At 39.9% G+C, this 144,179-nt stretch overlaps 4 protein-coding genes across 15 annotated transcripts in view; 3 read left to right on the top strand and 1 right to left on the bottom strand.

Annotated features, from left to right (window-relative positions):
* Positions 1-4,737, top strand: part of LOC133542370 (kinesin-like protein KIF3C) — a 60,176-nt gene extending 55,439 nt beyond the window's left edge. Inside the window, exon 8 of the mRNA XM_061886426.1 lies at positions 701-4,737. Within this exon, the coding sequence (XP_061742410.1) occupies positions 701-788 (88 nt within the window). The 3' untranslated portion in view covers positions 789-4,737. The remainder of the gene's footprint in view (positions 1-700) is intronic.
* Positions 4,738-13,776: 9,039 nt separating this feature from the next.
* On the bottom strand, positions 13,777-22,767 carry LOC133542371 (toll-like receptor 5). Its single transcript, XM_061886427.1, has 2 exons — positions 22,629-22,767; positions 13,777-17,134 (listed from the first exon to the last, which is right to left on the bottom strand). The coding sequence occupies exons 1-2, from the start codon at positions 22,680-22,682 to the stop codon at positions 15,290-15,292; spliced, it is 1,899 nt and encodes a 632-aa protein (XP_061742411.1). The 5' UTR covers positions 22,683-22,767; the 3' UTR covers positions 13,777-15,289.
* A 10,502-nt stretch (positions 22,768-33,269) lies between these two features.
* LOC133542169 (dystrobrevin beta-like) lies at positions 33,270-99,963 on the top strand. 7 transcript variants are annotated; one of them, XM_061886049.1, is made up of 23 exons: positions 33,270-33,507; positions 44,911-44,992; positions 46,490-46,539; positions 53,128-53,222; positions 53,356-53,436; positions 55,367-55,580; positions 55,677-55,762; positions 59,512-59,666; positions 59,757-59,856; positions 60,858-61,024; positions 69,401-69,525; positions 70,228-70,299; positions 74,927-75,004; positions 75,417-75,504; positions 75,590-75,669; positions 78,210-78,323; positions 85,207-85,303; positions 85,511-85,531; positions 89,204-89,351; positions 91,125-91,214; positions 94,607-94,654; positions 95,175-95,206; positions 96,861-99,963. In XM_061886049.1, exons 4-22 carry the CDS (start codon positions 53,129-53,131, stop codon positions 95,177-95,179), a joined length of 1,863 nt encoding a protein of 620 aa, XP_061742033.1. In that variant the 5' UTR covers positions 33,270-33,507; positions 44,911-44,992; positions 46,490-46,539; position 53,128; the 3' UTR covers positions 95,180-95,206; positions 96,861-99,963. The 7 variants fall into 7 exon arrangements, 6 of the variants coding, with proteins under 6 accessions (XP_061742033.1, XP_061742034.1, XP_061742036.1 ...); XM_061886050.1 differs by lacking the exon at positions 44,911-44,992; XM_061886048.1 differs by lacking the exon at positions 33,270-33,507 and having other exon boundaries at positions 44,735-44,992.
* Positions 99,964-113,805: 13,842 nt separating this feature from the next.
* Positions 113,806-144,179, top strand: part of LOC133542392 (DNA (cytosine-5)-methyltransferase 3A-like) — a 97,121-nt gene continuing 66,747 nt past the window's right edge. For 5 of the 6 annotated variants that reach the window (XM_061886459.1, XM_061886458.1, XM_061886455.1 and 2 more), the window contains exons 1-2: positions 113,806-113,922; positions 136,856-137,098. In XM_061886459.1, the coding sequence (XP_061742443.1) occupies positions 137,030-137,098 (69 nt within the window). In that variant the 5' untranslated portion in view covers positions 113,806-113,922; positions 136,856-137,029. The remainder of the gene's footprint in view (positions 113,923-136,855; positions 137,099-144,179) is intronic. The other variant, XM_061886456.1, reaches the window with a different exon arrangement.

The following is a 144,179-nucleotide window of genomic DNA, read 5'->3' as shown; positions in this document are numbered from 1 at the left end:
CAAGGATTTTTTATTATGATGTCCACAAAGTTCAGTGAGCAGGTTATGTTATGTGTGACCATGTCTGTTGACATTTTGTGTTGTTTTTTTGCACAATGACTAGGTAAGGTTGTTTGCATTAGGTCATGTAATTAAATGATGTGCACTACAACCACCCGAGGTTTATTTTAAGTTCATTGCCCTGAACTACACACAATGTCTCTTCAATGGTGATGCAATAGTAGCATCAGATTTAAAATAAATGCAATTTCCCTGTGCGTAAATTTCCTCTTTAAACTCATGTCTCAGGGGCTGAATTAAAGAAGTCGTTGGGCCACACTTGGCCTGCGGGCTGTAATTTGTACACCCCTATTTTAATTGTGGTATCCAGTTACTGAGATGATATATTTTAATATTTGGAAGATACAAATAGCAACCTTTGCCATCAGTGAATGAGTGAGATGCAATAATGTAAAGCACTTTAAGTCTACGTCGTGCGTTAGCACGTAATGGAAAGATTAGCTTTTACTCCTCAGCCTTTGTAAATTATTCTGTAATGCACGGAGACCATATGTGGAATTATTCAAGATTAAACACCCCCATCAATTTTTCAGCAGCCTCTAATCCCATTGTGGAAACATAATCTTGTTAACCTAGGTTGTAATTCATACGACAACAACAAAATCGTTCTTTTTTTGAATAACTCTCCCCTTTTTTGCAGGTGTCAAAGCCAAAAATCTATCACTTCTTCCTCTTCTAATGTTTCCCTGACTTCTTGCACTACGGCTGTGCCCGCAGCAGCGCAATGAAGATTTTTTTTTTTGAAGCCCGTATTTATTTTAATGCAATTTTGGTGCTGGGACGGTCAACACAAAATATGAACTCTTTCATCTTTTTTTGCGGGGAACTAAAGGACCTTACAAAAACGTATCATTCCGTTGCATGTGATCGAGTCTTTTAATGTTTCGATAAATGACGTGTGTGTGTGTGTGTGTGTGTGTGTGTGTGTGTGTGTGTGTGTGTGTGTGTGTGTGTGTGTGCGTGTGTGTGTGTGTCACCAAAGTGGCTTTAAACCTGTGTATGATATCCGTGTACATATTTCATGTGTTTGTGTCTTGTAGGGTCAAACGAAATGCCATCATGCATTCTTTTAAAGGGTTAACGTCTTGTTTGTGTTGCGTATTAGGAAACGTGTTGCAGTCAGTGGCAGCTAATTTGGAAACCATGGTCACAATGTCTACCGTATTGACCCGAATGTGAGACATTTCTCTTTCAAAACCTGTTTTTGAAAAAAAAATGGACAAAATTTGAATATCCAATGACACAATTTTTCATGAACCCCTCTTCATTGATCATTATTAACCTAAAATTAGCATCATAACTCTGTCTCTGTTGTTTGTCACTGGTGATGACTGTGAGTGACAGGAAGAAAATCTCTAACTTGCTCGGGGGGGGAGGACGCTGTTTGGGTCAATACGGTAATTTAAATGATAGTAGAGGATGCCTTAAAATCTAACCAAAAGGGAAAAAAACATTTTAATTTTTTTCATTTCAGATCGTAATAAAATTAGTAAGTACATTTTATTTATAAAGCGCTTTTCACAGATAAAATCACAAAGCGCTGCACAAAACCTCATAAAAAGGATACAAAGTAGATTAAAATGATAGTTAAAAGGTGCATTAACTAGAAGCTTTACTAAAATGAGAAGTTTTCAAATGTTTCTTAGAAGTTTGGTGCAAGTTGTTCCAGATTCCGGGAGCTGGAGCCTGGAATGCCTGAAAAACAAGTTTTTGGGATCTTTAGAAGACCCTGGCCTGAAGACCGAATGCTGCGCCCTAAAGTGTAATAAAGAATCAGAATTGTGTTTTCATGAAAGTATCAATAACTATTCATGATATCCATAGTAACTATTTAAAAAAAAATAATAACTTGCCCGACCTCTGATTTTTAATGGGTGATGACTGAGCGACGGGAAGAAAAGTTCAGACCTTGCTTGGGGATATGTCATTTTACTCATTACGGCAAAAGGGGTGCTCAAAAAAATGTAATTCTTATTCATCCCGATTATAGATGGATTTATAGTTTTTAAAATCACTAAAAATAAAAAAATAAATACAATTTTTTTAAAGAATCAATTTTTAAAAATACGTTTTTAGGCAAACTTCATGCTTGCTTGCTGCGCATACAAGTCATACGTCAGCAACCAAAAGGAGGTTTTGTAACCTGTAATCTGTAAACGTTTTATAATAAATATTTGATCAATTAATACGATATGAGAATCGTCACCCCAAGAATCGGAACTGGATCGAAACGTGAGGTGCCCAAAGATTGTAATTTAAATGACAAGAGTATAGGATGCCCTAACCTGAAATCTAATTAAAAGTAAAAAACATGTTTTATTATATTTCAGTTCAAGTCTTAAAGGCCTACTGAAATTAGATTTTCTTATTCAAACAGGGATAGCAGGTCCATTTTATGTGTCATACTTGATCATTTCGCGATATTGCCATATTTTTGCTGAAAGGATTTAGTAGAGAACATCAACGATAAAGTTCGCAACTTTTGCTCGCTAATAAAAAAAGCCTTGCCTTTACCGGAAGTATGTGCGCGTGACGTCACCGGTGTGAGGGCTCCTCTCATCCTCACATTGTTTATAGTGTGAGCCACCAGCAGCAAGAGCAATTCGGACCGAGAAAGCGACAATTTCCCCATTAATTTGAGCGAGGATGAAAGATTTATGGATGAGGATATTGATATTGAAGGACTAGAAGAAAAAAAAAAAAAAAAAGCGACGGCTCCGGGCGGCAGCCAGTGTGAGCATTTCAGATGAAATTAGACACATTTACTAGGATCATTCTGGAAGATCCCTTATCTGCTTATTGTTTTACTAGTGTTTTAGTGAGATTGTAAAAACATACCTCAAAGTCGGATGACTGCGGTGAACATGCCAGTGTCACAGAGAAAAGCTCACAGCTGCCTTTTTTGACAGCTACTGCAGGACGACGCATAATCCACTGATGTCTCCGGTAAGATATATATATATATCACAATTTTCCCATCCAAAACATGCTAGTTGGCATAGAAAAACATGTTCGCTTGACCGCTCTGTGTTAAAGCTTTACAACAGACAAAGAAACATCGGCTGTGTTTCGGTGCTAAAGACAGCTGCAATCCACCGCTTTCCGCCAACAGCACTGTTCTTTATAGTCTCCATTATTAATTGAACACATTGCAACAGATTCAGCAACACAGATGTCCAAAACTCTGTGTAATTACGCGATGAAAAGAGACGACTTTTAGCCGTGTTTAGTGCTGCACTAATATTTCCTGACAGTCCGTGACATCACGCCCACGCGTCATCATTCAGCGACGTTTTCAACAAGAAATTCCCGGGAAATTTAAAATTGTAATTTAGTAAACTAAAAAGGCCGTATTGGCATGTGTTGCAATGTTAAGATGTCATCATTGATATATAAACTATCAGACTGCGTGGTCGGTAGTAGTGGGTTTCAGTAGGCCTTTAAAAAGATATTTATAATTATAGTATAATAAAATTATCAATATTGATAATATAGGTGAAGAATATTTCAAACAACCAAAACATCCTTCTGATACAATACAATGTTAGGTTTACGTAAATAATAACACATATGTATTTAGACAATGGGACATTTATTTAAGAAGTGAGTATGTAAATATATATATATATTAATATATATATGATAATGGACAAATCTATTAATTGTTACAAATGTGGTGGATTACTGGCAGCAATTTAAACCACTACTACTAATTTGTGATTTAAACGAGTTTAGAACAGCCATATCGGGAAAAAAACCTGAATAATTATTGTTGATATAAATAAGAACACATTGGGCAACTTACTGTAAAACTTAGAAGGCAGCAGAACTATGTGATTTCTCCTAGCCAATCAGCGAAAAGAAAGGTTATAATGCCATATATATGAAAGAAAGAAGTGTATATTATACAAATATTTACATTATTTGGAGATACTAAAAGAAAAAAATATGATGTAAATGTGTTTCCACCAAACTGTTTTGCACACAGCATACAGACCAGACATTCTTAGACATGTGAGTGGTGGTCACTGAGCATATCTGAGCACCTAATTGACCCAGTTTTTTTTTTCCCAGGAAGAACTGATTCACCCAAATGTTCATGTTGAGTGTCGTCCAATGAAAGTGAAAGTGGAAGTAAATGCAATTGACCTTTAAAAACAGGAAGAACTGTAGTGATTGCGTGATGAATACTAAACGTGCAACGCGAGAGGATTATTTTCATTAGGTTACAGATGCAAGGAAACTACGAGTCAGGGTAGATTTTCATTGTGTACGTTTAATAATGCTTTTTTATTTTTATTTATTGGATTTTATCCGCTATTCATACATTTGAACTCTGATGGTAACAGCAGGGTGAATGTGATTGGTCTTTACACATTGTCTCCTTGTTATACACGTGTCCGTTCTGTGTCGGGATTGTAAAATATCACATGCCGATGGAGGAGGGTTGGGAAAAAAGGAAAAAGGTTGGATGGGGGGTGGATGCAGCGAGCCAAAGACAATCAGGAAGTGAGGAAGGACTGTGGAGGAGGTGGATACGGAGCCAGTCTCCATGGTAACCTGCCAGTGGAGGGATTGGATGGTAGGGGGGTCGCGTATATCTCTGTGGTTGTAAAAAAGCTGAGCTCGTCTGTCTTGATTGGGGGGAAACACTAATAAAAACACTTTCAAAAGCAATTACTTGGTACTTTTAATGCTATTTGAGCAATTTGCCAACAATTTTCTCAAAAGACTTGGATATACATTATAGCAGGGGTCAATAACCTTTTTGAAACCAAGAGCTACTTCTTGGGTACTGATTAATGCGAAGGGCTACCAGTTTGATACACACTTAAATACATTTCCAGAAATAGCGAATTTGCTGAATTTACCCTTAACTCTATGTTATTATTAATACTTAATGATATTTATCTTTGTGGAAACACTGATCATCTTAATGATTTCTTGCAATAAATATATATTTTTGATGACATGTTTTAAATACGTTGAAATCCAATCTGCACTTTGTTAGAATATATAACAAATTGGACCAAGCTATATTTCTAACAAAGACAAATCATTATTTCTTCTAGATTTTCCAGAATTTTTAAAAAAAAGAAATTCAAAATATTTTGAAATAATATTTAAATTTGATTCTACAGATTTTCTAAATTTGCCAGAATAATTTTTTTTGAATTTTAGTCATAAGTTTGAAGAAATATTTGACAAATATTCTTCATTAAAAAAACAGAAGCTAAAATTAAGAATTTAATTAAAATGTATTACTTTTTACAATAAAAATAATAAATTTACTTGAACATTGATTTAAATTGTCAGGAAAGAAGAAGAAGGAATTTAAAAGGTAAAAAGGTGTATGTGCTTAAAAATCCTAAAATAATTCTTAAGGTTGTATTTTGTCTCTAAAATTGTCTTTCTGAAAGTTATAAGAGGCAAAGTAAAAAAAATGAATACATTTATTTAAACAAGTGAAGACCAAGTCTTTAGAATATTTTCTTGGATTTTCAAATTCTATTTGAGTTTTGTCTCTCTTAGAATTAAATATGTCGAGCAAAGAGAGAACAGCCTGCTAGTAAATAAATACAATTTTTAAAAAAAGGCAGCTCACTGGTAAGTGCTGCTATTTGAGCTATTTTTAGAACAGGCCAGCGGGCCACTCATCTGGTCCTTTATAGTGTATGTTCAGCTTGTGTAGCAGTCCTGCATATATCCACTACCCACAGAATCCATTCTTTTTCTAAATAGCGAGCAAAGTGTCCAATATATAGTCAAGCATGGTGGGGGTGCACAACAGTTGGTGGCACTGTGGAGCTGAGGTACATTCACCTCCTAAATCCATTTGGAATCAACATACCAGGTAATCTGTTTCATCCGAACAATATTACTTGTTTTATATTTATACTGTAAACAAGTATTCCATAATAATAGCGTTGGTTGTATAGGTCAGTGGTTCTTAACCTTTTTTCAGTGATGTACCCTCTGTGAACATTTGTTTAATTCAAGTACCCCCTAATCAGAGCAAAACATTTTTGGTTGAAAAAAAGAGATAAAGAAGTAAAATACAGCACTGTCATCAGTTTCTGATTTATTAAATTGTATAACAGTGCAAAAATATTGCTCATATGTAGTGGTCTTTCTTGAACTATTTGGAAAAAAAGATAAAATAACTAAAAACTCGTTGAAAAATAAACAAGTCATTCAGTCATAAATAAAAATGTTTACACATAGAAGTAATCATCAACTTAAAGTGCCCTCTTTGGGGATTGTAATAGAGATCTATCTGGATTCATGAACTTAATTCCAAACATTTCTTCACAAAAAAAGAAATCTTTACCATATTCCCATTGTTTATAATGTGAGCCATTAGCAGTAAGAGCAATTTGGACCGAGAAAGCGACAATTTCCTCATTAATTTGAGAGAGGATGAAAGATTTGTGGATGAGGATATTGATAGCGAAGGACTAGAAAAAAATAAAATAAAATGTAGCGGCAGTGTGAGCGTTTCAGATGTAATTGGACACATTTACTAGGATAATTCTGGAAGATCCCTTATCTGCTTATTGATTTAATAGTGTTTTAGTGAGATTGTAAAGACATACCTCAAAGTCGGATGGCTGCGGTGAACACGCCAGTGTCTCAGAGAGAAGCCGAGGAGCCAAGCTCACAGCTGCCTTTTTGACAGCTACTGCAGGAGGACGCATAATCCACTGATGTCTCCGGTAAGATATATATCACAACTTTCCCATCAAAAACATGCTGGTTGACGTAGAGAAACATGTTCGCTTGACCGCTCTGTGTTAAAGCTTCACAACAAACAAAGAAACACCGGCTGTGTCTTGGTGCTAAAGGCAGCTGCAATACACCGCTTTCCACCAACAGCATTGTTCTTTATAATCTCCATTATTAATTGAACAAATTGCAAAATATTCAGCAACACAGATGTCCAAATTACTGTGTAATTATTCGATGAAAAGAGACGACTTTTAGCCGTAAGTGGTGCCGAGCTAATATGTCCCCTCCAACCAATAATATCACAAACACGCGTCATCATTCCGCGACGTTTTCAACAAGAAACTCCGCGGGAAATTTAAAATTGTAATTTAGTAAACTAAAAAGGCCGTATTGGCATGTGTTGCAATGTTAATATTTCATCATTGATATATAAACTGGGCTTCACGGTGGCAGAGGGGTTAGTGCGTCTGCCTCACAATACGAAGGTCCTGCAGTCCTGGGTTCAATTCCAGGCTGAGGATCTTTCTGTGTGGAGTTTGCATGTTCTCCCCGTGAATGCGTGGGTTCCCTCCGGGTACTCCGGCTTCCTCCCACCTCCAAAGACATGCACCTGGGGATAGGTTGATTGGCAACACTAAATGGGCCCTAGTGTGTGAATGTGAGTGTGAATGTTGTCTGTCTATCTGTGTTGGCCCTGCGATGAGGTGGCGACTTGTCCAGGGTGTACCCCGCCTTCCGCCCGATTGTAGCTGAGATAGGCGCCAGCACCCCCCGCCACCCCGAAAGGGAATAAGCGGTAGAAAATGGAAATGGATGGATATATAAACTATCAGATTGCGTGGTCGGTAGTAGTGGGTTTCAGTAGGCCTTTAACAATATGTAATAAAAACAATGTAAAAGCTGGCATTAATCATGTATATACACTGATTAATCACATGATTTATTTTGCGTGCAGATGCTCCTTTACCTTAGCCGCAGATGTTTACCTGAAAGGTGGCGCAATTGACAAGGTCAATCAATCATGATTAATAAAACAATTTTTTTAATATATATTTAATTTAACTCAACGTTATACTGTAATGAGAGGTTGTTTAGTGTGGTGCATCACATAAGGTCTGTGGATGTCCTGCAGGAGACAACAGGGAATTTACTTCCCCTCATGCAATTTGAGTCTTATCTGCAGATGACTTACAGGCAAGGAGAGGCCTCATTTTCATCCCCCTCGCCTGTACGGTAGTTAAATATTTCATGATCAGTGCAGTTGTATTAGGACAGCATTTTCGATCATTTTGCAGAGGCGCAATTGACAAATGAATCACATTTGTACAATTATCTTCTTATTTTTCATCATATTTTAGAAAATAATTCATTAAAAAAACCTACCAATAGAGCAGTGTTTTTCAACCACTGTGCCGTGGCACATCAAAAACAGTCTGGTGTGCTGTGGGAGATTATATAATTTCACCTATTTGGGTTAAAATTAATTTTTGCAAACCAGTAATCGAAAATGGTGTGTCGGTGATGTCTCGAGCTCGGCAGAATAACCGTGTAATACTCTTCCATATCAGTAGGTGGCAGCCGGTAGCTAATTGCTTTGTAGATGTCGAAAACGGCAGAGGCAGTGTGCAAGTAAAAAACGTGTCAAATTCTTAAACCAAAAATAAACAAAAGGTGAGTTCCCCTAAGAAAAGGCATTGAAGCTTAGGGAAGGCTTTGCGGAACAAAACTAAAACTGAACTGGCTACAAAGTAAACAAAAACAGAATACTGGACGACAGCAAAGACTTACTGTGGAGCAAAAACAATGTACATCCGAACATGACATGACAATCAACTATTTCCCCACAAAGAAGGATAAAAACAACCAAAATATTATTGATTGCTAAAACAAAGAAGATTCGGGAAATATCGCTCAAAGGAAGACATGAAAACTGCTACAGGAAAATACCAAAAAAAGAGAAAAAGCCACCCAAATAGGAGCACAAGACAAGAACTAAAACACTACACACAGGAAAACAGCATTACAGGCAAAATAAAGTGAGGGTGTGATGTGGCAGGTGGTGACAGTACACCTACTTTGAGACAAGAGCTACAGTGATGCATGCTTGGTTATGGTTTTAAGTCATATCCAATAATTGCGACAACGACTCTTTACTGTCAACTGAGTTTTGTTTTTTAATCATTTCCGCTGGTGGTGTGCCTTTGCATTTTTTCAATGAAAGAAATGTGCCTTGGCTCCAAAAAAAAATTAAAAAACACTGCACTAGAGGATGATTGGAGAAGCAGGATGGAGGCTCTTTGCTGCCCTCTGCTGTCAGAACAGAGTAATTGCTTCCAGAGTCCACTTTTGCCTTGTGCAACCTTACGATTAACTACGCTTTTACTCTTATAATCCAAAAAGGATCCGCTCATAAAAGTGTTATAGGTCAGTAGTAAAAGAGTGAAATATTTGAGGTTGAGTAATTGCAGCCTTGAATATGTCAATTTATGACAACATTGGTTATGATGCAGAGGACAAAAAAGTTTAATTTTACAGAGTTAAAGGAGCAATATGCAATAATTTAATGTCAAGTCATCATTAAATGGCCCTGATATGTCAAAGGGCATTAAAAAAATCATGTTATTTACAAAAGCAGCACGGTGCTGCCAGGGGTTAGTGCATGTGCCTCACAATACAAAGGTCGTGAGTTCAATCCCGAGCTCAGGATCTTTCTGTGTGGAGTTTGCTTGTCCTCCCAGTGACTGTGTGGGTTCCCTCCGGGTACTCCGGCTTCTTCCTACTTGCAATGACATGCACCTGGGGATAGGTTGTTTGGCAACACTAAAATGACCCTATTGCAGCTGAGATAGGCTCCAGCGACCCCCCGTGACCCCAAACGGGACAAGCGATACAAAATGGATGGAAGGATGGATGGATGTGTGAATGTGAGTGTGATTGTTGTCTGTCTATCTGTGTTGGCCCTGCGATGAGGGACGACTTGTCCAGGGTGTAAACCGCGTTCTGCCCCAATGCAGCTGAGATAGGCTCCAGCACCCCCCACTACCCCAAAAGGGACAAGTGGTAGAAAATGGATGGATGGGTTATTTTCGAATACTTCTATAACTGATAACAGTAGTTCAGCCCGAATGTGCTCCATTTAAAATTAGATTTACTGCCCCGAAATCTTGTTATTGTTTTCATTTCCATGTCCCGCCCTCCACCGTTTGACCAATTAGAAAGTCTGTGAATGTGTCACATCCAGGTTGCCAGTTACGCACCGACATCTTTGTCTAGCCACTGCCACTGGTAAAGTTACTAAACATGTCAGACCTTAATAAATCTAAAAGGCCTTTTTACGATTCTCAACTTATTCATGACAAAGCCAGGAACAAAACGAGGATTTGTATCAAGGATGCCTTTGAAAGATGAAGCCGATTGAAGGCGGAGAAGGTTTTTTCACTTGACGCCAAACTTGCTCATTTCCTTCGTGTTAGGTAAGTCAGGCCTTTTCTTATTACTTGTAATGAATGGAAATGGACATTTTGTATGTAAACTTTATTGTCCAATACAGTCTATGATCTTGTCTAATAAAGCTAGTATGTTCGTGCAACGAATGCTTAGTGTGGTGGTGCTCAGCTCCTAGTGTAGTTCTTAGCATACTAGCCAGGTCAATGACACATCAACAAAGGCTAACGGGCAAAATATAGGCCTGTTAGCCTGTATGTCTCTCGTTTGAGTCACACATTAAGAGTGTTACTAAAACGCCCTTCTTTCATCTCCGTAATATCGCTAAAATTTGTTCCATTTTGTCCACTAGCGACGCTGAGATCATTATTCATGTGTTCGTTACGTTTCGTCTCGATTACTGTAACGTTTTATTTTCAAGTCTCCCTATGTCTAGCATTAAAAAATTACAGTTGGTACAAAATGCAGCTGCTAGACTTTTGACAAGAAGAAGAAAGTTTGATCATATTACGCCTATACTGGCTCACCTGCACTGGCTTCCTGTGCACTTAAGATGTGACTTAAAAGGTTTTACTACTTACGTGTAAAATACTACACGGTCTAGCTCTAGCCTATCGTGTCGATTGTATTGTACCATATGTCCCGGCAAGAAATCTGCGTTCAAAGAACTCCGGCTTATTAGTGATTCCCAGAACCCAACAAAAGTCTGCGGGCTATAGAGCGTTTTCTATTCGGGCTACAGTACTCTGGAATACCCTCCCGGTAACAGTTAGAGATGCTACCTCAGTAGAAGCATTTAAGTCGCATCTTAGAACGCATTCGTATACTCTAGCCTTTAAATAGACCCCCTTTTTAGACCAGTTGATCTGACGTTTCTTTTCTTTTCTCCTCTGTCCCCCTCTCCTTTGTGGAGGGGGGGGGGGCATAGGTCTGGATGGCCACGGATGAAGTGCTGGCTGTCCAGAGTCGGGACCCGGGGGTGGACCGCTCGCCTGGGGACACATCTGCGCTGCCGACCCATCTCCGCTTGGGATGGTCTCCTGCTGGCCCCACCATGGACTGCACTCTAACTATTATGTTAGATTCACTATGGACTGGTCTTTCACAATATTAAGTTAGACCCACTCGACGTCCATTGCATCCGGTCTCCCCTAAAGGGGGGGTGGGGGGGGGTCCTCTCCAAGGTTTCTCACAGTCATTCACATTGACATCCTACTGGGTTGTGAGTTTTTCCTTGCCCTTATGTGGGCTCTGAACCCAGGGAGTCGCTGTGGCTTGTGCAGTCCTTTGAGACACTTGTGATTTAGGGCTATACAAATAAACATTGATTGACTGATATGTCGATGTGTAATCCAACTGACAGGGTGAAATATATTTTTAACAAATAAAGCCTATGTGGACATGGGTAGTGTCAGTGCCTATTTTGTTCAATACACTGAAGAAATGGGTTCCAACATTAGCATGCCTGTCATCATGGCACTATGAAACGTATGGAGACAGCCAAATCAAATGATAAAATAATTCCTCATTTGTGTTTGCATGTTGTGGATTACGTGTACCAAGTAATATGGCAATCTGACATGTTTGAAACATTAGCCTATAGACATATCTTGGTAAAATGTTTCCTCTTTAGTTTGGGGCGTACATTAGACTGCTAAGCATGCTCTACTTATACTCACCAGTATAACCATTGCTTGTGTTGGTTGTAGTTTGTTTTAGTCTTTGTTTTCTGATAGTACTGACAATAACCATATGATTGCCATTCGTTGTGATATTGTACTTCTTCCTGAAAATAGCCTAATTTCTGTGTAAAATGTGTTGGTTTCGAGATTTGTTACTGACAAAACGCTATTCTGCTATTATGGTCCCAGCACCTCAACAACTAGTAAGATGCAATGGAAGTTTAAAGTTCCTTGGAGTAGCCCAGTGGATTGAGCTGGATTTGGCTGCGTATCTGGCAACCTCAGTCAGGGAGAGAGGGAGGGTACTACAGAACTTTATCTGGCAACCTCAGTTAGGGAGAGAGGGAGGGTGCTACAGAATTTTGATTGTGACTGCAGTACCATTTCTGGCCAGATTATTACATAAGGCTCCTTTAATGAACTAAAATGAGAGAAAAAGCCGGCAGTATTTGGTCGAGTTCGACTTAACAGAAGTATTTTATATATATCTACCATGTTATATATACCTGCCCAAGATCATTACCATTGCAATGCAGTGGTTTCATGGCAGTCGTCAAAGCTCTGAGAATTATGCAACTTGGTTTTTAGTGCCACAAAGTGGTTAAGGAGCGCAACTACACCAAAACAAAATCCCTAGGGAGGTGTTTCGGGCAGACCCAGGATATGTTGGGAAGACTATGTCTCCAGGCTGGCCTGGGAACGCCTCTGGATCCCCCCGGGCGGACCTGGACAAAGTGGCTGGGGAGAGGGAAGTCTGGGCTTCCCTGCTTAGGCTGCTGCCCCCGCGACCCGACCTCGGATAAGCAGAAGAAGATGGATGGATGGATGGAAGAACGAGATTAATTTGATTTTTTTTTTCCATTAATTTTTTTATTAACATCCAGCATCAACCATTCCTATCCATTACATCATATTTACATACATCATATAGCTGTTGTCTGCCTAAATGTGTTGTTTGTATCCCAACAATGCCACCCCCCGAAAGAAAGAAACATCAAGAAAACAAAATAATATTTTCAGATAAATCAATTAAAGAAATAAATAAATAATAATTAAAGACAATAATAATAATCAGAAATAAAATAAAAGAATATGAACAGATAATGGGCAGCACGGTGGAACAGGGATTAGTGCATGTGCCTCAAAATACGAAGGTCCTGAATAGTCCTGAGTTCAAACCTGGTCTCGGGATCTTTCTGTGTGGAGTTTGCATGTCCTCCCCGTGACTGCGTGGGTTCCCTCCGGGTACTCCGGCTTCCTCCCACCTCCAAAGACATGCACCTGGGGATAGGTTGATTGGAAACACTAAATTGGCCCTAGCGTGTGAATGTGAGTGTGAATGGTGTCTGTCTATCTGGGTTGGCCCTGGGATGAGGTGGTGACTCATCCAGGGTGTACCGCGCCTTCCGCCCGAATACAGCTGAGATAGGCTCCAGTAATAAAAGGATGGATGGATGAACAGATAGTAAATAAAATAAAAATATAAAAATATATTTTTTTAGACAGTACAATCACTAATTCAAGAAATTAAAATCATGCTTATGAAGCGTGACATAATTGACCTAGTTTTTCCCAGTACGAAGTAAACTTCTTCCAATTTAAGATTTTTTGATTTTAAAGCAAAAAACATGGTTACATGCCAAGATTAAAATATGTCTAAAAAGCAGTTTTAATGGGAGTTAATGGGACTGCATTTCTTAATAAAGAAGTGTGCCTACTTTATTTTTATGTCAAAAACACAATATAATTTCATATAAGAAATGTAAAAACCTTCTGGTGTAATTTGTTTACCTTTGACGTTTAAACTGAACAATTATATCTGTACGGGAGCCTGTAAAGGACTGTATTTTCATCTTAGGGGGGGGTGACTCCAATTATTTAATATTTATTTAAGAATCTAATCTAAGAGAGAGTGAGGGGAGACGGCTTATACAGTTTAACAATTTACTATATACCCAAATAAACATACAATAACCAGACATTAATTACACTCTTCCCCACTCACACGCTACCTCCCCAATAGAACAACCCACATTAATCCAATCACACAACACACACACACACACACACACACACACACACAGTCCAACCTGGGCCCCATGGCTGGGCCAGAAGATTGTCCGTTGCGGTCCTGATGAATCGGTGGTGCACTTCAGGGTGGGGTAGAGAGTAGAAACTGCTATGCAAAGGGAGCATTGCAGAGGGGGGACACCTCCCGTAGTGGAGTAGAGATGAGGGGGGGAGGCACTGCCGTGCTTCTTCAAGCACGACTCAGGAGGTCCAGTCTGGAGCGAGAGGAGAACCAGCCTCGTCCTGGGTCACCTCTCTGTCGACAAGTCCCTGAGCGCGTGCAATGGACACGCCAACCTCGCGCAGTCCGTGTCCCTCGCAGCGACAGTAGCACGCAACTAAACTGGCTCTATGTCCAACACTCGCTCTCCAAACAATACAGTCCACGGGGAGAGGGTCTATATCAGGGGTGCCCATTACGTCGATCGCGAGCTACCAGTCGACCGCGGGGGTTGTGTCAGTCGATCTCCAGCCAGGCTTTTAAAAAAAATAGACCTAAAAATTAGTGATCATCAATCTTCACCAAGACGTCACTTAAATGACATTCACGGTACCGGAGGGTCTTGTGAGATGACGCTGGCTGCTGCAAGATCATTATTATGAAAATATGACCGGGAGGAAGGCGAGAAACACTTTTTATTTCAACAGACCCTCGCGCCGTACCTTCCGTCAAAACTCTAAAGGCCGACTGCACATTTCCTATCTTCACAATAAAAGCCCTGCTTCATGCTGCCTGCGCTAACTAAATACAGAGTCTCGGAAAACTGGCGTGCACAAGCGATCCCTCAGAAAGCTGGCGTGCACATCACTTGCATTCGTAAACATTGATTGATTGATTGATAAATATTTCTACACATAGAAGTAATCATCAACTTAAAGTGCCCTCTTTGAGGATTGTAATAGAGATCCATCTGGGTTTATAATATTGATGTTAAACATTTCTCTTTTGTGAAGAAATGTTTAACATCAATATTTATGGAACATGCCCACAAAAAAACTATCTGTCAACACTGAATATTGCATTGTTGCATTTCTTTTCACAGTTTATGAACTTACATTCATATTTTGTTGAAGTATTATTCAACAAATATTTTTAGAAAGGATTTTTGAATTGTTGCTATTTTCAGAATATTTAAAAAAAAATCTCACGTACCCCTTGGCATACCTTCAAGTACTCCTAGGTGTACGAGTACCCCCATTTGAGAACTACTGACTTAAGAAACACATGTAATGCCTGTTTTGGGTGTACAAGTGTTAAGATATCAAATTTCGTAACTCTTAAATGGTAATTATGAAAATCCCTGCTAAGAGTTTTCAGTGGCAAGAAGATGAGTGTGGTAATCCAAAAGAGGAACTTTATGAAAACCAACAGGAAATTCACACCTGAATTCTTCAACTGGATTTAAGAAGGTTACATTTGTCTTGTTCAGCCATTTCAAGAAGCTCCTCAGGTTTGCATCACAGCGGAATCGATTCATCTTTAAATCGAGGCTGCCGAGAGAACAGAAATCGGTCGGATCGGGAGACGCTATGAAGTTATCTGCCAGATGAAGTGACTTCAGGCTTCTGGGAAATATATGAGGCTGGAGATGCGTTAAGGCATTGGATGACAGGTCCAGCTCCATAAGTTCGTTGAGATGCTTGAAGATGCCCTGAGGAAGAACACGTAAGGCGTTGGAGCTCAGGTTAAGTTTGACCAGCTGATGGTTGAAGATGTTGAGGCAGGTGCCTTGAGACCACATGGACTGAAGATTTATGCCGTGGAGATCTAACACCTCAACACTGCCCACCCCTCGGGGTGTGGAGCACCACTTGACAGGGTTGTCTCCATGGTGGAGCTGCCGGAGGTGTTTCAGCTTAACTCCCAGCAGGTTTTCCACTCTGTTGCCTTCGATGTTTAAATATGTGATATTCGAGGCAAATGAAGAGAAACCGTCCATCGATGTTAATTTATTGTCCTTCAAATAGAGATGGTTTAAACTCGGCAGAGGGCTGGGGAATCCAAGCTGCCTTAGAGAGTTTCCAGTCAGTTTTAAATCTTTTAGACTCAAAAGTCCTCTGAACGCCTGAAAGCCCAACACGCCGATGTGATTATTCGATAAATCTAACACTTGTAAGTTTCTTAGAGGAGCAAAACTGTGGGAGTAGATTTCCCCGAGTAAATTCCAAGACAGGTTGAGCGCCTTTAAACCTTCCTGGCCCTCAAAGGCACCTTTGTGTATCTGATTGACTTTGTTTCCTGAGAGGTCGATGATTTTAGCATCTGGTAAGAGACTGAATACTCCTTTTTGGAGCGCAAATATCCTGTTTTTAGACAGATCCAGAAAACTGAGAGAACTGTTCTGTAGGCCTTCAAATGTGCTTCTGTCTACATCCTGGAGGTTGCTAAACGAGAAACCTTTACCGATGTGTCCTGATAGCTTGAGATGGGAGATCTTTGTGCCTTCAACGGCCTCGAAAAACTGCTTTAATTTGGCTATACTCAAGCCGTTATGAGACAAGTCAAGAGTTTTGAAGGATATTCCTCTGAAAGGATTCCCACAATCATGCCAGTCACTGCTGTTCATAACACGAAGGCTGTTTGACTCCAAATTCACATATTCAAAGTGCTTCCCTTGAAAAGCGGCCAGGTCGGGCTCGCATATTTTGTTTATACGATTTAGTTTTAGATTCAGATGTTTCAGATTGGTCATATTGGCAAAAAACGTTGACGGTTGAAGTCTCTTTATGTGGTTAGCAAAGAGGTTAAGTGTCTCCAAAGACGCCAGCGGCTTCAGATAGTCGCCCTGCAGGATGGAATCGTCAAGACCGCAGTAATCCAGGTGGAGACTCTGCAAACCGGACAATCCTGAAAAAGCGTGAGGCTCCAGTTGAAGTCTGACATTGAAGCCAAGAACCAACTTCTTCAGGCGTCTTTGCCCAATGAATGTTTGGTCTCTGATTACAAGGGGTGAATACTGGCGACCCAGGTCCAGCTCCTGTAGCAGCTCCAAGCCAGACAAAGTGTTGGCGTTGAGCTCCCTGATGTGGTTCATTTCCAGGTACAGGTGGGTGATGTTGGGAGGCAGAACAGGAACCCAGTGCAGATTCTTGAAAGCACAGTTGGCTACAGGGCCCACTATTAGGCAGGACGAGTGGCAGCCTGGCACCTGTAAGTTGGTAATTGATTTGTTTAAAATGCCAACACAGGTTTAAAATCAACTAAAAAGACTGGCAATAAATATTTTGCATTTAAAGGAGACTATGGTCAAACTGAATACAGTCGGTAAGCGATCTTCACTTACATTAGATTGCATGATTAAATTGTCCTTCTAGACCTCTAGAGGTCACCATTGTCACTTGATCCTCCTCAAACAGATACCATATATCAGGGGTCACCAACCTTTTTAAAACCAAGGGCTACTTCTTGGGTACTGATTAATGCGAAGGGCTACCAGTTTGATACACACTTAAATAAATTGCCAGAAATAGCCAATTTTCTCAATTTACCTTTAATAAATAAATATATATTAAAAAAATTGGTATTTCTGTCTGAGATAGGCGCCAGCGCCCCCCGCGACCCCAAAAGGGAATAAGCGGTAGAAAATGGATGGATGGATGGGTATTTCTGTCTGTCATTCCGTCGTGCATTTTTTTCCTTTTACAGAAGGTTTTTTTTGTAGAGAATAAATTATGAAAAAAACACTTAATTGAACGGTTTAAAAGAGGAGAAAACACGAAAAAAATGAACATTACATTTTGAAACATAGTTTATCTTCAATTTCGACTCTTTAAAATTCAAAATTCAACCGAAAAAAATAAAGAGAAAAACTAGCTAATCCGAATATTTTTGAAAAAAATAAAATAATTTATGGAACATCATCAGTAATTTTTCCTGATTAAGACTAGTTTTAGAATTTTGATGACATGTTTTAAATAGGTTAAAATCCAATCTGCACTTTGTTATAATATATAACAAATTGTACCAAGCTATATTTCTAACAAGGACAAATAATTATTTCTTCTAGATTTTCCAGAACAAAAATTTTAAAAGAAATTCAAAAGACTTTGAAATAAGATTTAAATTTGATTCTACAGATTTTCTAGATTTGCCAGAATAATTTTTTCGAATTTTAATCATAATAAGTTTGAAGAAGCCAAAAGGAAGAATTAAATTAAAATGTACTTATTATTGTTTACAATTAAAAAAAAAAACTTAAACATTGATTTAAATTGTCAGGAAAGAAGAGGAAGGAATTTAAAAGGTAAAAAGGTATATGTGTTTGAAAATCCTAAAATCATTTTTAAAGTTGTATTTTTTGCTAAAATTGTCTTTCTGAAAGTTATAAGAAGCAAAGTAAAAAAAAAAAAAATTATTTGAACAAATGAAGACCAAGTCTTTAAAATATTTTCTTGGATTTTCACATTTTATTTGAGTTTTGTCCCTCTTAGAATTAAAAATGTCGAGCAAAGCGAGACCAGCTTGCTCGTAAATAAATACAATTTAAAAAATAGAGGCCGCTCACTGGTAAGTGCTGCTATTTGAGCTATTTTCAGAACAGGCCAGCGGGCTACTCATCTGGTCCTTACGGGCGACCTGGTGCCCGCGGGCGCCACGTTGGTGACCCCTGCCATATATTTACCCAGGGGCGTCGCCAGACATATTTCACTGGGGCACGTGCCCCACTGTTGATCTGCAGTGCCCCAGTAAAAATTTCACCAATAAAAAAAAAAACGCTTCAGAGTTTTAAGTCTACATAACATAGACAACAGCGCACATACTACTTAGTATGGTAATTGATTGCTACTGTATTCACTCCACGAAACAATGAGCACATGGCTACTTAATATGGTAATTTATTTATGTGGTGGATCAAGACTTCAGTTGAGAGAGAGAGAGAGAGTGAGAGAGAGAGAGCAGGGGGGGGGGTGAATCACTGCGTGAGGTAGGTAACGTTAGCCAACAACAATTTGTTAATTACATTATTTTGATTTTGATTTGACTCAAACTGTAACTCCTAGATGGATATCAGAAAGTTATTCGCCCGCAGCAGAGTAGAAGCACCGAGGAATGAGAGATGTAAGTGAAGTCCTAGCTAGCTAGGCAACATCATTGTCTTAAGTTCATGCTAAGTTAGCTAACGTTATTCCTTGTATCAAGACAAACATATTCATTTGCTGTACGAGCTGTCGGGGGAATTTCTAATGAACATGAAACATAATGTTGGTTATTGTCTGCTGTTTCTGCATCAATGATGATTTGGAGTAAGCATGTGTGAGTTGAGTGCTTTTCAAATGGTTTATCTTCAGGAAGAAAAACATTTTTCCATATCATCAAGTCGTGAGCCAAATTTTTAAATCATTCAAGTTTATTTCACAGAAAAATAGCACAGTAGACTTGTCTTGTTAATTGGTGTGACTTTGACTAAAATAATCTTGTTTTGTCACCAGAAAAATGGCTACAGCTAAAGCATCTGGTTTTGTTTCCAGAAAAAATAGTAACATTTCTGTATTTGTTTTTAGAAAGATGGCTGAAAATATCGGGTTTTGTTGCCCCATTTAGGTTTTTAAAAAATACATATCCATGTCTGTCCTGAGTACTCCTCCAACTTGTTAGTCGGTTTGCCTTTTGCTAAAATACTCACTAATAGTCACTGAAAAAATGGCTAAAAATATCTGGTTTTGTTGCCACAATTTGATTTTTTTCTCCCTTAACTTTTTTTTTTTCCATGCACACATCTGACTGCGACTCACTGAAAATGACACACAATCCACTTTTATGTCACGACCCACCACTTGGGAACCACTGGTCAACTGTATAACAGTTACTGTAATATTTCCATGTCTGTCCAGAGCAGGGGTAGGGAACCTATGGCTCTAGAGCCAGATGTGGCTTTTTTTGATGACTGCATCTGGCTCTCAAATACATCTGAGCTGACATTACTTAACACGATTAGTAATGAATAATTCCGCCAGTAATCGGTGTTAAAAATAACGTTTATCATATAAAACATTCGTATGCATTTTAATCCATCCATCCGTTTTCAACCGCACCTGTTCAATAAGTCACATCAATGGTAAGAAGTCCATCCATCTATTCTCTACCGCTTGTCCCTTTTGTGGTCGCGGGGGCTGCTGGAGCCTATCTCAGCTGCATTTGGGCAGAAGGCGGTGTACACCCTGGACAAGTCGCCACCTCATCACAAGGCCAACACAGATAGACACACAACATTCACACTCACATTCACACACTAGGGCTCATTCATTGTTGCCAAAGAAGTATTTTATTTGATATTGGTTAGCTTCAGAATAAAAATGATATAAAATATAAGACTTATACTCTAAAAATGTAGGACTTACTTAAAAAATGCATACATTTAGTTGTATTCAGTGTTAAAACATGGTAATACACTTTAAAAAATGTGGCTTTCATGGCTCTCTCAGCCAAAAAAGTTCCCGACCCTTGGTCCAGAGTGATTGACCACTTTGCAAAAATGAAAAGGAGACGTTACAGTTTACTTCTCAGAAAATGATTCCCTTAACAGACACACAACAGTTGTTCATTTATTCTACTACTGTGGCTTTATTGTTTTGTGTATATTTTATAGTTTTGTGTATCTTAAATAGGATTAGCCACATTGCCATAAATGGAAATTAAATAATATAAAAGAACCCAGAGATGTAGGGGTGCTTTATTTTTTGTTTTACTTTTGTATTTTTTTCCAAGATGGCGCTGCTGTAGTGGCTGCTGTAGGCAGGAGCTTTGTGCTCTTGTGTCATCCTTTTGTGTTTCCCTCTTGTTTTCATGTGTTATATTTTTTTGCATTTTGGTCCGGGACCCTTTGGGACTGTGTGACAAGGGGTGGCACTTTTGTGACCTCTGTGGTGCTTTTTTTTGTGGACTTTTGGATCTGCCTCCCGGGAGCCTTTTGGCCATGGAGACCAGCTGCTGGGTCTCTGCTACACCGGAGTCTGTTTGGAGGGACTGGAGGAGATTCAGATAAAAAGACAGGACTGCAGAGCTGGCACTGAGCGCTGGGACGGAGAGGCTTCGCGGTGTCTCGACTGGGTGAGCAGGTGTCGGACACCTCAGTCACCTTGGACGTATCCTCGCTCATCCATGCGGACTGGACACTGGCCGAGAGTGGAGTCGGCTGTCTTGGTTGCTTTGTTGGGTCTGCTCCTGTCTCTGGCCATGCTCCCTCCACCCCAGCGGACGATGGCGTGGAACACCACAGAGGCCACCACAGTGGATATGTTTCTTTTACTTTTTATTCATAGCTGTATGTAGAAGTGTCTGGTTGTATCTGCTGCTTTAATGTCTTTAATGTCCTCTGTGTTCTTTGATGTTTGATGTTTCCCTCTTACACACATGTAAGAGGGATGTGTACTATGGCTATGAGTTGTTGTTGTTGTTTTTTTTCCCCCCCTGGCCTCAGTCTGCACCCCCACTCCAGGGCCCAGGCTAAGACCGATTTTTATTTTTTTTTTTTTATTTTAATCTTCTATTCTTTTCTCTCTCTCCCCCTGAAAGTCGGATGGCTGCGGTGAACGCCAGTGTCTCTGAGAGAAGCCGAGGAGCCAAGATCACAGCTGCCTTTTTGAGCTGCAGGAGGAGGTCCAGTAATTCAATGAAGTCTCTGGTAAGAGCCAACTTAATATCACAATTTTCCCGTCCAAAAACTTGCTGGTTGACGTAGAGAAACATGTTCGCTTGACTGCTCTGTGTTAAAGCTTCACAAAAAACAAAGAAACACCGGCTGTGTTTTGGTTGCTAAAGGCAGCTGCAATCCACCGCTTTCCACCAACAGCATTATTCTTTATAGTCTCCATTATCAATTGAACAAATTGCAAAAGATTCAGCAATACAGATGTCCAAATTACTCTGTAATTATGCGATGGGTGGTGTTGGGCTAATATGTCCGCTACAACCCGAGACGTCACAAACACGCGTAATCATACATGTCATCATTCCGCGACGTTTTCAACAAGAAACTCCACGGGAAATTTAAAATTGTAATTTAGTAAACTAAACCGGCCGTATTGACATGTGTTGAGAAACTTAATTTTTTTTTTTTTCAAATAACAATTAACTTAGAATTTAATGTTAAGTTAAGATAAAGTACCAATGAATGGCAGCAACACATTGCAAAAAAGTTGGCACAGGGGCATTTTTACCACTGTGTTACATGGCCTTTCCTTTTAATAACACTCAGTAAACGTTTGGGAACTGAGGAGACCAATTTTTGAACCCACTGGGTCACGGACCCCCTAATCAAAATAGTGTTTTAAAAATAATGTAGTCCTAAAGGTACCATAACTAATTGTTAATTGATAGCTGGTGACTAGTGTGTTAATTATTGCTCATTTAAATGCTAACATGAATAAAATAACGACTATTTAACCATGTTTTTATTTTTAAATACATTTTTTATTTATTTATGAAAGTTTGTTTAAAAATGAAAAATTGAGTAGAGCATCAATATGTATTATCAAAACTTGTCTAATCAAACAAAAATTTAACCTAAGACCTCTGTTGACAACCACTCTCTTGAATACCTGTTTTTGGAATTACTTTTTAAAGACACAATGACACCCCAAAAATTAAATGTAATAAAAACTTTTAACCAATATACTAATATTGACCTTTTAAGGCGTTCCTACCTGTCGGAGGATGAAGACGACGATTAAAAGAAAGGAGGACAACTTTATCATCATCTTGCTTTTTAGCGGAAAAGTGAACCTCACTGAGCTTGTGGTGTTTTTATTTGGCCTCTGGTGGACATTGACCCGCAAACGTATTGTAAACATGACGCACAACAGGATTTCCCGTTTTTCCTCTTTTGTACAGATTTGCAACAAGAGGGGAAGAACATTGTTTGTGGGCCTGTGGTTATTCGGTTTTGTAAAATATTAGGTCTTTTTCTATTGAAATAAAGCTTGTAAACATGTTGGTTCAATCACAAACCCCACAATGCAGCACACAAAGAAGAAAAATATGTCTTTCATTTGTGTCTTCCTAAATCATTGCAATGTGATGGATGTTCTGGTTTGTTTGTATACTATTTGATCACACGGGCCCGCTGAATTTCACAACCACAGGACAATGGAAGTTAGTCCAAAGGATCAAAGGAAAACCCAGTCCATAGTTTATTCTGTTCTCAGAATTGTATCCATATACCTATCTACTGTATCTCACATAATAGGGGACATGTGTCAGCCTAGTCTCCTGAAGTGTGTTATTTTGTTTTAACGTAGCAACAATTAAAATGTATTATATCTCAGATTAGTAATAATGACAACATCCATCAGTTTATTACGAATAAAAAAGTATGGTTGTGTTGCTAGCAAAGTTAGCCAACAGGCTAAAAACATGCTAATCCAAACAAATTCAAAGACCCACTTAAGAACTTTCAATTTTGATTGATTTTGGCGGTGCCAGTGGACCGAAAAAAGAACCTACTTAGCGGACAAGTGGTTAGAGTGTCCGCCCTGGGATCGGTAGGTTGTGAGTTCAAACTTCGGCCGAGTCATACCAAAGACTATAAAAATGGAACCCATTACCAGCCTCATGGTTTGGAATTGGGGGTTAACAGGGGGATAGGTCAAATGCAGAGGACAAATTTCACTTCACCTAGTGTGTGTGTGTGACAATGATTGGTGCTTTAACTTTAACATTTCCCATCAGGGCTAGGGCATATACCATCACACTGACATCATGTCCGCTCTACTATTGGCACACATTACCAGTATTTTGTCTGTAATGGCAATGCTGATGTTGAAAAGCAGACTGGATCAACAAATATAAATGATCTTTATGGGTGTTTATATAAATGATCTTGGATTGCGCTACAGAAATGACGCTTCTAACAAGAATATATCAGGGCGGATGGAGGTACGAAGCAAAGAAAAACCAGCGGGAGAGTTTTTACCAAGGAAGTAGCGTGGCTGGTGCCTATTTATTGCTACCACGCAGATTTCCATTACCGTTTTGATTTGAGGATCAAAAAGGTACTAACTAGTTTAGCAGAAACACACCCCATGGAACATCAGCCAAAAATCCCTCATCTTCGAGCTCAAGCCAGCAAGTGAAAGCCAGGCCAATGTAGATCCTTGACTTTCCTTTTATCCTTGTAACCTCCCTGGGGAGAGACGGAGCCGACGAGCCGACAGCAGGATAGGACAAACAGCGGTCCTACCCAAGATGGCGGCCAGGAGGCGGAGCATGAAGCGGAGCGGAGTGGCGGGGTGCACTTGGAGCGACACCTGCTCTCAATCCCTGCATCTTCTGCTGCAGTTTAAAAGGGGAGAAGGAGGAGCAATCAAGGCAGAAGTAGGAGAAGAAACCACAGACGACGAAGGCGACCCAGAGGAAGATGAGCCCCCGCGGAAGACACAGCCACCGGCACCGAAAGGCGTGCCGAGACGAGCAGGAAAGGAGGTCGTGCTACAAATTGGCGCTACCGACTGGAACCAAAACTTGTTTGTTGAAATAATAAACGAGAGTCAAACCTGCTACCATGCGTCATGTATCGATGGGCCATGCTACCCACATGACGACGGCTGGAGACCTGCCACACTCCCTTTTTCTTATTTTATCTACTCAAACAAAACTTTTTGTTTCTTTGGTTGTTTTACAGCTTTGGCCATGATAGCAGCAATTGCACATATAGGCATTCTTCTTTTTCTTCTCTAGTTTTCTGTGTGCATCGACTTCAGTCTTTTTAACACACGGGGAAAAGAGGAGTGATGTATGCCGTAAAGCAAGTGAGCACTTTTGTAGTTTTTTTGTGTGGCAGAGTTCTTGCCACCCTCCTCAATGTTGCTAAGTGCCAGTGAGAGCGATACAGACCCCCTCAGGGCATGACAGAGATGTAATTCAACTAGTTTTAAGTTCTTGTATCATCCCAAAAGTTATGACAATATTTTTTGAAGTTTGAAAAGTTAATTAGTGGTGCTTTAAAGTCTTTGACATTTGGAAACTGCTTCAAGCTGAATTTTTTTTAAATTACAGTAAACAATTTAGCCATTTACCCAGCAGGCACCAGACATTGATACAATGTTGATTAAACATACAGGTCCTTTAAAACTGACTTTCGTTGCAAAATAGTTGTATTGTGAATTGAGACAACGTTGGTGTCTGACGTTGGATCCACGTTGTCGTTCAAAGGTCAAATCAACGTCAGAACCTGACATTGAATAACGTCAAAAAACATGTTGCTTCAATGTTGTATTTGTTTTGTGGAATGTTGGTTGGGAAATTACCAAAATTCAATGGTCAAATAAACGCCAGACCCCAACATTGCTTAAACATTGTCAAAAAAAAGAAGTTGTTCCTACGTTATGTTTGAGTTGCTCAACGTCATGACCTAAATCAAGTTCTCAACGTTGTTTTAAGATATTGTGCCTGCTGGTTACTGTATAAATAATTGATTGTGATGTGTGTGTTCAGATGAAACATCAAAAAACAACAACTTCGTTTTCCATGGCTTCCCCGAACTCCTCCCATGTCCGAGTTTTTGCCTCCGCGACCGCTGAAGCTGCGCACCGCTTGGCCTGTCGGTACCTGTCCACTGCCTCCGGAGTCCTATGAGCCAAAAGTGACAGGCTTTCCCCTGACAGTTTGTCTCTGTTTTAGTTTTTTCCTCTGCATTTGTCTGTTTCCTCTGTGTCTAGTATTTCTTGTCCTTAGTTCCTGTCTAGTGCTCCTATTTTGTCAGCTTCCTGTCTTGTTCGCTGAGTGCTGTGTTCCTCCTCAGCTGCGGCTGATTGGCACCTGGCCACACCTGTTGCCAATCAGCCCGCTGCTATTTGTACCTACTTTGTCTTGTGTCAGTTGCTGGATCATTGTATTGTCTTGTCGATGTCACGTGTAGTCACTCTTGTGATGTGTTATCGCTCCTGTCGTGTCGTACCTTGTCTTTGCAGCGTAGCAGTAAGCTATATTCAGTTGATGTTTGTAGCTTACTGTTTTTTGTTCCCTGCTTCCGTTTTATTTTTCATTATACAAGTACGACTTCTGTTTGCCTGTTCGCTACCCGCCAGCTTCCACGCTAAGCTCCTGTTCGTTATTTTCTAGCTCTCAGGGTAGCTCCTTTTGTTTGATTATCCAAATCGTGCGCGCTTTGTGTTTGTACGCTTTTGGTTTTGTTTTTGTCTTAGTATTTAATTAAATCATAATTTCTCATCCCATGCCTGCCTCCATCTTGGGGTTCGTCACCAAATAACTGTGACAAAAAGAACCGATAGGATTCCTTCTTCAGCTTGACGGCATCCCTCACCGCTGGTGTCCACCAACAAGTTAAAGGATTATCGCCCCGACAGGCACCAACTACCTTGCGGCCATAGCTCCAATCAGCCGCCTCGACAATCGAGGTGCCAAACATGGTCCACTCGGACTCAATGTCCAGCACCTCCCCCGTGACATGTTCAAAGTTCTCCTGGAGTTGGGAATTGAAACCTTCTCTGATAGGAGACTCTGCCAGACGTTCCCAGCAAACCCTCACAATGTGTCTGGGCCTACCAGGTCTGTCCGGCATCCTCCCCCACCGTCGCAGCCAACTCACAACCAGGGGGTGATCGGTAGAAAGCTCCGCCCCCCTCTTCACCCGAGTGTCCAAAAGATGAGGCCGCAAATCCGATGACACAACTACAAAGTCGATCATGGAATTGCGGCCTAGGGTGTCCTGGTGCCAAGTGCACATATGCACACCCTTATGTTTGAACATGGTGTTTGTTATGGACAAACTGTGACGAGCACAAAAGTCCAATAACAAAACCCCCCTCGGGTTCAGATCCCGGTGGCCATTCTTCCCAATCACGCCTCTCCAGGTTTCACTGTCATTGCCAACGTGAGCGTTGAAGTCCCCCAGTAGGACAAGGGAATCACCCGACGGAGCACTCTCCAGAACTCCCTCGAGTGTACCCAAAAAGGGTGGGTACCATCCTACCGTCAAGCATGGTGGTGGTATTATTATGCTTTGGGCCTGTTTTGCTGCCAATGGAACTGGTGCTTTACAGAGAGTAAATGGAACAATGAAAAAGGAAGATTACCTCCAAATTCTTCAGGACCACCTAAAATCATCAGCCCGGAGGTTGGGTGCAGTTGGGTGTTCCAACTGGAAAATGACTCCAAACTAGAGATGTCCAATAATATCAGGCTGCCGATCTTAACGGCGAAAAATGCTTTAAAATGTAATATCGGAAATGACTTGTATCCGTTTCATACGGTCGTAGGAAGAAGTACATAGCGCCAATAAACCTTAAAGGCACTGTATTTGCATGCCGGCCCAATCACATAATACCTACCACCTTTCCCACACACAACTGAATGCATCAATCAATCAATCAATGTTTACTTATATAGCCCTAAATCACTAGTGTCTCAAAGGGCTGCACAAACCACCACGACATCCTCGGTAGGCCCACATAAGGGCAAGGAAAACTCACACCCAGTGGGACATCGGTGACAATAATGATCCAGTGGGACGTCTGTGACAATAATGACTATGAGAACCTTAGAGAGGAGGAAAGCAATGGATGTCGAGCGGGTCTAACATGATACTGTGAAAGTTCAATCCACAATGGATCCAACACAGCAGCGAGAGTCCCGTTCACAGCGGAGCCAGCAGGAAACCATCCCAAGCGGAGGCGGATCAGCAGCGCAGAGATGTCCCCAGCCGATACACAGGCAAGCAGTACATGGCCACCGGATCGGACCGGACCCCCTCCACAGGGGAGGGTGGGACATAGAAGAAAAAGAAAAGAAACAGCAGATCAACTGGTCTAAAAAGGGAGTCTATTTAAAGGCTACAGTATACAAATGAGTTTTAAGGTGAGACTTAAATGCTTCTACTGAGGTGGCATCTCGAACTGTTACCGGGAGGGCATTCCAGAGTACTGGAGCCCGAACGGAAAACGCTCTATAGCCCGCAGACTTTTTTTGGGCTTTGGGAATCACTAACAAGCCGGAGTCCTTTGAACGCAGATTTCTTGCCGGGACATATGGTACAATACAATCGGCAAGATAGGATGGAGCTAGACCGTGTAGTATTTTATACGTAAGTAGTAAAACCTTAAAGTCACATCTTAAGTGCACAGGAAGCCAGTGCAGGTGAGCCAGTACAGGCGTAATGTGATCAAACTTTCTTGTTCTTGTCAAAAGTCTAGCAGCCGCATTTTGTACCAACTGTAATCTTTTAATGCTAGACATGGGGAGACCCGAAAATAATACGTTACAGTAGTCGAGGCGAGACGTAACAAACGCATGGATAATGATCTCAGCGTCTTTAGTGGACAGAATGGAGCGAATTTTAGCGATATTACGGAGATGAAAGAAGGCCGTTTTAGTAACGCTTTTAATGTGTGCCTCAAAGGAGAGAGTTGAGTCGAAGATAATACCCAGATTCTTTACCGTGTCGCCTTGTTTAATTGTTTGGTTGTCAAATGTTAGAGTTGTATTATTAAATAGAGTTCGGTGTCTAGCAGGACCGATAATCAGCATTTCCGTTTTTTTGGCGTTGAGTTGCAAAAAGTTAGCGGACATCCATTGTTTAATTTCATTAAGACACGCCTCCAGCTGACTACAATCCGGCGTGTTGGTCAGCTTTAGGGGCATGTAGAGTTGGGTGTCATCAGCATAACAGTGAAAGCTAACACCGTATTTGCGTATGATGTCACCTAGCGGCAGCATGTAGATGCTGAAGAGTGCAGGGCCAAGGACCGAACCCTGGGGAACTCCACACGTTACCTTAACGTAGTCCGAGATCACATTGTACTTGATCAACAGCCATACGGGTCACACTGAGGGTAGCCGTATAAACACCTTTAACACTGTTACAAATATGCTGTACAAATACACTAAACAAGAATGATTAACAAATTTCGGGAGAACATCCGCACCGTAACACAATATAAACACAACAGAACAAATACCCAGAATCCATTGCAGCTCTAACTCTTCCGGGACGCTACAATATACAAACCCGACACAGAATTTAGGGATTTCACCATCTACGGTCCGTAAAATCATCAAAAGGTTCAGAGAATCTGGAGAAATCACTGCACGTAAGCGATGATATTACGGGCGGCACAGCTCGGTTGGTAGAGTGGCCGTGCCAGCAACTTGAGGGTTGCAGGTTCGATTCCCGCTTCCGCCATCCTAGTCACTGCCGTTGTGTCCTTGGGCAAGACACTTTACCCACCTGCTCCCAGTGCCAACCATACTGGTTTAAATGTAACTTAGATATTGGGTTTCACTATGTAAAGTGCTTTGAGTCACTAGAGAAAAGCGCTATATAAAATATAATTCAATTCACCTTTGACCCCTCAGGCGGTACTGCATCAAAAACCGACATCAGTGTGCAAAGGATATCACCACATGGGCTCAGGAACACTTCATGTAACCACTGTCAGTAACTACAGTTGGTTGCTACATCTGTAACTGCAAGTTAAAACTCTGTTATACAAAGCAAAACCCATTTATCAACAACACCAAGGAACGCCGTTGGCTTCGCTGGGCCCGAGCTCATATAAGAAGGACTGATGCAAAGTGGAAAAGTGTTCCGTGGTCTGACGAGTTCACATTTCCAATTATATTTAGTAACTGTGGACGTGGTGTCCTCAAGAACAAAGAGGAATATAACCATCCGCATTGTTATAGGCGCAAAGTTCAAAAGCCAGTATCTGTGATGGTATGGGGGTGCATTAGTGCCCAAGGCATGGGTAACTTACAAATCTGTGAAGGCACTATTAATGCTGAATGGTCCATACAGGTTTTGGAGCAACATATCTTGTTATCCAAGCAACGTTATTAGGGATGCCCCTGCTTATTTCAGCAAGACAATGCCAAGCCACGTGTTACAACAGCGTGGTTTCGTAGTAAAAGAGTACGGGTACTTTCCTGGCCTGCCTGAAGTCCAGACATGTCTACCATCGAAAATGTGTGGCGCATTTTGAAGCGTAAAATACTACAGCGGAGACTCCGGACTGTTGAACGACTGAAGCTCTACATAAAACAAGAATGGGAAAGAATTCCACTTTCAAAGCTTCAACAATTAGTTTCCTCAGTTCCCAAAAGTTTATTGAGTGTTGTTAAAAGAAAAGGTGATGTAACACAGTGGTGAACATGCCCTTTCCCAACTACTTTGGCACGTGTTGAAGCCATGAAATTCTAAGTTAATTATTATTTGCAAAAAAAAAAATAAAGTTTATGAGTTTGAACATCAAACATCTTGTCTTTGTAGTGCATTCAATTGAATATGGGTTGAAAAGGATTTGCAAATCATTGTATTCCGTTTATATTTACATCTAACACAATTTCCCAACTCATATGGAAACGGGGTTTGTAAAAATGGGACCTATTGCCTCCCGGCTTGACACTCAGCATCAAGGGTTGGAATAGGAGGTTAAATCACCAAAATGATTCCCAGGCGCGGCCACCGCTGCTGCTCACTGATCCCCTCACCTCCCAGGAGGGTGAGCATGGGGATGGGTCAAATGCAGAGGACAATTTCACTACACCTAGTGTGTTTGTAACTATCGTTGGGACTTTAATTTTTACTTTAAACTATGACAGACATGCAAATGACCTGTTTTAATTTCAACAGTATGTCAGTTTATCTTCAATTTACGCTCTGCCCGCTCTTTTTGACAACATTTCAATTCGGCTGCAGCTTTTCCAGCATTCACACACAATTTCTCCAAAAATGAATGCCAATTATAACTATATCATTTTAATTAGAGCATTGATCTTGCAGATTTCTTAGGATTACTTTCTTACTTGAACTTGAGCTCTCTGGTGAGTTCATTCTGCGACAGCGGAGACCCCGGACTGTTGAACGACTGAAGCTCTACATAAAACAAGAATGGGAAAGAATTCCACTTTCAAAGCTTCATTAATTAGTTTCCTCAGTTCCCAAACGTTTATTGAATGTTGTTAAAGGCCTACTGAAATGAGATTTTCTTATTTAAACGGGGATAGCAGGTCCATTCTATGTGTCATACTTGATCATTTCGCGATATTGCCATATTTTTGCTGAAATGACTTAGTAGAGAACATCCACGATAAAGTTCGCAACTGGAGAAAAGCCCTGCCTCTACCGGAAGTCGCAGACGATGACGTCACATGTTGATGGCTCCTCACATATTCACATTGATTGTAATGGGAGCCTCCAACAATATTTTTGCTGAAAGGATTTAGTAGAGAACATCAACGATAAAGTTTGCAACTTTTGGTCGCCAATAAAAAAGCCCTGCCTTTACCGAAAGTAGCAGACGATGACGTCACCCGTGTGAGGGCTCCTCACATCCTCACATTGCTTATAATGGTAGTCTCAAACAAAAAGAGCTATTCCGACCGAGAAAACGACAATTTCCGCATTAATTTGAGCGAGGATGAAAGATTTGTGTTTGAGGATATTGATAGTGACGGACAAGAAAAAAAACAACAACAAAAAACCACGATTGCAATCGCGTTGCATTGAGACGGATTCATATGTTTTTAGAGACATTTACTAGGATAATTCTGGGAAATCCCTTATCCTTCAATTGTTTTGCTAGTGTTTTAGTGCGTTTAATAGTACCTGATAGTCGGAAGTGTACGTCCACGGCCGGGTGTTGACGTAAGTGTCTCGGGGAAGTCGACGGCAGCTGTACGGGAGGCAGAAGCTCAGCTGATGTCCGGTAAGAAGCGACTTTTTAACCACAATTTTCTCACCGAAACCTGCTGGTTGACATGTAGTCGGGATCCATGTCCGCTGTGATCCATTCTAAAGTTTCACCTCTGGGAATTTAAAACAAGGAATCACCGTGTGTTTGTGTGGCTAAAGGCTAAAGCTTCCCAACTCCGTCTTTCTACTGTGACTTCTCCAATATTAATTGAACAAATTGCAAAAGATTCAGCAACACAGATGTCCAAAATACTGTGTAATTATGCCATTAAAGCAGACGACTTTTAGCTGTGTGTGTGCGCAGCGCTCATATTCATAACAGCCCGTGACGTCACACGTACACGTCATCAATACGTGACGTTTTCAAGAAAAAAGTCCCGGAAAATTTTAAATTGCAATTTAGTAAACTAAAAAGGCCGTATTGGCATGTGTTGCAATGTTAATATTTCATCATTAATATATAAACTATCAGACTGCGTGGTGGGTAGTAGTGGGTTTCAGTAGGCCTTTAAAAAAAAAGGTGACGTAACACAGTGGTGAACATGCCCTTTCCCAACTACTTTGGCACATGTTCCTGCCATGAAATACTAAGATAATTATCATTTGCAAAAAAAAAAAGTTTATGATTTTGAACATCAAATATCTTGTCTTTGTCGTGCATTCAATAAAACAGTGGTTCTCAAATGGGGGTACGCGTACCCCTGGAGGTACTTAAAGGTATGCCAAAGGGTAGGTGAGATTTTTTTTTAAATATTCTAAAAATAGCAACAATTCAAAAAACCTTTATAAATATATTTATTGAATAATACTTCAACAAAATATGAATGTAAGTTAATAAACTGTGAAAAGAAATGCAACAATGCTAGATTTTTTTATGGACATGTTCCATAAATATTGATGTTAAAGATTAATTTTTTTCGTGAAGAAATCTTTAGAATTAAGTTCATGAATCCAGATGAATCTCTATTACAATCCCCAAAGACGACACTTTAAGTTGATGATTACTTCTGTGTGTATAAATCTTTATTCATAATTGAATCATTTGTATTTATTTTATTTATTTATCACTTATTTTTCACCGCGACCCCAAAAGGGAATAAGCGGTAGTAAATGGATGGATGGATGGACTTATTTTTCAACAAGTTTTTAGTTAATTTTCTATACGTTTTTTTCCAAATAGTTCAAGAAAGACCACTACAAATGAGCAATATTTTGCACTGATATACAATGTAATAAATCCGAAACTGATGACATAGTGCTGTATTTTACTTCTTTATCTCTTTTTTTCCAACCAAAAATGATTTGCTCTGATTAGGGGGCACTTGAATTAAAAGAATGTTCACAGGGGGTACATCACTGAAAAAAGGTTGAGAACCACTGCAATAAAATATGGGTTGGACATGATTTGCAAATCATTGTATTCCGTTTATATTTACATCTAACACAATTTCCCAACTCAAATGGAAACGGGGTTTGTAGTAATACACGAGTGCGGAATGAGCCGGTGTCTCCTTAATGAAGTTAGTGTACTATTGGAAGGCTTTGGAGTGTGAAATAAGTCGTGGGGGCAGGCTATGCTGCAACAAGGGGAGGGAATATGGCGCTGGAGAGGAGTGACTTTCCGGCAAAAAAACAAAAACAACATCTTCTACATCATTCAGTACAGTGAGCACCGGTGTAGGGCGGGCAGGCAGCCGCTTCGGAGGCGACGTACGGAGACATGCTTCTTAACTACGGACACAAAAAGCCGGACGAACATGACATGATTTAAGCAGGAAGAAAAGGACGGAAAAGGAGCTAAAAGTGAAAAGCGTTGTTGGAAGAAGTCTAAAGCTTCATGTTTGTGTGTTAATACCTGTCGACACCAACCCCCTGTAAGTACATTTAATTTGTTTTAAACTGAACCCCCAAAAAATATATTCTAATATGTGCGGTTTAATTTAAATTATGAGCCAACTTGTAATGTTTTGTTAGTTGAACATGGAGTTCGTCAACATGGCCGCTAATGTCACACACAGCGACACAGCAACGCAACTAAATCACATCTTTTTGATTTTCCCCCCCTGTTTGAATGTTTCTGAGATAGTTTTTGCAGTTAAACCGGAGTTCCCCCCTCCCTTGCCTGTGTGTAACTTTACTCCCAAAGTCATGCCCACTTATTTGAACTACATCACGGCTGCTGTTTGACTTCACCGAGGAACGTTAGTCGCATTCAAAAATGTCACGTTTTTACCTTCGCAGGCTTATCTACAATTATTTTGTACTGTGGAGCAACACCTAAAACGATTTTTTTCAATCCTAACTCCCCAGTGCTTAAAACGGCTTAGTCACTTTTAATCCGAATGATTAAAACGGCTGCATGTGTACATTGTAAAAGGGAATGTGTGTAATTAGACTACTAGGGGTTGTGTGACATTTGGGGTCAACAGGAATACTAAAAGGCTTTTTGGGGGATGTTCTCACACACTGTTCAGTGTAGTTGGTATTGTAAACAGGAAACAACACATTTCGTTATGTTGGAACGTTTAAGTTCCTGTTAGAATAACAGTCTGAAAAAAAATATATTGTAAGCATCACATGCATATACAAACCCCGTTTCCATATGAGTTGGGAAATTGTCCATCCATCCATCCATTTTCTACCGCTTATTCCCTTTTGGGGTTGCGGGGGGCGCTGGCGTCTATCTCAGCTACAATCAGGCAGAAGGCGGTGTACATCCTGGACAAGTCGCCATCTCATCGCAGGGCCAACACAGACAGACAGACAACATTCACACTCACATTCACACACTAGGGACCATTTAGTGTTGCCAATCAACCTATCCCCAGGTGCACGTCTTTGGAGGTGGGGAGAAGCCGGAGTACACGAAGGGAACCCACGCAGTCACGGGGAGGACATGCAAACTCCACACAGAAATATCCCCAGCCTGGGATTGAACCCAGAACCTGCAGGACCTTTGTATTGTGAGGCAGACGCACTAACCCCTCTGCCACCGTAAACAGAATACAATGATTTGCAAATCATTTTCAACCCATATTCAGTTGAATATGCTACAAAGACAACATGTTTGATGTTCAAACTGATAAACATTTCTTTTGTTGCAAATAATCATTAACTTTAGAATTTGATGCCAGCGACACGTGCCAAAGAAGTTGGGAAGGGTGGCAATACATACTGATAAAGTTGAGGAATGCTCATCAAACACTTATATGGAACATCCCACAGGTGTGCAGGCTAATTGGGAACAGGTGGGTGCCATTATTGGGTACAAAAGCAACTTCCATGAAATGCTAAGTAATTCACAAACAAGGATGGGGCGAGGGTCACCACATTGTAAACAAATTGTCGAACAGATTTAGAACAACATTTCTCAACGAGCTATTGCAAGGAATTTAGGGATTTTATCAGCTACGGTCCGTAAAATCATCAAAAGGTTCAGAGAATCTGGAGAAAACACTGCACACAAGCGATGATATTACGGACCTTTGATCCCTCAGGCGGTACTGAGTCAAAAAACGACATCAGTGTGTAAAGGATATCACCGCATGGGCTCGGGAACACTCCATAAAACCACTGTCAGTAACTACAGTTGGTCGCTACATCTGTAAGTGCAAGTTAAAACTGTACTATGCAAAGCGAAAGCCATTTATCAACAACACCCAGGCCCGAACTCATCTAAGATGGACTGATGTAAAGTGGAAAAGTGTTCTGTGGTCTGACGAGTCCACATTTCAAATTATATTTGGAAACTGTGAACATGGTGTCCTCCGGAACAAAGAGGAAAATAACCCTCCGGATTGTTATAGGCGCAAAGTTCAAAAGCCATCATCTGTGATGGTATGGGGGTGTATTAGTGAGTAACTTACTCATCTGTGAAGGCACCATTAATGCTGAATGGTCCATACAGGTTTTGGAGCAACATATGTTGTCATCCAAGCCACATTATCATGGATGCCCCTGCTTATTTCAGCAAGACAATGCTAAACCACGTGTTACAACAGCGTTGCTTCGTAGTATAAGAATGCGGGTACTTTCCTGACCTGCCTGCAGTCCAGACATTTCTCCCATCGAAAATGTGTGGCGCATTATGAAGCGTAAAATATGACAACAAGACCCTGGACTGTTGAACAACTTAAGCTGTAAATCAAGCAAGAATGGTAAAGAATTCCACTTACACAGCTTCAACAATTAGTTTCTTCAGTTCCCAAACGTTTATTGAATGTTGTTAAAAGAAAATGTGATGTAAGACAGTGGTGAACATGCCCTTTCCCAACTACTTTGGCACGTGTTGCAGCCATGAAATTCTAAGTTAATTAGTATTTGCAAAAAAAAAAAAAAGTTTATGAGTTTGAACATCAAATATCTTGTCTTTGTATTGCCTCTCAATTGAATATGGATTTGATTGGGAAATGCATTTTTAGACAATGTGATTTGCCTGAGCGGTTAAGAGACTCTGAGAGTAACAAGCAACAAGCGGTAGAAAATGGATTACAAAGGACATATTTAAAAAAAAAAAAAAAAAAAAAAAATTAACTTGGGACTTCCCGCGGGCCAGATCTCAAACGCAGGTGGGCCTGATCTGGCCCTCGGGCCGTAGTTTGGGGACCACTGGTTAAGATAGTCGATGGCTAGTCAATTATCAAAATAGTTGTTAGTTGAAGCCCAAGTAAACAAAGAGAAACCTGAGAGGAAATATTTTCTGCAGGTTTAGTGCCAGGAAGTTACGACTGTGCAGGGTGATCCACATTGGTATGACGACGCTAGCGAGTTCGACCAGATGTTTTGGGCGAATATTACAGGGTTCACTGTCGCATTTGCTTTCCCCACTAATGGCAGGCATGCTTGTAACTACATTTTTTTGCTTTCAACTTAAAGCATAACAATTAGCCGAGAGACAGCTCTTATCTCAAAACACTCTTAAGTTGAGGTAAGACTGTGCTGTATATTTTCCAGCTCTTGTAGAGGATGTTAAAAGGAGAAAAAATGAGTGAGGAAGCTCAACATACATCCTAACTGTCCCCTGTTTATATTGACACTACCTTGTGGGTGATTTGTTTACAGACTTAACTGCGCACACAGGAAAAAAAACCTCCCTGTTGTCGAGTTATTTATTCAAATAAGCAGACTTTTTAGTATGGAATTACTTCAGTGGTTGTTGATGTGCGGCTGAATTGTGTCACTGTCTCCACTGTGGGTGGGGAGATAATGGTGGTGGAAGTGAAACCCATGATTAGATCAACAGTCATTCCTATGCAGCCTTGAGTTCAGGGCTATTCAACTGATCATCACTATTAAATGCTAAAACTAAAGTAAATCAAAACATAACAGAAAGACTATGGTAAAGTGAGTCAAAGATATTCTATATTATAGGAGTCAGTGTTCCTCTAAGGATGGCAATCTATTTGTGGCAGTGGGTTGCAGGGGAGACGCTAGAGGAGTCTTCATCTAATTTGCATAAGTGGACATAATGCAAAAAGTGAGCAAAAAACTTTAAATCGTGTTTAGAAATGTAATAAATCTTACTTCTGTCGCCTCTTTTTGTGATGGAAGAAGTGCGATACGTGTTTTAATATCCGTTTCCAATAGGGATCCACAATAATGAAAATGTAAACAAAACCAATAACCGATTATTTCCAGACCTTTACAACCGATAACAGGTCTTTATGTGTATATATACTGTATATTTACACAATATTTGGTGAGAATATAATAATTTAACAGTTCACACTTATGCCCACAATGTAGACATGCTTCCAAAAATATACAAATCTATTGGTGGTAATAGGATAATGTCTACTTATATTGGTATACCCATTCATCCCTCCATTTTCTACTGCTTGTCCCTTTTGGGGTCGTGGGGGATGCTGGAGCCTATCTCAGCTGCATTCGGGCGGAAGGCGGCGTACACCCTGGACAAGTCGCTATTGGAATACCCAATGAACTATAATTTAAGTACAAACACACTTCCTACTATAATTCTGACCCATGCAAACATTTCTAATGATGGAGTGGAGCAAAAAGAAGTTGGAATTTATTGATAATTAAACCTGTCAATTATTTAATTGTTAGACAACATGCAACTCAAAAATTCTGAACATCCATTTTCCGCCCACCTCAACCTCCTGATGTCCCCAATTCCAATTTGCTGTTTTGATGCATGTTAAAAACAATAAGGGACTTTGTGACTTCAATAATAAATATGGCAGTGCCATGTTGGCATTTTTTTCCATAACTTGGGTTGATTTATTTTGGAAAACCTTGCTACATTGTTTAAAGCATCCAGCGGGGCATCACAACAAAATTAGGCATAATAATGTGTTAATTCCACGACTGCATATATCGGTATTGGTTGGTATCGGTAATTAAGAGTTGGACACAATCGGAATATCGGATATCGGCAAAAAAGCCATTATCGGACATCTCTAGTTTTTAGTAATCTGTGGAAAAAAAGCCAAATTGCTCTGCTGTTTTTCAAAGACCTACAGAAAAAAAAAACGCCGGTCAAAAATCTTACCACATCTTTTATATAAGAAAAGCGTCACTTCCATGGACCAGCAATAAATCAAAGATCATTTAATGTGTTTGTTCCACACAAATTTAGAACTTAACTGATGTTGAAGAGTTCTGCCCTCATTAATAAAATTTTACCTAAACCAAATTACAGTAAAATGTCATTTTGTGTGAAGAATGAGTTTTTTTTGTTTATTATCCCTTTGGATGCCTCCTGCGACATAGTGTAATAAAATATTCTTGTATACATGTGAAAATCAGTGGCAAACCTTGTGAATGAGGAATGCAGGATCTCAACAGTATAATTAACCTAACGTTTTTGTCTGCGATATGTTTGTTAATAAAGTATGTGTCTAGTTTTCTCTTCAAGGCAGAAAGCACCCATTCAGTTCCTATTTTCTGGTGTTTGTTTTCGGTCTTGTCACTCTAACCATCTGATGTTCTCATGCTTTGCTTCCTTCCGGCTTCTAAAGAACATCTTGTAGCACGTCTTGTTTGGCTTCCATTCGGTGTCATCCATCCTTTTTATCGCCATTTTAGCCTCCCTTAAGAAACTATTTCCTTTTTATTTTAGTGCACAACAGTACTTCAAATACAAAGTCCAACACGTGATGACATGAACCTCTTATTTATTTGGAATTCAAAACTATTTTTCATGTATGCCAGTTTTATGCAATTCTAGAAGCATCATTTTCTCAGAAGCTTTGGTCAAATTCTGAATTACACAACCTTGTGGCCATTTGTTGGTGCATGATTAGCTTTTCTTTAAGATAGGATTGCTTTCGGATCAGACAATTATATTATGTTATATTTACATTTTAAATAATATAGTACTTTGAAAGGAAAGTCTAACCAGGGCAGTCCTCAATAATCAGGTATGTGTAATCAGTGTTTTTAAACATTTGTTTACATGTCAAGATATCCCTTCCATGTTTTTTAATGAAATATATAAAAAAATAAGATTTAAACAAAATTTGTTGAACGCTTGCCTCAGCCGCAGGTACTCACTGTTTCTCTTGCCTAAACTCCAAACTGAGCACCGGAACAAGCTCGCTAGTTAAATAACCGCCTAGCTAGCTTTCTTGTAGTTGCCTTGTTTTCGCTGTCCGAGCCACAACATTCAAGGCTGTCTACTTTGCTGTTAATCATATTTGGATGATTATAATCCAAACACTGATAGTTCCGGATAGGGCTGGGCGATATGCTCGATATATCGCGGGTTTGTCTCTGTGCGATATAGAAGATGACTATATCGTGATATTCGGGGATACGTACTCACCAGTTGCTTTTAGATGCTGGCATTACACTACAGGCTCTTCCCACTCTTTCTTGTCTTTCCTTCTCACAGAGACTTAAACAAGCGCACCTTCTTACACACGCCACATACATATACACCCTCCCGTAGCAGAGAGGTAGCGGCATGGGTAACGTTTGCTGTGGTGCGAGTGGTAATATGACAGAAAGAAGGTGCGAATCTGGTAACAAATGAAGGAAGAATTAATTCCATAGAAAAACAGCAGGGGGTCCATCGTCTTGTGGTGGTTTGGCTTGAAGGGGGAATATGTAGTTTGTCAAGTGTGGGGCAAAAGTGTTGCTACAAAAAGTAGCATTACTGTTAATATCTAGCATCAATTGAAAAGTCACCTGCTAGAGAATGAAGAGTGTTTACTCAGCATGTCAACATCTCCATTTGGTGCCACACCAACAAAATGCCGAGGCAACCATTTCCACATCAACATCGTATGAAAAAAATAGTCAACAACATAAGGAGATACAGTAACGTCTGCAGTAACCTACCACATTGCGATTTGATTTCCTATTATGCAGATCATTTTTATTTGACACTTATTGAAATATCTTCTGTGAAATCATGCACAAAAGTGCATGTTATTTGTTTGAAACTATTGTAGTGGCGTTCTGTACAAAAAGTGCACTTTAATTTAGTGTTGTTTTGATATGTCATCTTAGTGACATCATGCACAAAAGTGTACTAATAACTTGTTTTAAAATATCTCTGACAATTTTGCACTTTCTGTTTTGAAATGACATGAATGTTTGTGCCACTGCTTAATAACTGTTTAATAAATACAGTTTTGGTCAATGGACTGAGTTGTGATTTCCTTCTCTGCATGAAAGTTTATAATGAGCTTATATTAATGCAGTATGAAGAAGAATGCGCCAATGCGTGGCGCATTGGGAGAGTGGCCGTGCCCTACCCGAGGATCACTGGTTCAAATCCCACCTAGAACCAACCTCGTCACGTCCGTTGTGTCCTGAGCAAGACACTTCACCCTTGCTCTTGATGGGTGCTGGTTGGCGCCTTGCATGGCAGCTCCCTCCATCAGTGTGTGAATGTGTGTGTGAATGGGTAAATGTGGAAGTAGTGTCAAAGCGCTTTGAGTACCTTGAAGGTAGAAAAGCGCTATACAAGTACAACCCATTTAATTTAGACACATATAATCATCATACTGCTGTGATTATATGCATCAAGTTTTCATTCAAGGCCAAGGCAAAAAATTGAGATATATATTGTGTATCGTGACATAGCTTAAAAATATTGAGATATTAAAAAAACGCAATATCACCCAGACCCAGTTCCGGACCAGTTGTCGTTGTAGAGTGTTTATTAGTAGCCAGCGAGAAGGTATGTTTTTGACATGACTGATCGTTAACAGAGGTCACAACACCAGAAGTGTGGTGGCTACAGGATAGAGTTGCCAAATGGGAAGTATTTTCAGAGTTCTTTGCATGCATGTTATTGCCTTTTACATTACATTTTCAATAATCATAATGTTGGTAAATAATCTAATAAAAAAACTAAAAATTCTGTGGTACATTTCATGGGACATGTACTGTAAGTATCAAAAAGGCAGCCAAAAGAGGTTCGTAGATGAGAATAAATCTAAAGGTAAAATATAGTATGGAAATGCACACATTTGCAGGAACTGTAGTCTTGATTTTCAAATTGTTATTTCGGGGTTGTGTGGCAGGACTTTGTGCTGATAGAAATGGTCCTCTCTTTTTCTCAAAGGGTGCTCACGTTCTTGAATATAAAGTTTCACTGCATGTGTTTGCTAAATACCTGTGTGTTGTCATCACCTGGTGCTGTGACAACATTGCCACTGTTTGTCTTCCTCTTGACCCTGCGACAGAAATAGACAAGCATTTGCCAAATTCTAACTGTTAAAGTAGATCATCGGGTACGGGCACGTTCGATTTCTTTACTTTTAAATGAGAACATGACTTAGGAATAAATCACTTTTATCATGAATTTTAATCCGCTTCAACAGCTTATGCAGAAGAGCCTTTATAGTTTATACTGTACTTTTGTGATCTTAATTATTACTTCATTGATTGACTGTTTTGTTTATTTAGAACCTGCGAACCAAGGTTACATTGAACTTAATGTAGTTTTGATTGATTGAAACTTTTATTAGTAGTTTGCAAAGGAAGAGACTACATTATATGAAACAATACAGTTTACACAGTACAGTACATATTCCGTACAATTGACCACTAAATGGTAACACCCGAATAAGTTTTTCAACTTGTTTAAGTCGGGGTCCACATTAATCAAATCATGGTACATCACATGTTTACAGTATGTCCATATATATAATGTTATTGTGACCAAAATTATCATAATTGTCATGGTATTGTTGAATATGGTAAAAAAGTACTTACACTTAAATCTTTTAACCAAGTTTACTTTTTTTTTAATGTACTTTAGACACATAGACATCCAATATACTTTCTTAGCAGAGGAAACAATGAATGTATGGTTCAGGCTTTTTAAGACTCATATAACCCTCCTGAAAGAATCAATAAAGTTCTATCTATCTATCTATCTATCTATCTATCTATCTATCTATCTATCTATCTATCTATCTATCTATCTATCTATCTATCTATCTATCTATCCATCTATCCATCTATCCATCTATCTATCTATCTATTTATCTATCTTTATATCTGTCTATCTTTGTTTATCTTCTTCCATTTTAATTAGTAAAATATTGTTTTGTATGTTAAGTAGGGTAAATATTTGTTAAAAACTATGCGATTACCATCGCCAATTAATGCCTTTTATTGACAATCACAAACGCTGATCCTTTGTGGGATAAACTTAATTATTTTTAGTCCGCAAACTGAGAAGCAGCTAGTACCTAATTATTCGTTTCAATTCACACGGCAGTAACTGTTGGTGTGTAGTAGGGGAGTATCAGTGTATGATCAATTCTCTGCACACAGGAGGATTTTGAGGTCAAAAACCAAATTATTTAAATGAGTAATAAATAGTAGTTTTGGGGTTTGTTTAGCTATTGTGTACTTTGCCTTCTAACCATAAATCATCTGAAAAAATGTACACAGTTAACACCTGTGATTGCTATTGGTATTTATTGATCTCACTCATGAATGATCAGTATCTGAATGGGCAGCATAAAACAATGCTAATGTTTAAGCCTGTCAAGTACCAAATGTGGGTAGATTTTCAACTTTCCTCGCGCATTTGGAAGGCATTCCAAAAAACTTGTGAGTTAATATGTCTACCAAACTAGTCATGAAATCACCAAAGGTGTATTTCATGTTTCTTGCGCAATGTTTGATTCTCCGAGGGATATATTACTATTAACTCCACCAGATTAAATCCCCTAAATCTCCCGACTATAACCTGGAAAACAAATCTGTCCTAGTCACTGGTCATCTTAATTGCGTAAATTGAGATGTGTTGCTGTTTTTACCTGCCTTGTCTCAATGGCAGCACAGAGGTCAAAGTTCTGTTGTAAGACACTGGAGAGGCAGGGGGAGCTTTACTTTTTATTCAACCGGTTTGTAATGGACTGACTATATGACTAAAAATATAGATACTTTACTATGATGTATTCCAGCTATCGCTTTCTGATACCGTATATCCTGACTAAGGGTGAAAATGGACGACACTGGCCTGGTTCTCAGTCAGTCACAGTTTGATTGTTAATGGAGCATTTAGTGGGAGTCTAGCATTTAGTGGAAGTCTAACATAGATTGGACAAAATGTTTTTAAAAATGCATTGTTCTCTCCGAATGTACAGCATCATAAATACACTAACATCCGATATAAATACTGTACATGTAAATTTACAATGAAGACATGTCTTACAGTCTGATTGATACATGCAGGTGTAAATTAGAATTGCATCTGCCATTAATTGATGAATTATGCTGATGTCAATGTAAAAAAAAAAGCTATTTTCACATCACTAATTTTGTGTAATCCAGAGATATTTGGCTTTTTGATGTTTATCAGTATCCACCTTTTTTAATGGTATCGGGCTTTTTTTCTGACAACATAATTACATCAACAAATACAATATACAGTATATGCATGTAATAATACAATTAATAGTTGTTTTTTAAATTAAAAAAAGCACTAGTGAAGTAGATAGTAATAACCACTGAGAAAAAAGTGTTTTTTAACTGAATATATTTTTTTAAAGGTTAAGCATACTTGTCGTGCAGCTCTTCTTCCGTTACATCGGTATTATAATGTACTATATATAAAATATCACAATCATTATATCATGCCACATAATTAGATAGATAGATAGATAGATATTACTTTATTGATTCCTTAAGGAGAGTTCCTTCAGGAAAATTAAAATTCCAGCAGCAGTGTACAGAGTTGAGATCAATTTAAATAAAAGTAAAAAGTAAATAATGGGGGTTTAAATGGAAACAAAATAGAGAAATATTACAATAAGAATAAAAACTAAAAAGCAACAATGGGAATAAAAATATAACAGTAAAATAAGAATATAACAAGACAAAGTAGGCAGTAGTGACCATGTTATGAAAACGTATTGCACTGTTATTGCATCCCCTGTCATCCTAGTACCCCCCGCCCCCCGCCCCAGAGAGGAGTTGTACAGTCTAATGGCGTGTGGGACAAAGGAGTTTTTGAGTCTATTAGTCCTGCACTTGGGATGAAGCAGTCTAGAACAGATCAGGCTCCTCTGGCTACTGATAACGCTATGCAGAGGGTGACTGGCATCATCCAGGATGCTCACTAGTTTGTCAACAGTCCTCTTCTCTGCCACCATCACCAGTGTGTCCAGTTTCATTCCGATTGTAGAACTTTAATTGTGGTATCAAAGGCAAAATATTTCAATATTGCGAGTTACCAATGTGATACTTACCCCACGCATGTTGCATGAAAGTCTACCGTGTGAACCACTACACTACCAATTCCCTCGTGTGGGGTGCTTATTTTATGTAAACATAGCCTTCATGTGTCTATAATGTCCAATTAAATCACTGCTAAGAAAAAGTGCATGGATCACAATCTGCTTTCTCAGTTTGCTGAAACCTTCAAGTGTCTTCAAGGATTTGAGTCAATGAGCCTCCTCTGGTGTGTGACACTAAAGTGCCACACTGAAAAGAAATAGCTCTCATGGGTATTTCAGAACTGTCTGTGTCTGAAGTTATTCCCGCTGCATGCACATCATACAATACGCACGCACTCACACATTCGTAAAGAACTGTCGGGGCAGACATGAGGATACAGAGCAGCTGCAAGTGGCTATGTGGTCATGTGGCATGCTGTGCTCTGTGTGTGTGTGTGTGTGTGTGTGTGTGTGTGTGTGTGTGTGTGTGTGTGTGTCCAAAGGGTGGTAAACACCCTCTTACCCCTCTTTAGTACGCCTTTGCCTGCCTGACGCCTCTTTCTAAATCAGCGTCTTGCTCTTTTTGAGTCTTCCCAATATTTCATCAGTGCCATTCGTCCTCAGCCACTGTGAAGAATAACTCTTTTGGGCCGCAAATCCAGCAGCTTGTGATTCCATGATTTAGACTGCGCGCAGCTGCAAACAGGTGTGTACACTGTGTGTGTTTCTGTGCGTGCAAAAGAGAGAGTGTTGTGATATGCAGGACAGTCGGGCCTGTGCACGCGTGATCAGGGTTATGATAAAATACTAAATTGTCTGTATTGTGGTTGCACAGGTACACTAGTGGGTGGTCTGCCCTCATCCACAGTTATGGAAAATAATAAGCACTGGATGAACACATAATAGGACTAAATATTGCTAGTTTTAAACAACAAGGACTACACTTTTATTAAGATAGCGTGGAAGTTGAATAAAGCTCCAAAATTAACACTCAGCATTTTTGATGAATTAATCGGCAGTTGCAATCACATTCTTTTTCCAAAAATTGCCCGAAGCTGATTGGTAATCAATCATTCTGTACATCCCAAGTATATACAGTAGGATCATTGGCTCGGTACTCTGTATATGTGCTCTTCTATTTGTTATCAATATCACTTTGGCAAAAATAATCAAACCGAATGACAATCTTAGTCAAGTATGAACTAAATAAAAAACACAACACCTAACAAGTAAGTCACAACAACAATGAACTGCCATTCTTTCTAAGTACCAACAAAGCGCTGATAGTAAACACACAACTTTAAAGGCCTACTGAAATAAGATTTTCTTATTTAAACGGGGATAGCAGGTCCATTCTATGTGTCATACTTGATCATTTCGTGATATTGCCATATTTTTGCTGAAAGGATTTAGTAGAGAACATCGACGATAAAGTTTGCAACTTTTGGTCGCTAATAAAAAAAGCAGACGATGACGTCACCAGTGTGAGGGCTCCTCACATCCTCACATTGTTTATAATGGGAGCCTCCAGCAGCAAGAGCTATTCGGACCGAGAAAACGACAATTTCCCAATAAATTTGAGCGAGGATGAAAGATTGATAATTTGATTGATAATTTGTTTTGAAATCATAAGTCAAGCAGATATTCAAGTACAATATTTATTTATTTTAACAAAAAATTTTGGGGGAATACATGTTAATATAATCTTTTTATTTTGATAATATTAAGTTTTAAAATATATGCAATTGCATGCAGTAAATGATTTTTAATGTCAAAAGGGAAATAACTATATTTACTAATAAAATATTTAGCATTTTATTAACGCATATTTCCAGGCTTTTGCAGGCCACATAAAATAACGTGGCGAGCCAGATTTGGGTTTGACACCTGTGCAACAAAGCATCCAGCAAGCAGAGGTGCTATTGATTCAGTCTTAACTAGTTTTCTGTCCAATGAACACAACATGGCATTAACTTTGGCACCCTCAATGGAATCCTGCTGTGGCACAAATCCTCCGGCAGCTTTATTCTGCTCAATATGACACTGGCATCGGAACAGGAGTACAAAACATTCAGAGGGAGGTTCTGTCAACCCATTTGAATAAACAAAGATAGATATGTCATAGTGTTTAAAAAGACTGACACTATTGTTTGGTGACAAAGATAATTAATTTATAATGGCCTTTTCTCTGTCTTTCTATTAGACATCCTTTTATTGGGGCTCCTCTGACCTGTGACCCCCTGACACACAGAGGTATGGCCATACACACACACACTCACACACATACACGCAAGCTATCTTTCCACCAGGCGGTAAAGCTCATGTGTGTTTGTTTGTACACAGCTCAGTGAATGTGGACCATAATAAAACACCATGGTGCTACAAACCGCACTGTGCAGCGATGCCCACACACAACTAAAAAAAAGCAACGCACATGCAGTCGATTTTTTTTCTCTCTTATTTTTCTATAGTTAGTCTGTGACCGTGTAACGCATCTGCTTGTCATCACTCGCATAACCTTTTAAGGGTTCTTCTCAGGTCACATGGGCCCCCGTCACAGCTCTAAACTTACATGCAGCTTGTGTTCACTGCTAATAAACCAGGAATACATTTATATGTAGTGTAGTAACCGTTGGGTGCCAATTGAGGGGAGAAGACAACACTTCTACAATGACAGCTATTGAAAGTATTTGATGTTAGACTGACTACACACGAGTCTTGGGGTTTATGGAAATTCAGCGTTTCCCATACGTTCACCACAAAAAAATGTGGCGCTAGCTCACAAACACATTATTATTAGAATGTAAGAATGATCTTTTGAACAAGCTCATTCGCACCCTGATATTTATATTTGGGCACTGTACATATTCAACGAGTATTGAGGCCTCTCTGGATTCTGTTTTTCACAAACGTGTCTAGCAACAAATCTAGCGACTCATTCCGGTCTTATTGGACACTTTTGCAGACTCCAACTTAGGGCTGGACGATATAGCTGAAAACTGTATCACAATATGTGTTTTATATTGGTCGATATCGATATCATTTATATTTTTTATACGGACCAGGAGAAAAATATGTTAATAAATGTTAACATGTCTCTTTCAAATGTAACCTTCCTCTGATTATAATCCTGTTATTTTATAATCCTGTTAGCTATGAAGGCAGAAAGGAAAGTAAATGCCAACACAACCATGGAAAACAGTCAAACAATCAATGTAAACAAAATTCTAAAATCACAATAAACACTTAACAACACCCTCAATAAATTAAGGTGAAAAAAAAAGGAATATTTAAGAAATGTTTTATAAGGTGTAACAAAATAGTGCAAAATGTAAATGTAGAGAAACTTGGGAAGAACAAGTTTTTCTGCAGGTTTACTGCACGTGGTCTGTGTAACATTTAATTTGGTCCGTTATTCTTACTTAAGTATAGAAATTAATTTACGTCATGCAATAATTTTTTTATATATTATTTGACCAAGTAATTATTTTAAAGTTGCACATAGGGCTGGGCGATATATCTATATACTCTATATATTGCGGGTTTTTCTCTGTCCGATATAAAAAATGACTATATCGTGATATTTGAGTATACGTTCATTACACTACAGGCTCTTCCCACTCTTTCTTGTGTCTCCTTCTCACAGACAGCAAGCGCACCTTCTTACATACGTCACATACTGTCACGTCATACGTCACATACGCGTAACAGAGAGGTAGCAGCATGGGTAACGTTAGCTGTGTTGTGAGTGGTAATATGAGAGAAAGAAGGTGCCAATCTGGTAACAAATGAAGGAAGAATTAATTCCCAAGAAAAACAGCAGGGGGTCCATCGTTTTGTGGTGGTTTGGCTTCAAGTGGGAATATGTAGTTTGTCAAGTGTGGGGCAAAAGTGTTGCTACAAAAAGTAGCATTACTTCTAATGTGTAGCATCATTTGAAAAGTCACCTGGTAGAGACTCCTCATGTCAACATCTCCATTCGGTGCCACACCAACAAAATGCTGAGGCAACCATTTCCACATCACCACCGTATGAAAAAAATAGTAAACAATATAAGGAGTCGATAACGTTCGCAGTAACCCACTACATAGCGATTTAATTTCCTATTATCCAGCTCATTTTTGTTTGGCAGTTATTGAAATAACTTGTGTGACATCATGCACAAAAGTGTACTTTTTTGTTTTAAACTATTGTACTGACGTTCTGTACAAAAAGTGCACTTTAATTTAGTGTTGTTTTGATATGTCATCTTAGTGACATCATGCACAAAAGTGCACTAATAGCTTGTTTTAAAATGTCTCTGACAATCTTGCACTTTCTGTTTTGAAAGGACATGAGGGGTTAATAACTGTTTAATAAATACATGAATGCTTAATAACTGTTTAATAAATAAAGTTTTGGTCAATTGACTTAGATGTGATTTCCCTCTCTGCATGAAAGTTTAAAATGAGCTTATATTATTGCAGTATGAACAAGAATGTTTAAATGTAGACACATAAAATCATCATACTGGTGTGATTATATGCATCAAGTGTTCATTGAAGGTTAAGGCAAAATATCGAGATATATATCGTGTATCGTGACATGGCCTAAAATATTGAGATATTAAAAAAAGGCCATATCGCCCAGCCCTAGTTGCACATTTGTTATATTTAGTTTTTTTTATTTTATTCCTACAATCCTACACTTTAGTTTGTACGTGTTGTTTCCGTACATCCAAATAGGGAACAGGTAGGGGAAAAAAAGATGAGCGTGGTGAAGGACTTTGGTCCGTTAGAAAAAATCCAAAAACCTGCCAAACTGTCGAGGTGATTTTTCCTGTTATATCCACTATTTATTCGTTCTCCGCAGCTTTTACTTTGTAGACTCTGCTCTCTTTGTTCAATATAAACAATACATATTAGCGTTAATGTGAGTTGTTAGGCGTTCCATAACTTAGGTCATGTTGACAATGAATCAACATTGCCTCTACTGGTCACAGTGAGGTAGTGCTTTCTAGTTAGCCTAAATCAAACGATTGAATGGATTAGTCCTTTTATGAAACCTATCCCGATCTAGTTCACAACTAATTTTTCGGCAGTGAGGACAATATGTGGCCAGGTTTTTTTTAAACTAGTTTGGTGTGGGAGAGCCCTGACCTCAATCCCATCGTGGGATGTAATAGAGTAGAGCGAGTACGCCAGCAGGCCCTGACATCCAACGTCCCTGACCTCAGACTACATAAATTCTCTTCCGGATAAATTGACCAAAAATCCTAGAATCGTAATTCAAAATCTTTTAGTCTCCCCAGAAAAGTGGAATTGGTTAAGCTGTAAAGGGTGCACCATATTTTCACTTCCTGAATGTGTAATACCCAAGTGCCTTGATAGTATCTCTGTCCCAATACAGTGCACCTTTAATGTAACGTGATATTGTCCCGACGATGACAAAAATACAAATCGAGCCTGACCTCGCTAAGTAATAATGGGAAGGGTAATTATATCTAAGATGCTTTCAAAGTTAAAATGGGAAGCAGACCTTGCACAGCAAATGCGCCTACATGTTGGTGTCAGGAGACCGATGCAGTGCGGGCTAGCAGTTACAGCTAACGTCCATCTGATAATAATAGTTTGCTCGCCATGGGAGTGGGATGAGTCGTAAGCTAGCGAGAGACAGATACCTCCTAACAGCTGGGGCAAGATGACTTTTATATAACTTCTACTGCATCGAGCCTGTTTACATTCACAGCTCCTGCTAGACTCTAGTACAGTAATAGCCTGGCCTTCCATTGAGGACTGATTAAAGTGTTTGTATTGATTTCTGGATTAGTAAGCATTAGCTTTTAAACCTATTTTTATGAAAACGGCACAAACGTAGGCCTTGAACTAGGGCTGGGCCTTTTTTTAATATCTCGATATTTTAGGCCAGTGGTTCTCAACCTTTTTTCAGTGATGTTCCCCCTGTGAAAATTTTTTTAATTCTGGTACCCCCTAATCAGAGCAAAGCATTTTTGGTAGAAAAAAAGATATAAAGAAGTAAAATACAGCACAGTCATCAGTTTCTGATTTATGAACTTGTATAACAGTGCAAAATATTGCTCATCTGTTGTGAAGTGAATGTGAAGTGAATTATATTTATATAGCGCTTTTTCTCTAGTGACTCAAAGCGCTTTACAGAGTGAAACCCAATATCTAAGTTACATTCAAACCAGTGTGGGTGGCACTGGGAGCAGGTGGGTCAAGTGTCTTGCCCAAGGACACAACGGCAGTGACTAGGTTGGCAGAAGCGGGAATTGAACCTGCAACCCTCAAGTTGCTGGCACAGCCGCTCTACCAACCGAGCCAAACCGCCCTGTTGTGGTCTTTCTTGAACTATTTGGAAAATAAGATATAAAAATAACCAAAAACAAAATAAACAAGTGATTCAATTATAAATAAAGGTTTTCTACACATAGATGTAATCATCAATTTAAAGTGCGCTCTTTGGGGATTGTAATCCATCTGGATTCATGAACTTAATTCTAAAAATGTTTTCACAAAAAAAGAAATCTTTAACATCAATATTTATGGAACATGTCCACAAAAAATCTAGCTGTCAACACTGAACTTACATTCCTATTTTGTTAAAAGTATTATTCAATGAATACATTCATAAAGGATTTTTGAATTGTTGCTAGTTTTAGAATATTTTTAAAAAATCCCACATACCCCTTGGCATACCTCCAAGTACCCCCAGGGGTACACATACCCCCATTTGAGAACCACTGTTTTTGGCCATATCGCGATACATAATATATATCTTGATATTTTGCCTTAGCCTTAAATTAACACTTGGTACATATAATCACACCAGTAGGTTGATTCTATGTGTTGGCATTAAAACATTCTTGTTCATACTGCATTAATATATGCTAATTTTTAACTTTCATGCAGAGAAGTATGTCACAACTCAGTGGATTGACCAAAACTGTATTTATTAAACAGTTATTAAGTAGTGGCACAAACCTTCATGTCATCTCCAAAACAGAAAGTGCAAGATTGTCAGAGACATTTTAAAACAAGCTATTTGTGCACTTTTGTGCATGATGCCACTTAGATGAAATATCAAAACAACACTAAATTGAAGTGCACTTTTTGTACAGGACGCCACTACAGTAGTTTAAAACAAATAAAATGCACTTTTTTGCATGATATCACAAAAGATATTTCAATAACTGTCAAATAAAAATGAGCTGCATAATAGGAAATCAAATAGTATTCGTCCTTCGCTATGTGGTAGGTTACTGCGGACATTACCTTCTTTTTTTGTTGACATTTTTGTTTGTTGATCTGGAAATGTTTGCTTCGGCATTTTGATGGTGTGGGTGTGTGGCACCGAATGGACATGTTGACATGCGGAGTAAGCACTCTTTATTCTCTAGTAGGTGACTTTTCAAATGATGTTACATATTAGAAGTAATGCTTCTTTTTGTAGCAACGCTTTTGCCCCACACTTGACAAATTACGGTTGTCTGTTCGACATATTCCCACTTGAAGCCAAACGACCGCCAGATGATGGACCGACTGCTGTTTTTCTTGGGAATTAATCCTTCCTTCATTTGTTACCAGATTCACACCTTCTTCCTCTCGTATTACCACTCGCACGGCTCTGCTATCATCACAGCTGACGTTACCCATGCTGCTACTTCTCTGCTCCGCGAGGGCATGTGACATATGTAAGAAGGTGCACTTGCTGTCTGTGAGAACAAGAGACAGGAAAGCGTGAGAAGACCCTGTAATGTAATGCAAGCAGCTAAAAGCAATTGCGTAAGAACTCGAATATCACAATATAGTAATTTTCTATATCGCACAGAGACAAAGCCGCAATATATCGAGTATATCGATATATCGCCCAGCCCTACCTTGAACTTCACTTCCAATCACACAAGTGGAAAAGAATAACATTGGTTGTTATTGCACTACAAGTGACACTTATGCACATTCCTATTAATAATATTGAGTGTTGCGAAACCACAAAAAAGGCTAAGAAAAAACAAACCTCAAATTCTGGTCAATGCTTTTGGTGCTTACTGGCACAAGATCTCGCAAATGCAAGTTTTGCTGACGGCGATTTTGAATTGTGAGGTGTCATGTGCGATTTTAGAGACAGAATTTATGGTTTGATGTTTCAATCAACGTATTTTTTTTTTTTCAGCCTGTCCTCAAGGTGAATCACTTTTAATTGAACATTTGCTCTCAAGGACACACTGAAGCGGTTACCTTGCACCACTGAACACATTACACTTGCACTTGACTGACGGATTAAAACTGAAATATGTGTGCGTGTGTGTGTGTGAGAGAGAGAGAGAGAGAGAGAGAGAGAGAGATTGACTGAAAGGAGGAATCCTTTTGTCAGAAAGAAACATGAGGTCTCCTGGGAAGCTTCTAAATCCTCTCTGGAATGTGTGTATGGACAAGGGGTGTGACTAAGGGCATGGCTTAGCTTGTCACCATATTTATACAAGGGATGCCAATATATACATATGTGTTTATATGTATATGTAGAGTACTGTATATATGTGTGTGTGCTTCTTGCTTTGCGTTTCTACCTTTCCTTTATGTCATTTTTACAAATGTTTGCAGTTCCTTAACAGTTTACTGGAAATATATGCTAGAGGATTTAGGTCACATTCACACAGTCACACAGTCACACAATTTCCATGGATTAAAAACATATGACTGTCATCAAGTGAGAAATTCTTAGGAATACTTTGTCATGATAAACTATCAGACTCAAAATTCCTTTCTGCTTCAACCAAGTTCGGAAAAGCGTGGAATGTCCGATATCTGCACGGTCATGTTTTATTGCATGTCTGTCATGCAGGATGGTGATGGCGGAGGGGGCCCGGGGAGAGAGAGGTAGGGGGGATCCAATGGCTACCGTAGGACCAGGCGGAAGGGAGATCCTGGTGGAGCTTAGTGAGTGATCTTTTACCATATTCCTCTTTGGCATTTTTTATAGATATTCTTTCACCGCTGTGATATTGTGGGTCATTACAGTTTGATGAATAAGTCCAACAGTGTTATCACTGTTCTCTCTTATGTGTCCCAGGGGAGCAGAACCTTGATGCCATTTGTCTCTCAACGTATCGAACGGCCTGCAAGCTGAGATTCATTCAGAAGAGATGCAACTGTGAGTTAAGGACTAATATTTTACTGACCCAGATTAGAAGGAAGCTTCTCTTCCTGTCATATATACACATTAATTACCCAGAGAGAAACAGCTGTGACACAACGACCTGCATGATTACTTAGCACCGTCGTAGTTGGAATGTTAAGAACATTTAATTATCCTAAATAAATAAACAAACAATACAAATTAAATGGACTCTGTCTTGATAAGCAAAAATTGCACATCAAATTATATTGAAAACCTTAAAGTGTAGTTTTTACCCAAGTTGGAAAAACTGGCTTGTTTTTTTTTTTCTTTTTTGTTGCCATCACTTTCCAACAATCTGGGCATTCTTGTCAATTGTCGGTTTAAAGCAAATATTTTCCTACAATGAGGTGAAGTGAATTGTATTTGTATAGCGCTTTTTCTCTAGTGACTCAAAGCGCTTTACATAGTGAAACCCAATATCTAAGTTACATTCAAACCAGAGTGGGTGGCACTGGGAGCAGGTGGGTAAAGTGTCTTGCCCATGGACACAACGGCAGTGATTAGGATGGCAGAAGCGGGAATCGAACCTGCAACCCTCAAGTTGCTGACACGGCCACTCTACCAACCAAGCTATACCTGGGACATTTGGCTTTGAAATCCAATTTTTGTTCCTTTAATTTGTTACTTTGCCGGTCTTTTCACAAGCAAGTAGCAACTTGCGACGCTCTGTCGCTGTTGGAAACAAGCAGTCCCGCCTCTACACACAGAGACAAAGATTGTTGATGATTGACAAGAGGGTTCAATCCCTTTATTTAAATCCGTTATTGAACAAACGCACCAAGGCGGTCCGAGCGATGCACAGCGTGGAACCTCTTTCACCCTGTTTGAAAGCAAGAGATGGAGAAAACAGACTTGGCAATTTATTAATGCCAGCAAAATGATCGTGTTAATTTGCCTTTATTGTTGGATTAATTGGCTTATTGGTTATCAGCCCAGGCTTACAACTTTTGCAAAAAACCATTGCTCTTATTCATCCCTGAGTAATTAGTTTAGTAATAGTTTATTTTTTAACATGCATAAAATAACACTATGGTACATCACATATTTACAGTTTCACATTTCAACATGTCCAAAAAGTTGAAGAGAGAAGCATATTCTCAAATTGCAACACAGAAAAACAGATAACTGATTGAATCAATAAAAATCAATGTAGTTTACATGAACAGATTGTAAATTGCAGTTTGCATGATTTGCTGAATATATACAGGTAAAATCGAAAACAACAATTTAATATTGTGTAAAAGTCCATTAATTTGAGCATTTTAACTTCTAATGTGTAACTAATATGTGATATAAACAAGGCCCACAAACTCAAATATCTCAAGCTTTTATCTGTCATAATTTTGATGATCATGGTTTACAGTATTTGAAAACTGTAAATTTCCTGACATTTTTTATTCGGGGTAATAATAGGCTGTAGTGTAATCCATTTTTATCAAAAATATGTCAAAATAAGGTTTGAAATACCTTGAGTTGCATGTTATGAGCCTATGTCATACATTAGTTTCACATAATTGTAAGTATAAACGAACCTCTGCACGATATTAAAATGTTTTGAGTTTCACCTGTAATTGATGATAAACTGTCTCATTTATCAGTAAAATTCAAGATGTTTATCAGAATTTTTCTTTTTTGTACTATAACACTTTTGAACAGTTATAATTGAATCATATGTTTTTGTTTTGTGTTAATGACAAGGATGCATTCCCTCAGTCAAAAATATTGATTTGGCTACTTTCCATGTAAAAAAACAGATCAAAATTAAGTGAAAACTAAGACTAGTCATGGCGTATTTGATTGTACAGTCATTGTGTCCCGGCACTATTTTTTCCAGCTTGGACACATTGTACCTAAATGTAAACATGTGTCACCACTATTTGACACCACCTGATTTCGATTGCAGTGCACCTCATCGACATATACAACGTGATCGAGGCGGTGCGCGACGCTGGTCTGAACGCCGTGGAACTGAATGCCGGCATTTCTGTGACCAGGCTGGAGAATCTGGTGTCCTCCCTGTTCAACCAGCTGAGCAAGCGCCTGCCCACCACACACCCAATCAATCCACGAGAGAGTACTCTCCTGTTTGTCCAGTTCATACTTGCTGCCATTGAGAGGTACATGGAAAAAAAGCGGTTCCTTATCCAAATTTGAGAGGCCTGTACACATCCAGTATTTGTCATGTGTTGTTTCTATTTATTTCTATTTTTTAGCGAGCCAGATGGCAGACTGACTGTGCTATCAGTGAAAGCAATTTTGTCTGTGTTGTGTGGAGGAAAACTAGTGGACAAGCTCCGCTGTAAGTATCAGCAGACACCAAAAAGAAGGATTAAGGTGGCTTGGAGCCTATTTGGCCACACTGTCTGTAAGGGCCACACTCATAACTATGGCTGCAACGGTTATGGATTTTGACTGTTTCACGATTAATTTCACAACATTGTAAAATTACATTGACATTCCTTATAGATTTTAATTTGTTATTTGAAAAAAAACATTTATCTAATAATAACATTATAAATACAGTGCAAAATAATTAATATAAATATCCATCCATCCATCCATCTTCTTCCGCTTATCCGAGGTCGGGTCACGGGGGCAGCAGCCTAAGCAGAGAAGCCCAGACTTCCCTGGCCCCAGCCATTTCATCCAGTTCCTCCCGGGGGATCCCGAGGCGTTCCCAGGCTAGCCGGTAGACATAGTCTTCCCAACGGGTCCTGGGTCTTCCCCATGGCCTCCTACTGGTCGGATGTGCCCGAAACACCTCCCTAGGGAGGTGTTCGGGTGGCATCCTGACCAGATGCCCGAACCACCTCATCTGGCTCCTCTTGATGTGGAGGAGCAGCGGCTTTACTTTGAGCTGCTCCCGGATGACAGAGCTTCTCACCCTATCTCTAAGGGAGAGGAGGAAGCTCATTTTGGCCGTTTGTACCCGTGATCTTGTCCTTTCGGTCATAACCCAAAGCTCATGACCATAGGTGAGGATGGGAACGAAGATCGACCGGTAAATGGAGAGTTTTGCCTTCCTGCTCAGCTCCTTTTTCACCACAACGGATCGATACAGCTTCCGCATTACTGAAGACGCCTCACCGTTTCGCCTGTCGATCTCACATTTCACTCTTCCCTCACTCGTAAACAAGACTCTGAGGTACTTGAACTCCTCCAATTGGGGCAAGATCTCCTCCCCAACCTGGAGATGGAACTCAATTTTTATTACGGTGTCCCGTAGTGCGTGGAAAGTCGCCTAATAAGTCAAATGTATTATCATTATTATTATTATTATGATTGAATGACAATATGTATTATTATTTATATATATATACTGTATATTAATAGGATCCAGCAATCCTGAAAGGTACAAGCGGTTGAAAATCGATGGATGGATGGATAATAATTAATAAATAAATTGATAATTTTATGGACAACATAAGACAAAGTTTAACTATACTATTCCCCCAGAGGGAAATGTTACTCCGTTTACTAGGTGATAAACCCAAGTGTTATTGTCCTCAACTGTCAACTATGCCTATTAATTCATTTCTAATAATATAATATGCTGTGTTGTTAACTGGCATGCACATCATTAAATTCCCCTAAGTGCTGTTATTTTTTTACGAGCTCCTGATGTAATGTTAGTGTTCTACTCCTGCTATATTAGCTAACAATGCCCATAGTTGATTCAATATAGACAAGAATAAGCAATCTTTAATGTTAAATGATTGGTGAATGACAGGACTACCTACCTGTTGCTGTTTGTTTACTCTGAACGGACTAAGGTGCTAAAGGTGGGAAAAAAAGATAAATTCTCATACTGTATGCATCACGATTAGAATGTGGAAGATTCTGAATCGTTGGACAAACGTCCAAATATGGATTTTTAATGTATGGTAAATAAAGTAGTTTTAAAATGCAGCATTAACGCTAATGTTTTCAAAATGTTCATTGTAGCATTGGTCCTAACTAACAATAGGAGAACAAATAGCTGACATTATTTTGATGTTATGTGTTAGCTGGGTTAGCGCAGAGCTGCAGACACATGGAGGAGGGAAGGAAAGACAAATGAAAAATGAATGTAAAGTATTGAAACAAGAAACAAGACAATTCTTTGTACACTTCAACTGATGGCTAATATGAACCGTGTTACAGCAGATATTACCTAGTTAAGAAGAAGAAATTGGCAAGTAGATTAATTAGTCTGGAGAGACAATTATATTCATAAAGTGCGACCGCCGGCCGGCAGCACTTTTGGCCTTAGATATGTATGAGTAGATAGATGACACACGCCTTTGAGCTGCACGTTTATGGCGACTGGGGCCAAAGTGTCTGTGCATTCTGTGTTTATTTAATTTTTTACTTATTTGGCCACTACACTCTTCCATATATATAAATTATATATAAATATCTTTGCTGTACTCACTGACATTCAAAAAACGAAAATGGCACAATACTACATGTAAGTAGCCAAAGTAGTAGCATTTTGTAGACATATAATTAATATTAATAATAATTAAATGTAATACATTTAGAATACATAATAATGATATACAACATTTTATAAGTATACAATTCAATAGCTAACTAAAGCTGTTAAATAATCCAAAGGTAGCCCCTGAATCATAATGGTAATTAAATCGTGAGTTGCGCAATAATTCCCACCTCCCAAAACTAATGATTATGGGGGACTCGTTTATATTTAACTTTTCACCAACTCAATTCTTTAATTGAATTTAATTAATTTTTTAGGTATATGAAATGATCCCACAAAGCATTTGTTTGGGTGGTAACAGTTCCCTGCCTTGTCCTGCTGCCATTTTTAGGATAATGTAGCATACCAGCATGTTTTTGTGTCCACCGTCGGTGTAACTTTGTTTTCGTTCCGTGCAGGTTGTGCCAAAAATAACGTACGAAAATTAAATAATGTTCGTTTATAGCGAGTGAGGAGGTCTGAAACGTGGGACGTAGTAGAGCCTTTGGAATTAAATAACCGTGCCATTTATAGTCCTGGTTAATAGTAAAACCGGTTAATAGATAGATAGATAGTACTTTATTGATTCCTTCAGGAGAGTTCCCTCAAAAAAAAAAATAGTTGCATACTTACTCATAGCTGGCTTATTCCTTGAATTAACCGCCATTACCGTGGGAATGTTTGGTTCTGATGTTCCTCAAGCCCCTTTTTGTATAATTTACATGCTTGTCCTGTTCTCTCTGGGTGCTCCAGTTTACTTTGTGCATGTAGGATAGGATAGGATAGTTCTTTATTGTCATTGCACAAGTACAACGAAACTTTGTTTTCAGCACAAACCTGTTCAAGATTATACAAACAAACAGTGTACAGGGTTACAGAACAAGAACGCTGATGGTTCGCCATAAGGCGCCCCGTAAAAGATGGGAAAAAGGTAAACGCTGGGGAAGGATGAGTAAAAAAATACAATCCAGACTTGGCTCCTAAGGGGGCCCAGTCTGGAGTGGGAAAAAACCTCCATAGCAAAGCACATATACATATTACAACATACATCTCGAAATATCTAGCAACAGAGGGAAAGTAGTTCAAGGTCATGGTGGTAGGCTGCAGCTCCCAGGCGCTGACCATCCATTTATCACCCCTATGGGATTTGCGTTGAGGGCGGTGGGTTGGGGAGGGGTGTATGTGTGGCGTATATTTTTGTGGATGTCTGTGTGCGTGTGTGTGTGTAAGCCCGTAGTGTGTCTCTGTTCCGCGGCCTTGGTGTATTGCAGTCGCTAGTCCAAAATCAACAACAGGTGTGTGTCCATGAGAGACAAGAAGGGAGTTTGTTGTGTCTTCGCTGCCTTGTCCTTAGGGAGAGTCTCGAAGCCAGGGAAACAATCCAAGTTAGAATGATTTTTATGTGGGTGAAAAATCCTTCTAACTTGGATTGTTTCCCTGTCAGGTCAATGTCCGGTCAATCCAGACTCTAAATTGCATCGATAGAATTTAAAAGTGCATGATGATATACACGGTATACATAAGTGTCATCTTGTAGCAAGCATACAGTATGTTACTACTGCTGCTGTTGTTGTGTGTGTTTGCAGATGTGTTTTCTCAAGTGTCAGACTCTGGCGGCGTGATGGTCCTGTCCAAATTTGACAATTTTCTAAGAGAGGCTCTCAAATCGACTTACGCTGTGCACGAACGACCCTCCTTCGGCTACACGAACAACATGGCTCGCTCTTGTTTCCCACAACATGTGAGCTCAGGCATCGCATCCGTTGTTGTGATATGTGTGTGTACTCCTTACTTGTTTTTCTGATGAGGTTGCTTGTTCTCGTTGATGTAGAAGAGGGTGATGATCAACATGTTCCTGGATATTGCAGCAGATCCCCCTCCATGTCTTGTCTGGCTGCCCCTAATGCATCGTCTTGCCACCGTGGAACATGGTAAATATTCACTAATGCATTGTTTTTTGGTATCATTTGCTGTTCAGAATGTGCTCTTGTTTGATAGTACTTCCCTATGTACTAGGGGTGTAACGGTGCGTGTATTTGTATCGAACCGTTTCGGTACGGGGGTTTCGGTTCGGCACGCGGGCGTACCGAACAAGTTCGGAAGCAGAAGTCTTCACAAGCTGTTCTGCTTTATGCCTCTGTCTCTGCCTCATTGTCCTGCCCACACAACCATCTGATTGGTTACATACAAAGCCAATCAGCAGTGCGTATTCAGACCGATGTAACAGCCAATCAGCAGTGCGTATTCAGACTTCAGAACGATGTAGTCAATGCTTTAGCGTCGAGCAGATATTCGTCTAGCAGGGGAGGAGCGGACTCTACCCAAATTATACTAAACACTTCCCAGTCACAACTATTACAAACATCACTATGAGCCCGTTGACCTTCTAGAAACTTAAACTGCAGCTCAGCTAGCTCACAGTTCTGGCTTGAGATGAAGGCTAATTAGCTTTTAGCATAACGTTAGTTCATGAATAGCAGGGTCCATGCTACCACATGTTGATAAAAATACAACATTTACATAATAAAAGTCAACTATAGGCTTACCAAATGCTGTAATAAATTAAGCATGATGAGTTGGCATTAAACAGTTTCAATGGAAACTGTTTAATGTTAAACTTTTTATATGTAGAAGAAAGGTTTTTTCATTTTATTTAATCAAAGCAACAACTTGAGGCAGTTTAATGTGGATTAACGTGGGCAGAATTATTATAGTGTTACCAATGTTAAAAGGATAAAGCCATTGTTTACAAATTTGGTAAATAAATAACCCAAAAATGTATATTTTGTTGATTTCTCACTGTACCGAAAATGAACCGAACCGTGACCGCTAAATCGAGGTACGTACCGAACCGAAATGTTTGTGTACCGTTACAACCCTACTATGTACATTTGTAATTTTAGCTTTTAACCTTCCTTTCTTTCTGTGTCAGTTCACCACCCGGTGACATGTTCCTACTGTCGCAGCAACGGTATGACAGGCTTCCGCTATCGATGTCTCCGTTGCCGTGGATACCAACTCTGCCAGGACTGCTTCTGGCACGGCAATGCCAACGGCTCTCATAACAACCAGCATCAGATGAAGGAGCACTCGTCCTGGGTGAGTCACCACAAAAAGGTTGTTAAATAAAATGTGTTGTAGTATGTACTGTATATTTTCTGACATAAAAGTTATATTTTTATTCTGCAGATGATTCAGGTTGTCGCCACACAGTGACTGATTAAACCAAACAAATGTATATTTACATCAATAGAGCTCAATTACTCTGATTCAGTGGTTTTCAAATTGTGTGTATGTGGGCTCCATCTAGTGGTATGCCAAATAATCACTTGATTAAAGTACAGTGTTTTATTTTCCTATACTCAAACACAGTGTTACTGTTCAGACTGTGTGTAATGTTGCACACGGTCCAAAAATATTCAATAACCTGTTAAATAAAACCTCTGCTTTGTTTTTACGAATACACAAGTAGTAACTATGTTACTGAATTTGGATGTTGGTCATTGTGGTAGTACTTGGAGAGTGAGAGTTTTTTTCTGAGGTGCTAATTGGTGAAAAAAAAAACACTGCTCTAATTGATACATTTTCTCTACTTGTAAAATAGTTGTTTGGTCGGGGTGCTTTAAAATTATATAAATCGCAATTTTTTTTTTTGTAGATTTTAATTAGATCCATAATTGTCAAGGATTTATTAAAAAAAATAAAAAAAATAAAATATGTATTATTTTTTCCACAAGTTTTTTTTTAAGATCTTACTTTTGGATTAAAAACATTAAACAGCTATTATTGATATTATCATCTTTCACACTATTGCTTTTATTATTTTCCCCATTTTTTGTATTGTATTTAATAAGTATTGTATTTATGTCTTCTCAATTGCTTGTAAATTTAAATCATAAGTATTTTTAAGTATTTTGTAACCTGTTTTTGTAAAGGTTTTATTAAAAGTTAATATAAAATACATTATGAGAATGGTGTTAAATCAAAAATCGATTCTGAATCGAATCAGTACCCCAAGAATAGGAATAAAATCATTCCCACCTCTACTGTTTAGCATCCTTGAAAGTTTTGTTGGAGGAGTCTGAATTTACTGTAAAGCTGCGCTGTTTTTGGGGTTACATTCCAAGACCCCCGGTTTATGGCGAAAACTGCAAGTAATTTATGCACCCATAAAAATGTTCTTAAAAGTTTTTTTTTAGCTACGCTAACCCACAGGTGTCAAACTAAATGCCCAGAGGCTAAATCTGGCCTATCACATCATCTTTTGTGGCTCAAGTAAGCCTAAAAAAATGTGCAACAAAAAAGCACTTTATTTTTGTGCTAAATGTGATCTTATAATTTGACAGGAAAACTGGATTAAATGTATTTCCATATTTAAAAGATTTAATGACATTTTTATTGTGTAACAAAATATTGGAAGCATTTTTTTTGTTGTCGAAAATTCATAAATAGCTGCTTGTCAACTTTTGATTTTAAAGCAAATTATTAATCAATTTGTTGATAAAAAATGCACAAGCATTTATGTATTAATATTCATAAGGCCATTATATGTTTGTATTTATATATATTCAGTGTTACAAGTGGCCCTTCGAGGGGCAGTCATATAACTACAACGTGGCCCTCAATGAAAACGGGTTTGACACCTCTGCTCTAACCCCTGTCACGGTTACTAAACACTTTTCAATTCTGTTTTAGAAGGTTTAAAATGATTTTATTACGGAAAGGCAACATTTTCCTACCTTTTTTGTACAAACCGCGTTTTCATATGAGTTGGGAGATTGTGTTAGATGTAAATATAAACGGAATACAATGATTTGCAAATCCTTTATAACCCATATTCAGTAGAATATGCTACAAAGACAACATATTTGATGTTCAAACTGATAAACATTTTTTTTGTGTGCAAACTATCATTAACTTTAGAATTTCATGCCATCAACACGTGACATAGAAGTTGGGAAAGGTGGCAATAAATACTGATGAAGTTGAGGAATGCTCATCAAACACTTATTTGGAACATCCCACAGGTGTGCGGGCTAATTGGGAACAGGTGGGTGCCATGATTGGATATAAAAACAGCTTCCCAAAAAATGCTCAGTGATTCACAAGAAAGGATGGGGCGAGGTACACCCCTTTGTCTACAACTGCGTGAGCAAATAGTCAAACAGTATAAGAACAACGTTTCTCAAAGTGCATTTGCAAGAAATTTAGGGATTTCAACATCTACGCTCCATAATATCATCAAAGTGTTCGGAGAAGCTGGAAAAATCACTACACGTAAGCGGCATGGCCGGAAAGCAACATTGAATGAGCTTGACCTTCGATCCTTCAGACGGCACTGTATCAAAAACCGACATCAATCTCTAAAGGATATCACCACATGGGCTCAGGAACACTTCAGAAAACCACTGTCACTAAATACACTTTGTCGCTACATCTGTAAGTGCAAGTTAAAGCTCTACTATGCAAAGCAAAAGCCATTTATCAAAAACATCCAGAAATGCCGCCGGCTTCGCTGGGGCTGAGATCATCTAAGATGGACTGATGCAAAGTGGAAAAGTGTTCTGTGGTCTGATGAGTCCACATTTCAAATTGTTTTTGGAAATATTCGACATCGTGTCATCCGGACCAAAGGGGAAGCGAACCATCTAGACCAGGGGTGTCAAACTCAAATACAGAGTGGGCCACAATTCTAAACTGAACAAAGCCGCGGGCCAAAGTTGAACAACTTAACCTTTTAATAGGGACCTAAACAAGTTTTGCACTGAATATTGAACAAGCAAGGCTTATATAACTTTATAGTGTCATGCAAAATCGAGTTTTGTTAATAGCGGGGGTGTATATTGTAGCGTCCCGGAAGAGTTAGTAATGCAAGGGGTTCTGGGTATTTTTTATTCTGTTGTGTTTATGTTGTGTTACGGTGCGGATATTCTCCCGAAATGTGTTCGTCAGTTTTGTTTGGTGTGGGTTCACAGTGTGGTGTAACAGTGTTAAAGTTGTTTATACGGCCACCCTCAGTGTGACCTGTATGGCTGTTGACCAAGTATGCCTTGCATTCACTTGTGTGTGTGTAGAAGCCGCAGATAATACGTGACTGGACCGGCACACTGTTTGTATGGAGGAAAAGCGGACGTGACGACAGGTTGTAGAGGATGCTAAAAGCAGTACCTTTAAGGCACACCCCCAATATTGTTGTCCGGGTGGAAATTCGGGAGAATGGTTGCCCCAGGAAGATTTTCGGGGGGGGCACTGAAATTCGGGATTCTCCTGGAAAAATCGGGAGGGTTGGCAAGTATGAGAATTAGCGTTGGATGCGGTGATACAGCGGCACTGCCACTGTATAATATCAGCGGGCCAGCTCTAATGTTAATTTATTATTGCCTCAAGGGCCAAATGAAATTACACGGCGGGCCAAATTTGGCCCGCGGGCCAAAGCTTGACACCCATGATCTAGACTTTTATCGGCGCAAAGTTCAAAAGCCAGCATCTGTGATGATATAGGGGTACATTAGTGCCCAAGGCATGGGTAACTTACACATCTGTGAAGGCACCATTATTGCTGAAAGGTACATACAGGTTTCGGAACAACATATGCTGCCATCTATGCACGGTCTTTTTCATGGACACCCCTGCTTATTTCAGCTAGACAATGCCAAGCCATATTCAGCATGTGTTACAACAGCGTGGCTTTGTAAATGAAGAGTGCGGGTACTTTCCTGGCCCGGCTGCAGTCCAGACATGTCTCCCATCGAAAATGTGTGGTGCATTATGAAGCGTAAAATACGACAGCGGAGACCCCGGACTGTTGAAAGACTAGAGCTCTACATAAAACAAGAATGGGAAAGAATTCCACTTTCAAAGCTTCAACAATTAGTTTCCTCAGTTCCCAAACGTTTATTGAGTGTTGTTAAAATAAAAGGTGATGTAACACAGTGGTGAACGTACCCTTTCCCAACTACTTTGGCACGTGTTGCAGCTATGAAATTCTAAGTTAATTATTATTTGCAAAAAAAAAAAAAAAGTTTATGATTTTGAACATCAAATATCTTGTCTTTGTAGTGCATTCAATTGAATATGGGTTGAAAATTATTTAAAAATCATTGTATTCCGTTTATATTTACATCTAACACAATTTCCCAACTCATATGGAAACGAAGTTTGTATATTTGCGATCCACATAACCCCAGAACGTTGAAATCAAACGATTGAGACACGGCAGAGATATTTATTACACAATCTAGTCTTTTTCCAAACCTGATCCAAAAGAGCTGTTTAGAATTTGAGACGATTGTGACATAATTTGCCTTAGTTACGTCTGTGGCAATTGGTTAGGGAGTGGCTTTAAGATGATCTAAGATGGTCTAATGTATGCATAATTTTGACCCAAGAACACCTGACATTTGGAACATAAGGAAGGGTTTTAAATGTAGAAAACAAATCGTGATATGACTCCAATAATAAACAAGTACAGGCATAAAGTATATAGTATTGAACTTACAATAATCATGTCTTGTCAAAGAATCTTCCAGACTGAAAATGTTGATGGAATTGAATGGATTCATAGCTGCAGCACTCAGTTTCCCCTGCAGATAGCGCCATCAAACCACTTTCTATTTAAGTAACTATTCAATAAAAAAATATATATATATAATTTAAAGCTGAGAAAAAAAGTATGATATGAGACATGAATTTACTGTATAATGGTTCTCCCCAGGCCTTAAAACACCAACAGAGTGGAAAAACAAGTGGAATCTATATTGAAACTATTATCACATATATTTGATGTAGGACACCCAAAGGCTTACAAAGTTTGCGAGTAAATAGATATGATCAAAATAGTATCAATCTCACGGAGATTCCTGAGCCATTTTGAGAGATAATGAGCTAGCCAGACAGGTAGGACGATGAAGGAACTACAGATCCCTTCATTACCAACAACGAAGCAAATCATTCAGACTTTGTGAGAGCCAACAATGATTACTTTGGACAAAATTATGATCCATAAACCTATATAGTTGATTATGAATATAAGGAGGAAGAACTACAGGTTTTAGGAGCTCTTCTAACAGATCCAGTTTTAAGGAGAGAATTTTTTTATTATTATTTTTTTTTTTCTTTGTCATGAAAAAGGGACGTTTTTGTCATGAAAAAGGGAGGTATTTGTGGTTGGTGCACTAATTGTAAGTGTATATTGTGTTTTTTATGTTGATTTGATTAAAAAAAAAATATATATATATATATATATATATATTTTTAAATAAAAATGAATTAAAAAATTATTCTGCGGCCCGGTGGTTGGGGACCACTACGTTATATGACGCACAAATAACCAACTGAGAAAGTGCCTGGTATGTTAACATTACATATTATGGTAAGAGTCATTGAAATAACTATAACATATAGAACATGCTATACGTTTACCAAACAATCTGTCACTCCCAATCGCTAAATCCCATGAAATCTTATACGTGTAGTCTCTTATGTGAATGATCTAAATAATATTATTTGATATTTTACGGTAATGTGTTAATAATTTCACACATAAGTCGCTCCTGAGTATAAATCGCAAACTATGAAAACTATGTGTTCATCTACAAAACCATTCTGGTTATCACTCCATCTTATCTTTCTTGCCTTTTAACAAAGAAACAAGGAGGTCACAATCTTCGTTCAATGGATGTTCTGCAATTTTGTCGTCCCCAAAGTACAAACCCCGTTTTCATATGAGTTGGGAAATTGTGTTAGATGTAAATATAAACGGAATAAAATGATTTGCAAATCCTTTTCAACCCATATTCAGTTTAATGCACTACAAAGACAATTTTATTGCTGCAACACGTGCCAAAGTAGTTGGGAAAGGGCATGTTCACCACTGTGTTACATCACCTTTTATTTTAACAACACTCGATAAACGTTTGGGAACTGAGGAAACTAATTGTTGAAGCTTTGAAAGTGGAATTATTTCCCATTCTTGTTTTATGTAGAGCTTTAGTCGTTCAACAGTCTGAGGTCTCTGCTGTCGTTTTTTACGCTTCATAATGCGCCACACATTTTCAATGGGAGACAGGTCTGCACTGCAGGCGGGCCACGAAAGTACCCGCACTCTTACTACAAAAACCACGCTGTTGTAACACTTGGCTTGGCATTGTCTTGCTGAAATAAGCAGGGGGCGTCCATGATAACGTTGCTTGGATGACAACATATGTTGCTTCAAAACCTATATGGACCATTCAGCATTAATGGTGCCTTCACAGATGTGTAAGTTACCCATGCATTGGGCACTAATACACCCCCATACCATCACAGATGCTGGCTTTTGAACTTCGCGCCTATAACAATCTGGATGGTTATTTTACTCTTTCTTCCGGGGGACACCACGTCCACAGTTTCCAAATATAATTTTATTAATGTGGACTCGTCAGACCACAGAACACCTTTCCACTTTGCATCAGTCCATCTTAGATGAGCTCAGGCCCAGAGAAGCCAGCGGCGTTCCGTGGTGTTGTTGATAAATGGGTTTTGCTTTGCATAGCAGAGTTTTAACTTGCACTTACAGATGTAGCAACCAACTGTAGCCACCTTTCCCAACTTCTTTGTCACGTGTTGCTGGCATCAAATTCTGAAGTTAATGATTATTTGCAAAAAAAAAAAATGTTTATCAGTTTTAACATCAAATATGTTGTCTTTGTAGCATATTCAACTAAATATGGTTTGAAAATGATTCGCAAATCATTGTATTCCGTTTATATTTACATCTAACACAATTTCCCAACTTATATGGAAACGATGTTTGGAAGAACTGAACTGGGCAAGAATGCATTTTGGTTTTCAGCACCGAATGCTTGTAATAAACTTCTATCTGATCTTCAACTTCAAACCCTTAGAGGCTGGCGTGGGTGGGGGCGTGGTTAAGAGGGGAGTAGTATATTTACAGCTGTTGTGTGCGCAGTTGTGCACTGCACTTTCTAAAGTAGATGTTATTGTCACAAATGCATGATTGATTGATTGAAACCTTTATTAGTAGATTGCACAGTTCAGTACATATTCCGTACAATTGACCACTAAAGGGTAATACCGCAATAAGTTTTTCAACTTGTTTAAGTCGGGGTCCACGTTAATCAATTCATGGTACAAATATACACTATCAGCATAATAGCCACTATGGATTGAACTTTCACAGTATCATGTTAGACCCGCTCGACATCCATTGCTTTCGGTCCCCTAGAGAGGGGGGGTTGCCCACATCTGAGGTCCTCTCCAAGGTTTCTCATAGTCAGCATTGTCACTGGCGTCCCACTGGATGTGAATTCTCTCTGCCCACTGGGTGTGAGTTTTCCTTGCCCTTTTGTGGGTTCTTCCGAGGATGTTGTAGTCGTAATGATTTGTGCAGTCCTTTGAGACATTTGTGATTTGGGGCTATATAAATAAACATTGATTGATTGATTGATAATACAGTCACCACACAAGTTAATCATCATAGTATATACATTGAATTATTTACAATCCGGGGGGTGGGATGAGGAGCTTTGGTTGATATCAGTACTTCAGTCATCAAAAATTGCATCATCAGAGAAATGGACATTGAAACAGTGTAGGTGTGACTTAGTAGGATATGTACAGCCAGCAGAGAACATAGTGAGTTCACATAGCATAAGAACAAGTATATACATTAGAAATACATTCGATTATTTACATTAAGTTATTTACAATCCGGGGAGATAGGATGTGAATGGAGGAGGATTAAAGGGTTGAAGTTGCCTGGAGGTGTTGTGCTGGCGCATGTACAGTAGATGGCAGTATTGTCCTGTTTAAGAGTGTCACATGTTGTTTACGGCAGACGAACGGCTTTACTGTAGCGTGGTAGACGTAAATGTGACTGTTGTTGTGTGTTGTTACTGCGCTGGGAGGACGTTAATGAAACTACCTAACAATAAACCCACACAAGAAACCGAGAACTCGCCCTCGATCTTTCTACAGTTATAACGTCATTGGGCAGACATGCTCTCAGAGACGTCACTCAGGTCCTCATGGAGCTAGGGGGGCGTGGCCTCCAGCTCCGCCTGAATTTCGGGAGATTTTTGGGAGAAAATTTGTCCCGGGAGGTTTTCGGGAGAGGCGCTGAATTTCGGGAGTCTCCCGGAAAATCCGGGAGGGTTGGCAAGTATGCCTCACACCCACAAACCAAATGGGGCACCTAGACAGGAAAATAAGTAAGAAACGTGCTGATACAGTGAAAATACTAATACAAGATTTTGCCAGCTGTAACAGGTTCACCGTACATATTTTCAGTTTTACAAACTAACGCCAGTGTATTACCAGAGAACGCAGCAAGTAAAAATGGGTGATGTGCTCTTGTTTTTATTGTGCAAATGAAGTCTTGTCCACACACTAGAGGGACAAAAACTGCCACTTATCATCATAAATATGACATATAAAAGGCAGCACTTGACAATACAATGTTTTTTCTTTGAGCAGAAATCGCCCGCCACAAAGCTGGGCCGAGCGCTGGGCAAGACCTTGGGCTGCGTATCGTCCAGGGAACCCCGTCACCCTCTTTACCCAGAAGAACCTGAGCGGACCTTGAATCTGGCTAACATTGTGTAAGTTACTTCTCATATATCTTTGGTGTCCAATAGTAGGGAGTTCGGCACGGGGTTAAAGTTTATTGTGCATTATGCATACATTAATTAGGCTATGGAATGTGTGATGATGATGACAGTACAGTGGCTGGTAAAGGATTATCCTTGGAAGCGTACTCGCTCTGGAATGATACAATCAATATTCCCAAAGTGAGACTTCAGTCAGGCTTTCAGTTGTCACTACCAAACAGTGTAAAGGTTACTTTTCAGTGAGGAGTGTAAAACAATCCCTCTCTCACATGCAGACAGCATGACAGGGCAAAAACTAATTCAGCCAACCATTGGTTATTGGCTCCTCCCCTGAAGCGCATCCAGAGTGTTTGATTTTCCAAACATCAGCAGACGAGTTCATTGCATGCCTCCCAGCAGTGAGCTTTTATTCAGGCCAGCACACCACAACCACACTTAGCTGTGAGTACTAACATGGTGGATCTGGATCTACTTATTTCCTTCCCAATCTTTGTCTTATCCAGCCTTTTTCGCGTTATTCATTAATCTCTTTCTGTCTTTGGCTTGTGATCTTTGGCCAGTCTGTGTTTGTTCTGACCAGAAGCGATTTGCCATTGCACGAATACACTCTGAAGCGTGTGAGAATGCGTACCCACTGGGGCGTCTGTACTTTTAATAAGTTGGTGACATTTGCGTTTGTTTATGTACATACAGGCCCTCTCAACCTATTGAGACCACGAGTTCGGCCATGCTGCTCTCCCCACAAGCGTCAGAATCCTCCAAGAGGTAACAAAATAGCTGCTCAGTGCTTGCCTCGTTCTTTGTCCAGATAACTTCTTTATTTGGTGTGGACTGCTCACAAAGAAATCAGAATGTGTCAGTTTTCATTTAACATTGATTTTATTTATTCAATCAACCAATTTAATTCACATATAATAGGTTTAGGTTAGTTTTTGCCTAATCCCTTTCTTATAGTGTGAGTGCAAAATGCTCTACCGACTTGATACGTCAAAAAGAGAAAGAGATGATACAGTATTAACTGCTCACAGATGCTACCTGGTTGTTGTTTGAGCACACTGCAGGTAGTCCTGGATAAATCAACCAACACCCACTCCTTAATGCTTTAGTTACATGCAGGATTCTCACAGGAAAGAGGCAAAAACTAACCCAGACCCACTGTTGTGTTTCATTCTGGTGTGATTATTTTTAAGCAAAAAAAGACCCCCAACATTACAGGAATATTTACTATACTAATGTGATGTGTAATTGCTTACCTTATATGGACAACAATGTTGTGACACCGCACACAGCACGGCAAAAGAGAACCCCTTAGTGTTCAGACAGGTTGGATATCGTCCAATTTTTAGGTTTACAATATCGCACACTGATAGTAGCCATGTTGCATTGCAGCGCCGATGAAATTAGCCTTGAATCAGAATCAGAATCAGAAAATTTTCTATTGCCATTGTTTGAGAATGGGTTCACAAAGTAGGAATTTTTCTTGGTGCAATCGTGCAACATAAAACACATATAACATTGAATAGGTAATAAAATGAGCTGTAACTGAGCTATCTGGTCTTGTTATTGTTCATGTGGCTGATGGGCGAGGGGAAAAACTGTTCAGGTGGCGGGAGTTGTGGGTCTGGATGGACCGTAGTCTCCTGGCTGAGGGGAGAGGGGACAATAGTTGGTGTCCAGGGTGAGATCAGCTGTGATCCGACCCACACACCTCCTGGTCCTGAAGGGGAACAGGTCCTAGAGGGTTGGGAGCTTGCAGCCAATAACCTTCTCAGCAACACGTACGATGTGCTGCAGTCGATGCTTATCCTGGACTGTGGCGCTGGGGGAACCATACAGTGATGGAGGAGGTGAGGATGGACTCGATGATGGCTGAGTAAAACTACACCAGCATCTAGGTCGGCACCTTAAATTTCCTCAGCTGCCGCAGGAAGTAGATCTTCTGCTGGGCCTTCTTGATGAGGGAGCTGATGGTCAGCTCCCACTTGAGGTCCTGGGTAATGGTGGTGCCCAAGAAACGGAAGGAGTCCACAATGGGGGTGGGAGAGTCAATCAGGGTGAGGGGGCATGGTGGGGCTGTGACTTTCCTGAAGTTCATGATCATCTCCACTGTTTTCTGGGCGTCAAGCTCCAGGTTGTTCAGGCTGCACCAGGACTCCAGCAGGTCCCCCTCTCTCCTGTAGGCGGACTCGTCGCCATCCGAGGTGAGCCCGATGAGGGTAGTGTCGTCCGCAAACTTGAGCAGCTATACGGACTGGTGACTGGAGGTACAGGGAGAAGAGCCAGGTGGAAACTTACAGCCCTGATGAGTACCAGTGTTCGTGGTTCGACTGTCCGAGACAATCTTTCCCAGCCACGCGTGCTGTATTCGGTCCGTTAGGAAGTCATTGTTCCAACCGCAGAGAGAGTCGGGCACGCTGAGCTGGTAGAGCTTGTCTCGTAGCAGTCCAGGTAGGATGGTTTTGAAGGCACTGCTTAAGTCCACAAACAGGATCCTGGAATAGGTTCCTGGGAGAGTCCAGATGCTCTAGGATGAAGTGGAGGGCCAGGTTCACTGAATCATCCACAGACCTGTTGGCTCTGTAGGCGAACTGTAGTGGGTCCAGGAGGGGGGCGGTGATGTTCTTGAGGTGGGGCAGGACCAGGCGTTTAAAGTACTTCTTGACCACAGACGTCAGCACCAACGGCCTGTAGTCATTAAGTCCTGTGATCTATGGTTTCTTCGGGACAGGGACAATGATGGAGGTCTTGAAGCAGAACTTGAGCTTCTTGTATCATTAAAAAAACTACTCCACTGTGTGCCATTACTTGTTATTTTCAGTCAAAGAGCAGTGAGAGGTTGTGGATTGAACAACTTCCCCAAGATCTGCCGTTGTGTTGTCAGCTTTTTTACTCTATAAAGGAAGAATTTCACGAACATGTTATTTTTAGTATAGGATAGACATAACCTTTATAATCCCACAATCGGGAGATGTTGTGGTTGCGGTGCAGATTCAAAAAGTCCAAAAAAAGTATTAAAAATGTCGCAAAAGTCATTAAAGTCCTAAAGGGGTTCAAACCAAACAGTAAAAAACACATGAAAACAAGAGGAAAACAGTAAAGAAAACACAAAGGAGGATATAAAAGAGCACAGAAAAATGCAATGAAAAAAATGAGTAATAAATAATACATATTGCGCACGCGCGATTGCACTATGCATGGATGAATAATGAATCAAAAACACCATCTTAACACCCACATACACTGTTGTGGCCGCTGTGGTGTTAGATGCCATCGTCTGCTGGGATGGGGGCAACACGGTCAGAGACAGAAACAGACACAATAAAGTGACCCAGAGAACTGACTCTACAATTAACAGTTATTTTCATCACTTAATTGCGTAGTTTATTCGCCATGGTCCATGATAACTTCAAATTAGATATGGTTAATATTATGAGTAAAACTATTGCCTGTTTCGTCATGCGCTTTCAATATTTCCTCATCAATCTTGAGGAAAACCTCAGTAGAAGAGGACGGCATAGACTACTAGTGGCTTGCCTACTTTTTATCTCGTTTTAGAGCGCCTGGTCTGCCCTTCTCTCTCTCGGCAGATTGTGACTTTGTCTTTCTCCGCTTGAGGGTGCTCCTGATTTTCAGGATCGCATTCGCCTTTTACATTTTTTCCTTCCAAACACTGACCAAAACCCTTCCTCTTCAAAGTAAGAATCATTAAAATGATCGTTTTAAATTACTCTCCTCGATGGTCCACCCCAGTTTTACTAGAGAGGTCTATACTTTCATCATATTCTCATCATTTAGAAATGTATGCATTCTGACCCCTTCTTTAGCTGTATTTCTACAACCTGCAACAATGCATCTGGCAGAGATATTTGGTAATTCCTTCACATTTGTTGTCAAAATATCATGATTCAGGGTGAAGATGCTATCAAAACAAATGCTATACAATATGAAATTCCCTCCAGTCTTCTGTAGGTGACATCAGCAGGCTGATGCAGGCCTGCCCACATATTGGAGCTAAAAGTTCCAAAATGTGTTGAAAGCCTAAAATCACTGCTGTCTATCCATCCATCCATCCATCCATTTCCTACCGCTTATTCCCTTTTGGAGTCGCGGGGGGCGCTGGCGCCTATCTCAGCTACAATCGGGCGGAAGGCGGGGTACACCCTGGACAAGTCGCCACCTCATCGCAGGGCCAACACAGATAGACAGACAACATTCACTCTCACATTCACACACTAGGGCCAATTTAGTGTTGCCAATCAACCTATCCCCAGGTGCATGTCTTTGGAAGTGGGAGGAAGCCGGAGTACCCGGAGGGAACCCACGCATTCACGGGGAGGACATGCAAACTCCACACAGAAAGATCCCGAGCCTGGATTTGAACCCAGGACTGCAGGACCTTCGTATTGTGAGGCAGACGCACTAACCCCTCTTCCACCGTGAAGCCCCCCCCCTCACTGCTGTCTATTTTGAGGGGAAATTTACCTGTAGACATAATTTTTAGGTCCACACCTATGACAAAAGTGCCAATGTTGTGAGCATTAAAGAGGCTCTTAAATCTTTATTGATAAGACACAGTGCATGTTAAATTTAACGTGTCCCTCTGTAAAACATAACTCCCTGGTGCTAGCAGCATTCACGTTGCCCCAAAACCACTGCCATGCTTGACTGCAGGCAGGACAAAATTATCTTGGCCGTTTTTAGTGGCAAATAGTAAATCTGTACAGCTGTAAAGCTGTACACTGACTACTTTAAAGTATATTCAAGTTTGATTTATATAGTATTGAGGTTGTATAAACAAAAATGTGAGGTACTGTGTACTTATTTTAATAATACAATTATACATCTTTTGCTGTCTTCTATGATGGAAAACAGTATTTCCCAACCTTTGAGCCAAGGCATTACAACAAGAATTCTGTTAGAAAGGCAACACATTTAGTTATGTCATCTGGTGGAAGGTTATTTACAGTAATTGTTCTGCCTGTGACTGTAATGTCTCTGGCATAGACAGTGGAACATTACATACATTATTTATCATACATACATAATCACTTTTGCACCAGTTAAGTGATATTGTATAATTTCCCGCATTGATGGGTACAGTATAGTAGGGCAAACTGAACAATGAATGTTCCCTTTGTAATAGCAGGCCTTCTTTCCACTTTTCTTAAACGACTTTGTGTTAGATGTACTTTAATGTGTCTTCATTTATTTTGTATTGAGTCACTCAGAAGTGAGAAGTTGCTATGTGCACTGTCATGCTCAAAGAGAAATGCCCTTCCGCAAATTCCTCCCCCCTAGGGACTAGTTAACTGAAGTGGAGGCGTGTCCTTCGATTTTGTCCATATAGTGTTTGCGATGCTTATTTTGCTGTGTATAACCTGTGTGTCACCAGTTTGGCCGTGGCTCGACGCATGAACGAGGAGCACGCTTTGATCGCTGCTTATGTGAATCGCCTCCAGGGCAGTCCACGGTGAGCGGTTGCAGGGATACAAATATTATATACTGGGTGATGCTGCACCTCAAATATTATCAAACTTCCATCAAAGATATACTTTTTTTGTCAGGAGATATAACCGAAAACGATGGATGTGTGTTAAAATGCATTTTGTTGGCAGCATGTTTTGTTTTAACCTGCAACAACAATCAGCCTTTTGATAAGTGTTGCTGTATGATGTGCTAGTTTGACTCATCTGCTAATTAAGCAGAAGGGAACTTTCCCCCCTTCAGGGTTTCCCCTTACCTTTGGGAAATGTTACTTTTATGTGGCAAACAGCAGTGAACCTACCTAACAAATGACACAACATAACCAATCGGATGTTTAACATATTTGTCTGCACAATGTTGTCAATTCATGTTGACACTAAATCTATTGTCCCCATTAGCGGCATACACAGCCCCAGCAAGCAAGACGAGGAGCACAAACTCATCGCCCGTTACACCTCTCGACTGGCAGAGACTGAAAGCTCAGGGGTGAGGTCATTTTCACATATTTGTCACATATTGATAATCACATGTGCAAAGTGCTAACGAATGTGTGGTCTGCTTGTGTGTTTAGGTGATACCCACACGGAGCATTAACTTTGATGTGAACAAACAGAAGAGAGAGCTCATTGCGCAGCTGGAATGCAAAAACAGGTTTGAATTGTGTAGACAATTATAACATTCAAATAATAACCTAGTTAGTTGCAGGGACGGCGTGGCGCAGTGGAAGAATGGCCGTGCGCAACCCGAGGGGCCCTGGTTCAAATCCCACCTAGTACCAACCTCGTCACGTCCGTTGTGTCCTGAGCAAGACACTTCACCCTTGCTCCTGATGGGTGCTGGTTGGCGCCTTGCATGGCAGCTCCCTCCATCAGTGTGTGAATGTGTGTGTGAATGGGTGAATGTGGAAGTAGTGTCAAAGCGATTTGAGTACCTTGAAGGTAGAAAAGTGCTATACAAGTACAACCCATTGGTACAGATATATATTTTTTCTACAGTTAAAACACTTTTTTGTGGTCTACATATAATGTAATGGTGTTTTTGTTAGGTCAAAATTTTGCATGTATTTTTTAACAAACCATCTTCAAGCTGCATTCTGCTCGTCTCTTCAGGATGTGCTTTATTAACGTGTCTCCACTTGGACTGTCTTCCCCCCGTTAGCCATGTTGTAGTTTTTCCCGCTTCAAAATGTAGTCTACTGACAGATATAAGTTAGAACCATACGCTAGTTTGTATTAGAAATAGCAACAGTGGAGGAAGCATGTGCATCTGCCCCAAAACAAGGGGTTAAACAAAAAGAAGGAGCTTATTGACTAAAATGGCGAAATTGCACTAAGCTCATCGGGTAAAACCTTACCCTACATGGATATATTCCCTGACTTGACCAATGGGGAAAAATGTCAGAAAATTCCAAACGTCTCGACGTAAGGCAAGATTGTTTTATAAAAATCTCCACAATGCCTCAATGGTTTGATTTCAAATTTTCGGGTACTATGCAGATCCCAAATAAACAGCAAGTACCAATAGGTAAGAAAAGTTGGTTTCGCATAATAGGTAGGTATTAAGGGTGTGGTAAAAAAAATCGATTCGAATACGTTGTGCGATTCAGAATTGATTCTCATTTTTTTTTTTTAATTGATTTTTTTTATAAATTCAACAAACCACTACACAGCAATACCATAACAATGCAATCCAATTCCAAAACCAAACCTGACCCAGCAACACTCAGAACTTCAATAAACAGAGCAATTGAGAGGAGACACAAACACGACACAGAACAAACCAAAAGTAGTGAAACAAAAATGAATATTATCAACAGCAGTATCAATATTAGTTATCATTTCAGCATAGCAGTGATTAAAAATCCCTCATTGACATTATCATTAGACATTTATAAAAATTAAAAAAAAGAAAAATAGTGTCACAGTGGCTTACACTTGCATCGCATCTCATAAGCTTGACAACACACTGTGTCCAATGTTTTCACAAAGATAAAATAAGTCGTATTTTTGGTTCGTTTAATAGTTCAAACAAATTTACATTATTGCAATTAGTTGATAAAACATTGTCCTTTAAAATTATAAAAGCTTTTTTTTTTTTTAATCTACTACTCTGCTTGCATGTCAGCAGACTGGGGTAGATCCTGCTGAAATCCTATGTATTGAATGAATACAGAATAGTTTTGAATCGGAAAAGTATCGTTTTTGAATCGAGAATCGCGTTTAATCTAAAAAATCGATATATTATCGAATCGTGACCCCAAGAATCGATATTGAATCGAATTGTGAGACACCCAAAGATTTGCAGCCCGAGTAGGTATCCTTTAAAGGGGTCTTATCATGCAAAACCAACTTGGTTTGATGGGGGAAAAAAAACCAAAACAGTTAATAAAATCATGAAATAATATACACGTGTCCATTACATTGTTATAAATGTGTTTTATGTGTGATTCAAATGGTTTCAATCAATTTACTTGAGGACAAATTCACAAACCGATAATAGTCACAAAATCGATAATAGTCATAAAACAATCTCGCGTTCTTCTAAGCTTGCTCAAAGCGAGAATTTACAACTTTGGTGACGTATTTTGCTTTATTTACATCAGCAAATAGCTTCATATATGGTAGAGATGTACCTAAAGAGCTTTGGACGAGTCTAGCCTTTTTATTCATTGTAGTCCAAAATCTTAATCAATAACAATTTTTTTTTCTCTGTCCTCTTGTGGAGCAGACTGGCTTGTACATGCACATGCATCCTTTGCTGTTGCTAATTCTAAAACAAGGTAACGTTTACTGCAGTTCGAAATTATATCAGTCATTAGACTCCATACGGAAGCGCTAAAAAGTAAAACATGGCTGGTGGGGAGAAGACGCTGTCAAAGTGAAACCCCGTAAATAAGATTGCCCACAAAACGTGGGATTCTGAAGGGCTGGTCAGAAAGCAGTTTTAAGGTGGTCTGTAAAATATATGCTATGCAAGAATTTGTCCGAAGCATCACAGTTGCATGTTATGTAGACCACAATGAAGTGTTCTAAATGTAGAAACAAGTCATAATATGACCCTTTTAAATTCAATGTCCTCCTTTTTTGTTTTGCACCGGGTGTGTGCTTTATGTTATTGTCCTGTTTTCTTCCTGCCTGGTCAGCTTTGTTCACCCCTCCTCGACCTTGACCACGTTGTATTTCATTACCCAGAGAAATTTTGGCAGAGATCAAACGTCTCCGCTCAGAACATGACGCCATGTGCCAGCCCAGTCCGGAGAAGGGCAGCACCAACCCAACTCTCTTGGCGGAGCTTCGCCTGCTCAGGTAAACACACACTCAATAGGAGCTACCCTACATATTGCGCTTACATACACGGGGTCTCTCTGTATGCTATTTTTAAATTTTTATAAACATCCAGCAACATTCAATTGTCAGCCCATTATTTTGTGAGTTGTCAACATTGTGTGTAAAGCAGTGTCTGACAGAGCCTTGCAAACTACAACACAGGGTGGGGGGTGTTTAAGGCAGATGGCATTAACAGATGATGTTTTTGAAAGCCAATGCAACAAAAAATACTTTTCAGTAAACAACAAGCTTAACAAGAGGGATTTGGAACGACTGTGAAACTGTGTTATGGGTATCGTTTTGATACACTGATGAAATATGCTGGAGCCTTATCTTTTTAATCCTTGTTCTCATGACCGCTGTTGTCAAAATGTAGTCTCACCTGTTGGTACCTGCTGTTGTGTATTTTATGATCTGTATGAGTTCCGGAATTTTTAAATCAAACCTTAGAGGCATTCAGGAGATATTAATAAAACAATTTTGCCTTTTTTCAAATGTGCCGTTTGGAACTTGCCCCATTGGTGGGTTTTTTTGCCATTGGTGACGTCAGCAGATTTCTCCATATTTGGTAAAATTCTACCTGAAGTGCTTTCCACAAGTCCGCCATTGTAGTCCTCTATTGTAGTCCATAAGCTCCTTTTTTTTCTCTCTATCCTCTTGTTGTGAAGAAGACTGTCTCGTACATGCATATGCATTAGGAATGTAACGGTGTAATGATAAACCATGATAACATTCCAGACAGTTGGCAATACCGTTTACGTTTTTAATTATCGTGATTTATTAATTATTTTAAGGCAGGGGTCTCAGACACGCGGCCCGCGAGACGTATTTTGCGGCCCCTACCTTAATATGAAAGTTTAATTTTAGTGCGGCCCGCAAGTTTTATATGAATGACGCTTGACAGCGTTGTGTTATTTGGGTCCAAAATGGCTCCTTCAACATTCTGGGTTGCCTACCCCTGCGTTACTGGAAAAGCGGCAAGTGAGTGAAAGCGACGGAGACGTTGCCATGGAGACGAGGGTTTTCTTACGTGCCTGGCTGCAGTCACACCGCGACACCTGTCCATCAGTAATAACAGTCCCCAATAGCCTGGACCAATTCAAATTGTCATTTGTTTTTTTTTATGTTTAATTTGCATTGCCTCACACGATGAACACTACATATATTTCTATATGACGCCGGATAACACTCCAGGAGCCGTCACATTTTTGCGCTCGCTATACTTATCCACCATCCGCCGTGTTGCTGTAAGGAGGAAAAGCGGAACGACACACATTGCGGAAATTACATTATTCTCCGTGTGTCTGCTAAAAAGAAATATATTCCACAACCCCAAAAATATATTTTTCAAAGCCTGCAGGGATGAGCAAAGACAATTCCGGGAAAAGTGGGCGATGCAATATTTCTCTGTCGAGCACAGGGGCACCCCGACGTGTCTTATTTGAACAGAGAAAGTTGCGGTGCACAAGGGATACAATTTGAAACGTCATAATACAACTAGACATGCTAAGGAGTATGCTATCTTCTTTTGCGGCCCAGCCTCCCCCAGACTCTGCATCCAGTGGGTCACAGGTAAAGTGAGTTTGAAACCCCTGATTTAAGGCAACACTGCTTAATTCCTGGAAGCCAAGTCGCCGCATGCGCACCAGCGCCATATCGCTTGGTTAAACATGGCGCAAAGCAACTACACGAACCTTGCTCAAGTATATTTTTCCTTGGAGTAAACGAAGCCAATCACTTCCTTTCACTTTTTATTCCCCTCGCTTCACTTCCGCACCGCAGAGTCTGGGCGTGCGTTTAAGAGCGCATTACTGTTCAATGCCGAAGAGTGTGGACAATATTGCGACAGACGCATTTGTCCAACACTAATAGTAAACAGCGGAGGAGAAAAATATTTGATGTTGCTTTCACTTTCTCAACACAGTGTCCTTCACTAACCTGCTGTGACTGAGAAATAATGACGTGAGTAAACCAGCAGCAGGCGACCTGTGGGGAACGTTCCTACAACTTGTTTATAAAGTGTTTAGTTTGTTTACTGGGATGGTTGCTCATCCTTTAATTAACTACTAACTTTGTTAGTGTTGTAATAAAATCAATACTAGCTAAAATGTTTTGTCATCTCATCAAATTGAATGCAAGCTGTGTTGGGAAAGAACAGAGCTTGTTAATTTGACTTTATTTTATTAAACAAACTGCTTTTTGTTTTATATTGATAGAAAAATGTAAACACCATGTTTTTTTTTTTATTTCTTGTGGAGTTTTCATTACAAAGTTATTACTTAAAAAACACTCATGTGACATAGCATTTTGTTAATTTTTTATAGTGTATTATAAATTCTTATAAGAAAATTTATGCCCAATATCTTAATAGATTTCTCTCGATGTAGCATGTACATGTACATACATTTAGTACATTTCAATGTACACAAAATGTACATTACTTATCAAAATGTAAAAATAGAGAGAAAGGCATTATGTAATGGAAAAAAAGCTGACACATTGTTACTATTATTGAACAAAAATACAAATATTTCTCTTTAAATAAATGAATAACATTTATCTATAGCCTTTTTTTTTAGACTTTACAAATTATGTCACGTTCACACCCCAACCCAACACTGTTTTACCCAACATAATGAATGATAGTGATTATCATTTTAGCCATAATTGTGCAGCTCTACATATAAGACTAGATCTCATACATGAACACTTTTATCTATATGGACAAAAAGTGCAGCTACGTCTTATGGCCATCAGGTGCCATCTTGCAAATTGTTTACATTTGTTTTAAATGTTTAGTCCTTATATCCATAAAGTACAATCTTGCACAATTTTCACATTTATTTTTTAAAAAAGGTTTTATTATTTTGTTTCTTACATTATACTTCACACTTGTGTTGCTTTCATATGCACATTAAATTGTATTTACAATAATGTTTCTTCAACAAAGGAAATAATTTTAAATTTGTTTTAAAAAAAAAAAACTTGGTTAAAATATTTCAGTATACAGTAAGTACTTTTTGAAAATGTTAAGCACATTTAAAAGTACCGCGACAATAACAACCGTGATAATTTTGGTCACAATTACCGCGATAAGAACATTTCATACCGTGACATCCCTAACATTCATCCTGCGCTGTTGCCATTTTTAATACAAATTAGCGTATAAATAAAACTCATATCTGCTTGTAAACTCGCTATGAAAGCGCTAAACACCACAACAAAGAAGGTGGTGGAGAAGAAGCAGTCTAAGAAGAGGCACGTCAAAAAGACTGCACATCCTAAAGAGACGGTCGGAAAGCAGTTTGAAGATGTTCTGTAAAACAATATATACAAAATTTGGACCAAAGAACCACTATTTTAATGTAGAAAAAATCTTATATATGACCCCTTTAATGTAAGTGTGACATCAATATTCTTTATAATCGGACTGTAAAACCGAGCATAGAGAAGCAAGAGGCTTAGGTACTCCAATATGCAAGCAGAAGTGGGGTTGCTCGAGGTAGCAGAAGCATGTCTCTTTAATGTTTAACCAGCGGAAGCTTTTTTTTTTTTTACACTTTACAACAGACATTGCATTTGTAATACAGGAAGCCAACATTTGTGTTTTTTGTCAGATGCAAAAACTGTTGTTTTACTGCTTGAATGAAATTAAATGAATGAATTAATGTGTTTGCCAATATGGAGGATTATATATCTGAGCTGAAATATTTCCTTGAACTGGACTTTGAAGGGTAATTGCACTTTTCTGCAATTTTTCCTGTCGTTTACAATCATTATGAGAGACAGGACGATGGATTTTTTTTTTTAATGTATTGTAATTATTATATAAATTACATTAAAGTTTGCTTACAATGGAGCCTATAAAGCCCTTAAAAACATCCAAATACCGCCATTGAGATTTTATATACATGACGTAAGTATATATGTAATGTAGTAACGGGCACATTTGTAATAACATTTAATATTCTCGTATTTTGATAATTTTAAGCATACCTGGCGCATTAATTTAAAAAATGCATCACATTTACTTTTTTTTTCTTCATCACTGATTATTACTCACTGAAGACTTTATGAGAGACAACAAACATAATAAAACATCACTTACTGTACAAAATCTGCTGTCATTAGGATACCGACTGCTGGGATGTTCATATATTCCCATTTAGGTGAAGAATGACTCATAATACTCAAGAAGAAGCTGGGTTTGGGGGGAACCAAATGTCTTTTTGTGTCTTTCTCGCCATTTCCAGGTCCTAAATGGCTGTCAAAGTGTACCAACTTGTTGGATTACCCTCTCAAACTTTGTCTGTCCCGGTGAGATGCATGATTTATTATCTACAATACTTACAGGGAGCAAGGAAGCAGCAAAGCAGCAGACCACTCGATGATATTTCAGTAAACATACAGAGACAGGGAAGTGATCACAGCGCTGCTATAAATAGTTTGTCTGTGTTAGTGCTTATAATAACAATATCACTAATACTTAATTAATATTCAAGTCACAAAATGTAAATGGAGTAATAATGGCAGTTTTTGAATGGTTATTTATTGGACTTTATGGGTGAAATAGAGGAGCTCCCTTTGGCTCTGCTACGTTTATTTAATATTAACAATGCATTAAAAAAAAAATCCATCCGTCGTCATGTCTTTCATAATGATTGTGCATGATAGGCAAAATTCCAAAAATAAAGTGCAGTTCCCCTTTAAGACAAAGTCAAAGTATAGATAGTGCTGCTTCAGATACAAATACAGAAACACTCCAAATGTTTTATAAAACCAAATGGGACCAAAAAGTATTTGATAACGACTTTTTTAAATTCTTTTTGGTCCCATTCATCATATCATGTTATCATTATAATAACATGTTTATCCTTTTGTGTTATTTCAATGTGTAACCTGTATTCAGTTCAGTTCAGTTAAGTTTCAGTTTATTTCCAACATGCTTACGAAACAATGTAGTGCATCCTTAACAATAATTTGAGCATTTTAATTTAAGTTAAACATCACCTGGTGTAAAGGTCACTGTGCTACAATATTTACAGGACCCTCCATCTCAATACAGTAATCTCTCGTTTAGGCTTCTATGTGCTGAAACCACTTGGTAAATTGGTCTGCCAAATGTTGGTTAACTCGATCGTCCTGGCAAAGTTAGCGTCGCTCACGTCAAATGCTCACTAATGTGAGATTTGTATATAATGAGACAGAAGTGGAAGATGAAGTGCATCAACAGATTTACTTTCCACTCAAAATGAAAAACAGCCACATAAACAATGGCACCATGGGCATAGGAAATAGAAGTTCCTGTTAAACCAGAAATGGAATATCTTGCTATCTATAATGATCACCACAACATAATAATTAGTAATAAAACAAACACTGTACTGTAATATATAAACACATGTATAAGACTTGATTTAGGCCAAAAATACGTCAAATTTGCTTTTAAAAAAACTGTGGGAGTCATTGAAATGTTATTAGTTATAACATTTGTAGCCTATAATCATGGTCACCAAAATAATTAAGAAATGATGAAATATTGAAAAATGTCATTGTGTAATGAATATATAAAATATAAGTTTAATTTCTTGACCTATACCACTGACACAAGAGCTTTTTAAAGATATTCAAAAGTATTGTAATGCACCTTAATAATTTAGTTGTCCTTTCAGATTGAGTATTCTTTAGACATGTTTTAATACTATGAATTAATAGCAGCTAGTAGTTTGTGAGTTCAAACCCCGGCCGAGTCATACCAAAGACTATAAAAATGGGACTCATTCCTTCCCTGCTTGGCACTCAGCATCAAGGGTTGGAATTGGGGGTTAAATCACCAAAAATTATTCCCGGGCGTGGCACCGCTGCTGCCCACTGCTCCCTCACCTCCCAGGGGGTGATCAAGGGTGATGGGTCAAATGCAGAGAATAATTTCGCCATACCAAGAGTGTGTGTGACAATCATTGGTACTTTAACTTTATTAATATAGTCTAGTTATTGGCGTTTATGTTGTCATTGGTGCCATTATGGATGTTTGTTGCTACTCAAATTTACCAATGTTAATATATTGACCATATTAATATGCATAGTCCTCTGAATAGTTGTAATCTATGTTTGTACCTCATCTGCAGATATTGTCAATATTACCATACCAACCTGAATATACGACATGTAGGATGCCATAATTCTTAGCTACTTTTTAGCTATTTGATAAATTAGCATCATACATTCTTGTTTGCCCTCTTGCCTAATCTTGGAGACACTTTTTTGAATGGATCTCTGTATTGTGGTTGCCTATTAAGTCGCTAGTGTGAATTACTGTCAGAAAATCTCTAAGCACTTAAATTCAGAATCAGAATAGTTCTTATTGCCATTGTTTGAGAACGGGTTCACAAACTAGGAATTTTTCTTGGTGCAATCGTGCAACCTAAAAGACATATAAGACAGAATAGGTAATAAGACGAGCTGTAAGTGAGCTATCAGATCTTGTTATTGTTCATATGGCTGATGGCCGAGAGGATAAAACTGTTCAGGTGGTGGGAGGTGTGGGTCTGGATGGACCGTAGTCACCTGCCTGAGGGGAAAGGGGACAATAGTTTGTGACCAGGGTAAGAAGAATCAGCTGTGATGCGACCCACACGCCTCTAGGTCCTGGAGAGATGGGAGCTAGCAGCCAATCACCTTCTCAGCAGCCGTTATTATTAGTAACTCTTACCGATCGAGATATTTTACACCCTTTTGTCGTTTTTCATTGAATTTCCGCCGGTGTGCATCTTGACATATGTGTCAGTCATTTTTAATCTTCCTATCTCAATAAACGGACTCTCTGCCTCTGAAGTGACAGCAGTGATTTGATATGTTGCAGACAGAGGAAAGATGAGCTGGAGCAGCGAATGTCGTCTTTACAAGAGAGCAGAAGAGAACTAATGGTGCAGCTGGAGGGATTGATGAAGCTTCTAAAGGTGACACACACAAATTCAGAGTGGCATTTTGTCTAATCGACACAAAAGATGGCAACGTGTCCCTTATTCTTTATATCTCACCTTACTTTCACTTCTCCTTTCTTCATTGAGAGTCGGGCCTGCTCTAGCGCTGTTTGTATCTGACCTCTTTTCTTTCCATGCTCCTTTCTTCCTTTGTTTCTACCTGCCCGCGCTCTGACCCTGTAGGATGAGGAACAGCGACAGGCAGTAAGTTAAACCCACCTCTTTTGAAGGCCTGAATCATTTGAATTTACAATAGGAGGCAGAACTAAGTATAAGTTTGTTTTATAGCAATGCATTTTACAATGAATTCTTTAAATCAGGGGTGTCCAAAGTGCGGCCTGCAACATATTTTAAAGACAAAATTAATACATCCCGGACTAAAACATTACGCACAAAACTATGAAAACATCTTCTAAGCCTGATTACCCACAAAAATGGGACCTGAAAACCATAATGGCTGACGACCCGTACGTGTTGCTGGTCTTTAATGATTTTCGTACATCCATGTGTACAAATTGCTACGTTACGTTACATTTTCAAGTGTGCCAAAGCCCTCAAGACCGGTTAAGTTGGCGGTGTATAAAAATAATTTAATAATAACTAATAAATCAAGGGGGTTGTATTAGGCCATACTTGCCAACCCTCCTGGATTTTCTGGGAGACTCCCGAAATTCAGCGCCTCTCCCGGGACAAATTTTCTCCCGAAAATCTCCTGAAATTCAGGCGGCGCTGGAGGCCACGCCCCCTCCAGCTCCATGCGGACCCGAGTGACGTGTCGACAGCCTTTTTTCGGTCCGCTTTCCCACAATATAAACAGAGTGCCTGCCCAATGACGTTATAACTATAGAATGATCGAGTGCGAGTTCTTGGTTTCTTATATGGGTTTATTGTTAAGCAGTCTCATTTACGTCCTCCCAGCGCAGGCAACAACACACAACAACAGTAATCACGTTTTCGTCTACGGTAAAGGAGTTTGTCTGCCGTAAACAGCAATGTTGTGACACTCTTAAACACGACAATACTGCCATCTACCGTGCATGCATACAGTATGTGACAATAACAACTATGTACGGCTTTTAGAGCAGTGGTTCTCAAACTTTTTTCAGAGATGTAACCGCTGTGAACATTTTTTTAATTCAAGTACCCCCTAATAAGAACAAAGCATTTTTGGTTGGAAAAAAAAAAAGATGAAGTAAAATACAGCACTATGTCATCAGTTTCTGATTTATTAAATTGTATAACGGTGCAAAATATTGCTCATTTGTAGTGGTCTTTCTTGAACTATTGTAGCTGAGATAGGCACCAGCGCCCCCCGCGACCCCAAGGGGAATAAGCGGTAGGAAATGGATGGATGGATAGCTGTAAATATACTCCTCCCCTCTTAACCACGCCCCCAACCACACCTCGCCCCCCACCTCCCGAAATCGGAGGTCTCAAGGTTGGCAAGTATGTATTAGGCGAGGCTAATTTATTTCAGGGTACAATATGCAAGGGAATTTTAAGTGCTTTGAAGATGTATACAATTACAAAAAGTTGAATAAAAACATAAATATAAATAAAATCATTTTGAAAATAATCATTAATTGTATGCTTTATCTATGATAAAGCACTGTCAAATGATTAAAAAAAAATTTATATTATACACATTTTGGAATTTGGATTAATCATGATTAAAAACAGCTGATAACTCTTGCATAATTAAAATTTGCTTTAGAAAATACACCAATATTGTTAAGTGTAAGACGGGGGAAGGAGACGGCACAACTGCGGAAGTACAAACTCAATGTATTTATTGAGTGATTGATGGATACGTAGGATGTGTATGCTACTATGTGTTTGAATGTAAACTGTGTGCTGGAATTAACATTTAAAGATACCGTAAGGAGTGCTGTCATGCGTGTTGAATGGTGGCGTGCAAATCCAGAGGGGGAAAGTAAAGAAGTCTGGGGTCCAAGCGGGGTCGTAGTGCAGAAGAGGGCGTCCAAAGTCCAGGCAATGTGTCGGTGTATCAGGAGGGCAATCAGGGTTCAGGGGAATATGGCAGCGGCAGCTGAGACAGGTACTGTGGAAGAAAGGAGAGACGAAGGAGATCAAACACAAGGCACGAGGAAAAAAGCACGGGAGAAAAACGCGGCTAGGAAGTCAGAGGCGTGAAGCTTACTGCGAGCAGGGCTACGTTCCGACGAGGAGTAGTCAGTGGCAAGGCTCTTTATCCTGTCGTCTGTAGTCACTCCCAGGTGTTCTGATTGATGATTGCCTCCGGCTGCGGCGGCGAGTAGGCGCGGTCTGCGCAGTGTGCGTGGGGGCGTGTCTGGATGCGCTCACAGTGGAGCTGCTGAGTGCTCCTGCAGAAGAGGGAAAAACAGACGTGCGCCGTAACAAATATTTGTACACAAATACCTGTACAAATGTATTGACAGAATGTCATCCAGGAACGTTTTAAAACGTTTTACTTGAATGCAAGTCATGTATTTGCACAAAACTTGGCAACAGTTTTATCTAAAGTTCTTTCAGGTTGTATTTTGGAGTAAAATTTGCCAGTGAGTACACCAGTCAGTCTACTCACTATTTTTTATACTGATGTATGCATTGAGCTGATCACTGGCCGTAAAGTGGTTAAGGTAAAAAAGCTTGTTAGGGCACTATAAATAGCATGATTACTCAAATTACCGTATTTTTCGGAGTATAAGTCGCTGCGGAGTATAAGTCGCATTTTTGGGGGAAATTTATTTGACAAAACCCAACACCAAGAATAGACATTTGAAAGGCAATTTTAAATAAATAAAGAATAGTGATCAACAGGCTGAATAAGTGTACGTTATATGACTCATAAATAACCAACTGAGAAGGTGCCCGGTATGTTAACGTAACATATTATGGTAAGAGTCATTCTAATAACTATAACATATAGAACATGCTATACGTTTACCAAACAATCTGTCACTCCTAATTGTTAAATCCCATGAAATCTTATACGTCTAGTCCAGGGGTCGGGAACCTTTTTGGCTGAGAGAGCCATGAAAGCCAAATATTTCAAAATGTATTTCCTTGAGGGGCATATAATATTTTTTAACACTGAATACAATTAAATGCGTGCATTTTTAAGTAAGACCAAAATTTTTAGAGTATAATAATTCTCTTTTTCTTTTTAATAACATTGTTATTCTAAAGCCAAGCAATAATAAATATAATATTTCTTACCATTAATGCGACTTCTTGAACAGGTGCGATACAAAACAGATGGTTGGATTAAAATGCACGAGACTGTTTTATAATTTGAACGTTATTTTTAACACTGTGATTACCAGCGGAATTATTCATTACTTATCGTGTTAAGTAATGTCAGCTAAGATTTATCTGAGAACCAGATGCAGTCATCAAAAGAGCCACATCTGGCTCTAGAGCCATAGGTTCCCTACCCCTGGTCTAGTCTCTTACGTGAATAAGCAAAATTATATTATTTGATATTTTACGGTAATGTGTTAATAATTTCACACATAAGTCGCTCCTGAGTATAAGTCGCACCCCTGGCCAAACTATGAAAAAAACTGCGACTTATAGTCCAAAAAATACATTATTAATGCAATATTTTTGTTAATTAATAAAATGAGTTAACTCGTTAATTTTGCCAACCTTACTATAATATAAACCTAAGATGTGGATGTTTTGTCTGGATATTAGCAGAAATTGACCGACATTGTTTTGGTTTTACTAGTATCTCCTATTTAAAAAATATTATCAAATTGGGCCCTGCATACTTTAATTATTCTGTTTGTGGCCCTCGCTGGAAAAGGTTTGGACACTCCTGCTTTGAATAAACACATACAGTATGTGTTCATATATTCAGCATAATATTCCCAAATACATTTCTTTTAGGCGCAGGCAGCTGGTTCTTCCCACGCTTTTCCTTCTCGACCGAGTCCATCACCTGTCCGCTCTATGGGTACCGCGTCACCCCAGATGTATTCGCCCCAAGACTCCCTCGCTGGGGTGGGCGGAGATGTACAGGAGGCTTTCGCCCAAGGTATCACTCACTAGCCTCTTTGTTATGTATACCTGACCAATAGATCCATTAACGAAACGATAAATTGCCATCTCCGCGTATGTTTTTTTTTTTCTTGTTCACTTTCAAATAGGGTGCACGAGGGTTCACTATGTGCATTGTTCTTAACACTTTAGCACGTTTACGCAATACTAGAATTAAATGATTGGTGTGAATCCTCATGTCGGCCATCCACAATCTTTTTTTCAGTGGGCACAACAGGATGCACGGGCAGAGAGCCTCTCTAATCACGACTTGCTTGTAAGAAGCACCGCAGGTTAACAAAAATTAGGAGGAAAAAAGATGATTGCAAAGTCAAATATCCAGTGTGGGAATATGTTGGCTTCAACAGACTGAGCAAGATTGTAGAAGTTTCCCTCTAGTGGGTTCTTTGGACCACCACACACTGCCGGGAGAACCCGGAATTCATGGTATAACACTGTTTTATTTTCACAAATAGCAATAGGCTTCTGCTTTCCAGCACAATGTCTTTTCTTCTTGCGGCCGCTCATCAGCACCTCCAACTCCAACAACGTCCCCCATCCGGCTGCTGCTAATAAAGGCCCCAGTTGATTATTTCCCACCTGGGCTATCTTACTCACTTGTTGCTGTTTTCGAGGCCGGTCCTGGCACAACCCGTTCCGCGGCAGGCCCAAAGGCCACGCCCCCCTCCACAAAGATGAGCCCTTTAACATGGACAAACAAGCAAATATGGCCAAATTGTTGGAAAGTGATTATAACAAAAAACTAAACAAACCACCAGAATCGTTTTTTTTAACAGGGAAAAAACTGTAATTTAAATTGTTCAATGTTTAGTGCAACATTTGCTAAAAGAGATTGAGTAATTTTTTATTTTATTTACTTATGTAGAATGATTAAAAGTTCTTAACATTCCAGGTATAACAGTAAAAAAAAAACCCCTGAGACATCAGGAAAGTCCAAGGCAAATTTATTTTTTAAAGCAGAATTCGTACACAATGCAAATCAAACTTCTTCACAGAAAATTACAAAAAACACAAATAAAAAAATCATAATCATAATTCAAATTACAAATATAAAATATAATCATAAAAAATAACCATCATTCAGATTAAAATCAAAGTGTGTAGATTAAATACTTCCTATTGTCACATGTACAATCTTTAAAAAGTGTTTTCAGTCTGGATTTGAACATTGCCTACGTTAAAGCCCGTCTTACATCTTCTAGAAGAGTATTCCAGATTTTAGGAGCATAAAACCGAAACACAAATAATATTTAAGTTTATTGGGTTTGAAAGAAATCCTTGCATTATTGCCATTATATCTTGTGATCACAGTAGTGCTTAAATTGGTCAAAAAATAATGCTGACAGTAATATCGTTTATCGGCAATAATTTGTTGGATAATATATTGTCCAGCAAAATGTATTATCGGTCCAGGCCTACAGTACTCGCACCATTTTTGTGAGACGTAGCAAATATTCTGGCTTTGCAAAAAAATATAGAATTACTTCCAAAGACATGCACCTGGGGATAAGTTGATTGGCAACACTAAATTGTCCCTAGTGTGTGAATGTGAGTGTGAATGTTGTCTGTCTATCTGTATTGGCCCTGCGATGAGGTGGCGTCTTGTCCAGGGTGTACACCGCCTTCCGCCCGATTGTAGCTGAGATAGGCACCAGCGCCCCCCGCGACCTCAAAAGGGAATAGGCGGTAGAAAATGGATGGATGGATATAGAATTAATAGGATTTTTTTTTCTTTCTTGAATGTCATCAGGCCCCAGAAGAAACCTGAGGAATGACCTCCTTGTGGCAGCCGACTCCATCACCAACACAGTGTCCTCACTGGTCAAAGAGCTTCATTCAGGTACACACACACACACACACACACACACACACACTCACACACATACTCACATGGTGTCTAGTGCTGAGTGTGTAGTGTACAGTTAGCCCTCTAGACAAATGATGTCCAAACAAAACTATTTTCTATGGGCTCCTCCACTTTATTTACAGCATGATACAAGACTGAGGGGAAAAAACTATACAACCTAATGATGTTGACTATGCTTATGTATATAAATGGGTTGTACTTGTATAGCGCTTTTCTACCTTCAAGGTACTCAAAGCGCTTTGACACTACTTCCACATTTACCCATTCACACACACATTCACACACTGATGGAGGGAGCTGCCATGCAAGGCGCCAACCAGCACCCATCAAGAGCAAGGGTGAAGTGTCTTGCTCAGGACACAACGGACGTGACGAGGTTGGTACTAGGTGGGATTTGAACCAGGGCCCCTTGAGTTGCGCACGGCCACTCTCCCACTGTGCCACGCCGTCCCTATGTTACTAACAAATAAAACAATAAAGTGCAAGAGCAATAATGAAAATAATTATGAACCGCCATACTTGTGGGTCACACTGACAACACTGTGTTCCTGCAATTTGCAGTGCACATTCTTAACATAAAGAGGCAGCAGATTAAACCAGCATAACATAGATTTTGTTGACACAAAGATGATGATGTATCCCCATCAAGAATGAAACCATACTTTAATTATTATTTATATTGTATTTATTTGTATGTTATTTGGCTCGCCACTTACAAAATTACAATTATTGAGCTGTAACAAATCTATTGTTACGGCATAAATTCCATTTTTTTTCAATTCCGTTTTTTATACCGATTCTTTGCAATATTTATTGGCGTTTTGCTGTGGCACATATGCAACCAGTGAACAATTGTTTTGTAGTTTTTGTGCAGTCTAACAAATCCACCTGCTTGTTTTTGTGCTTTGAGGTAAAATATAGCAGTGTCCCTAACTGATTATGATATCAGATGTCGGTCCGATATCGGAAAAAAACAAGTATCGGATGATATCGGCTTTAATCTGAAATCTCCGATTTAAGTGCCAGTTAACATCTAGATGTCCTCCAATTAACACACAAGTTTGTTCTTTTTTCGTATTTTAGTGAAATAATTTACTTAAGGTCAACCGGCTCTAGGCTTCCAGGAGCTAGCAGTTACACAACAGCTAAGCACACAATAGCACACAAACTAAACGTACGTATCAAGTGTCATTAACTAAACAATATTGCAGTTTAAAAAGTATCAAAGAGTCATCATAGTTGTAAGGACTGGAAGGCATGGCGCTGCCGGGTTTGTCCCTCCGTGGATGCGTCGAGCAAGAACACAGCAAAGGTAAGATTAAATGAATGTATTTAAATGACAGAACGGAGCTATGAACAAAAACACTTGAGCTAAGCAAAAGGCAAACCAAGGAAGCTAGCGTGTGAGCTAGGAATAATAAACAGAAAAACACTAAACATTGGCACGAAGGCACACAAAAGAGAAAACAAAACATTTAGCATGAGAGCTAAGAATAAGTAATAACTGTAGCATGAAAGCTAGCGATTAATAATGAAACATAGCGGTGGTCACTTGTTGCATATAAGCAAATTTACAAACCCAGAAAGAATAACGAAAAGGGGCGAGCTTAAATAAGGAAGTTGATTAGAAGAAACAGGTGCGCGTAGACAATAAGGGACAGGTGAACTAATGAGCTACCATGGTGACCGACTAAACAGGAAATAAGAGGATCAGACGGAGAGTGAAAACAAAATGGAACAATAAACAATAATATGTAGAGAACAGAAAAGCGGATCTCAACAATAGTTGCATATTACTTACAGATTAAAAGTTAAAAGTTAGAGTACCAATGATTGTCACACACACTAGATGTGGTGAGATTATCCTCTGCATTTGACCCATCACCCTCAGCCCCCGGGAGTTGAGGGGAGCAATGAGCAGCGCCCAGGAATAATTTTTGGTTATTTAAACCCCAATTCCAACTCTTGATGCTGAGTGCCTAGCAGGGAGGCAATGGACCCCATTTTTATAGTCTTTGGTATGACTCGGGCGGACACTCTAACCACGAGGCCACTGAGCAGGTCAGGAAGACTATTAGAAAAAGTATCCAGTAACAAACGTGTCCGCATCATTCAACATGAGTTTCCTTGATGAATTATTCTGGTCACCAGATGTCGTTAAAAATAAATAACTTCCACTTCAAAAGCATAAATCATAAGGTTGGTGTTTCTCATACCTACGTATTACTACTTTTTCTAACATTCCACATTACAAAATATTGAAACTATTCACCATGATTTGTGCTGATATCATACCGGATTATTATCAATTTCTGTCAATACTCAAAGCTTCAATATTGTTTTTTTTTGTCAGAAGTGTAAAAATTGATCGGGAATAATCCACTATATTTATATAGCACATTTAAACAACAAGAACGTTTCCAAAGTGCTGCACAGCTATGTTAAAAACAATATTAAAAAACAATATTATGCTCCACCAATGACTGAATAAAAACAAAAAATAAATAAATATAAAACCAATATAAAAACAATATGAAAATAAATATGATTAAAACAATTTTAAAGGGTAAAATCAATTAAAACAGTAAAATAGAAATCAAATTGTATAAAAAACACAGAGGACAACAGAGGACAGAGGACCACACAACTCACGTAGTGTTAAAAGCCAAAGAATAAAAGTGGGTCTTAAGACGAGACTTAAAACACTCCACTGTGGAAGCAGTTTGAACATGGAGGGGCAGAGTGTTCCAGAGCTTAGGGCTGATCACAGAGAAGGCCATGTCTCCCCTGGTTTTAAGACTGGTCTTGGGCACCACGAGCTGGAACTGGCTCTCTGACCTCAGAGCGCGCGCAGGAGTGTAAATTTGGATGAGGTCCGAGATATACTGAGGTGCCAGTCCACGTAAAGATTTAAAAACAAACAGCAATGTTTTAAAATCAATTCTAAAATGAACAGAGAGCCAGTGCAAACTCTGAAGAATTGGGGTTATATGCTGGCGTTTCCTGGCCCCTGTTACAAGTCGTGCTGCCGCGTTCTGGACTAACTGCAACCGGAAGAGAGCTTTTTGGCTAATGCCAGCGTAAAGTGCATTGCAGTAGTCCAGGCGACTTGAAATAAAAGCATGCACGACTTGTTCAAAAAGGTTAAAAGTTAAAAACGTTTTAACCTTTACTAAAAGACGAAGGTGATAAAAACACGATTTTAAAATGCCATTGACTTGTTTGTCAAGTTTAAAATCGCTGTCTGTAGTGGAACCAAGGCTGGTAAATACATTAGTTTTTTAATTCGTATATACCCGTTAAGTATGGGGATATTTTATTGCTGTCATATTCATGCAGCTAACATTGAACCTTTTTCTGACCAGACGATGGCCGTGAGGAAGAGGAGAGGTTGCTAAACGGCAAGGACAGAGGTAATTTTAATCTATTTATTATTTAATGAAGATTATTTACTGCTGTTCATTTTAGAAAACCCTGTGTGCGGCATTATTATTATAGATTCATACACATTTAACATTAATTTAACAAGCATGTGAGGTGTACTTTAATTAACAGACTCTACAATAGCTCACTGTCTCCTTTGTGCATGGCTCACCATGTGCCTCGTTAACTCTCCTCGCCCCTTACTGCAGCTTGCTTCATTAACGTTCTTTCTTTTATATCCGGTACTTCACTACGTGCCGGCTGCCGCAGAGGCAAAGCGTGCAGTCCCGCTTCCTGGTCTGCCCCCGGGTTCAGACTGAATATCATTAAGATCGCCAACCTGCAGGGTTAACCCTTTGACACACAGACAGGAGGTCCACTGCAGTATATCACACACCGTTAGATTTAAAGATGTAAAGGAACTGCATGCACCTGCAGCGTCTGCTTCTTGTTAAACTTCTCAGTAGCAACTTGCTTTATTTCTCATTAAAACATTTTTTCTTTTAACAGGTTAAATTGGACCACGGGATGGAAAAAAATCAGTAAGTATTGTCATATCAGTGCCTTTTGGAAGAGAAACACATTTATTAGCGATGTCCTATCAATCACTGACCTATCTACAATCAATAAAATGAATTGTTGTATTGATTTGATTATTTATCTGAAACAACTAAGCATGATATTGTAGAGCAGATATTAATCAGTCGCCTCCAGACAATTGATATTTCATTGTAGTGACAGTATTAGTACCAAATTCAGTACATTTACAGGCACTGACCAAATTTGGCAAACAAGCACTCAGACTTAGAACTGACTCAGTCGGACTTCCTCTAGGTACTGCTGCAATTTTCCATGCCAACACATTAAAAAGAAGGTGCCCAAAAGGACAGTAGATGCTAACATTCTTTAAAAAGTGAGGGAATAAAATCGTAACACACATTTAAAAAATCCACAATAATAAAAAAAAATCTCATTTCAGTAGGCCTTTAAAGGCCTACTGAAATGAGATTTTCTTATCTAAACGGGGATAGCAGGTCCATTCTATGTGTCGTACTTGATCATTTCGCGATATCGCCGTATTTTTGCTGAAAGGATTTAGTAGAGAACATCCACGATAAAGTTCGCAACTTTTGGTCGCTAATAAAAAAGCCTTGCCTTTACCGGAAGTAGCAGATGATGACGTCACCGGTGGGAGGGTTCCTCACATCCTCACATTGTTTATAATGGGAGCCTCCAGCTGCAAGCGCTATTCAGACCGAGAAAACGACAATTTCCCCATTAATTTCAATCAATCAATCAATGTTTACAAGATTCGTGGCTGAGGATATTGATAGCGTAGGACTAGAAAAAAAAATTAAGTTAAAAAAAAAAAGGTGATTGCATTGGTAGCGATTCAGATGTTTTTAGACACATTTACTAGGATAATTCTGGGAAATACCTTATCTATCTATTGCGTTGCTAGTGTTTTAGTGAGTTAAATAGTACCTGATAGTCGGAGGGGTGTGTCCACGGGTGTGTTGACGCCAGTGTCTGAGGAAAGTCACGGCAGCTGCATGAACGACACAAGCTCAGCAGATCTACGGTAAGAGGCGACTTTTTACCACAATTTTCTCACCGAAAACTGCCGGTTGACAAGTGGTCGGGAACCATGTTCGCTTGACCGCTCTGATCCATAGTAAAGCTTCACCTCCGGGAATTTTGAACAAGGAATCACCGTGTGTTTGTGCGGCTAAAGGCTAAAGCTTCCCACCTCCATCTTTCTACTTTGACTTCTCCAATATTAATTGAACATATTGCAAAAGATTCAGCAACACAGATGTCCAGAATACTGTTTAATTGCCTGATGAAAAGAGACAACTTTTAGCTGCAAGTGGTGCTGCGCTAGTATGTCCCCTCTAACTCGAGACGTCATGCGCACGCGTCATCATACGCGTCATCATTCCGCGACGTTTTCAACAAGAAACTCAACGGGAAATTAAAAATTGTAATTTAGTAAACTAAAAAGGCCGTATTGGCATGTGTTGCAATGTTAATATTTCATCATTGATATATAAACTATCAGACTGCGTGGTTGGTAGTAGTGGGTTTCAGTAGGCCTTTAAGTATCAAATTCAAATTTCACTGTAAAAGCGAATATTGTCATCGAGCATTATCATCATCAACTATGTCTGACCGAGTTTCGCTCTCCTCGTACAGCTTGATGTCATCCCGGCCAAGGAGGAGCTAAACGGTGACAGAAGAGACTTCCTGATGAGCACAAGTGCCAATCAACCAATCACAATGCTGGACACCAAAAGGGCCTTCTGGTCCTCTACTGATGTATAGCTCTGAATCAGTGTTTGTCTTTGTCACGGTCATTTTGCTTTTTTCCAGCAGAAGAATCTGGAGCCTACTGATTTGTGCCGTGGCGCATGTGTGTGTGTGTGTGTGTGTGTGTGTTTCTTTTTTAAGGCATGCGGCGGTTCAAGTAAGTAAGAGGATGTGCGTGAAGAGGAGGGGTTGTCGGGATGTAGTTGAGGTGGGAAGAGAAGGTCAAGAGATGAGTTAAGTTTCAGCACTGTGTGCTTTGTATTTATTTTTGCTTTTAATTGATGGTATGTGCCATGTGAGAGTTCGTATGTAAGCGAGTGAGGTCAGATCCTGCTGAGACATGAATCTTTAGTGGGACACTTGCTGCTGTATCCAAGCGCGATTGTCCTGGTCCACGTGTGAATAACTCTACAGGTGCTCATATTATAGCAGCTCATGCTGCCTGCTTTGGTACTGAGGAGGTCAGACTAGTGTGCGTGTGTGTGTGTGTGTGTGTGTGTGTGTGTGTGTGTGTGTGTGTGTGTGTGTGTGTGTGTGTGTGTGTGTGTGTGGTGCTAAACATATATTATTAAGATATTGTATGCAACAGCAAAGTGGGAGGAGACATTTGTACTACATTACCACTCTGTAGCTTTGGATGAAGCAGGCTTTTTCCTCAAGTGTGACACAGCGGACCTCCCTGATTACCCGGAAAATTACTATTGTGGAATATTCTTTTTCTCACTGTGAGAAATAAAAATGACTTCATTTTGCGTTGTCATACGTAACGTTAGAACAGCAGGTTGAAAATATGTTTTTATTTTATTTTTCTCATGCCGCTGCCCCTCCCTTTAATTCTTTTGGTGCCTCCCACTTGAAAGAAAACTATCTTTAAAAGAAAATCCGGGCTGTACTATTGCCGTATTGACCCAAATATAAGTCACAATGATATATGATATATTAATGAATATAGTTGAATATTAAATTATTTATTAGCAGACAAAATTGCCAAGTGTTCAATATACATAGAGCCTCACACTTTGAAAAGTCACGCTTTAGAAAAAAATCGGGGCTGCATTATAGTATTGATGCAAATGTTAGTCAAAATACAATTAATGAATATTAAAATATTTATTTTAAGACACAATGTACTTTTTAAAAACAAGGCAGAAGTTGTATCTATCTTTGGCATTGTAACATTACAGTTTGAACAGTAACACTGAATATTTGAATAAGTGATTATTTGGCATACCACTAAATGGAGCCTGCGTAACACTAGGGCAGGGGTCGGAAAACTTTTTGGCTTAGAGAGCCGCGAAAGCCAAATATTTAAAAATGTATTTCCGTGGGAGCCATTTAATATTTTTTTAATACTGAATACAACTAAATGCGTGCATTTAAGTAAGTCTCTTACTGTTTTTAATAAAACTGTTATTCTGAAGCTAACCAATAATACATAAAATACTTCTTACCATTATTTCAACTTCTAGAGCTGCATGCTTTTGCTGATGGCTTTGTAGTCTCGTTGATATTTGGTTATTTTTAACACTGAGATTACCAGCCGAATTATTCATTACTTATCATGTTAAGCAATGTCAGTTAAGATTTGTGGGGGTGGTATAGCTCGGTTGGTAGAGTGGCCGTGCCAGCAACTTAAGGGTTGCAGGTTCGATTACTGCTTCCGCCATTTTAGTCACTGCCGTTGTGTCCTTGGGCAAGACACTTTACCCACCTGCTCCCAGTGCCACCCACACTGGTTTAAATGTAACTTAAATATTGGGTTTCACTATGTAAAGCGCTTTGAGTCACCAGAGAAAAGCGCTATATAAATATAATTCACTTCACTTCATCTGAGCCAGATGCAGTCATCAGAAGAGCCACATCTGGCTCTAGAGCAGTGGTTCTTAACCTTGTTGGAGGTACCGAACCCCAACAGTTTCATATGTGCATTCCCCGAACCCCTGTTTAGTGAAAAATAAAATGTTTTTGTTTTTTTTCAAGTTCAAGAAAAAGTCATATTTTTTTTACTGGTGCACAAAATGAACCGTGCATGAACATCACCTTGTCCAAAGAACAAAACCAACACAGTATATGAACTCACAACAAATTACACACCTTACCATGAATTGATTGACCTGGACCCCGACTTAAAGAAGTTGAATTTAGTGGTCAATTGTACGGAATATGTAGTGTACTGTGTAAACTGTACTGTTTCATATAATGTATTCTCTTCCTTTTCAATCTGCTAGTAAAAGTTTCAATCAATCAATCAATCAATCAATCACAAAACCTGCAAATCAGATGGAAAATTAGAGGGAATATTGTTTGGGGGTATCCATAATACGCTGATAGGGAGAAGTTTTTATTTACACAATAAGTCTGATGTGTCTTTACCTCCGTGGCGGAGACTCTGCCGAACCCCTGAGGCCAACTCACCGAACCCCTAGGGTTCGATCGAACCCAGGTTAAGAACCACTGCTCTAGAGCCATATGTTCCCTACCCCTGCACCACTGCGCTACGGTATTTAAAACCATTCGGGTCAAGTTCATATAGTTTAAACTTAAACGTTCTCAACGTTTTCATTTTATCACTTAATCTATTTCAGAGAGGCCAAAATGACTCCTCACACTTTGCTACTCTTTTGCCTTTTTCATTTCAAGCTTTCTGAACCCTGCAGTGGATTATGGAAATGGGTTTTGCTGCCTACTTTAAGCTATTAAAAAAAAAAAAAAACACAGCAGCCCACCATGCTGTGTGTGCGTGTGTGCGCAAGCATTAAACCAAAGAAACCAGCTTGTACAAGCTCAGTATTTTAAAGAAACATTTTCGATTTTTAGTAAGACATTAAAGATGGCCCTGTTTATGATGCCTCAGGTTTACATAGAACAGGACGGTCATTAAATGTGCTTATTCATGTTTCCCCTGCTACCTTACTTGAAACTGTAAACAACGCTGAACCTGTGTGCGAGTGATGTGTTGGGTCTGCAATAAATGATATTTATCATCAAACTGGGCTCTCACTTATACAGTACATAAGCGCACACAAGAGTTATCACACCTGTTTAGCAAATAGTTAATCTAGGTTTTCCACCATGTTCTTTGATTTGTTGTCATCATTGTGAATAATATTTTTCCATGGGCTTTTTCCATGTAGAGGTCGTGTGTGTATGTGTGTGTGTAAGGTATAGGGTCCTGAACTATAGGCTGAATGGAGCTCATTGTTGTTGTCTGTGACCTCACTGACTGCCATAAATAAGGCATCACCTCCTATATACTCAGTCAGGTTACGACCCTGTCCGCTGTTCGGCCACATCCTGTCTAGCTAATAAATCAATAATGTTGGTTTAAAAATGATTTTAACATTTGGTTGGTAGTTACTTCTAATATTACAAAATACGTGATTAAGACTGGTGCTGCAATGAACAGCAACACTTAACACCAGTGGTTCTCAACCTTTTTTCAGTGATGTACCCCCTGTGAATATTTTTTTTAATTCAATTACCCCCTAATCAGAGGAAAACATTTTTGGTTGAAAAAAAGAGATAAAGCAGGCACTTTGTCATCAGTTTCTGATTTATTAAATTGTATAACGGTGCAAAATATTGCTCATTTGTAGTGGTCTTTCTTGAACTATTTGGAAAAAAAGATATAAAAATAACTAAAAACTTGTTGAAAAATAAACAAGTGATTCAATTATAAATAAAGATTTCTACACAGAAGTAATCATCAACTTAAAGTTCCTTCGTTGGGGATTGTAATAGAGATCCATTTGGATTCGTGAACTTAATTCTAAACATTTCTTCAAAAAAAAGAAATCTTTAACATCAATATTTATGGAACATGTCCACAAAAAATCTAGCTGTCAACACTGAATATTGCATTGTTGCAGTTCTTTTCACAGTTTATGAACTTAAATTCATATTTTGGTGAAGTATTATTCAATAAATATATTTATTAATGATTTTTGAACCGTTGCTATTTTTAGAATATATTTTTAAAAAAATCTCACGTACCCCCTGGCATACCTTCAAGTACCCCCATTTGAAAACCACTGCTTTACACTGTCAAAAAGGAAATGTATTAGTAGTGAAATTCAACAAATTAAGAACTCTTTTTTTTTTTTTTCAAAATATTTTAATTTTAATGTGCGCTTAACATTTAGTCTCAAAGGTTTATTTTCCATTTGGCTACTGCTTACACAAAGAAAAATATAGACATGTCTTATTAAGCAACATCATTCCATGTTGGCAATATTCTAATTTTAAAGGACTTTTTGTAAACTTAATCACTTGCAATGTCTTGAAAACATCTACCTTGTGAGCTTAGGTTTTATGGGCTCACTTTTATCTTGGCTCTGAATACTGTCATCTTTGTTGCTCGATTTACACATACTGTAGCCATTATCAAGAGTTTATAGTGTAGTTTATTTCATGTAGTTAAATTAAGTATTTAACGTAGTTAATGTCATGTAGTTATTGTAGTGTAGTTACTTCCACCGTTGGGACTAACGCATTACAAATTAACGCGTTACTGTAGCACCGTTATTTTCGGCGGTAACTGGTAGTCCAATGCGTTATTTTTTTTTTACATTCAGTAACTCAGTTACAGAGGTGGGTAGAGTAGCCAGAAATTGTACTCAAGTAAGAGTACTGTTACTTTAGAGATGTATTACTCAAAAGAAAGGAGTAGTCACCCAAATATTTGAGTAAAAGTAAAAAGTATGTTGTGAAAAAACTACTCAAGTACTGAGTAACTGATGAGTAACCTGTTCGTTTAATGATTACGGCAACAAATAATGCACAAAAACATAAAAATAGCAATGAACAAATTCAGAGCCAGGAATATCTCTTAAGCAATTAAAACAATATTATAAATTAAATAATAATACTTTATAATAAAAAAAAAAATTAAGGCAAATTGAGCCACAATAACTTAACAGCACCATAGGCTCAGTAGGCATTTATTAATTGATTGATTGATTGATTGAAACTTTTATTAGTAGATTGCACAGTACAGTACATATTCCGTACAATTGAACACTAAATGGTAACACCCCAATAAGTTTTTCAACGTTAATCAATTACTTAATAAATGATCAAGTCGAGGTGATCTACCTCATATATACATATACATACACACACACACATATATATATATATATATATACACATATACATATATATATATATATATATATATATATATACACACACGGGTTTCACGGTGGCAGAGAGGTTAGTGCGTCTGCCTCACAATACGAAGTTCCTGCAGTCCTGGGTTCAAATCCAGGCTCGGGATCTTCCTGTGTGGAGTTTGCATGTTCTCCCTGTGAATGCGTGGGTTCCCTCCGGGTACTCCGGCTTCCTCCCACCTCCAAAGACATGCACCTGGGGATAGGTTGATTGGCAACACTAAATTGGCCCTAGTGTGTGAATGTTGTCTGTCTATCTGTGTTGGCCCTGCGATGAGGTGGCAACTTGTCCAGGGTGTACCCCGCCTTCCGCCCGATTGTAGCTGAGATAGGCGCCAGCGCCCCCCACGAGCCCAAAAGGGAATAAGCGGTAGAAAATGGATGGATGGATATATATACACACATACCTTTATATATACAGTATATAATTTATATTTATTTTGCCGTTTTTTTCACATGTTAAAGGTGTTTTAATGAATACACATGCATGTTTAACATATAGATTCCTATCTTTAATGAAGACAAGAATATAAGTTGGTGTATTACCTGATTCTGATGACTTGTATTGATTGGAATCAGACAGTATAGTGCTGATAACGTCCCGGTTTTCAAATGGAGGAGAAAAAAAGTTCCTCTTTTCTGTCTGATACCACATGAAAGTCGTTGGTTTTTGGCATCTTATTTGTCCAGCTTCCATATTCGTTTTTATACTCTTTACAAGAAATAAATTGGCGGCAAACTCCGTAGCTTGCTAGTTTCTCGCTGGCTTTCGGAGACTCTTATTTTGTTAGCGGAGGCGCGATGGAGTGGCGCTTTTATTGTGAAGACAGGAACTGTGCGATCGGTCTTTAGGCATTTGATGGGAAGAACGGTTGAAATAAAAAGTGTTGTTTTTTTTTCCTTTACACTTTTGATTGATTGAAACTTTTATTGGTAGATTGCACAGTACAGTACAGTTGACCACTAAATGGTAACACCCCAATAAGTTTTTCAACATGTCGGGTTCTACGTGTGATGGTCACGTGACCACCTGGCTCTGTTTGATTGGCCCAACGTCAGCAGTGACTGCATGTGATTGGTGAAACACAAGAATGCGTAGTTCCTACTTTGAATGCGTGTCTGATAAAATCAAAACAAACAAAGCGTGCATTAACAGAGCGATAAAAAAAAAAAAAAGTAGCGAGTAGCGACCTGATTGCAGATAAATGGAGCGGAGTAAAAGTAGCGTTTCTTCTCTATAAATATACTCAAGTAAAAGTAAAAGTATGTTGCATAAAAACTACTCTTAGAAGTACAATTTATCCCAAAAGTTACTCAAGTAGATGTAACGGAGTAAATGTAGCGCGTTACTACCCACCTCTGCTCAGTTACAGTTACTACATGATGTGTTACTGCGCTATTTCACGTTATTTTTTATGTAGTATCGGCTAGAAACAGAAGCTCTGAGTGTGTTTTATTGGAGAGCTGCAGTGTCGTACTTCTGAATCTTCCTGTGTCAAAAGCGGGAGAAGAGAAGGTGTGTGTGTGTGTGTGTGTGTGTGTGGTGGAGGGGGCGCGTCTGTGTTGACTAACAACAAGACATCATCGCAGAGCCGAAGTCGAGTTTCTTAATAGGGAGATATTCTCACTACTTTTCTTTTGTCGAACCCAAAGAAACACGAAAAAACTCAACCCAATGGGATGACAATGAGAAACCTTGGAGGGGACCGCAGATGTGGGACCCCTCAGCCCCCCACCCTTGGGCGACCGGTGCAATGGACATCGAGTGGATCTAGCATAATATTGTGAGAATCCAGTCCATAGTGGATCTAACATAATAGTGAGAGTCCAGTCCATAGTCTAGAGATGCAGAGTAACCATGTTATACTCTTTAATATCAATAGGTGGCAGCAGGTAGCTAATTGCTTTGTAGATGTCGGGAACATGGTTTGTGTTGATCACAATATGCAGACGACAGCGGGAGGCAGAGCACAGGTAAAAAGGTATCTTAACGCTTAAACCAAAAATAAACATTAGGCGAGTGCCGATAATAAAAGGCTATGAGGCTTCTAGAAGGCTATGCAAAATTAAACCAAAACTGATCTGGCTATAAAGTAAACAAAAACAGAATGCTGGACGACAGCAAAGACTTACATTACGGTGTGTGGAGCAGACGGTGTCCACAAAGTACGTCTGTACATGACAATCAACAATGTAGCAACAACTCAAATAGTGTAGATTGCTGAAACCAAATCAAGTGCGGGGAATAGCACTCAAGGAAGACATGAAAAATAGCAACAAAACAGGAAAAGCCACTAAAATAGGAGCGCAAGAAAACTCAAAACAAGTCATAGCGTGATATGACAGGTCATGACAGCACACCTATTTTAAGATGAGAACTATATTGATGCATGGTTAGTTATGGTTTAAAGTCGTCTCCAACAATTGCGAGAACAACTTTTCGCTGTCAATATCGGCTGCTGAGTTTCATGTTTTAATGTATCCTGCTGGTTGTGTGCCTCTGGAATTTTTGGAAAAAATATGCCTTGGCTCAAACAATATTGAAAAACACTGGTCTAAAGCAGTGTTTTTCAACCTTTTTTCAGCCATGGCACATTTTTGGACTTCAATTTTGGTGGCGTTTCCTGTTTTGTTGATATTTTCCTGTAGCAGTTTCATGTCTTCCTTTTGAGTGCTATTCCCCACACCTACTTTGTTTTAGGAATCAAAACGATTTAAGTTGTGCGGATGCTATTCTTCTTTGTTATCATGAATTGATTAACGTGGACTCCGACTTAAACAAGTTGAAGAACTTATTCGAGTGTTACCATTTAGTGGTCAATGGTACGGAATAAGAACTGTACTGTGCAATATTCTAAAACAAGTTTCAAGCAATCAATCAAAAAAGTGTGGACATTGTTGATTGTCATGTCATGTACGGATGTGGTTGGCGTCTGTAAGTCTTTGCTGTCCTCCAGCATTATGTCTTTGTTTAATTTGTAGCCAGTTCAGTTTTAGTTTTGTTCTGCATAACCTTCCCTAAGCTTCAATGCCTTTTCTTAGGGGCACTCACCTTTAGTTTATTTTTGGTTTAAAAATTAGATACGTTTTTATCTTCACGCTACCTGCCATTGTCAGTTGCATATTGTGATCACAACAAACCATGTTCATCTACATAGCAATTAGCTACCTGCTGCCACCTACTGATATGGAGGAGTATTACATGGTTACTCTACCGAACAGTAGACAGCACAGGCACTCAACGACTGCACATAACGGATTATAATTACTAGTTCGCAAAAAAGATTTTTGGACTTAGACTTACACAAACTTTACCGATCCACAAGGGCCGATTTTCCACACGGTAGCTCAGTTACAAAGGATGGAAAGGATATGGCTGGAAAGGATCGTGCACACAAGGGCACAAAAACAGGGCAAAAACAAAAGGTATAAAGTAGACTCAGGCCATGTCTGCACTAAGTCGTTTAACCCCTTCAACGGATAATTATTTAACCTAAGCCTCGTTTCAGCCACACTAAACCAGCGTTTAAGGTCCTCCTCCTCGGACAAACTTTTACACAGGTAAATCAGCCGTGTAATTCCTGAATATCGGGAAAATAGATTTGTATGGACTCATTGTTCGTTTACAAAATTAGTTCGGAGAGGACGTGACGCCAGCTTCATATTAAAGCGGTTTTGTAGCTCGGAGCTAACTACTGGAAATATGGAGGCGAGTCATCCAGACATCCCCGTGTTTCTCCTTCTTCTACATGTACAGACGCTTGTGGAAATCACACATGAATACCTTAAGAGAAAGCGATTGCAGCTATTTGGGATACAACACTTCTCAGACGGCAAAAGAACTTTCAAATGTTCGGCTGGGTCAGCTATCATGCTACTTAGTGAAAAACTTTATCCATTAGTCGAAGGAGAGACAAGGAGAATGCGGGCTCCCGTGAATGTGATTAAAAAAAAGATAGCCTGTGCTTTGTATTACCTGGCCGTCGAGGAAAACGGCGAATGCATTTGGACTGGCAAACAGACTGTATCAGTTATGGTCCGCCACGTATGTCGCTGATTCAAAGTCTCGGTCCAGAGTATATAAAGTCACCAAAAAGGAATGGACAATGAAGGTGAATGCAAAAGAGTGAGGAGTGTCCTGACCAGATATCTAGATCCCTAGTTTGATTAATATTAAATGTTCTTTATTGCATTGTTTACGCGTCTAATAAAGATTTGATTCATTTATGATGGCTCAGGTGTGATTCACTACAATAGGGCCCCACAGCACACTGGATTCCGTCCATTCATCCATCCATTTCCTACCGCTTGTCCCTTTTGGGCCTATCTCAGCTGCATTCGGGCGGAAGGCGGCGTACACCCTGGACAAGACGCTATCTCATCGCAGGGCCAACACAGATAGACAACATTCACACACTAGGGCCAATCTAGTGTTGCCAATCAACCTATCCCCAGGTGCATGTTTTGGAGGTGGCAGGAAGCCGGAGTACCCGGAGGGAACCCACGCAGTCACGGGGAGAACATGCAAACTCCACACAGAAAGATCTAGAGCCAGGTATTGAACTCACGACCTTCGAAATGTGAGGCACATGCACTAACCCCTGGTTCACCGTGCTGCCCGGATATTGTTCAGATAAGTTAAATTTAAGAACCTGCTCACAAAGCAACACTGGAGATGACTGACGTGCGCATTTTCCCCGCATGCGTACTAGGTCGCGTTGTGCCGGCGAACGGAGGGGGGAGGGGGTCTTAAACGGTGGCATTGTTGTGTGTGGACACGGAAAAGGTTAGGTGGTTGTCAACGTCTCCAGCTGTCGTCGTGTGGGTTGCGGCGACCATTCAGGAAGGACATTGTGTCGAGCAGGCTTGACTCTTTTATTTATTCAAATAGTAAAGCGTCATTGTCGATCGGGTCGCTTTTCAGATCCTCCTTCTCTGCTGCTTGTCTCGGTCCACTTTTCAGCTGCCGGTGTCGTCGTCTTCCTCTGGGGCTCATTCTCGGATCGGTCTTGTTCGTCCGCTTCTGCTGTGCTGCGGACACTCCCAACACTTCTCGAACTTTCCTCCATCTCCCCTTTTACAAACCCTGTTTCCATATGGGTTGGGAAATTGTGTTAGATGTAAATATAAACGGAATACAATGATTTGCAAATCCTTTTCAACCCATATTCAGTTGAATATGCCACAAAGACAACATATTTGATGTTCAAACTGATAAACTTTTTTATTTGTGCAAATAATCATTAACTTTAGAATTTGATGCCAGCAACACGTGACAAAGAAGTTAGGAAAGGTGGCAATAAATACTGATAAAGTTGAGGAATGCTCATCAAACACTTATTTGGAACATCCCACAGGTGTGCAGGCTAATTGGGAACAGGTGGGTGCCATGATTGGGTATAAAAGCAGCTTCCATGAAATGCTAAGTAATTCACAAACAAGGATGGGGCGAGGGTCACCAATTTGTAAGCAAATTGTGAAACCTCTCCAAGGTTTCTCATAGTCAGCATTGTCACTGGCGTCCCACTGGATGTGAATTCTCCCTGCCCACTGGGTGTGAGTTTTCCTTGCCCTTTTGTGGGTTCTTCCGATGATGTCGTAGTCGTAATTGTTTGTAAAGTCCTTTGAGACATTTGTGATTTAGGGCTATATAAATAAACATTGATTGATTGATTGATTGAAACTGTTTCAAAACAACATTTCTCAACGAGCTATTGCAAGGACTTTAGGGATTTTACCATCTACGGTCCGCAAAATCATCAAAAAGTTCAGAGAATCTGGAGAAATCACTGCACGTAAGCGACATTACGGACCTTTGATCCCTTAGGCGGTACTGCATCAAAAACCGACATCAGTGTGTAAAGGATATCACCACATGGGCTCAGGAACACTTCATAAAACCACTGTCAGTAACTACAGTTGGTCGCTACATCTGTAAGTGCAAGTTAAAACTATGTTATGCAAAGCAAAACCCATTTATCAACAACACTCAGGAACGCCGCTGGCTTCGCTGGGCCCGAGCTCATCTAAGATGGACTGATGCAAAGTGGAAAAGTGTTATGTGGTCTGACGAGTCCACATTTCAAATTATATTTGGAAACTGTGGACGTGGTGTCCTCCGGAACTAAGAGGAAAATAACCATCCGGATTGTTATAGCCGCAAAGTTTAAAAGCCAGCATTTGTGATGGTATGGGGGTGTATTAGTGTCCAAGGCATGGGTAACTTACAAATCTGTGAAGGCACCTGAATGGTCCATACAGGTTTTGGAGCAACATATGTTGTCATCCAAGCAACATTATCATGGACGCCCCTGCTTATTTCAGCAAGACAATGCCAAGCCCCGTGTTACAACAGCGTGGTTTCGTAGTAAAAGAGTGCGGGTACTTTCCTGGCCTGCCTGCAGTCCAGACCTGTCTCCCATCAAAAATGTGCTGCGCATTATGAAGCGTAAAATACGACAGCGGAGACCCCGGACTGTTGAACGACTAAAGCTCTGCAGAAAAGAATAAGAAAGAATTCCACTTTCAAAGCTCCAACTAAGCGTGTCCTGCCCCGCCGTCGGCCCGTCGGCTCCGCCTCTCCACAGTGGGATTTACCCTGAGTAACCTTATCAGGCTTAGTGTAAACGGCATACTTGCCAACCTTGAGACCTCCATATTCGGGAATGGGGGGGCTGGGGTGGTTGGGGGGCAAGGTTGAGGTGCAGGAAGCATACCCCTTCCCCTTCGAGCTGTCCTGGATGAAATGAAATTATTTTATGCACTCATTTTGGAACTTGCAAGCGTATTCTTTCTTCTTACTCATCGTCGCCATGTCTCTTCGTCGTTCTTCTGCTTCGTTTCCTTCTTGTTGTGTGTGCAGTAGTGCACTGAGCTCCAAAAGCCGTAGAAGTTATTGTAGCATCCCGGAAGAGTTAGTGCGGCAACGGGATCTGGGTATTTGTTCTGTTGTGTTTATGTCATGTAGTGGTGCGAATGTTCTCCCGAAATGTGTTTTTCATTCTTGTTTGGTGTGGGTTGACGGTGTGGCGCATATTAGTGAAAGTGTTACATGCACACTTGCCAAACCTTCCGATTTTTCCGGGAGACTCACAAATTTCAGGGCACTCTCAAAAATCTCCCGGAGCAACAATTCACCCGAATTTCTCCAGAAATATCCTTTAGAGATTGACGATCATCTAAAATGGACTGATGCAAAGTGGAAAAGTGGTCTGACGAGTCCACATTTCAAATTGTTTTTGGAAATATTCGACATCGTGTAATCCGGACCAAAGGGGAAGCGAACCATCCAGACTGCTTTCGACGCAAGGTTCGAAAGCCAGCATCTGTGATGGTATAGGGGTGCATTAGTGCCCAAGGTGTGGGTAACTTACACATCTGTGAAGGCACCATTAATGCTGAAAGGTACATACAGGTTTTGGAACAACATATGCTACCGTATAAGCGCCGTCCTTTTCATGGACACCCCTACTTATTTGAGCAAGCCAATGCCAAGCCACATTCGGCACGTGTTACAACAGCTTGGCTTTGTAAAAAAAGATTGCGGGTACTTTCCTGGCCCGCCTGCAGTCCAGACCTGTCTCCCATCTAAAAAGTGTGGCGCATTATGAAGTGTAAAATATGACAGCGGAGACCCTGGACTGTTGAACGACTAAAGCTCTACATAAAACAAGAATGGGAAAGAATTCCACTTTCAAAGCTTCAACAATTAGTTTCCTCAGTTCCCAAACGTTTATTGAGTGTTGTTAAAAGAAAAGGTGATGTAACACAGTGGTATGATGACGCGCGTTTGTTCAATTAATAATGGAGACTATAAAAAACAATGCTGTTAGCATGCTTTAGCAACCGAAACACAGCCGGTGTTTCTTTGTTTGTTGTGAAGCTTTAACACAGAGCGGTCAAGCAAACATGTTTCTCTACGTCAACCAGCAAGTTTTTGGATGGGAAAATTGTGATATTAAGTCGGCTCTTACCGGAGACTTGAGTGGATTACGCGACCTCATCCTGCAGCTGTCAAAAAGGCAGCTTTGATCTTGGCTCTTCGGCTTCTCTCAAAGACACTGGCGTTCACCGCAGCCATCCGGCTTTCAGGTATGACTTTATTATAGGATAGGATAGGTCTTTATTGTCATTGCACAAGTACAAAAAAACTTTTTTTTCAGCACAAACCTGTTCAAGATTGGACAAACAAACAGGGTACAGGTTTACAGAACAAGAACGCTGATGGGTCGCCATAAGGCGCCCCGTAAAGGATAGGAAAAAGGTAAAAGCTGGGGAAGGATGAGTAAAAAAACACAATCTAGACTGGGCTCCTAAGGGGCCCAGTCTTGAGTGGGAAAAAAACTCCATAGCAAAGCACATATACAGTACATATTACAACATACATCTCGAGATATCTAGCAACGGAGGGAAGGTAGTTCAAGGTCATGGTGGTAGGCCGCAGCTCTTCAGGCGTTGATCACCCCTATGGGATTTGCGTCGAGGGTGTTAGGTTGGGGGCAGGGGGGTGTATGTGTGGCGTATATATTTTTTGTGGATGTGGATGTGTGTGTGTGTGTGTGTGTGTGTGTGTAAGCCCGCAGTGGGTCTCTGTTCCGCGGCCTTGATGTATTGTGCAGTCGCTAGTCCAAAGTCAACAACAACATCTCACTAAAATACTATTAACACAATAAGCAGATAAGGGATTTTCCAGAATTATCCTAGTATATGTGTCTAATGACATCTGAAACGCTCCCACTCCCGACGCCTGGAGCTGTTGCCTTTTATTTTATTTTAGTGCTTCACTCTAACTTTCCTCATCCACAAATCTTTCATCCTCGCTCAAATTAATGGGGAAATCGTCGCTTTCTCGGGCCGAATTGCCCTTACTGCTGGTAGCTCACATTATAAACAATGTGAGGGTGTGAGGAGCCCTCACACCGGTGACGTCACGCGCACATCGTCTGCTACTTCCGGTACAGGCAAAGCTTTTTATTTGCGACCAAAAGTAGCAAACTTTATTGTCGATGTTCTTTACTAAATCCTTTCAGCAAAAATATGGCAATATCGCGAAATGATCAAGTATGACACATAGAATGGACCTGCTATCTCCGTTTAAAGGCCTACTGAAACCCACTACTACCGACCACGCAGTCTGATAGTTTATATATTAATGATGAAATATTAACATTGCAGAACATGCCAATACGGCCCTTTTAGTTTAATAAATTGCAAATTTAAATTTCCTGAGAGTTTTTTCTTGAAAACGTCGCGTAATGATGACGTATACGCTTGACGTCACGGGCTGTTAGGAATATGAGTGCTGCGCACACACACAGCTATAAGTCGTCCGCTTTAACGGCATAATTACACAGTATTTTGGAGATCTGTGTTGCTGAATCTTTTGCAATTTGTTCAATTAATATTGGAGGAGTCAAAGTATAACAATGGAGTTGGGAAGCTTTAGCCTTTAGCCACACAAACACACAGTGATTCCTTGTTTAAAATTCATGGAGGTGAAACTTTACTATGGATCACAGCGGACATGGATCCCAACCGTATGTCATCCAGCAGGTTTTGGTGAGAACATTGTCGTTTAAAAGTCGCTTCTTATCGGATATCAGCTGAGCTTGTGCCGCCCATACAGCTGCTGTCGACTTCCCTGAGACACTGCACGTCAACACCCGGCCGTGGACGTACACTTCCGACTATCAGGTACTGTTAAACTCACTAAAACATTAGCAACACAATAGAAAGATAAGGGATTTCCCAGAATTATCCTAGTAAAAATCTCTAAAAACATATGAATCCGTCTCAGTGCAATCGCGGTTTTTTTTTTTTTTTTTTTTACTTTTTTTTTTCTTTTTTCTAGTCCATCGCTATCAATATCTTCATACACGAATCTTTCATCCTTGCACAAATTAATGGGGAAATTGTCGTTTTCTCGGTCCAAATAGCTGATTTTTTTGGAGGCTCTGTCACGCCAAATTTCTTCCCCCCTACAAAAACTTTCCCCCTGGAAGACCCTCTAATGCCTGAAGGACCCCAATAAGGACGTGATAATACCAAGTTTTATGACTCTTAAGGGTTACAGCTGCAAAATTAGCGAATTAAAAATAGCTTGAAAGGTTAGCATGCCGGAATGCTAATATTTTTTCCTCACCGTTATTTTTCACCAATGACAATCAGCCAATTATAATGCTTTTAAAACAGACAGTTGTGTGGGCTGCTTTAAGGTCCTTCCACCTTCATTGGGTTCCTTCAAGCATTAGAGGGGCTGTCACGCCAAATTTCTTCCGGGGGTAAGGTCTTTGTAGGGGGGAAGAAATTTGGCGTGACAGCTCCCATTAAAAACAATGTGAGGATGTGAGGAGCCTTAAACATGTGACGTCATCGTCTGCCACTTCCGGTAAAGGCAGGGCTTTTCTCTTAGCACCGAAAGTTACAAACTTTATCGTGGATGTTCTCTACTAAATCCTTTCTGTGTCTAATAGCATACGAATTGCTCCCACTGCAATAACCTCTTTTTTTCATTTTTTTTTTTTTAGTCCTTCACTCTAAATTTCCTCATCCACGAATCTTTCATCCTCGCTCAATTTAATGGGGAAATTGTTGCTTTCTCGGTCTGAATAGCTGTTTTTGTTGGAGGCTCTGTCACGCCAAATTTCTTCCCCCCTACAAAAACTTTCCCCCTGGAAGACCCTCAAATGCCTGAAGGACCCCAATAAGGGCGTGATAATACCAAGTTTTATGACTCTTAAGGGTTACAGCTGCAAAATTAGCGAATTAAAAATAGCTTGAAAGGTTAGCATGCCGGAATGCTAATATTTTTTCCTCACCGTTATTTTTCACCAATGACAATCAGCCAATTATAATGCTTTTAAAACAGACAGTTGTGTGGGCTGCTTTAAGGTCCTTCCACCTTCATTGGGTTCCTTCAAGCATTAGAGGGGCTGTCACGCCAAATTTCTTCCGGGGGTAAGGTTTTTGTAGGGGGGAAGAAATTTGGCGTGACAGCTCCCATTAAAAACAATGTGAGGATGTGAGGAGCCCTAAACATGTGACGTCATCGTCTGCCACTTCCGGTAAAGGCAGGGCTTTTCTCTTAGCACCGAAAGTTACAAACTTTATCGTGGATGTTCTCTACTAAATCCTTTCTGTGTCTAATAGCATATGAATTGGTCCCACTGCAATAACCTCTTTTTTTTTTTCTTTTTCCTTTTTTTTAGTCCTTCAATCTAAATTTCCTCATCCACGAATCTTTCATCCTCGCTCAATTTAATGAGGAAATTGCCGCTTTCTCGGTCCGAATAGCTCTAGTTGCTGCTGGCTAGGATTGTAAACAATGTGAGGATGTGAGGAGCCCTACAAGCTGTGACGTCACGCGCACATCGTTTGCTACTTCCGGCAAAGGCAACGCTTTTTTATTAGCGACCAAAAGTTGCAAACTTTATTGTCGATGTTCTCTACTAAATCCTTTCAGCAAAAATATGGCAATATTGCGAAATGATCAAGTATGACACATAGAATGGACCTGCTATCCCCGTTTTCAATAGGAAAATCTCATTTCAGTAGGCCTTTAAATAAGGAAATCTCACTTCAGTAGGTCTTTAGGGAGTACAGACAAAGCATTAGGACCCTGCGGACACCCTTCGCGGTGTCGCTGCAGCGGTCCGCCGCTAGCTAGCTAATGACAGAGAGGGAGAGAGCGGCGGAAGCAGCCCAGCGAGCGAGGAAGAGAGAGGGGCTGAGTGAAAGCCAGGAGGGGAAAACGACGGCCGTCAGGGTCGGACTATACGGTAAATACAAACATTCCATTTACAAAATACAGTTATAATAATAATGGTATTGCTCGCGCGCATTGGAACAACATGGTGGGCTGGAGCTGCGCGTGAAGCCTCAGAGTGAACTTGGGAGTTTTTTTTTTTTTTTTTTTTTTTGGATGGTGGGAGGAATGTCAAACCCAATATGGGGGCGGTAATGTGGGGGACATATTCCAACAGAGCGTACACGTCCTCAGCGTACCATTAAGACCGGCGGCGGTGGGGGGAGTCGTCCTTTTAACGCATAGACTGAGACACATCAGCGCGCGCAGAACCGCCGCCTCCACGGCGAGCGAGCATACGAGGACGCGCCTCCTGGGGTTAACGGGTGCATTCGGTCCAAGTCGCAGCTCCGTCCTTGTTTTTGTTTACCTGCCCTAGTGAAGCTTACTAACGCACACGCGTGGGTTTATTGCCGTCGGCCTGCACTCGCCAAGTGTTTGTGGACAAGTCACCCCGCTGAAGGCCGTGTGAGGTCGGTCATAATATGAATTGCCATAAAGCAGGAGGCTGTCATGTTGGTTTAAGGATTCCCTGCATTTCCGGCATGCGCTTAAAAAAATAAAAGTGTCCGCCATGCGGGGAAGTGTACAAAACTTTATTTTGTTAAACTGTGTACTTTCTGTTCGGGTTTAATGATCCAAACACCACTTGTTATCATCATTACAAAACCATCTTTAAACCAGTGGTTTTCAACCTTTTTTCAGTGATGTACCCCTTATGAAAATGTTTTTAATTCAACTGCCCCCTAATCAGAGCAAAGCATTTTTGGTTGAAAAAAAGATAAAGAAGTAAAACACAGTACTATGTCATCAGTTTCTGATTTATTAAAGGCCTACTAAAATGAGATTTTCTAATTTAAACGGGGATAGCAGGTCCATTCTATGTGTCATACTTGATCATTTCGCGATATTGCCATATTTTTGCTGAAAGGATTTAGTAGAGAACATCGACAATAAAGTTCGCAACTTTTGGTCGCTAATAAAAAAGCGTTGCCTTTGCCGGAAGTAGCAGACGATGTGCGCGTGACGTCACGGATTGTAGGGCTCCTCACGTCCTCACATTGTTTATAATCATAGCCTCCAGCAGCAAGAGCTACTCGGACCGAGAAAGCGACAATTTCCCCATTAATTTGAGCGAGGATGAAAGATTTGTGGATGAGGAAAGTTAGAGTGAAGCACAAAAAAAAAAAGAAAAAGAAAAGGCTACGGCCCAAGGCGGCAGTGGGACCGTTTCAGATGTAATTAGACACATTTACTAGGATAATTCTGGAATATCCCTTATCTGATTGTTTTAATAGTGTTTAAGTGAGATTGTAAAGTCATACCTGAAAATCGGATGGCTGCGGTGAACGCCAGTGTCTCTGAGAGAAGCCGAGGAGCCAAGATTACAGCAGCCTTTTTGAGCTGCAGGAGGAGGTCGCATAATCCACTGAAGTCTCCTGTAAGAGCCGACTTAATATCCAAATTTTCCCATCCAAAAACTTGCTGGTTGACGAAGAGATACATGTTCGCTTGACCGCTCTGTGTCTAAGCTTCACAACAAACAAAGAAACACCGGCTGTGTTTCGGTGCTAAAGAAAGCTGCAATCCACTGCTTTCCATCAACAGCATTCTTCTTTATAGTCTCCATTATTAATTGAACAAATTGCAAAAGATTCAGCAACACAGATGTCCAAATTACTGTGTAATTATGCGATGAAAAGAGACGACTTATCAGTGTGTGGTGCTGGGCGAATAAGTCCGCTACAACCCGAGACGTCACGTGCACGCGTCAACATAAGCGTCATCATTCCGCGACGTTTTCAACAAGAAACTCCACGGGAAATTTAAAAATGTAATTTAGTAAACTAAACCAGCCGTATTGGCATGTGTTGCAATGTTAAGATTTCATCATTGATATATAAACTATCAGATTGCGTGGTCGATAGTAGTGGGTTTCCGTAGGCCTTTAAATGCATCTGGATTCATTAATTTAATTCTAAACATTTCTTCACACAAAAAAAGTATCTTTAACATCAACATTTATGGAACATTTCCAAAAAAAAATCTAGCTGTCAACACTGAATATTGCATTGTTGCATTTCTTTTCACAGTTAATGAGCTTACATTCATATTTTGTTGACGTATTTTAGATTTTTTGCTATTTTTAGAATATTTAAAAACAAATCTCACGTACCCCTTGGAATACCTTCAAGTAATAATAATAATAATAATAATAATAATAATTGATTAGATTTATATCCCGCTTTTCTATTACTAGATACTCAGGGCGCTCACAGAGAAGTGGGAACCCATCATTCATTCACAACTGGTGGTGGTAAGCTACATCTATAGCCACAGCTGCCCTGGGGTAGACTGACGGAAGCGTGACTGGCAGTTTGCGCATACGGCCCCTCCGACCACCACCTAAGTACCCCCTAAACCAGTGGTTATCAACCTTTTTATCAATGATGTACCCCCTGTGAACATTTTTTTAATTCAAATACCCCCTAATCAGAGCAAAGCATTTTTGGTTAAAAAAAAAAGAGATAAAGAAGTAAAACACAGCACTATGTCATCAGTTTCTGATTTATTAAATTGTATAACAGTGCAAAATATTGCTCATTTGTAGTGGTCATTTTTTAACTATTTGGAAAAAAAGATATAAAAATAACATAAAAACTTGTTGAAAAATAAACACGTGATTCAATTATAAATAAACATTTGTACACATGGGCTTCACGGTGGCAGAGGGGTTAGTGCGTCTGCCTCACAATAAAAAGGTCTGCGGTCCTGGGTTCAATCCCAGACTCGGGATCTTTCTGTATGGAGTTTGCATGTTCTCCCCGTGAATGCGTGGGTTCCCTCCGGGTACTCCGGCTTCCTCCCACCTCCAAAGACATGCACCTGGGGATAGGTTGATTGGCAACACTAAAGTGGCCCTTCTGTGTGAATGTGAGTGTGAATGTTGTCTGTCTATCTCTGTTGTCCAGGGTACATCCCGCCTTCCGCCCGATTGTAGCTGAGATAGGCGCCAGTGCCCCCCGCCACCCCAAAAGGGAATAAGCGGTAGAAAATGGATGGATGGGCATTCGTACACATAGAAGTAATCATCAACTTAAAGGCCTACTGAAATAAGATTCTCTTATTTAAATGGGGATAGCAGGTCCATTCTATGTGTAATACTTCATCATTTCGCGATATTGCCATATTTTTGCTGAAAGGATTTATTAGAGAATATCGACGATGAAGTTCGTAACTTTTGGTCGCTAATAAAAAAGCATTGCCTTTACCGGAATTAGCAGACGATGTGCGCGTGACGTCACCGGTGTGAGGGCTCCTCACATCCTCACATTGTTTATAATCATAGCCTCCAGCAGCAAGAGCTATTCGGACCGAGAAAGCGACAATTCCCCCATTAATTTGAGCGAGGATAAAAGATTCGTGGATGAGGAAATTTAGAGTGAAGGACTAGAAAAAAAAAGGCGATTGCATTGGGAGTGATTAAGATGTTATTAGACATTACTAGGATAGTTCTGGAAAATCCCTTATCTGCCCATTGTGTTACTAGTATTTTAGCGAGATTAAATTGTACCTGAAAGTCGGAGGGGTGTGGCCACGGGTGTGTTGACGCCAGAGTCCCTGAGGGAAGTCACGGCAGCTGCAGCAGGACGGAAGCTCCGCTGATGTCTCCGGTAAAAGGCGACTTATTACCACAATTTTCTCACCGAAAACTGCTGGTTGACGTGTAGTCGGGATCCATGTTCGCTTGACCGCTCTGATCAATAGTAAAGCTTCATCTTCGGGAATTTTAAACAAGGAAACACCGGCTGTGTTTTTGTGGCTAAAGACTAAAAGCTTCCCACCTCCATCATTCTGCTTTGACTTCTCCATTATTAATTGAACAAATTGCAAAAGATTCAGCAACACAGATGTCCAGAATACTGTGTAATCATGCGATTAAAGCAGACTACCTATAGCTTGGATCGAGCTGGAAAATAATGTCCGCTACAACCGGTGACGTCAAACGCACGCATCATCATACCGCAACGTTTTCAACACGACACTTCGCCGGGAAATTTAAAATTGCAATTTAGTAAACTAAAAAGGCCGTATTGGCATGTGTTGCAATGTTAATATTTCATCATTGATATATAAACTATCAGACTGCCTGGTCGGTAGTAGTGGGTTTCACTAGGCCTTTAAATTGTATAACAGTGCAAAATATTGCTCATTTGTAGTGGTCTTTCTTGAACTTTTTGTAAAAAAAGATGTAAAAATAACTAAAAACTTGTTGAAAAATTAACAAGTGATTCAATTATAAATAAAGATTTCTACACATAGAAGTAATCATCAACTTAAAGTGCCCTCTTTGGGGATTGTAATAGAGATCCATCTGGATTCATGAACTTTATTCTAAACATCCATCCATCCATTTTCTACCGCTTATTCCCTATCGGGGTCATTTCTTCACAAACATTTTTTTTTTTAACATCAATATTTATGGAACAGGTCCACAAAAAAAATCTAGCTGTCAACACTGAATATTGCATTGTTGCATTACTTTTCACAGTTTATGAATGTACAGTCATATTTTGTTGAAGTATTATTCAATAAATATATTTATAAATGATTTTTGAATTGTTGCTATTTTTAGAATATTTTTTAAAAATCTCACGAACCCCTTGGCATTTCTTCAAGTACCCCCTAAACAATATTATACATTTAATGCTGTTTAGAAGTTTAGAAAGTCATTATTATGGGTATGTATGTCTTAACACATTTGGGTCCTTAATGATTTGATTGATTGATACTTTTATTAGTAGATTGCACAGTACAGTACACATTCTGTACAATTGACCACTAAATGGTAACACCCGAATAAGCTTTTCAACTTGTTTAAGTCGGGGTCCACGTTAATCAATTCATGGTATAAATAATAGTAATACAATTAATTTGAATTCAGTCGTCCCTCTTTTATCACTGTTAATTGGTTTCAGACAAGACTTCCCGCAAAGTAAGAATCAACCATTAAAAATAATAAAGATAATGTTTGTGACCAAGCTGTTTTTTTGTTACTACGCTTGCCCTCCAGACATTAAATAACAACCTTTTGTATTCATTTAAACCATTAATGCTGCCTGATGCTCAGCCAATCAGAGCAACATTCTCTGATTGGTTTGGTCTCCTCTAGTGGCCAATAATACTCTGGTGTTGTTGTTTTTAAAAAGTTAAAGCTAAAGTACCAATGATTGTCACACACACTCTTGGTGTGGCGAAATTATTCTCTGCATTAGACCCATCACCCTTGATCACAACCTGGGTGGGGAGGGGAGCAGTAGGCAGCAGCGGTGCCGCGCCCGGGAATCATTTTTGGTGATTTAACCCCCAATTCCAACCCTTGATGCTGAGTGCCAAGCAGGAAAGGAATGAGTCCCATTTTTATAATCTTTGGTATGAGTCGGCCGGGGTGTGAACTCACAACCTACTAATCTCATTTTAGTTTATTTAGCCCTTTTTTGCTTGGAAATTATTAAAGAGCTTTCTGCAACATTTTCGCAGATGCCTACAGGGACCTGACTTATAAATATACTTTACAGAAGGGGTGTCAAACTACTTTTAGTTTGGGGGCCACATGGAGAAAAATCTACTCCCAAGTGGACCGAACTGGTATAATCACGGAACGATAACTTAAAAATAAAGACAACTTCAGATTGTTTTCTTTGTTAAAGAATAGAACAAGCACATTTTGAACATGTACAAAACATAATGTTGTTGTTTTTTACACTTACATGTTGCAGTTAATATTATTCAATCTTTATTTGTCGTTTTTTATATTCTCTGAAAAAATTATGTGATAATGTTCATCAGTCAACTCATTGCTGTTAATTTTCAAGCTATCAAAATAAGAAAATTATATCAAAATCAAATTACCGTATGTTATTTATGTAGTTTGATCGTTTTCCTCGACTGACGTACTAACATCATGTGGTTTATTTTGTACATATCTAGTATCATCTACAAATATACTAATAATTGCTATTGCGATTTCCGATGGACTCATTTACTGAGTGGCCGTGCCAGCAATCTTAGGGTTCCTGGTTCGATCCCCACCTTCTACCAACCTTTTCACATCTGTTGTGTCCTTGAGCAGGACACTTCACTCCTGATGGGTCGTGGTTAGGGCCTTGCATGGCATCTCCTGCCATCAGTGTGTGAATGTGGAAATAGTGTCAAAGCGCTTTGAGTACCTTGAAGGTAGAAAAGAGCCATACAATTATAACCCATAACCCATTTAGAACAGCTGTTTCTTTCATTCAAAAATTTCAGGTTAATTTTTATACTTGGCAAACTCATCCCGCGGGCCGGATAAAACCTTTTCGCTGGCCTGATCCGGCCCTTTAGCCGTACGTTTGACACCGCTGCTTTACACAATATATCCTGCACTGTTACAGCTTTTACGATGTAATGAAGTAACCTTGTGTGTATATAAAACGTGCACGCGCATTTGCTTTGGGGGCTAATGATGATAGCGATGCAGATAGCTTGCGTTAGCTGTCATTGAATGTATATTCGATCATAACAACATGACTGCAAATTGTTAATTGCTTCTCTTGGCTGATTTTGTATGTTTGCACAAGCTCCCTCTGACAGAGTGAGTGACTGACGTAAACACAATTAAAAGAAAAAAATCTTGGCCTGTAAATTTGTTTTATTACGTAACTTAATAATAATCTTGTATTTTTTGCTTAGAACAATTTAACTGTGAGCTAGGTGAAAACAGCCACTTTAATTTAGGATCAAAAAATTGTAGAACATGCGTTGGGCAAAAAATAAAATCCCTAAAAAGTCAGCAAAGCTATATTTGAAGCTCAGTGTGGTGAGGGAAAGCAGTAGTTATTTTTCCAGGATGAACCAATACTATGAACACCTTCAATGATTTGTGAACGTTAATTTCAAACCCCCTTATTTAAGTAGGAAATTAGGCACCCTTGCAGAAAAATGTAGAAGTGACATTTTTCTGAATGCTTTGAATAGGAAGAAGTAGGTGGACACATATACAAATAAATATCCCAATTTAAAGCTTTACACAAATGATTTCCTTAATATATGTTGCAATAAACATGGGATCAAAAATTAATTTTTTATTGGAATTTTTTTTTCAGCGTCGTCATTTTAGGCTAGTTTAAGTCATATAGGTAAAAATCCTCATAAAAAAAAATAAAAAAAATTATCGTCTGGCAATTTTCCCCTTTATTTTTTCGACACATTGGTAAAGGAGTGGCACATAACTTAGTGCTGTTAAGTTTTTTGTTTAATCAGATTGATCACACTTTTGAATTTGTATTAATCATGATTAATCACTGGTTATTACTCGCTTGCATACATTGAACTAACTTAAACCACACCGTATGGACACACGAATGCATTTATCAATCATATAGCAACATTTAAAACAATAATTTACTTGAATGAATGTCATTTATGCGCTCAAAATTTGGTAACACTTTTATCTACAGTGTATTTTTAAGCTGGGTTTGCCCTTCGAGCACACCTGTCACTCACCTGTCACTGACGTATGCAATGACCTGATCACTAACTGTATAACAACTCATGCGGCCTTCCAGGTAACCATCTGCTGTTAAGGTAACGGAGCATGTGCGGTCAAAATAAATATTGTGATTAATCTGCGTGTATACGTGATTAATGCAATATTTTTTGTGATTAATTACATTAGTTAACTCTTTATTTTTAAATGCAATGGAACATCGTCCTGCAGCCTGAAAATAGGATCGATTTAGTACTTTTATTTTAAAGACAATTCTATTTCCTCATTCTTTCCCCAGCTGCTTCTTACTACTTTGACTCATCAATGAAGCTTTTTCCCTGCTCTGGCACCCACTTTTCTTTTCACCAGTTCAGGCTTGCGCTTATTAGGCCTTGGAGAGGAGTCTAATTTAGAAACCCTCTGGCAAGAAGACGGCAACAATTTCTGTTTCATGCTTTTTATTTAGGAGTGTGAAGTGGGTTTTTGACCTAAATATGTCAAATGTAGAGGGGGGAGTTGACTTGCAGATTTGTGCTGTAAAGACCCCTGGGGTTTGTGGGAGGGTGATCGTACAATTTTCTGCGAAGTTTCCACACCCTCGGCTTTCCGCTGGCCCTCTGCCTGGCGTCTTTACAGCGGTTGACGTAAGGCCGCAGTGCGAGGAGTGACATACTCCACAATACATCTTCATGAGCATCACACATGGCTGCAGGCATTTCCACTTAAATCACTACTGTGGTCGGTTTTGGGGTGCAATTTTGAGCAGTAAGATTTTTTTTTTTTGAGTATTCAGATTAAACGTCTGCCATTGCTGAAGCCCATGCTTCTGTGGTACAATGACTGTACAGTACTTGCAATGACATCCAGCAATTGTTTGAGGTAACCACAGCAAAATAAAGAGCAAATTGGGCTATATTTATACTAAGAATATCTGTTTGCAATTGGGTACTGGCCTCAAAACGGTTCTATTGATGTGGTGAAATTACAATTTCCACTCAATTAATCATTTGATACAGTATATGGTTGGTTTAATGTAGGTGTTAGAAGATAGACTCTACGCAATACATAACTTTGTGTGAAATTGTGTATTGTATTTTGAAAATACTGAAGGAACATACAAATGGCAGGTTGCTGCATTGGCATTTTAACTTTGCTTGCAAACATAGAACACTGAGGTCCAAACTTGTGATTTCCATAACTGAGGCGTTCTTCAGAACACCCGTTTAAGCCCTCTCCTTATTGGCAGTTAAAAAATGTTTTTTCAGAATGTGATTTCTGTAACTAAGGTTTTGCTGTAGCTTGTTTGGGCTATGTTTATGCCAAGAATATCTGTTTGCAATGGCGGACTAGCCTCAAAACGGGTCTTTTGACGTGGTGAAATTGCAATTTCCACTCAATTAATTTAATATGTAATTGATTTAATTTAAGTATTAGAAGTGTGGGCTTCACGGTGGCAGACGGGTTGGTGCGTCTGCCTCACAATACGAAGGTCCTGCAGTCCTGGGTTCAATTCCAGGCTCGGGATCTTTCTGTGTGGAGTTTGCATGTTCTCCCCGTGAATGCGTGGGTTCCCTCTGGGTACTCCGGCTTCCTCCCACTTCCAAAGACATGCACCTGGGGATAGGTTTATTGGCAACACTAAACTGGCCCTGGTGTGTGAATGTGAGTGTGAATGTTGTCTGTCTATCTGTGCTGGCCCTGTGATGAGATGGCGACTTGTCCACGGTGTACTCCGCCTTCTGCCCGATTGTAGCTGAGATAGGCGCCAGCGTCCCCCACGACCCCAAAAGGGAATAAGCGGTAGAAAATGGATGGATGGATGTTAGAAGTGTAAAATTGCACAGTACATGACCATGTCTTTTGAAAACACTGAAGGACCACAAACAAATGGCAGTTCCTTGCTGCGAGCAAATCTAAAACACGGGGGTCCAAACGCAATGGGATTTATGTAACTAAGGTGTTGCTGCAGCTTGTTTGGGCTATGTTTATGCCAAGAATATCTGTTTGCAATGGTGGTCTGGCCTCAAAACGGGTCTTTTGACGTGGTGAAATTGCAATTTCCACTCAGGTAATTTGATTTGCGGTTGGTTTAATGTAACTGTTAGAAGCGTAAGATTGCACAGTACATGATCATGTCTTTTGAAAACTGAAGGACCACAAACAAATGGCAGTTCCTTGCTGTGAGCAAATCTAAAACACAGGGGTCCAAACCTGTGATTTACATAACTGACGCGTTTCTCAAAGCAACCCATTAAGTTCTCTCCTTTTTGGCAGTTCCAATTTTATGTAAGTTAATTTGTGTCTTTTTTACAAAAGTTTTTTTTTTTTACACTGAATTTTTGCAAAATTTGTGTTTCATTATTTAGTTAGGTAAAATACAATGCTTTAAAATTCAGTGTGTAACAATTCACCGTCTAAAAATACAGTGTAAAAATATTCACCGTATAAACATGGTTGCTTAAAAACTCAAGACTCACTTCTGGGTTTCCCGTGTCACATGACTGAAAACTTGACACCTCATTGGATGGTTCTGAGACTGGCTCGATTGCTTTTGTCTTAATTTACAGAATTTGGATCTTGACTTGCGAAGCAACGAATACTTCTTCACCAAACTTTATTACACTGAATTTTTACGCATTGAATTTTTAAACACTGTGTTTTAACAAACCTCATTTTTAAACACGTAAAAAAGACACACATTAACCTCCATACAATTTATTTTCGGAATGTGATTTATGTAACCAAGGTGTTGCTGTATCTTGCTTACGACAGATTAGGTCAGTAGTCTTTTGTTCAACTTCTTTAGGGTGTTCCTCAAGGTTCAATTTTAGGTCCTCCTTTTTTTAATCATTTTGGCTATTCCGTGAGTTCAGTTAAAAAAACTTCAGAGAGATTAACATTTTTGCAGAAGATTCTTTAAACCCATCCATCCATCCATCCATCCATCCATCCATTTTCTACCGCTTGTCCCTTTTGGGGTCACAGGGGGTGCTGGAGCCTATCTCAGCTGTATTCGGGCGGAAGGCGGCGTACACCCTGGACAAGTCGTCACCTCATCACAGGGCCAACACAGATAGACAGACAACATTCACACTCACATTCACACACTAGGGTCAATTTAATGTTGCCAATCAACCTATCCCCAAGTGCATGTTTTTGGACAGTTGGGAGGAAGCATCCTTTGGGAGAACATGCAAAAAAAACGGCTAATTGTGAAGGGAGAGGTCCAGCCTCCAGTCCTTAGCTTTCTGGAAATGCAGCCCCCAAAATTATGTAGTTGGATATCCCTGCACCACAGGTGGACACACTTGACACCTATACCAGACATACTTTATTAATCCCCGAGGGGAAATTAAAATTTTCAGCACAATCCCATTCAAGATCAGACAAACATTACAGGGAGACAGAACAGGATCGCTGGCAGGTTTGCCAACTTCCGGCGCCCCTTACAAAAAAGGTGAGATTCAGGTAAACAAGTGGTGGGGAATGGGAGAAAAAAATAAAAGATTAAAATAAAATAAAATAAAATAATAAAATCGGTCTAAGCCTGGGCCCCTGGACAGGGGCCAGATATTCTCATCTGATCCGTACTCAAGCGCGATACACTTCCTTACAGGTACAGAATAGGCAATACATACATGTAATGCCTCCAGTAATTAATAATAGCCACCATCTTCCGTTATAGAAGTAAACAGAACAACTAGACATAACCCATAAAGTCAGATCCCATGGTATGCCCAATCTCGCACAAGATATACACGCAAGATTATACATTAATATGATCCTTCTTCCCTCCAGTTATTATTGACAACTGCCACCTTTTATACCAGAAATAAACTCAAAGACTCAAAATAAGCAACAAACTCATAAAAGTTCTGTATAAAACAGCGATGGCATTAAAAACGCTGTTGTAGAGCAGCGTGAGTTAGGGGTGAAGCTATCCATTATTTTAATAATCAAGTAACACTATCGGTTACTTTTTTCGATTACAGAGAGTTGAAATAGGCAACTATTTATCTGCTCGCCATTACCTTCATTCTTTTTGTTTTCTCATCAACAATGAAAATGCACTTTTAACATGTGTGCAATAATAAAAAAATACTTACATAAAACTTTACGGCTGTCATGTACACTAAATTGCTGCGGCAGTGCGGAAACTATTTAAAGTTACAGGCAAATCATGCAGTCTGAATTAATCATTTTTATCAGTTACATTACATTCATTAAATTATTAATAGAAGCAACAAAGTATAAAGCTGTTTTTTAATCGAATTAATCGATGTATACAATAAATTGTTGCAGCCCACTGTGAGTGCAGACCAAAGTATTGAGTTTGAGTTTGAGTTTATTTCGAACATACAAGCATATAACAATCACAATTTCTAGTTAATCTTTTCAACATGTTCGAAAAAGAGTAGGAAGAAGCAGAGCTCATTTAATCCTACCCCCTTTTTTTTTTTTCCATAACACTTGTTGAAACTTTTGTTCACTTCCTGTTCTCAATTTATTCACAATATACTCCATAAGTAATCACAATAAAAATAAATAAATATTACTCTGTGAAGTAACTTACATTTCATATGTTAGATTATTTTGAAAAAAATTAACGGATGGATAGATGAAATAAATTCAGAATGTTTACCATGGTCCTTCTTTGTACTTTGTAAACACTAAGTTTGAAGAGTTTCTTGGAGTGGATCATATTAATACATTGTTTGATAGCTTTGCTTAATCTATTGCATAATTTAATTCCACATACAGACATTTTGATGGTCTTAAGTGTTTTAAGTGCATACAAATGTTTTAAATTATATTTTTCTCAAAGATCATATTTCTCCTCTTTTTTTTAGATGAATTGTTGTACATTCTTGGGTAGCAGGTTATAGTTTGCTTTGTGTTTGATTTTAGCTGTTTGCAAATTCACTATGTCGTGGAATTTCAGTATTTTTGATTTAAGAAATAAAAGATTTGTATGTTCTCTATATCCAACATTATGTACTATTCTAACTGATCTTTTTTGTAACACTCTTAATGACTGAAGTGTACTTTTGTAGTTATTTCCCCATATTTCTACACAATAATGGTAACACTAGTGAGCAGTAGAGAATACGAAGTGTTTTTTGGTCTAGAACATGTTTTGCTTTATTCATCATTGACGTGTGTCTTGCTACTTTATGTTGTATATTTTTTACATGAGATTTACAGTTCAATTTATCATCAATCATTATACCTAGAAATTTGGTTTCATTTACACTTTCAATTTCTATTTGTGTTTGACTTTCTCTTCTACTGTTACCAAATGGCATTATTTTAGTTTTACTGAGATTCAAAAATAGTCTGTTTTTGTCAAACCATCTTTTAATTTGTTCATTTCTTCTGTTATTATTTGTATTATCTTCTGTGTGTTCTCTCCTGAACAAAACACAGTTTTATCATCCGCATTGTAATTACCATTACCATTACCATTGTAATAAATAGTAAAAAAAATTTGAGGCAGCAGTGTTTATGGATCTAACTAAAGCATTTCACACAATTAATCACACCATTTTAATCAAAAAACTAGAATGATATGGCATCTAAGGGTTAGTCTTAAACTGGATAAGAAGTTATTTAACGAACAGGAAACAATACGTGAAGCTAGGCAAACACAGATCTACAACACTAAATATATCCTGTGGTGTACCTCAGGGATCAATACTCGGACCAAAATTATTCAATCTCAATATAAATGACATTTGTAAAGTTACAAAATATTTAAAGTTACTGTTATTTTCGGATGACACAACTGTGTTATGTTCAGGAGAGAACACACAGAAGATAATACAAGTAATAACAGAAGAAATGAACAAATTCAACTATTTTTTTACTATTTATTACAATGGTAATTTCTTCTGTAGTTTAAATTTAAGCCATCGAAGTTGAAACATTAGCTTTGTATTCATATTGGTTGTCTTCGAGTATTCTATTTTTGTGTGTGAAACTCTAATCCGTTATTGAAAAGTTTTTCAATGATTTTAGAAAATTGTGCAAGTAAAAAAGCAGGTCTATGATTTGTAAATTGCTTTTTGTCTACAGTCTTATAAATTGGTGCAACTTTAGCTGTTTTCATTTTGTTTGGAAATTTCACCCAAAACCAGTGAAGTTGGCACGTTGTGTAAATCGTAAATTAAAACGGAATACAATGATTTGCAAATCCTTTTCAACTTATATTAAATTGAATACACTGCAAAGACAAGATACTTAACGTTCGAACTGGTAAACTCATCAGACCACAGAACCCTTTTCCACTCTGCATCAGTCCATCTTAGATGAGCTCAAGCCCAGCAAAGCCGGCGGCCTTTCTGGGTGTTGTTAATAAATGGCTTTTGCTTTGCACAGTAAAGTTTTAACTTGCACTTGCAGATGTAGGGACCAATTGTAGTTTCTGACAGTGTTTTTATGAAGTGGTCTTGAGCCCATGTGGTGATATCCTTTACACACTGATGTCGTGTATTGTTTCCAGTACTGCCTGAGGGATCGACGGTCACAGGCATTGCCGCTTACGTGCATTGATTTCTCCAAATTCTCTGAACCTTTTGATGATATTACGGACCATAGATGGTGAAATCCCTAAATTCCTTGCAATAGCTTGTTGAGAATGGTTGTTCTTAAACTGTTGGACAATTTGCTCACGCATATTTTCACAAAGTGGTGACCCTCGACCCATCCTTGTTTGTGAATGACTAAGCATTTCATGGAAGCTGCTTTTATTCCCAATCATGGCACCCACCTGTTCCCAATTAGTCTGTTCACGTGTGGGATGTTCCAAGTAAGTGTTTGATGAGCATTTCTCAACTTCCTCAGTCTTTTTTGCCACTTGTGCTAGCTTTTTTGAAACATGTTGCAGGCATCACATTCCAAATGAGCTAATATTTGCAAAAAAAATAACAAAGTTCACCAGTTCGAACGTTAAGTATCTTGTCTTTGCAGTCTATTCAATTAAATATATGTTGAAACGGATTTTCAAATCATTCTATTCTGTTTTTATTTACGATTTACACAACGTGCCAACTTCACTGGTCCTGGGTTTTGTATAATCATAATATACAATATATTGTCAAAATACAAATAACTAATATGCAATATATTGTTTTAATAATTATTTTAGAATTGAATCATGGCCTCTGAATCGCAATCGAAATTTGAGGTGCCTAAAGATTCCACTCTTCTGTACTACTAGTTATGCTCTTGATAAATAGCTCCTGGCGTAGCGCTTATGAAAAATGAAAAGTAGAGTTTTTGTTTGGAAATGTACCTGTCTGAAATGATAGGTTACTAATATACATTAATAATCCATATAGTAAAATATGTAAGTAAACATTAAACACCTTTCAGCAACAGCTGTGAATTTATTTCACGTCTCACGTTTGCACAACCACTTGTTGCAGAATATGTGGAGCATATTAATCTGTGCCCTAAAACTTACTTAAAGCTTTCAGTTCTGGTTGATTTTGGCGGCGGCAGTGGACCAAAGCGGCAGTGTTTTGCCTGAAGGAAGACCACATTTCCCATGAGGACCCGTGCATAGCGTCATAAATCGTCAGAAACTACCGTCACTTACTTACAAACTGACACGATAATACCACAATGATTCAGTATGACTGATCTTTCCACAGTAGGAACCTACATATTTTTCTCAAACTTTATATATGCGGTTTGCAGTCATTGCATTGTATTTCTTTTTACAGTACTTTAGAGTTTGTTGCGTGGCTGGTCGTGTCAGTGTGGAACTGCAAACTATCAAGCTGGTGGCTATTTTTTGCGACCACACAAATTTCCGATAGCTAGATAGATAAGACTTTAATATGAGCATCGGAAGGTACTTGTCCAGCAGGAACATTGGTCTAAAATCTATCCTCATTTATGAGCTCATGCCAGCAAGTGAAAACGGGGTCAATGTTGATCCTTGATTGTTCTTTTATCCGGGTAGCCTCCCTTTTTCTTGTTTTTTTTGTGTCTCCTCAGACAAAACCTTTTTTTTTATTTTATTTTATTTTATTTTATTTTATTTCTTTTTTTTGCAGCTTCGGCCATAATAGCAGTGATTGAAAATAGGCGTTCTTCTTCTTTTAGTTTTCTGGCGGCACGCAGGTGTGAAATGTAAAAACAGGGGAAGGGTCATATGCCGTAAAGCAGTCTCCACATTGGTATTTTTTTTTGTATGGTTCTGGAACCCTCCTCATAGTTTGTTAGTGCCAGTGAAAGCGATAAAGACCCCTTCAGGCCACACATCAGAGGCGTCATTCCACTCTTTGTATGTCCATGTATCATACCAAAAGTTATTAAAATATTTTATGAAGGTTGACAAGATACTCAGTGCTGTTTTAAACTTGTTGAACTTGTTAAACTTGCTCCTCTCTGAGCTGCAATCTCCTCTCTGAGCTGCAACTCCTCTCTGAGCTGCAACTCCTCTCTGAGCTGCAACTCCTCTCTGAGCTGCAACCTCCTCTCTGAGCTGCAACTCCTCTCTGAGCTGCAACCTTATCGTGGTAGAGGAGTTTGCGTGTCCCAATGATCCTAGGAGCTATGTTGTCCGGGGGCATAAAGCCCCCTGGTAGGGTCTCCCAAGGCAAACAGGTTCTAGGTGAGGGATCAGACAAAGAGCAGCTCGAAGACCTTTATGAAGATGAAAAACCATGGACCCAGATTTCCCTCGCCCGGACGCGGGTCACCGGGGCCCCCCTCTGGAGCCAGGCCCGGAGGTGGGGCACGATGGCGAGCGCCTGGTGGCCGGGCCTGTTCCCATGGGGCCCGGCCGGGCACAGCCCGAAGAGGCAACGTGGGTCACCCCTCCAATGGGCTCACCACCCATAGCAGGGGCCATAGAGGTCGGGTGCATTGTGAGCTGGGCGACAGCCGAAGGCAGGGCACTTGGCGGTCCGATCCTCGGCTACAGAAGCTAGCTCTTGGGACGTGGAACGTCACGTCACTGGGGGGGAAGGAGCCTGAGCTAGTGCGCGAAGTCGAGAAATTCCGGCTGGACATAGTTGGACTCACTTCGACGCACAGCAAGGGCTCTGGAACCACTTCTCTCGAGAGGGATTGGACCCTCTTCCACTCTGGCGTTGCCGGCAGTGAGAGGCGACGGGCTGGGGTGGCAATTCTTGTTTCCCCCCGGCTCAAAGCCTGTACGTTGGAGTTCAACCCGGTGGACGAAAGGGTAGCCTCCCTCCGCCTTCGGGTGGGGGGACGGGTCCTGACTGTTGTTTGTGCTTATGCACCAAACAGCAGTTCAGAGTACCCACCCTTTTTGGGAACACTCGAGGGAGTACTGGAAAGTGCTCCCCCGGGTGATTCCCTTGTCCTACTGGGAGACTTCAACGCTCACGTTGGCAACGACAGTGAAACCTGGAGAGGCGTGATTGGGAAGAATGGCCGCCCGGATCTGAACCCGAGTGGTGTTTTGTTATTGGACTTTTGTGCTCGTCACAGTTTGTCGATAACAAACACCATGTTCAAACATAAGGGTGTCCATATGTGCACTTGGCACCAGGATACCCTAGGCCGCAGTTCCATGATCGACTTTGTAGTTGTGTCATCGGATTTGCGGCCTCATGTTTTGGACACTCGGGTGAAGAGAGGGGCGGAGCTTTCTACCGATCACCACCTGGTGGTGAGTTGGCTGCGATGGTGGGGGAGGATGCCGGACAGACCTGGGAGGCCCAAACGCATTGTGAGGGTCTGCTGGGAACGTCTGGCAGAGTCCCCTGTCAGACAAAGTTTCAATTCCCACCTCCGGAAGAACTTTGAACATGTCACGAGGGAGGTGCTGGACATTGAGTCCGAGTGGACCATGTTCCGCACCTCTATTGTCGAGGCGGCAGATCGGAGCTGTGGCCGCAAGGTAGTTGGTGCCTGTCGGGGCGGCAATCCTAAAACCCCTTGGTGGACACCAGCGGTGAGGGATGCCGTCAAGCTGAAGAAGGAGTCCTATCGGGTCCTTTTGGCTCATAGGACTCCGGAGGCAGTGGACAGGTACCGACAGGCCAAGCGGTGTGCAGCTTCAGCGGTCGCGGAGGCAAAAACTCGGACATGGGAAGAGTTCGGGGAAGCCATGGAAAACGACTTCCGGACGGCTTCGAAGCGATTCTGGACCACCGTCCGCCGCCTCGGGAAGGGGAAGCAGTGCACTATCAACACCGTGTATGGTGCGGATGGTGTTCTGCTGACCTCGACTGCGGATGTTGTGGATAGGTGGAAGGAATACTTCGAAGACCTCCTCAATCCCACCAACACGTCTTCCTATGAGGAAGCAGTGCCTGGGGAATCTGTGGTGGACTCTCCTATTTCTGGGGCTGAGGTCGCTGAGGTAGTTAAAAAGCTCCTCGGTGGCAAGGCCCCAGGGGTGGACGAGATCCGCCCGGAGTTCCTTAAGGCTCTGGATGCTGTGGGGCTGTCTTGGTTGACAAGACTTTGCAGCATCGCGTGGACATCGGGGGCGGTACCTCTGGATTGGCAGACCGGGGTGGTGGTTCCTCTCTTTAAGAAGGGGGACCGGAGGGTGTGTTCCAACTATCGTGGGATCACACTCCTCAGCCTTCCCGGTAAGGTTTATTCAGGTGTACTGGAGAGGAGGCTACGTCGGATAGTCGAACCTCGGATTCAGGAGGAACAGTGTGGTTTTCGTCCTGGTCGTGGAACTGTGGACCAGCTCTATACTCTCGGCAGGGTTCTTGAGGGTGCATGGGAGTTTGCCCAACCAGTCTACATGTGCTTTGTGGACTTGGAGAAGGCATTCGACCGTGTCCCTCGGGAAGTCCTGTGGGGAGTGCTCAGAGAGTATGGGGTATCGGACTGTCTTATTGTGGCGGTCCGTTCCCTGTACGATCAGTGCCAGAGCTTGGTTCGCATTGCCGGCAGTAAGTCGAACACATTCCCAGTGAGGGTTGGACTCCGCCAAGGCTGTCCTTTGTCACCGATTCTGTTCATAACTTTTATGGACAGAATTTCTAGGCGCAGTCAAGGCGTTGAGGGGTTCCGGTTTGGTAACCGCAGGATTAGGTCTCTGCTTTTTGCAGATGATGTGGTCCTGATGGCTTCATCTGACCGGGATCTTCAGCTCTCGCTGGATCGGTTCGCAGCCGAGTGTGAAGCGACCGGAATGAGAATCAGCACCTCCAAATCCGAGTCCATGGTTCTCGCCCGGAAAAGGGTGGAGTGCCATCTCCGGGTTGGGGAGGAGACCCTGCCCCAAGTGGAGGAGTTCAAGTACCTAGGAGTCTTGTTCACGAGTGAGGGAAGAGTGGATCGTGAGATCGACAGGCGGATCGGTGCGGCGTCTTCAGTAATGCGGACGTTGTACCGATCCGTTGTGGTGAAGAAGGAGCTGAGCCAGAAGGCAAAGCTCTCAATTTACCGGTCGATCTACGTTCCCATCCTCACCTATGGTCATGAGCTTTGGGTCATGACCGAAAGGATAAGATCACGGGTACAAGCGGCCGAAATGAGTTTCCTCCGCCGTGTGGCGGGGCTCTCCCTTAGAGATAGGGTGAGAAGCTCTGCCATCCGGGAGGAACTCAAAGTAAAGCCGCTGCTCCTCCACATCGAGAGGAGCCAGATGAGGTGGTTCGGGCATCTGGTCAGGATGCCACCCGAACGCCTCCCTAGGGAGGTGTTTAGGGCACGTCCAACCGGTAGGAGGCCACGGGGAAGACCCAGGACACGTTGGGAAGACTATGTCTCCCGGCTGGCCTGGGAACGCCTCGGGATCCCCCGGGAAGAGCTAGACGAAGTGGCTGGGGAGAGGGAAGTCTGGGTTTCCCTGCTTAGGCTGTTGCCCCCGCGACCCGACCTCGGATAAGCGGAAGATGATGGATGGATGAATCTTCCATGATGTTGTCTGGTTAGCAACAAACGTCTGCTGTCGTTGGGTCCCGTTGGCTTTGACCACAACATGGCGACAGTATGGCAAACAGGCTGTTTTGAATTCACATACGTAGATACACACTCTGCAATAGTCCATCCAAATATGTTATTTATTGAATCATAATAAAAATAGCTTGTATTTTACACAATGGTCTGTCAAAGTGTGAACATGGTCAACATCTGCTTTGTGTTTAATTGGTTTGCAGCTGTAAGTCGGCAGCTGTTAGAAAAGTCAAATTGGAATAATGTCAATCAGATGTTTATTTTATTGCTTGGAATATAATTACATTTTTCAGGATGGGCGAAGTGTTTGGAAATAATTGAAGAGCAATGTGATGGATGTGATATTGCGGCATACTCTTTAGTGGAGGTGGGAAAAATGATCAATTCTTCGATGCACCACGATTAGAGCGTGGACATTTCTGAATCAATGTACAAATGTTAATTATTTTTCAACAAAGATAACACAGATGGTTCTAAAATGCCTTCTAAATAATTATTAGTTTAAAGGCCTACTGAAATGAGATGTTCTTATTCAAACGGGGATAGCAGGTCCATTCTATGTTTCCTACTTGATCATTTCGCGATATTGCAATATTTTTGCAGAAAAGGATTTAGTAGAGAACATCGACGATAAAGTTCGCAACTTTTGGTCGCTAATAAAAAAGCCTTGCCTGTACCGGAAGTAGCAGACGATGTGCGCGTGACGTCACCGGTGTGAGGGATCCTCACATCCTCACATTGTTTATAATGTGAGCCACCAGCAGTAAGAGCTATTCGGACCGAGTAAGAGCCAATTTCCCCATTAATTTGAGCGAGGATGAAAGATTTGTGGATGAGGAAAGTTATAGTGAAGCACGAAAAAAAGAAAAGGCGACCGCTCCAGGCGTCGGTAGTGGGAGAGTTTCAGATATAATTAGACACATTTACTAGGATAATTCTGGAAAATCCCATATCTGCCTATTGTGTTAATAGTATTTCAGTGAGATCATGTAGTCATACCTGAAAGTCGGATGGCTGCGGTGAACGCCAGTGTCTCTGAGAGAAGCCGAGGAGCCAAGATCACAGCTGCCTTTTTGAGCTGCAGGATGAGGTCGCGTAATCCACTCAAGTCTCCGGTAAGAGCCGACTTAATATAACAATTTTCCCATCCAATAACTTGCAGGTTGACGTAGAGAAACATGTTCGCTTGACCGCTCTGTGTTAAAGCTTCACAACAAACAAAGAAATACCGGCTGTGTTTCGGTGCTAAAGGCAGCTGCAATCCACCGCTTTTCACCAACAGCATTCTTTTTTGACGTCTCCATTATTAATTGAACAAATTGCAGAAGATTCACTAACACAGATGTCCAAAATACTGTGTAATTGCGCGATGAAAAGAGACGACTTTTAGCCGTAAGTGGTTCTGGGCTAATATGTCCCCTCCAACCAATAACGTCACAAACACGAGTCATCAATTCGTGTCATCAATCCGCGACGTTTTCAACAGGAAACTCCACAGGAAATTTTAAATTGTAATTTAGTAAACTAAACCGGCAGTATTGGCATGTGTTGCAGTCTTAAGATTTCATCATTGATATATAAACTATCAGACTGCATGGTCGGTAGTAGTGGGTTTCAGTAGGCCTTTAAGGAGTTATCCGGCTAAATGTAGACCAAGCCTAAATGTTAGTGCTTGGTTTGGTTCTAAATAACCATTGGAGAACCATTAGCTATTAACATTATTTTAACGTCACGTGTTAGCCGGGTTAGCGTGGACACACATGAGGAGAAGGGAGGCGAGGTCAAGCTATGCGAGTTGCGGTGCTACACTACCTTGAATGAGAAATGAAAAAAAACAAACAATAAATGCTTTGTACGCTTCAACTTCAACTTCAAATAACCAGCTAAGATGAGGAAATTGGCAAGTAGAGGTCAGGAGAGACAATGAAAAGAAAACAACACTTTCAGGCATACAGATGAATGATTAGATCGATGACACGTCTTTGAGCTGCAAGTTTGTGGCGAACGGGGCCAAAGTGACTAATGAAACATTAAGTCAAAGGATGCCTGCTCGCCAATTAGAGACGTTTATTTATTGGCGTCTTCTACATCTCGAACGTGCACACTAATATCCAAAAATTGTAAATGACTCAATAATGAATTAGTCAGTATTAAGTAACCAAAGGAGGAGCCTTGCAGATACATTAATAATATTTTAATAACTCTATGTAAATCATGTAAATAATAATAATTAGATGTTATACATTTAGAATATACAAAACCCAAAACCAGTGAAGTTGGCACGTTGTGTAAATCGTAAATAAAAATGGAATACAATAATTATCATTTCCTTTTCAACTTATATTACATTGAATACACTGCAAAGACAAGTCAATTAACATTCGAACTGGTAAACTCATCAGACCACAGAACACTTTTCCACTTTGCATCAGTCCATCTTAGATAAGCCCGGGCCCAGCGAAGCCGACAGCGTTTCTGGGTGTTGTTGATAAATGGCTTTCGCTTTGCATAGTCGAGTTTTAGCTTTCACTTACAGATGTAGTGACCAACTGTAGTTACTGACAGTGGTTTTCTGAAGTGTTCTTGAGTCCATGTGGTGATATCCTTTACACACTGATGTCGCTTTTTGATGCAGTACCGCCTGAGGGATCGAAGGTAACAGGCATTGCCGCTTACATGCAGTGATTTCTCCAGATTCTCTGGACCTTTTGAGTATATTACGGACCGTAAATGGTGAAGCTGCTTTTATACCCAATTATGGAACCCACTTATTACCAATTAGCCTGTTCACATGTAGAATGTTCCAAGTAAGTGTTTGATGAGCATTCCTCAACTTTCTCAGTCTTGTTTGCCACTTGCGCCAGCTTTTTCGAAACATGTTGCAGGCATCAAATTCCAAATGAGTTAACATTTGCCAAAAATAACAAAGTTTACTTATATTCAATTGAATATAAGTTGAAAAGGATTTGCATTGTATTCTGTTTTTATTTACGATTTACACAACGTGCCAACTTCACTGGTTTTGGGTTTTGTATAATCATAATATACAATATATTGTCAAAATACAAATAATAATATGCAATATAATGTATGAATACTTAATTTAGAATTGAATCATGGCCCCTAAATTGCAATCGAAATGTGAGGTGCCTAAGGTTTCCATTCCTATGTACTACTAGTTATGCTCAGGATAAATAGCTCCTGGTGTAGGGATTATGAAACATGAAAAGTAGAGTTTTTAACATTATATGCTGAACGCTGACCTGATTGTTCTAAGGACACCTGCTTTAGTGTGACCCTGTTAACAGGTCTAACATGATTTTAACCCAATCCAACATGCATTGAAGAAACACCTGTCAAACCACTTTGAACTGCGGCCCCTCGTGAGTTTGTGGTGTCTTCAGTCCTCATCAACTTCCTGTTCTCTTCACTGGTGCGTGTTGCATGTTTTCTCTCTCTCTGCTTCTTTTAGGAGAGGGGGAGGACTGAGTGAGACCGAGTGATTGTTGGACAGAAGAGGCAGTTTGAATGACGGCGCACCTGGTGCTTCTGAGGGCATTTCCCATGTTTTGATTTGCTCCATTTTTATTTTTATTTTTATTTTTTTTTACTTTGTGAACTCGCTTTCATCAAGCTGCCTTTCGCCATGCCGTCCAACAGTCCTGCTGTCACCGAACTTCCCCAGACACCAGACAACAAAACCTCCAAGGATGTGGTAAGACCAATGTATATTTATTGTTTGGCTTATGTCTCGAACTCTCTTCACCTAACTTCCTCTTTTACAAGTTCTCTCTCTATGTAACGCCACTTGTCTATGTCGTCCTTTTTTTAATATAAGTAACACAAAAACTTTTATCATGACTCAGAGTGCATAAGAAAGTAGAACGGATTTGCACGGTCATTTATTAACATATACCGTATTTCCTTGAATTGCCGCCGGGGCGCTAATTAATTTAAAACCTCTTCTCACTCCTGCGTTTACCAAAGGCATGCGGTAAAAGTAAGCATGCGCTAATTCTTTTAAAACCTCTTCTCAATCCGGCACTTACCAGAGGTATGCAGTAAAAATTTGAGTGTGATGTAAGCTTGGACCTTAAATCCTACTGAATACCTCTTAATCTTCTTCCCATTATGCGATTTCGAATTACCGGTATTGAAATCAGCCTCCTCCATTTTGAAAATGATGACAGGGGAAGCGTCACTCGTGACGTCACGAGTTTGACCAGGTGGTAATACTAAGCATGCGCTAATTATTTTGGGAAGCGAGTTTGACCCGGCAGTAATTCAAGGCAGGCGCATACTAAATGCCCTGCGGAAATTCAAGGAAATACGGTATACAGTATTATCTCAACTTACAAGCTTAATTGATTCTGTGACAGAGCTCTTAAAGGCCTACTGAAATGACATTTTCTTATTTAAACGGGGATAGCAGGTTCATTCTATGTGTCATACTTGATCATTTCGCGATATTGCCATATTTTTGCCGAAAGGATTTAGTAGACAAAATCGACGATAAAGTTTGCAACTTTAGGTCGCTAATAGAAAAAGCCTTGCCTTTACCGGAAGTAGCAGACAATGTGTGCGTGACATCACTGGTTGTAGGGCCCCTCACATCCTCACATTGTTTACAATCATAGCCAGCAGCAGCTAGAGCTATTCAGACCGAGAAAGCGACAATTTCCCCATTAATTTGAGCGAGGAGGAAAGATTCGGGGATGAGGAAATTTAGAGTGAAGACCTACAATAAAAATACAAAAAAAGGCGAGGGCAGTTAGAGCGATTCAGATGTTTTTAGACACATTTACTAGGATAATTCTGGGAAATCCCCTATCTGCCTATTGTGTTGCTAGTGTTTTAGTGAGTTTAATAGTACCTTCAAGTCGGAGGTGTGTGGCAACAGGTGTGTTGACGCCAGAGTCTCTGAGAGAAGTCACGGCAGCTGCAGGAGGACGCTGGCTCCGCTGATCTCCGGTAAGAGGCGACTTATTTCCACAATTTTCTCACCGAAAACTGCCGGTTGACGTGTAGTCGGGATACATGTTCGCTTGACCGCTCTGATCCATAGTAAAGCTTCACCTCCGGGAATTTTGAACAAGGAAACAATTTGTATTTGTGTTGTTAAAAGCTAAAAGCGTCCCAACTCCATCTTTCTACTTTGACTTCTCCATTATTAATTGAACAAATTGCAAAAGATTCAGCAACACAGATGTCCATTGCGTGATGAAAAGAGACGACTTTTAGCCGTAAGTGGTGCTGGGCTAATATGTCCCCTCCAACCAATGATGTCACAAACATGCGTCATCATCACGTCATCATTCCGCGACGTTTTCAACAGAAAACTCAGCGGGAAATTTTAAATTGTAATTTAGTAAACTAAACCGGCCGTATTGGCATGTGTTCCAATGTTAAGATTTCATCAATCATCATTGTTATATAAACTATCATACTGCGTGGTCGGTAGTAGTGGGTTTCAGTAGGCCTTTAACTCAAAACATTTATCGCAAGTCAAAGTCGACCATTAGAAATCATTTAAATTCATGTAATTAGTGCTTGCCTGCCCTGCAAAACAGGACACTTTTGACATGTGACATGCCTTTAAAAAAAAAAAAAAAAAAATTCTGGATCCGAAATATTGTAAAAAAAACACATTATGAAGTAATGTAATGCGTACATCATTTACCTTGGAGAGCAGACTTCTGCAGTATCTCCTTCCAGATGTTTTGCTGTCCAACACAGCAAATTTTCCATACATTCATGGATAAATTCCAACCTTTGAGATATTATTTCAACTTTCTTGGCTGGCGTTGGACTCATTCTGAGTAAGTATGATGCAGACTAGCTGTATTTTGCTCTAAATGCTTCACCTTCATCATTTTTTTGATAATTATTTATTGAATTCAATGAATATCTTCCATTTTTTTCTACCTTTACACCAACTTTTTTCCTTTCCATGGTTGGAAAAACAAACTTACGTCCATCTCTTATCTGTAATCTAATGCTAGCAAGTAAGACCAGATGTTTGGGTCTGATCCTACGGGGTGCGCTGTAACATTTGCTATGCCTATGATGTTGTGACTCAAATCTTAGTTTACAACTTGAAGCATAACAATAAGCCGAGAGACAGCTCTTATCTCGAAACACGCTTAAGTTGGGGCCATTATGTTGAGGTACCTTTGTAATGCACAGCACGGCAGCAACAGAACCGATGTTGTCATACTGGGAAAGAGCAAACTGTTCAGCGAGTAATAACACTGCTGATGAGTTACCGTATTTTTCGGAGTATAAGTCACTCCGGAGTATAAGTCGCACCTACCGAAAATCCATAATAAAGAAGGAAAAAAAACATATATAAGTCACACTGGAGTATAAATCGCATTTTGTGGACAACAGGCTGAATAAGTGTACGTTATATGACGCATAAATAATGAACTGAGAATGTGCCTGGTATGTTAACGTAACATATTATGGTAAGAGGCATTCAAATAAGTATAACGTATAGAACATCCTATACGTTTACCAAACAATCTGTCACTCCTAATTGCTAAATCCGATTAAATCTTATACGTCTAGTCTCTTACGTGAATGAGCTAAATAATATTATTTGATATTTTACGGTAATGTGTTAATAATTTCACACATAAGTCGCTCCTGAGTATAAGTCGCACCACTGGTCAAACTATGAAAAAAACTGCGACCTATAGTCCGAAAAATACGGTAATTGTAAACAATAGTACGACACATGTAACATACACAAAAGTTGAGTAGCGCAACCGGCACTTTAAAGTGCAACTTCTTATGATTTTGTAAATGCACACACACGTCTTGTGGCGTTTGTTTTAAATTTCCTGTACATTTTGCTCCTTATAGGCGCCAGCGCCCCCCGCGACCCCGAAAGGGAATAAGCGGTAGAAAATGGATGGATGGATGGATTTTGCTCCTTAGTCAAATTTGTAAACCTCTTTCTAAGTATGCCTACAAACGGTTCATTTTTGGAGGTCAGATTGCAAGTATAATTTATCTTTTGAAAATGTACACTATTCAAATATATATGTACAGTATCTTGAAGACGACCATTACCACACAATTTTTTCCAGAAACATTTGAAGATAAGCTTAATAAACGTCTGATATAGTCACCAGTGACAATATCAGCGTGCCACGATCAGATGCAAACAATACTTTATCCTACTCTCTCTTTTGTTTTTTCAAACCAAGTAGTGTAGTGAAGTTGTTTATATTTATATAGTGCTTTTCTCTAGTGACTCAAAACGCTTTTACATAGTGAAACCCAATATCTAAGTTATACATTTAAAGGCCTACTGAAACCCACTACTTCCCACCACGCAGTCTGATAGTTTATATATCAATGATGAAATATTAACATTGCAACACATGCCAATACGGCCTTTTTAGTTTACTAAATTGCAATTTTAAATTTCCCGGGCGTTTCTTCTTGAAAACGTCGCGTAATGATGACGTGTATGCGTGATGTCACGGGCTGTTATGAAATATGAGCGCTGCATACACACACAGCCAAAAGTCATCTGCTTTAACGGCATAATTACACAGTATTTTGGACATCTGTGTTGCTGAATCTTTTGCAATTTGTTCAATTTATATTGGAGAAGTCAAAGTAGAAAGATGGAGTTGGGAAGCTTTAGCCTTTAGCCACAAAAACACCCAGTGATTCCTTGTTTAAAATTCCTGGAGGTGAAACTTTCCTATGGATCAGAGTGCGGTCAAGCCAACATGGATCCCAACCAAATGTCAACCAGCAGGTTTCGGTGAGAAAATTGTGGTTAAAAAGTCAGTTCTTACCGGAGAAAAGCTGAGGTTGTGCCGTCCATAGCTGCCGTCGGCTCCCCTGAGACACTGCACGTCAAGACACCGCTGGAGACACCCTTCCGACTATCAGGTACTATTTAACTCACTAAAACACTAGCAACACAATAGAAGGATAAGGGATTTCCCAGAATTAACCTAGTAAATGTGTCTAAAAACATGGGAATCCGTCCCAATGCAATTGCGTTTTTTTTTTTTTTAACTTTTTTTTTAAATAATTTTTTTTCTTTTCTAGTCTGTCGCTATCAATGTCCTCAAACACAAATCTTTCATCCTCGCTCAAATTTATGGGGAAATTGTCGTTTTCTCGGTCCGAATAGCACTTTTTTTTGGAGGCTCCCATTAAAAATAATGTGAATATGTGTGGAGCCCCCACACGTGTGACGTCATCGTCTGCGACTTCCGGTAGAGGCAGGGCATTTCTCTTAACACCGAAAGTTGCGAACTTTATCGTGGATATTCTCTATTAAATCCTTTCAGCAAAAATACGGCAATATCGCGAAATGATCAAGTATGACACATAGAATGGACCTGCTATCCCTGTTTAAATAAGAACATCTCTTTTCAGTAGGTCTTTAAACCAGTGTGGGTGGCATTGGGAGCAGGTGGGTAAAGTGTCTTGCCCATGGACACAACGGCAGTGACTAGGGTGGCAGAAGCAGGGATTGAACCCGGAACCCTCAAGTTGCTGGCACGGACACTCTACCAACCAAGCTATACCGCGTAGTAACGTTGCAATTGCGCCGTCTTTTTTGTCTGAGTTCAGCGGCTAATATTGTTTACGGTATAGCTCGGTTGGTAGAGCGGTCGTCCCAGCAACTTGAGGGTTGCAGGTTCGATTCCTGCTTCCGCCATCCTAGTTACTGCCGTTGTGTCCTCGGGCAAGACACTTTACCCACCTGCTCCCAGTGCAACCCACACTGGTTTAAATGTAAAAATTAGATATTGGGTTTCACAATGTAAAGCGCTTTGAGTCACTAGAGAAAAAGCACTATATAAATATAATTCACTTCACTTCACTTCACAAAACAGTCCCATGTAAAATGTGGTGGATAAATAAACACATAAATATTTTTCCTATATAAACACTAAGGCAGGCGGGTGGTATGAGACAAGAAGTAATGACATGGGAGTCAACAGTCTCGGTACATAGAACGCAGCAGAGAGGAGGGGCCATGCAGGCAGAGAGCAAATACTCTAATGTCCACATAAGTACGTCCGTCAATCCGTTAAGACACAAATTGTCCTCTGTTAAAAAAAAGAGACTGCAAAACAGCGTTCGCAGCCGTCCAAACTACGTGAAAGCTCATGACCAAATACATTAACCTTATGATTTGATGCTTTGACATTGTAAACACGAGTATCCGCCATTGTAACAATATTCATTAGTCATAAAAGAGGGAAAGCCTTATACAGTAGGTTCCCTTTAATAAAATGTTGCTTAGTTGGCTTGAAAGTCATCCACTTACAGCTTACCTCAGGGGTGGGCATTACGTCGATCGCGATCGACTGGTCGATCTCGGAGGGTGTGTCAGTCGATCTCAAGCCAGGCATTAAAAAATATACATAAAAATGAGCAATCATCAATCATACCAAGACTTCACTTTCGTCAGTTGTTTGACATTCTCGGCACCCGAGGATCTTGTGAGATGGCTGCTGCGAGCTCATATTTAAGAAAAAAATCACTAACAGGGCGGACGCAGAGAAACACATTTTATTTCTAGAGACTCCGTACCTACTGTCAAAACTCTAAAGACCGACTGCACAGTTCCTGTCTTCACCATAAAAGACCTGTTTCATCCTGCCTGTGCTAACAAAATAAGAGTCTCAGAAAGCTAGCGTGCACAAGCTAGCAAGCTACGGAGTTTGATGCCAATGTATTTCTCCCCCGCCCTCAGCGACCGCTTTCTCACTTGCTTGCCCACCCGCACACTCACTGACGTCACTCACCTGCTGCCAGACATTAAAGGGCCACACACATATGCTACTCTCATAACAAAGTGTTTAAAAACAAGTATGCAAGTTGGACAAATGAGATGCCAAATCCAACCACTTTCATGTGGTAATGGACAGAAAGAAGGACTTTTTTTTTCCTCCATTTGAAATGCGGACGTTATCAGCACCACTGTCTAATTCCAATCAATGCAAGTCATCAGAATCAAATACACCAACTTATATTCTTGTCTTCATGAAAGAAAGGAATCTATGCGTGTTAAACATGCTTGTATTATCATTAAACACCATTAACTTGTTAACAAAAATGTCTCTTTCATAAATAAATAAATATAAATTATAAATAGGAATGAGGTAGATCTCCTCGACTTGGTCAATTGAAAAGTAGCTCACCTGCAGAAAAAGTGTGAGCGCCCCTGGCTTACCTGTTAGCCCTCCCGTTTTCCCCAGGAAACTCTCATATTTTTTTCCGCCATCTCCCTCTTCCCTTCCATAAAATAAATAAATAAATCCTCTGCGGTACGCCTGGGCGATATGGCCTAAAAATACAATCTCAGATTTTTTTCAGCCAAAAATTTGATTTAGGATTTTTCCAGATTTTTTCCCCCCTACTTTTTAAAGACACCAATGAATACAAATGGCAGAGGTAATTCTAAAAAAGTTTAGCTTTTATTTGATCAACTTCTGCTTAAATAAAATACTTTTGTAATCAAAAACTTTCTGTGTGGAGTTTGCATGTTCTCCCCGTGAATGCGTGGGTTCCCTCCGGGTACTCCGGCTTCCTCCCACTTCCAAAGACATGCACCTGGGGATAGGTTGATTGGCAACACTAAATTGGCCCTAGCGTGTGAATGTGAGTGTGAATGTTGTCTGTCTATCCGTGTTGGCCCTGCGATGAGGTGGCGACTTGTCCAGGGTGTACCCCGCCTTCCGCCCGATTGTAGCTGAGATAGGCGCCAGCGCCCCCCGCGACCCCGAAAGGGAATAAGCGGTAGAAAATGG

This window comes from Nerophis ophidion, linkage group LG24 (assembly GCF_033978795.1).
Source record: "Nerophis ophidion isolate RoL-2023_Sa linkage group LG24, RoL_Noph_v1.0, whole genome shotgun sequence".
Lineage (NCBI taxonomy): Eukaryota > Metazoa > Chordata > Actinopteri > Syngnathiformes > Syngnathidae > Nerophis > Nerophis ophidion.
Note: the sequence above shows the minus strand (reverse complement) of the source record. Positions and strands in the feature narration are given on the sequence as shown.

What these genes read in the sequence shown, in the direction of transcription:
- LOC133542371 (XM_061886427.1), bottom strand. Translation starts at nt 22,682, where the DNA reads ATGATGATAAAGTTGTCCTCCTTTCTTTTAATCGTCGTCTTCATCCTC. An exon ending in TCGTCTTCATCCTCCGACAG is followed by an intron (nt 17,135 to 22,628) that starts GTAGGAACGCCT and finishes ACCAACTTACAG; the next exon opens with GTGCCAGGCTGCCACTCGTC.
- LOC133542169 (XM_061886052.1), top strand. Translation starts at nt 53,129, where the DNA reads ATGGTGATGGCGGAGGGGGCCCGGGGAGAGAGAGGTAGGGGGGATCCA. An exon ending in GCTCTTGTTTCCCACAACAT is followed by an intron (nt 59,667 to 59,756) that starts GTGAGCTCAGGC and finishes TCGTTGATGTAG; the next exon opens with AAGAGGGTGATGATCAACAT. An exon ending in CAGAGACTGAAAGCTCAGGG is followed by an intron (nt 75,505 to 75,589) that starts GTGAGGTCATTT and finishes TTGTGTGTTTAG; the next exon opens with GTGATACCCACACGGAGCAT.